Below are 131,193 nucleotides of genomic sequence, written 5' to 3'. Positions count from 1 at the left end.
TGGAAGGGAACAGCTTGTCACAGCAAGCATGAGAGGCGCCCAGACACTGTGGACACTATGCTTTAAGGAAGCCAGACTCGTTGGTGAGACCCTAGCCTTGAAGGATAGACTAACAGCAGTTACTTGTCCTGCCTTCAGCTCGTCCATTCTGGACGGGAGTTTTGGCAGCCCTTCGGTAGCTTTGTCCTTTGCAGAGGTGTGAACACTTCCCAAAATGTCTGTGAGTGACCCAGCAAGCAGGGTTCTAGCCTCAGGACTGGGTTACTTTCACCGGTGCGGGGAGGTGGGGGTGGAAGGGGAGTGGGGTGCAAAACGATCGCTGAGTCACTACAGCTGTTGAACTTCCTGACCACACTCACCGGGCTCGGGATAAAAGGGAAGAGGTGGGGTACAAAGGCCCCGAAGGATTGCCTAAGCTAAAACCCGCCCTTCACTATTTTGGGGACTTTTGAAGAGGCCCACCAGGATGCTCTGGGGTTGCTTAAAGTCAACAAAAGAGGAAATGGGCGCTCCTTTCTCCAGCGCCCTCTAGTGCCCTAACCGTACCAGAGCAGCAGAGGACTAAGGTGTTAGAGACCCCAGGCCGGGCCAGGAGCTCTGGGAGAAGGACATTGGCCCATGGAGGGAGGTACAGGTCCTGAGGCAGAGGCCTCTTTATCTCCCATCTGTTCAACTGCTGCCACTTTCCTGACTCCTTTTCCAGGAGAGGTCAGCATAGAACAGGCTGGGGTCCACGCTGCCTGCTCCAGGTCCCTTGTGGATGAAGGGCCCTGTGTTCTGTGACGGGGACTGAAAAGAAAAAAGAAAAAAAAAAGATTAAATAAACAAAACATATGCCAGAACAGTGGGTTCCAAAGTGTCCGAAAGGCTAGGTGGTAGTCCATCTTTTTAATCTCAGCAACCACAAGGCAGGGGTAGGTGGATCTTCATGAGTTCAAGGCTAGCCAGGGCAGGGAGCTACAAAGAAGACGCTGTCTCAAGACAAAAACAAAACAGCACGTGGAGGTTTTATTTGAGACCTTCCTGCCGCTAACACGTGGTGAGAGGGAAGTGAGAAAGAGGATGAGGAGTAGTGCAGTGCTCCCCAACAAGTGGCAGTGCTCCCCAACAAGAGGCCCGAGTATACAGCTGGGCAGGGAGGGAAGCTCTGAGTTGGGCCACTATTTGTTTGAATAGCGCACGTGGCTCTGGGACTCAAGAACCAGAGAAAGCTGAAGGAGAGCTAGAAAGAGGGCCCAAGGCAGGATGAAAGTCTGCCTTCTGCCTCTTGACAGGAAACCACCTGAGCAGCAGGAGGGCTGGAGGAGTCCAGGTGTCAGTTAAAGGTGAGCCCCCTGAGATTGGTCATGGAGGTTGGGGTCCCTTGTTCTTTCCCCAGACCTCTGGGCTTTGCTGAGCCTGGCCAGGTATCTTCTTCCCTGTGAACCCCACCACGGACTCCACCCTACCTCCTCACTCCAGTTCTCTCCTTTACACCCCGTTTGCTTTTGTATGTGTGCATCTTCCAGGGGAAAGTAATGAACTGAAGATTGTGCCACCCAGTTTCTTTCATGGTTCAGCGGAACTGGCTACCTTCTCCAGGGAAAATGCTGCCAGCAGCATCCAGAAGCCTGTTCTGCAGCACAGTCTTCCCGCCACATGAATGCAGGAGGAGTTGATTTCTATCACAAACCTAGTTTCCTATAGCTCTCTGGGTATTAAGGTCAATCCAGGGTGTCAGGAGCAGCATCTCCAGAAGGAGGGGTGAGGAGGGAACCTTGGACTGGGAAGTTCTTTCCCATGTTTTCACTGAAGTCCTGGGAGAAGAAACTGCCCTTACTCTCTGAGGGCGGTGAAGAGCCTCTGAGAGCTGGCATAACTAGTGCAGGGCAGGAGAGTCTATGTCTTCCTACTTTCCCAGAGATTCAAATTCCCAGATTGGCAGATCCCTGCTTGCCCGTGCATAGGGGTGACCTCAAAGAAGGGCAACTGTGCCAGGGAGTTAGCTTTGCCCTGCCAGGTATTAGATGGGGAAGAGGCTGCAATGACCCCAGGACTACCTCATTAAGATGCCTAGGATGCTAGCGTGGTTCACAGCCTGATCAATAACCAAGGGGGCAGATGGTCAGACAGTCACAGATAGGGGAAGGTCCTCACAAGGATGTGTGGACCCATTTCCAGCACACTTCCTCTGTATGCCATTCAGGAACCAGGAAAGATCCTATCTGTGTGCAAAGAAGAGGCTAGAACTCCTCAGTTTAGATGGCTTCTGTGATACTGTTCAGGCCTGACTTGCGGTCAGGGCAGGTGGGAGGATGCAGGTGGCTTCTAGGAGCCTGATCTCTGTCTGGCTGTCTTAGTTAGGGTTTCTATTGCTGTTAAGACACGCCATGACCATGGCAACTCTTATAAAGGATAATATTTCACTGGGGTGGCTTACAGCTTCAGAAGTTGAGTCCATTATCATCATGGTGTGTCATGGCGGCACGCAGGCAGACGTGGTGCTAGAGAAGGAACTGAGAGTTCTGCAACTTGATCCGCAGGCAGCAGAAGGAGTCTGTGTCCACACTGGGGGTAGCTTGAGCATAGGAGATCTCCGGCCCTTACAGTGACACACTTCCTCCAACAAGGCCACACCCACTCCAACAAGGCCATACCTAATAGTGCTTGGGGGGGCAATTACATTCCAACTACCCCACTGACACAGAAATATCTAAAGGCCTCCTTTTGCTCAGTCTCAGCCCTGCTGAGAGACTCCCATTTCTGTAGTCTCCAAGAATGATGCTGGGTATACATCATTCACACTGTGTGGCTGACTCCCATGCTCAGCACTGGGGACCCTAGTCCTCAGTTCCTGTGGCTGCCACAAGGTTCCCAGACAAAGGCTTCACTCCTCCTTATGAATGCCCTTCTCTGGGAGAATGAAAATCTTTGGTGCTTCCAGCTTTCCTGGGCTGCTGTGCTTGGGTTTTAGTCCCATCCCATTGATTCTTTAGTCCCAAACTAGCACTGAGACCATCAGGTACCAAGTTTCAAGGAGCTTGGATGAACCAATGGCTAATGACCCTGCCAAGGCAGCAGTTGGATGCTCAAGGATGTGGTGTTCGATGAGGTGTTCTGTTCCAAACAAATCTGAGCCCCGACCTCATCTCCTGGGCCGGCCCTCTCTCCTCCGCCTTTGGATATTCGGTCCCTTCCATGGCTGTGATTTGTTGGAAAGTACCTGACTCTCATTTGGAGACCAGGGCATCTTCCTCCTCCACAGCTGTCTGTGTCCAAGCAAGTTGGGCAGCAGAACTCCTCCAACCCTCTCCCGTGTGTTGGAAACCTGAGTGGGAGACAAGGTGGGGGCTGGGGAGCAGAACTGCCTAAGTCACCCGAGGGCCTGCCCTAGGAGCAAGCGGGCAAGAGGTAGAGAGGGCTAAGGCTTTCTAGGGGGTAGTCACATGCCACCCAAGGTGCAGTCTTCCCGGGGGTCTAAGAATCTTGTCTCCTTCAGGGAAGGACAAAGAGAAGAGACTGTAAATCATGGCGCAGAGCTAATTCCCCAGGGCCTCTCAGGCACAGATGTGCAATCGCTTGTAATGAGCTCTCTCTGGGGGCCTCCAGGGGGTCTGACCACGCGCCACAGGAGCTAATTGAGTGCTGAGCCTGGTAAAAGATTTGTGTTAAGGCTACTGCTCTGGCTATCGCTGTTGTGATACAGGGATGGGATTGGACCACACCGGCTGGGAGAAATGGTAAAGTGTGTGTGTGTGTGTGTGTGTGTGTGTGTGTCTGTGTCTGTGTCTGTGTGTCTGTGTGTGTGTCCAGAGGAGCTCTTGGCATGCTTCAGGCAGGAGCAGGGCCCTCTGCAAGTGGAGGTATTTTTCTGATGATGAGAGATTCAGCTGGTGTCCAAGTCTGTACCTCCTGAAGCAGGCTACCTCCAAGTATCTTGGGAAAGCTTTTCCTGAGCAACCTTGCACAAACAAAGCCCCTGGCCCAGGGTTCCCTGCAGCCCCAGCTGTCCACATCTGGGATGGGGAGGACCAGCAACAATTGCCCCTGAGGTATGTGATCTGAGTGTTCTAGCTTGTAATCATTTTTTTCCACAGCCCCCAGGCTTTTATCCACCTCCCTATCTGATTAGATGGGGGGTGGGAACTTCGCTGGGTGCTTCCTTGGGTGCTTCGATGGACATTAAGCGAATTAGTAGGTTGGAGGCCGACTACCATGTACCGTAGAATTATACCACAAAGAGTAGTGTTTTGTTCTTGTGGATGCTGGTGGGGAAGGTGCTGTTTGTTCTGAGGACTAGTGTAGCACCATAACATTAAAGGTGGAATGACAAGAAAACATAGTTAGTGAACAGAAACCCTGTGGTCATGAACTGCCCCTGCCCTGCCCTGCCCCTGCCCTGCCCTGCCCTTTCCTGTGTGCTCCCATCAGTTGTGGAGGAACCAGTAAAGATGGTGGACTCTCTGTCCTGAGACACTGTGTGAACACCGTGACAGTTACTAGAGCAGACTACATGTTGTCCTCAAGGAAAACACCCCAATGAGTGCAAAGTGGACACACTTGTTCATATTTGGTGACCACCACCACAGGAGAGGGCCAAGTGTGAACAGGAAGTGCCCACAAACGTGCCAAGTGGTGGCGGCAGAATTGCAGGTCTGATGAACCAATTCTAAAAGTATGCTCAGTGTTTTCTTAAATAGGTTTATGATACTTCATTGTGAAATAGACAGCATTTACTCTGGTAAGGCTTGGAAACCCCTGAGGGCACCCCACACCCAGGCAGGTACCATGCAGGACTGGTGGACAGACAACCCAATGCTTCCTTTGCTGCTTAGCACGGGGCTTTCTTCCTGAGAGCACGCATCACTCCCATTAACAAAAAACAATGAGAGATCAGGTCTTCAGAAAGGAGTGGAAGACAAGTGGCTCCTTCTCTCTGACGGATCAGTCTCTGAGTGTTCCTGGAAGCATTGCGTTTGTTTAAGCTCAAAGACTTATTTGAGTGAGGTTAAGTTCAGACAGCCCCAATTGCTGTAGCCAAAGATGACTCTATGCAGTCGTGAGCATGCGCTCTGTGTGTGTGTGCGCATGCGTGCGTGTCTGTGCATCTCTGTGCATCTCTGTGTCTATATAGAAGAGAAGGAAATGCACACGTGAAAATGAAGGACACACAGAATATTTCTGACCTGTGCGTAAATGCATAATCAAGGAGAAAGAATGAATTATGGGCCCTGTACGGGTGTCTGAGAGGGAGGGGGGTGCAGTGGCCAGATGCAGGCCTAAGAAGCTGTGCATGTAGCAAAGTTAAACTGGGGGACCCTTTACACCTCTAACTCTAGCCCCTGACAGGTCAGTCTCATGGGGTCCCTGGCACATGCCCATACTCCTGGTCATCCTGCTTACCCCACAGAGCTGTGGTTTCACCCTACAGAGTCAGCTGTGCTCTTGGCATTATTCTTTTTAGATTTATTTATTTGTTTATTATGTATATAGTATTCTTCCTGCAGGCCTCATTACAGATGGTTGTGAGCCACCACGTGGTTGCTGGGAATTGAACTCAGGACCTTTGGAAGAGCAGGCAATGCTCTTAACCTCTGAGCCATCTCTCCAGCCCTCTTGGCATTATTTTTGACTGTCATTTTTTCAATTCATGGGGAAGAGGGTGGATAAAGCTGTTCCCTGACACCTGCATTTTCCCCTAATAGCTTTGGTCTGTAGCAGAGGACTTCACCCAGATTGTCCCTGTAGGGAAGTGTGGTGAGCACTCGTGGTGCCCAGGTCTGCTGTGAGCTGGAATTTTGGTGTAAGTGAGCTTCACTTGTGGCTTATACTCTTGAGCACTTACCCTGGGAGCACCATTGAACTTATCCTTTGAGTCCCAAATTGGATGCTCACCTGGGAGTTCTATAATGTGCTGCTCTGGGAGCGGTTTGGGGTCCCATGCAAATGCCCCTCAGCTGCCAGCCAGCTGCCAGCCAGCATTGTTTATGGAATGATGAATCAGAAGAGGCTCCTCTGGGCAATGTTCTGTAAATCTCAAACTGAGGAATCGTGTGTACATTTGACCACACAGCAGCAGCTCTTCAAAGCCCTCCTCTAGACTCCAGGGAAAGGGAGCTGCCAGGGGGGGGGGGCATGGGAGATGGTACTGAGAGGAGCAGGAAGAACAGAAAGGATCCATCAGGACCTCCCTTCATGCCCTTTGGTTTGAGCCAGCCAGCTCAAACCTCCTGACTTGAGCCCCATTGAAACCTCTGTTTGCAAATCAAAACCAGATCCAGAGGCCACTAACTCTGTAGATTACTTTATAGCAATCACAACAATCAGTGAGCAGAATCGAAAGGCTGTGTGATGGGGACTATTGGGATACTGGGTCCCTACCAGCAGCTGCCCTAAGAGAAGTCTGTCTAAGTCAGGTTGTGGTTCACAAGGCCCAAGCTGGATGACCACTAGCTGGCTGCAGCAGAAGACTGTCTCCACTTTTAGGTAGGTGATGAGGCTTCAGTTCAGACTCTACTGTCTGCACTCAGCAACCGCTGATCTTGGAGAAGAAGGTGATAGCCAGGCACTGGGCAGAGCTCCTGAAAGCAGGCAGTCTAAACCAGGGGACCCGGTGTTTAGCCTGATGTATAAGTTGGTGGCTAGAGCACCCGTTGTCACACTGCTCTTCTTCCCAGCTCCGTTCTCACTTCCTAAATGCCTTTGTGCTTATTATTCTCACCATCACTAGCCCAAGTCCAGGTTTCCCATCACAGCTTCAGGATGGCGCACCCACCACAGTAGTGAGTCCAGAAGCTATTCCAAATGTGGCCTCCAGGTGGCAGTGAAAAGCCAGCCTGACAGTGTGACTGATCAACGCTTCACACCTGAAATACACAAACAGAAAGAAACAGCAACCCAGAGCAGTCAAACCCCCTTGTCACCCAAACACTCTGGCTCTTTAAATTAGGAAACGTCAGCTCTTTATTTAGGCAACCCAGTTCTGGGGCAGTGGTTTTCCTCCCGTGTGCTACCCTGCATGCTAGAGGAAGATGGGTCTGTGAGAAGGCCTTGATGAGGGTCCAGATACCACGTAATCTCCTAAAGTTCTCATTGCTGGGTTTATAGTGGACCTAAATCCATGGGTCCTGCAGGACTAAGCATATCACCGGGGCACCGCTGCACAGTTCATTCAGACCTAAGGGTCCATGGGGACAGCACAGCAGGCTGTTCCTATAGAGCTCATGAGAGGGGGTAGGGGGCAGCAGATAATATCAGGGGCAACCACCTGAGGGATTAAGAGGTGATTACTGGACCCTCTCACGGGTAATGGAGTCTTGTTCGGATGTAAGACCTAATCCTGATTCAGAATACACGCAGAGAGAAAGTGAAATAAATTATAGGCATGTTTCTGTCTACATTTTCCAATTTAACTTTGTGGCTCAATCAGATATTAGGGGAACTGTTGCCTTAGAGTGAGAAAACCAAGGTATAGAGAAGTCTGATAATTGTAATTGATTCCAATTTTTGTGACTGAAAGGTGAGATGCTTCCTTACAGTCTTGGCCTACCCCTGCCGTGAAGGGTTCAAGGGGGAGTCTCGGGAGCTGTGGCGCTTTCACACAGACATACAAGCAAGCATCAATGTGGCCCAAAGTCAGTCAGGTTTCACAGAGAGGGAAGCCTGCTATGTGCCTCTGGGTTAGCCTCAGGTCTCAGCCCACCGTCAAAGTTCAGTCTTACTTTATTGAAGCATTTCCCTGCTAAGCAACGTGTGACTGCTCCCATCCCTTTGCTAGTTAGAGGCAAAAGTGATAAGGAAAGGGAAGGAGAGAGGAGAGGATGTGGGGGGGGGGACAGGAGGGAAGGAGGGAATCAGAAATTTGGGGTAGCTGTCTGGTGAGTCATCTCTGTGGGGAAGGAGCTGATGGGGGACAAGAGGGTTATAAAGTCAGGAAGCCAAATTGTAGGCTTACTTGGTAATTATAAATCAGTAGTAATGGGACCAGCACCTCACAATAATCTAGTCAGTTTGACTCAGGAACACCAACGTGACTCAACAATAGAAATCTTTCAATGAATTTGCCACATTAATGGACTGAAAGGAAGAAAAACCCAGACAAGCATTTAAAAGGACTTCACAAAAGGCACTTGATGGTGGAGTAGCCTACTTAAGACTTTTATATTCATTTCAAAAGTGGGAGCAGAAAGGAACCTCCTTAAATTGATAGAGCTTATTTTAACCCCCACCCCAAGGTGAGCCAAGTATTGTGATACATGTATTCCCAGAACTCAGGAAGTAGAGGCAGGAGGATTGTGAGTTGAAAGTCACCTGGGCTACATCAAGAGACCCTTTCTCAACCCTCTCTAACCTGCCCCCCGTAAGTCTCCAGGGAAACCACACTTTTAATCAGGGAATTTTAGGGCTTGGGTTGAGACTTAAATGCCTGCTGACACTGATGCTACTAATGTGAACATGAGCATCCTGGGCATCCCAACAGGACAAGAAAAGAAAATGAAATACACGGGACTGAAGGGGGGAGATAAATCGTCTTTACTTGTCAGTGATGTTAGGTGGCTTCTAGTTGGAACTGATACAACATTCCATCAAGTTTCTGAGTAAGCAAGTTGGAGAAAGAAAACCATCAGCATTTCTTTGTAATGGTAGTGCCACCAAGAGAGGTAATGGAAAACATTACTTAGGATAATTGTAAGAACTGTTAAACCCCCGGGAAATAGCAAAGAATGTCCCCATGATCCACTCAGAGCTGTTCTCTGTGTCCAGCGAATACGTCCTGTGTTGCTGGGAGGCACCTTGCTGTCCACTCTCAGCCCTTCTTCTGGGTGATACAGACACGGGAGTCCATGGGGCAAGGTATACTTGACTTGTTTAGAAGCCAAGAACCAGGCCCGGGGACAGAAGAGGAGGAAGAGCCGCAGTTGACCCCTGAAAACAAAGGGACTAGATTGGGGAGAGGGGGACTGCCTTGGGGTCTCTGATGGCTTGAGTCTGGACTCTGTAGGGCTTGAGAAGCTGCTCAAGAACTCAGCATCTCTCCTGGCTGTCTGCTATGAGGAGGTAGGGAGTTGAAGAGCGCCAAAACAATGGAGCAGAGACCTGGCCTCCCTGGCCTTGGGCCTTCTCCCAGCCCAGCCAGTTACCACACACCCTGTTCACCCCTCACTGTTCTCATCTGGGTAGAATCCTTGGGTAAAGCCAAATACATATCCTGCTCTCAAGTGACTTTGGATCTGGACAAACAGAAAGGAAGGCAAGCTCCTACTCTTGGACACAGCCTTCAAGGTTCTAGTTAGTGACATAATGAGGTAGAAAACTGTCACTCTGTCATCCTTAGTGAGATGCTCAGGAAGGGGAGGGAATCCTAAGGGTCTCAGATGCTCAACTTCCTCTCTATAGCTCCATCATCCTCAGCATGTGAATTCTGTCTCATTGCATGAAGAACTGCCAAGCGCCAGGCGTCAGGTTTCACTTCAGCCTGTAGAAAGGGGCAGCCCTCTGCAGGAACTTGGTAAAGCGGTTATATTTGTTGTCAGGCAGAAGTGTGGCTATGCTGTCTCTGCTACTGAGGAAATCTTCTAAGTCTCATTGGTTCCTACAACCCCACGAAGCTAGATTGCAGCCCAGGGACCCTGAGGTGCCTCTGCTCTGTCCCTGCCACAGCAAGTACAGAGTGTGTACCTGGCTTCTCTGGAACACTGGGTTTGGCAGAAGATGGGCATCCAGGTGCTAGGGTTGAGCTGCCTCTCTGCATAGTGTCCATCATTAAGGTTTAGGGGCTGGGATCTCCGAACCCACCAATGAGCAGGATTTGGCTCAGGGATTTGGCTGCTCAGGAAAAGCCCTAACGTCTTGAAAACGCCCATATAACTCCATTTGCTGGGCGCAATTTGCCCCTGGCTCAGACTTGACAGCAGCCCCTGCAGGCTCCGCTCTAGGCTCAGGCTGTAGAACTCAGGCAGGGTGGTCCCTGGTCTCTGTCTGGCTGCTCAATCAACTGTGTTTCCATTCCCCTCATCAGTCTGGTGAAGCAGACAGTGGGGGATGGGACAGCAGGCAGAGGACAATGGCGTCCTCCGAGTCAAGGCAACTCTATCTCTCACCTCTTGTCACAAAGATTAAAATCTATAATAAGGACATTTAAGAACTCCCTGTAATTTGGTCATCAGCTCTATCTCGGTCATTAGCCGATGGCACCAGGGTATTAATCTAGTCATTGCTTGGGTTTCTGGGAGTTGTGATGAAAATGTCCGATGATTAGACCACACCAGTCACAGCGCTGTAGTGATTGAATGGCAGGCAGGGAGCAGCTCTTGATCACCCAGACCAAGAGAGCCGTGCTCTATGTGGCGGTAAACCCCCACAGGATCTTGGTAGGGAGCTGAGGAGTGAGGGTGGTGTCCATCTCACTGAATGAATGAGTAGGGGTGCCCTTTGGAAGCCCGCCACCCTGGGGTTCCTCAGATCCCATCTCTGTAAACTATAGGGCCCTGAGATTTTATAGGTGGAAGATAGCCAGGAAACCTAAGGATAACCTGCAATGGAGAGGCTGCTGACCTTGACCATAGAGAACGGTAGTCTCCAAGGTCACCGAGGAGGGTAGCCTTGGGTCTGCTTTTCTCAGCCCCCACTAACCCTGCTCCCTGTGTCTGTGTTCAAGCTTGTAGCAGTCACCTGAACACACCCACCTGCCCTGCCCATCCCAGGGACCAGGCAGCCTCTTTTACAAGGGGTGAAGACGTGTTGAAATTGATTTCTCTGTTGGAAATGGGATAATTAAACCGGTTGTTTCTCTCTTCATCATCGTCATAATAAAACGAGAGGACAGTGGGGTTATGTGTGGCATGAAGTAATATTGTGCTGGCTTAATGCAAGGGAACATTAATTGAATACAAATGGCCTTTCTGGGAGTTGTTGAGTTATATTTCAGAGATATGGGATAATGATGTCATTTAATCATTTTTACAAGATATAAAATTACTGGCTGCTCTAGTAAGATCATTAAGGCAAACAATTGTTCACAGCAATTGAAAATAGGGTTTTAATTATTTAATACAGAAATTAAACTATTACAGACCAATGCTGGACAAGGCAACTTAATAGAAATTTATATACAAGTGTCTATGAACATTTTAGTTTTATTAACCTGCCTAATTCCTTAATCCAGACCTGCCAGAGGCTACCTTAGCTGTGGCTGCAACTTCACTGCTTGGATTGACTGGACAGGAGGAAGTTGGGCAAGGCAGACAGGATAGGCAGGGCAGGGGCATGCAGGCTTCTGGGAAGTGGCTGGTGGATGGGCAGTCTGGCCATGCGGAAGTAGGGGAGTCTTACCTTGAAATTCCAGGGGCAATTCAGGGAGCCCCAAAAGTTCCACCAGCAGCCCTGTATGTTACATGCAACGACCCTGGGGGAACCAGACCTGGGCAGAAGAGGTTATGATTTCCTGTGTGGCCGATGGTGGCATAAGGCTGGGCAGGCCACAGAGCAGGGGCCTCGGGCCACAATCTGAGTGCTATCCTAAGCAGGGTGAGCCCCAAGAATGATGTTCTGAAGAACATAACGAGAAATGGTTGGGAAGTGTTGGTATAGTATGTGGGCCTCAACTTTGGTGATTCCCCTCCAGAAACCAGGGGTGGCTCCTGAGTGGATAGGAGCAGAGTGGGGGGCCTGATCTTCAAAGGTCTGGCTCTCATGCTGGGTTAAAACTTCCCAGAGGATGGCATGCAGCTCTGCCTTTCAAAATTCCTTGGGCGGGAGTAATAGACAAGGAGTATGAGCAAGGGGCACCAGGTACGAGGGAGACGAGAATGGCTGCTGGGATCAGACTTAAGTCAAGGACACGGGATGTGCCTATCTGTGTCTCTGCCCAGGACTGCAGTCCACTTGACTGTAGTCTCCACTGTCCCCCATGTCCTTTTGTCCCTCTCTTAGGTGGTCCACCAGGTAGCCCCAAGCTCTGTGCCTAGATAAATTTAGGTACTGGGATCTTGTCCATAGGAGATAAGGGCTACAGCATCAGCAGAAAGGTTTTGCTGGGGACCTCTGGTCTATTCCCAGCTTTGGCTGCCTCATGTTGGAAGGAAAGGATGTTTTAAATGGGATTTTGGTTAAAAACACGAGATACAGTATACTTCACCTCCTAAAGTGAAGACTCTGGGGGAGATGAGACAAGGCCAGGGAGGAACGTTCCTCCAAGCACTGATGCAGCTTTGGTATGGACTACGAGAGAGCCTTTACCCCATGCATGCTTTTCTTATTTTCCAAATTTTCTTCTGTAAACAGTTAACAAAAATATTTATTTTAAAAATTGGAAAACTTCATGACCTAAGAGAATAGAGGGACATTTAAGAAGCTAATTGACAAGCTGTAGTGGAGAAGGCTGGCCTGGTGCGGACACTTACAGAGAATCCACAGCAGATGGTGGACTGACGGTTATGTGGACAACACCCTTCACTATTGTCAAGGGGCTGAATGGAGTCAGATCTTTGGACCCCTACTCTTCCTAGCCCTACACAGGTAACTCCTGGCTCCTGCTTCTCCTGGGAATTTCCCAGAGGAGAAGGTGGGACTATTGAGTGACCTGCTTAAGGTTAAGGTAAAGACCACCCAGCCTGGCCCCTTTCTCACTGTGCTGGCTCAGAAGTGACAGCAGCCTGCAGATGGCCCCATCCCCACCTTACCCACCGGAGCAGGGCCACCTGACATCAGGGAAGCCCAAGCTGGATGTGGACAGTAGCCATCACCCTTGTGTCCGATGCCCCTGCTTCCCCTCCTGTCTATTACCTCCAGGAGAGGCATCTTAAGAGGGAGGGCTGGGTGCCTTACTCGGAGGCCATCTACTGCTGGAATTACATCCTGTCTCCCATTATGACCAATAAATCCCAAGCAATCTTTTTTCTCCTCATAGTTTTTAGGGTTACATAAATTTCACCTGTGCAATTTTTTCATGCTTGAATATATTACAGAATGCCACTTCTGCCGCGGGAGCTAATTGATAATGTGATTTGTTATGTTGCTGGGACATAATTCAGAAAGTTATTCTAACGCCTTTGATACATGGAATAGCACTCACTGTTTAATATTTCTCACATGAGCAGACACGGTGTGAGGTGAAGAATTTGATACTGCAGATGAAATATTTTCAGAAGCTTTTATTCTTGTTGTTTGGGTGCATGCCAACGTCTTTGTAGAGGAAAGCTCATATTTCCAGTACAGCTCAGATTTGAATTTATCCCCTGGTCATTAGTTAACTCTGCGTTCTTTTTCTAATTCTGGAACAAGTATGCATATTTGTTTTTAAAAGGAAAAGAATCAAACAAAATAGAGGAGAATCCCACACAGCCCTTCCAACACCATCGGAGATGTTCATTTGACATATTTGTGTGCTGGGTTAAGTTTATATCCACTGAAGCCAGAAAACAGTGTGCAGCCTCCATGCCCATCCAACACTGTTGATGGTTTCAGGCACCTGACTTCAAGTGAGGTTGGGAATAACAAGGGGAAAAGTCCAAAATTCAGCAGCTTGAGACAAGCTGCACACTGTTCTGTGTAGCCTGTGAATGTGGTCACTGTCATGAGGTATGACGTCATAGCGTCCCACTAAGGTGGCTCTCACTATATGCTACCTGCCTGCTAGGCTTGGGCCACCATCTGAGGTGTCAGATTCACTGTCCTGGCATCTCAGGACGTGCTCTATCAGCTATTAGAACAAAGCACAAATCTGTGGCACCGAAGAGGGAGGAGGACATAAAAGGGATCCCATCTCCAGCAGAGGCTGATTTTGGTATTCTCTGGCAACAGCTCTTGTGTTCTCCCACACTCCCCTCTGGGGTTTGGTGCTGTCTGTGGTTTTCTTTTAATCCCAGCCTTCAGGTGTTGGTGAGGTCATCATGCTTCTGCCATGTGTAGTAGCTGCGATACTGCCTCCTGTGCAGGTGGGTGTCACCGCCACAGTCAAGATGCAAATGGGGCTGGCACCAGGCTTCCTGCTGCTGTTCCCAGATCTGTCCCTGTGCTCTGGCAAGCCTGACTCACTGGTCTCTACACGTTGCTATTTGATAACTTTGACAGGGGCTTCTCTTTCCCAGCAGGGACCCTCCAGGTCCATCTAGGTGACTTTATCGATGGCTTGTGTTTTGTTTCCGATTTTAGTACAAGAACGAGTGCTACAGTCAGCTCTGAAGCATTCCCCAAGGCCCATATGCCAGAAACTTGGTTCCTAGAGTGATGTTGTGGGAGACCGGGCCCAGTTAGGAAGGGGTTATTTAGGCCTTTGGGTTTGTGGGACCCCAGCCTCCGTTCCATTTACCTCCTGCCCATAGAGCAGGCAGCTCTACTTACCACAGTCTCCACCATATCGCACTGCCTCTTCACAGACTCAGAGCAAGACTGGGAGCCAGAATCAGCCTACATCCTTTGTGAAGGGAGACTGTCCACACTGATGTGACGTGGATAGTGTCTTCTGCTTACTGAAGGATGTTTGTGCTATTGCTGGCGTTTGGTCATCACGAGCAAGGCTGAGCTGAACACTCTGGTATATGTATGCGGGTTGGGGAATGAGACGCCACTTCACAGGGATAAAGAAGGATCCAAGACTGTACTCAGGACTGAGGAAGGGTTTGCAGGTTTTCTTTTGTGTAGACCTCTCCTAGCACGGTAGCTGTGTTGTGTGGCATTGACTGCATTGTCTTTTGACAGCTGTTTTAGTAGATATTAATGTGTGGTTTTTTTTTTTTTTTTTTTTTTTTTTTGGTTTTTTGAGACAGGGTTTCTCTGTGGCTTTGGAGCCTGTCCTGGAACTAGCTCTGTAGACCAGGCTGGTCTCGAACTCACAGAGATCCGCCTGCCTCTGCCTCCCAAGTGCTGGGATTAAAGGCGTGCGCCACCACCGCCCGGCTAATGTGTGTTTTGTTAAACACAATTTTTGACCACATGTGTCCTGACCCAGGAAGCCCTGGCATCAGTCCCTCTGTGCACAGCCAGGAGCAAGGAGAGACGAGCACACACTAGTAAGGTACAGGGGCACTGAGCAGGTGTGGTGCTCTGGAGATGCACCCGGCTGTCAAGAATGCCTCCTTCAGACCCTGTCCTTCCCTTAGGTGACATTTCCCCCAGAGAGATCCATCTGACAACATTTCTATGGAGACAGCTCTGGGCCCCACAAGGCTTAGGACGAGGAACAGCTGTCAGTTAGCCCTGCAGCCCTTGCTTTCACAGCTCTAGTTCAGAACGAAGAAAGAGCCCCACTTCTGAGATGGTCTGTGTGCTCCCCCCAAGAGCTGGTATCCAGAAGTCAGCACCTGTTGTGAGTTTTGAAAAGTTGGGTGTTTGGGGCCCAACTTCGAGAGTGACTGAGATTAACAGGGTCATGGAGTAGACCCTACGACTGGATTCTAGTGGATTTACAAAAGGAAGGACAGAGACCAGGGAAGGTGAACTCCCTGCCTCTCACAAGGTGCGCGGCACCTTGGGACACAGAACTCTTATCAGCAGGAAGGCCATTGCTGGATGCAATCCCCTGGGCCACCAGAACCATGAGGTGAAATGACCCTCTGCTCTTTCTGTAGCATGTGTCATTAGCAGAGAAAATGGGAAATAGCTCCACCCTGACCCCTTAGCAGAGGTAGCAGTCAGGGAAGCTCATGAAACACACTGGGACTTCAAGTTTCTGCCCTGTAGACTGCTCTTTGCTCTCCCCCTTCCTTTCCTGGCCAGAGAGCCAGAATGGGCAAAGAGAACCCACAGCTGGGCTTTGTAGTCCATGGCTGAAAGTGCCCTCCGGGACCTCATGGACCACCCTTGACGACCATAGCAGGGAAAGCCTGTTGGGAACTGTAGAAGGATCATGTAGAGGATGGGTATTTTCCCAAGAGCCCTGACACAGCAGCCAAAAGGGCAGGGGGGCAGGAGGACCACACATGTCTCCAGAGGAGTGTGGGGTGAGTGTGGCGGCCCTTAGCTCACACAAGTATAGTGTCCTCCTTTCAGCTTTGACGGCATCTGAATGCCCCAGTTCCTGTCCTGGACCTCCAGAAACACACCACGCATTTAGTTACATGTAAAGTTTAGTTGTTTACTAAAACACTGAAGCAGAAAACAAACTTGCGGGCTAAAGAGGACAAGCAGGAGCGTAGGTGGTATACCCACCAACAGCCGTCTTCTCAGGATATGTATCATGGACAGAAGGACATATATCAGGCTGTGTTAATGCTGGGGTGAACCCCAGAATGTGAGGGAAAAGTCCTGAGTGGGGAGTCTCCTTGGAGGGTTAGAGCTAGGGACAGTGGCCCCACAGATTCCGGGATTTAGCTCACACGATGGCTTGGTGAGGCAGTCCATACAGAACTAAGCCGAGGGAGGTGGGGCGTGGCTCGAAGCGCTGAGTCTGCAGTTCGGAGAATATCTCTTCCCTGGAGGCCTGGGGAACCTCGTCTGTGGAACATGAGACACAAGCTGTAAACCCCAGAGCTCTCTGGCAGCAGCCTGAGTCCTGCCAGGATGTCCATCCTCACCAAGGGCATGGTACCAGGGAGAGGAGAGCATCAGGGAGCAGGCTGGTGCTACTGGCTGTAAGGGGCCACGAGTTCTCCCTGCAGCCTGACCACAACAGCCTCGCTACCTCCTGCTCCTCAGTGCTGTCAAGTGTAGAAGCTACTGTGGTCTGGTTTTGTGGTGGTCAATGATGGCACCAGAACGTGATCAGTGCCATCTGATGGCAAGTCCCTGTCTACTCCCCTGGACTTCCTGACACATCTTGAACCTGGAGACTGGCCTCATAGCTTCCTCTGTGAAGCCCAGAGGCACCCATATCCTGGGCAGGACGGCCCACAGGCAAAAGCATCATTTGGTCGCTTCCTCCCTAACACATGCTTGGGCCCCTCTGTGATGACAGGAACTAGAGACCTGCACGGTTTGCTCTTTCTCTGTTTATGGCAAAGAAGCACGGTGGCCACTCCGGAGAGCAAACCTGTTTCTGGCTTGTTAGGAAAGAGTGCCAGACTTCACCACCTTTGTCCACCTCTCTGGTCCCTCTTTTACTTGACTGCTCAGCTGCTTGCTCTCACTTATGCTCACAAATGTACTCATTCAATCCCTAGCTCACAGCTTCATCCCTCCCTCCCTCCCTCCCTCCCTTCCTCCCTCACGAATACACTCACATGTTCGCCCGCCCACTCCTCAGCCACTCATTCACTCTTCTGAACTCATTTACACACTCAGCTCCCCTCTTTTTCCTGGCAGCTGCATCCCAGGCACGGGAGAGCACACGATTTCTCAGAAGTTAATCTCCTACTGAGTTGTATTGAATGTATTTCAGATTTCTCAATTTTCTTCCCTCCCTGGATAAATCTTCGTGAGTTATGCTCCGTTTTCACTTTAGTGTATTGCTAAATGCAATTAGCCAGAGTTTTATCTGATTTTTTTTAAACACTAGTATCCACATGTGAAATTTATCTGCAAATTCTTTCACCGCAGCTGGTACATTTTGGCACAAGGTTTGTTTGAAGGATGGGTAGGTGGAGTTTGTCTTCTGTAGAACAGGCAACATCCTCCAGCCCTGCCTGAAGCTTTACCCCACCCCCGCCCCAGGCTAGAGGCTGTCAGAAATTTTACTGGGACTGGAGATGAAAGTAGAGCGACCCTCCTGGCTCTAGCAGGACACACCCTCAGTCCAGGAGTTCCTCCACCTAGATGTTTTCTTGTCTTGGCTTAGGGAGGCCATGTGGCTGCATGGAGTCCATGGGCCAGGTAGCCTAGGTGACCAAGTTCTTAGAGTCCTCTCTCTGGGCAGAGAGAAAGGCAGACCACCCAGGTCTCTCCATCTCTTCTTGAGAGTACATCTGAGCTCTTTTGCATACTCTCCCCCTCCCTCCCTCCCTCCCTCTTTCCTTTCCTCCCTTCCTCCCTCCCTCTCTCTCTCTCTCTGCTCTTGTTCAGCTCCAGCTCACCCAGAAGCTCAGCAGATCACATAGGCTTCTCCACAAGAACAATGCTTATTGGTTTATGCCCTCTCCCTCCTTCACTCCTCCCTCCTTCCCTCCCTCTCCCTCTCCTTTTCTTTCATGAAGTGGGGAGCACCCTGTCCCTGAGGGCAGATACAATGTAACCACATTACACAGACATGCAGATGGAAGGGCAGTCTCTGCCTTACCTTGGTTAATGGTTTCATTGCCTAGCCTCTGAATGAGACGAACTGTTTTCCCAAGTGGCTTGCCAAATGCTAGCAGGTCTAGGGCAGAAAAAAAGACCCTTCAGGTGGGCTATGGACACCCTTGGCAGGCTTCTAGCAAAAGCCCAAGGAGACTTTGGGATAGCCAGGGTGCCCACTCACTATCCCATAGGGTGGTGGCCCTCAGTGCGTTGTCCTGCAGCAGCGTGGGCCATTGGTTAGCCACAATGCTCTCAACCCCTACCAGGCTCAGAAGGATGGCGGTCTCGATGGGCTTCTCCAAGGACAGTTGTGATGTGCTGTGGGGATACATGGACTAGTACCAAGGGACTGGTGGCCCTCCCTCCATCCTGTCCTACACCAACTGCTCTCAATCTCACACGCAAAAGTTAAATGTCATTTAACAGGAAATAGCATTTTTTGAGTATTGTCAAATCCATCTGGTAATAGCTCCTAGCCCTAGCTTGGAGCCCACCAGCAGTGGACTTGGTACCATGAGGTAGAAGGTGTTGGCCAGCCAGCTCTGATAGTCCACTCATCCCTGAGGTGAGCTGAACTGTACCAACACTTGCTCACAACACCCCCTTCCCCATCCACAGGCTCCCAATGACACAAGGACACTAAGTACCTCTTGTTCTCTGAGGGCTCTGCCTTCCGCTTCCGGCTCTCAGAGGACTTGGTCAAGTCCAGTAGGACCATCATCTGGCAATCTGCAGGACACATTGAGGCTCCTCAGTGGTCACCCACACCATTACCAGACCCCCACGGGAGCTGTACTCTAACTAATTCGCCTGAGGCTTGGGCTCTCAACAGGTTTTTTTTTTTTTTTTTTTTTTTTTCCGGGTACCCAGTGAGTGCACACAGGAAATAGGGAGCAATAGGAAATAGGCACTCAGGGCCACCCCTAATTCTTCCTAGCATAAGTGGCTCTACTCCCCTATCGCTTATGGAAGCTTCTGGGATTTCATACTGGTAGAGAGAGAGAGAGAGAGAGAGAGAGAGAGAGAGAGAGAGAGAGAAGAGAGGGGGGAGGGAAGGAGGGAGGGAGGAAGAGAGAGAGAGCAAGCCTCACCTCAGTACTTACCTGTGGTGTGGTGTGGTATAAGAAGCTGGTCCTGAAGAGGGACCGGACAAAGGTACCCTTACAATATTAGAGGGTTTGGATGCTGACCAAATTTACCACCCCTCAGTTTGCTGTGGATGTGAGAGCTTCTGGGATGTGAGGTGGTCCCAAGTATCTGAGTATGAGTGGGCCCCCTAGACAGGCATGCGCACTGAGACAAGCGGCAGTGTGTGGTTCTGGCGTGACTACCTACAGGACCAACATGGACCCAGAGGCTAAGGTTGTTCTTGTTCCTGAGTCCTGAGATGGGCTTTGGCAACTGTCCCCAAAGGGAAAAAATGTCCGTCTGTGAAGGGACATGGCCTCCTGGGAACAGGGGACACTAGAAAGGACTGCAGCACGTGCCTCATGTGTCCCCTACTTTATGTGGATTAGTCCTTCTAAGAGGCTTTCTCCATCCCTGGGACAAGAAATGTCTTCTGAGTGTTTCCGGCGATGGGGCTCCGGCTCACTCCACTCGCGTATGACTGGCGTATGCACGTGGAAGTAGACCTGGCCAGCACGTGCCATGATGGACACGGGTGTCTTGGTGTGGAAAGAGCATTCAGGCAGCTGCTATGTAAACCTACGAGTGACCATATGGCTCATGAGGGAGGAAGGGACATCTCTGAGGTCCTGAGAAGGCTTACCTATTGGCTATGCAAGGCGGCTGGCCCTGAGCAGCCCAGCGAAAGCAGCCTCCTGTGAGTGGGGATAAGATCTTGGAGTATCTGGGAAGAATGTGGACACACCAGAGAAGTCTGTGGCCATGTTGCTGAGATGGCTGTGGCCCACAGAGGCCAGCACACTGCAGCACATTCTCCATGGGTCTGAACACCAAGCCTGCTGTCCTGGAGTGCTGTGTGTTGTCAGGGCTGAGTCGGTATGGCCTTGCTGGTAAGCTGCCTGTGAGCACACCGTACTCCATACATCACCTGGTACTGTGTCCTCTACCTGCTCTCTGAACCCCTTCGGTTCCCTGGTACAGCACTTCTGGGACTCACTGGCCTCCTGGGCCTGTTGTCAGCAGACACACAGAGAGAGCAAGGCTCCCAAAACACCCGTGTTCAGATTGGAACGGTTCTGGTATCTACCAGACCAGCCATAGGAGGTGACACTCCACAGCTGATTCTTATGGGGGGGGTCTGGAGGTCTGAACAGGTGTCCTCTGCATATAAGGTGGTGCTGAGGGCAACCAGGGCTGTTAGTGGCCCTGTGGCTGCCATACTGTTGCTGGAAGAAGTACAGGGACAGTTTTCAGATAGGTAGAGGACAGGCTAGGATAGGGTGCTAGGCCTTCCTGAAGCATCGTGAGCCTTGGACTCTGGATCAAGAAGCAGCAGTCCTGGCTGAGGCTGCCGATGGGGGACTGGGTCTCACCTTGCAGATCCATGGCTACCAGTCTTTCCACTACCAGGCGGGACAGGAAGCTGCCCTCCATCCCGTAGAAGAAAAAGCCTCGGCAGCTGTCCAGTACCTGCTCCCAGTCAGTCTGGCTGCACAGGGTGAAAACAGCGGTGTGATCACACATCTGGGCTGGGGCATGCATCTGCAAGCCCCTCCTCCAGATCTGTTTGTCCAGCAGGGAATGTCCCCTGCCACCCGTACAGAACCCTTTATGCTGTCGTTGGGCCCAGATTATTTTTTGTTTTCCCAGTGTATAGCTGGCCTCAGACGGACCTCCCCACTGAGAATGGTAGTTTAGAAACAGACATGCGTCTCAAGCCAGTGGGGCTGGCTCTGGGAAGTACTATAGTACCTCTAATATGGGAGAGAGGAACTAGGTAGGGTCTTCGTCACCCTCCCTGTCCTACCTCTACACCAGCCCCAGACAGCTTTACTCTTCTCCCCTTGTACCAACTGGCTTGGCTCCCTCTGACGCAGTTCCATACACATCAAGGGACAGAAATGACAGAAGGCGTGCCCCACAGGGGCCAGTGACATGAAGTTACCTAACCCTATGCTAGTAGTGTACCTTCTTTGGGTGGTTTTGCCTAAAGGGGACCTGAGGTCACCTGGGGTAGGTCACATGTGGGCAAGTGACCCTGGGATTAGAACAGCTTCCCTTGCCTATTGCTGTGCCTGGGTCTCTACAGAGCAGATCCAACCAGCAGGGAAGGAGTCACATGAGGGCACCAGCCTCTTTAGTCAGCTTTTGGAGACCCAGGTTCCAACCTTGGAATGCTGAAGCTTCCCAGATGCCCCGTCCAACGTGCAGTGTAAGTATCTCGGAACTTATCCAGGATTTCCTGGGTTATGAAAACGGGGCTCAGCACCTCTGCAGCAAGAATTGAAAGAGACAGGTCATGGCTTCCTCATTAGAGCGTGAGGGATGGGGCCTTGTGCCGCTGGGATTGGACAGAGGCTGGGGAGGAGAGAATGTTAAGCACAGGTGGGAGTGTTGGCGCCTCTGCTTTCCTCTTTAGATGGAGGAACTGGCAGAGGATAAGCAGTCGGAAGAGATGAAGAACAGAGGGGGGAGGGGGAGAGAGAAGGAAGAGGGGAGGAGGCCCCAAAGTATTTAGAGTGTCAAGGCGGTCAGTTTGTGTCCAGACCCAAGGCTCCAAGGCCACTTGAGGTGACTTCCGCATATCCATGATACCAAGGGCCCTGTGACGCTCTCACCTTTGCCGTGAGCCTTCTCATAAGGGTCCACGACAACTGGGTCCGAGTCAAGGACAAGCTCAAGAACCAAAGCAGAGTCCTGGGGGCCGTGAGCACCCAGCAAAGGATACACTTGATAGTGTCTGAGTCGATTAGGGTGCACTCTGGCGGGATGACCCGGATTATGGCGCTCTGCGACACAGAGAGAGGCGTCAACGCCTGGGCCACCAGCTGGGCCTTATTGAACTCAGGCTGAGCAGAGCAAGGGGCCCCTGGGCTCCCACCCACCTACCTTCGTGCCTTTCTTTCCTGGGCTTTTCTTCTTGAACTCCTTGTTTTTGATCTCTTTCTTCATACTGCCTTCTGTGGAGGACAAAGGCAAGTGTGATGTGTCAGCAGGCACGCGGCACCGCGAAGGCGCTAGGTGCTGCTCAGGTCGAATTTTGAATTTCGTGACTCCGAAAGGTTGAGAGCCATTGATTCCCATTTTTGTCATGTGAAAACACAAAGCTCCCTAGGCCCAAGGAAAGCTCTCGAGGAACGACCAGCCCCAAGGCTTCGAGGCACCCGTTTCTGACCACTGACCTCTCACACAAGGAACTCACCAGAATGCCTGTAGTATTTAGTCCCCTGATGGTTCCAGGGTCTCTGCACAGAGACTTATAGCCTGTGTCTTTCCTATGCTCAGCTGGGACAGTGAGCAGTTCTTTCCAGAGGTTACGTGTGAATGACTCTGTACCCCACTGTGACCACCTTCACCCTTTCCACCCTGTACCTTCCGCTCCCTTTGCTGTCTTCCAGGGTGGGGCTTCCACAGGCAGTGGGGCTGAGGCATAGGCCTGGCTCTCTGCCATCCTCATTTTGCCAAGGACACTTCCCAGGGGCACACTAAGAGGGTGACTTCTGTCAGAGTCAGCTTGCACTTCACACAGGCCCTCAGGTGAATCTCAGTCTTGCGCTTCCTGAGGCCTTTATCCTTACCAAGTAGTTACTTATTTGCTTTCTGAGAAGAAACCAATTTGCCTTTTCTAGAATTTTCCAGAAATGAAGGCATCTGCTGTGTGCCCTCTTTTGAGTCTTTCTCTGGGCATAAGTCTCCTCACCGATGATATGTTACCGTGTGCCATCCATCCAAGAGGGTATTCAAATGACCATCAAGAGCCTGCTCAGTTGTGGGAGTCAGAGGAAGACCTTAATGAAAGGGAAAACGGCAAAGTCCATCCCGTACCCCAAGGTAAGACTCGGAAGGAAACGCCTAAACCTTCCTCTAGTCCATGTTTGGATGTTGGTAGTGTGGTAAGAAAAGTCCACCATGGCTTTCTGTAGTGATATTTCATTTGTATTTTAATAAATAAAGCTTGCCTGAAGTTTAGAGAGTAAAACAGCTGCCCTGGTCAGCCTTACAGGCCAGGCAGTGGTGACATATACCTTTAATCCCAGTAACCACATTATTAGCCATAGAAACAGGGCAGTAGTGGTGCGCACCGTTAATCCTAGCCCTAAAGAGGAATATAAGATGGGAGGAGACAGCTCTCACACTCAGTCTCATTCTGAGATTCCTGGAGACAGAATCACCATTTCAGATTGAGGTAGAGGTAAGAGCCAGTGGTTGGCTGTTTTGCTTTTCTGACCATTAGATTGAATGCAATTTCTGTCTCTGGGTTTCTATTAATCATGCTAAACTTTCTCCCTCCAGTAAGTTACAGTCTGAGGACTGTCCCTCTACTCCCACTGCTACCGAGGTTAGCTGATTTGTTGAGCTCTTCGTAATAATTTTGCCTCCTTGTTTATCAGTCTGTAATAACCCATCCCCTTGTCCAACTCTATGCAATAACCCTGTCTTTCTGCTCAACTCTCTAACAAACACGCTGAGCTTCCAGCAAGGTTCTCCATCAGGGAGCCCAGTCCACCCATCATCTCTCTCTCTCTCTCTCTCTCTCTCTCTCTCTCTCTCTCTCTCTGTGTGTGTGTGTGTGTGTGTGCGCGCACACGCGCGCGATATCTTCATTCCCTCACTGGTCCCAGTCAGGTCAAGTCCCCAGAACTCTGCAAGGACAAGGTTTGGACTGTCACAGGGAGTTGTGTGACCTAAGAACGCTTCTGTCTATGCATGCCTTCTTATCTCTTGTATAAAGACCTAGAAGAGGAGTGCATGTATCACCTGTGGGCCAGCGTGTAACTTTTTGTGACCCCCCCTGACCACTTCCCAGGGTGGCTCTCCTGCGTGCCCTCCCAGCAACAGTGCAGTCCTGCCAACAGTGGGCAAGCGTATGCCTCTGCTTCTTCCCCACTACACAAAACAGCGGATCTTCTCATTTAATTATTATTTAAAATTTTTAATTTAATCATTCATTATTTATGTGAATTGGGAAACATGATTGGTGCACAGCAGGCTACTCTGAAGCACATATACACTGGACTAGTGGAGCTGAGTCTGCCAAATGGTCACACCACATACTCCCATTGCTGCTGCTTGCCAGAATCACCTAAGCCCTACTCTTAGCCACAAAAAAAAAAAAAAAAAGAACCAAAAACCAAAAGAAACATGGCATTGCATTGGTCACCATCACCATGTCACTCAACCAAGCTCTCAAACTTTCTCCTTCCTGCAACTAGGATTTTGTGCCCTTGGCCAACAGCTCCTGGCTCCAGCCCCTGCCTGTCCCTTTCTCTCTGCTGTGGAGCTGAACTTTCTGAGATTCCCAGGATCAGCGGCATAGTGTATGCTGTCTGTGCCCGGCAACAAGGCCCACCAAGCTCATCCATGTTGTCTTAAAGCAACCCTCCTCTTCTCTGCGGCGGTTGTGTAGATGCGGCCCATCTTCTGTAACTCTTCACCCAGGGATGGACACTTAGGCCGCTGTGAATGGGAATGCCACAGACTTGGGAGAACAGGTGTTCCTTCACCTGGTCGACCCCATTTCCTCTAATGGACACCCACTGTATCTACCCACCGTTCCAAACTCGCTCACCCATTGCTCAGCCTTGGGCACGGAGGCCTCCAGTCCTCACCCTCCATACCGGCTTGCTCAACTGCAGCTGCCCTAGCAGCTGTGGATGTGTGTAGAGTTTCATTGTGTGCCTCCCACAGTCCGCTTCTTCCCCCTCACTCCCCACCCATCTCCAGTGCACGCTGGGGCTTGGGTTGTTTTTCATGCTTGCTTGAGGGTTTAGTTACATTTTACCACAATCCCCCTTTGAGTGACGCTGCCCTGCATCAGTTACCACATAGGGCCCTGGCAGAGCCTGATAGTAGCTCCCCGCAGCTCTTGCTCTGGTCTTGCCATGCCTGTCAGGAAATCGCACAAGTATTGCTCTTATTTCCTTTCACTCAAGTGTTTGCTCAAAAGATATTTTAAACAGATTTTTTTTGTTTGTTTATTCGAGACAGGGTTTCTCTGTGGCTTTGGAGCCTGTCCTGGAACTAGCTCTTGTAGACCAGGCTGGCCTCGAACTCACAGAGATCTGTCTGCCTCTGCCTCCAAAGTGCTGGGATTTATTTTTTAAATGAAAAGCTATCACCCCCTTGCTCCATGGCTGCTTGCTTCTTTCCCTGACCTTTGGGGTCACTGTTGCTGGCATCACTTGCACTGGCCTCCATGGGGTCCTCTGTAGGTCTTTTAAAGCGGCTGTCACCTCTCGCTGTGCTGTCCCGAAGTTTCTCAGCTTTCCCTCCAGGCTCCTAGCTGCATGCCTTCAGCCAGGGAGCCTCCTGGGTTATTCCTGTGTTCCTGCCCACGTCTGAGTCACAAGCCTCTAAGAATCTCCTGGGTCAAGTGTGCTGGTTTGAAAGAAAATGGCCCCCAAAGGGAGTGGCACTATTAGGAGGTGTGGCCTTGTGGAGTAGGTGTGGTCTTGTTGGAGGAAGTGTGTAGCTGTGGAGGTGGGCTTTGAGGTCTCATACATGCTCAAGATATCACCCAGTATCTCACACCACTTCCTGCTGCCTATTAGTTAAGATGTAGGACCCTCAGCTCCTGCTCCAGCACCATGTCTGCCTGCATGCCACCATGTCACATGACCTCTGGAAATGTTAGCCAGTCCCATTAAATCTTTTTCCCTTACAAGAGTTGCCGTGGTCATGGTGTCTCCCCAGGGCAATAGAAACCCTAACTAAGACAGCATGTATCTCCTCTCTCTTGGAGGATGTTGCCATCCTGGGTTGGCTGGTACCTTGCTTCCTCTTTTCTGGTTTCTCTTCATCTTGGTTGGAAGAATATGGCTCGTATTATTTTATCTGGAGTAGCAGCAGAAGTCTAATAGATTTTTAACTTTATTTGGTATTTATTGATTACTGACTGCTTTTCACTTTTTGCAGTCCTGGGTTTATAAGCAAGGGCTTTGTTGACGCTGGGTGAATGCTCTATCGTTGAGCCATATTTTCAGCTCCAATTTGCTATTTATTGATGTACGACATGTATTCCAAAGTGGCAGAATGCCCTAGGCACAGTTTAGAGGACTTTCACAGACTGAAGTATCTTGTGGTCTCACAGGTGATGGCCCCCTAATCCTTGTTTTCTGCCTTGCCGAGGCCTGACTCAGGACCTGCTTTCCCTCACTGCCCCTCAACATCTAACCAAACGATTCTGGGTGTCAATTTTTTTTTATCAGCAGGATTCTTCTTTACTGTGTTAACATGGACTCAGGTGGGCTTTCCATTCGCAGCACCATGTGTCTATTCTGGAACTGATTTTGAGTGAATAAGGGCCAAGGAAAATGTTAAAAAACACTTGGCAATTGTTTGCAGGGCTGGCTATAGAGCCCAGGGCCTTGTACATGCTGGTCAATGCTCCACAATGGGCTGCACCCCCAGCGCCTCGCTCCTTACCTTTCGACAGGAGTTAACATTGTTTTATTTGAAATGGAATTTCAAAATGCCCATTTTGAGATTAAGCATTACTGTGGCTAAGGCACGACTCACCTAGTTCCTCCTTGTGGAGACGGTTCCATAGCGTCTGGAGAGAAAATTCTCTTGACAGGGAGGTGACCTCACTGAGCATGGAGAGCCCCTCGAGGGGCAGCTCTAGTAGGGGCTTGTCTGCGATCAGGATCATATACTCGGGGTAAGGCTGCCCTGTGGAATGGAAAGAACAACAACTCAAACACGAGAAAGACTAGCTCTGGGCGCAGGGCAGACCCTAGAGCCTGGCTTCATCACTCCAAGCCCCGATTTCGTGTCTAGGTAACTGGCCTGGTCGCAACTGTCCCTGGCATGGAGATAGGAGGGGAAAGTGCGGCCCCAGCCCAGCTTGCAGCTGCACAGCTGCACTGATAGCATGCTAGGGTCCCTGAGGCAGCCACTGGTTTGGATGGTGAGATCAAACTCACGGCTTGGAGCTGGGCAGAGCCCAGACTTAGCGGCACACCTTACAGGATGCTACATCTCAGGACTCCTGACTCCCAAGGCAGGACGGGTAAAGTCCAGGCTGATGAAAACTCCTCCCAGAGGACTTCTCAAACAGTGAGTCCTCCAGAGAGTCATGGAAGGAAGGCTCACTCTCTTGACCCAAACGGTAGCCTCTCACTGCCCACAGATGTGTGCCACAGACTGCTGAGGACTGCCACTCTGCCTCCAGTTATGCTGGTACCCAGAGGCGGGGCCACGGACACTTCAGCTGTGTTTTCTTAATTTTCAGAGCCAGCGCAGGTTTGCCTGAAACCCAGCAGTGACTCTTTGTTCCTGTTTTTAATCCTGGGAATTTAATGCAAGGCAGAGATTCAGTCTAGGAGCGAGGATCCAGGGCCTGACCAGCCTGCCCACAGAGTGTGAAGCCTCCACACCCCTGGTTGAGGCAATAATTCTGCACCACCTTCCTTCTCCCCAAATCAGGTCTAACCCTTTCACAACTTGCAGGTCTTGTGGTGCTTACTACGTCTGGGTCATGGCAATATGATCAGCTTGACTTGGGAGGAGGCTTGTGGCTTTTTTGAGGGGGAGGAGGACAAGCAGCCATCCGCTTGGCCATATGTCAATAACTCTTTGTGGGAATAGAAAAGCAGACAGCATTTAGGATAGGAAATTGTCTTTTAAAAAAGAAGTTAGTAAAATCACAGAAGTAGCCAAGATGGCACCCACTCGACCTTCCTGCCAGGAGTTGTGTAGTATCCCAACACCAAATATTTACAAGTTTGGGGGTGAATAATTTTGAACATAATTATATTGACTGTCCTTTTAATACCCAATATTGACATGTGAAAACATGAGAATTGATTTCTTAGGTTAAGTTCAATTAATATTATAAATATTTTAATTGCATTTTAATTGACAGAATAAATAAAATGCCACATTATACATAATTTAAAAAAGAGGATCCTCCCATTCTTTTCAGCAGGAATCAAATCTGCAGGGCTGTGCTAAAGATATCCACAGACAGTGCCCCCAGCAGAGACCACATATGAGCACCAGGTGGATGGGACAGAGCCCCTTCCCATGGCTGCCTCTGATGAGCTTCCTAAGGCAGGGCGACAATACCCATCTTTCCTAGAAACATCAGCAGACTGTCACCAGAGCCACCTCCTCCCGCCTAGCCAGGGTAGCGAGGGCTGGGTCAGCACTATTGCTCTTGCTTATAGGCACTGTGTGTGTCAAAAAGTGACCATTTTCTCAGAAATGGCAGGGTGGCTCTGCTGTTTGACAACCCCTTTCAGTGAGCCGCCAGTTTCCATGCCCAGCACCTTCTAGGGCAGTGTGGTCCTCAACCTATGGGTCGAGACCCCTTTGGGGACCAAATGACTCTTCATAGGGGTTGACTGAGACCATCAGAAAACATGGATATTTACATTATGATTCATAATCATAGCAAAATGAGAGTTGTAAAAAGTAGCAATGAAAGTGATTTTATGGCTAGGGTCACCACAGCATGAGGTCACTGCATTAGGAAGGCCGAGAAGCACTGACTTATGACCTTTCACCTCGTCTTGGGTAATTGTGTACTGAGGACCTCAAGGCACCTGGGTAGCACTTGGGTGTGGGACTTGTTTGGGTATGGAACCTGTGACTCCTGACCCACCTAGGCTTTTCCTGATGGGAGTGCGAGTGCCCGCACAGGCTCCTCAGGTACCAGTGGTGGCCTGTGGGTCTGATCCTGCCACTCACCTAAAGGGAGAGAGGGCTTCCTTTCTTTCTCTTTGGCTCTGTGTTTCCCTGAGTCCGCCATTGACATTGTCATCTGTGTTCTGAAATTCAGAGCAAATGTGTTCAGGCTTTAGAAAGCACAGGAAGATATTCAAAGACTATGAGAGGCACAACCTCAGCCAATAATTGTTTTGTTTTGTTTCTTAAAGGCATAGCCAGTCTTGCAATACAGCTCTCACTGGCCCACAGCTCTCCATGTAAACCAGGCTGGTCTCAAACTCACAAAGATCCACCTGCCTCTGCTTCCCGAGTGCTGGGATTGAAGACATGTGCTACCACACCCAGCAATCACTGAGGGCCATCTCTACAGCAGGGGAGTTTCACAGAGTGTCAACAGACAGGGACCTCAGGGTGGGCTCCTGCTGCTGGACAAGAAGGCCGCCTCCACCTTCCACCTGCCTTCTTTTCTTTCAGAATGAATGCCGAGCCTGCGTCCTGGGGACCTGCTAGTTCTCCCGCACCATCCTCAGAGCAAGAGCTCAGTGGGGCAGGGGCAGCAGCAGCAGTTGCAGCGGCTGGATTCCTGCCTACAAAACCCACAGAAGAGCCAGGCTCTTAGGTTTGTACTTAGCAGGAACCGGACACTCAGAGACCAGTTTCCATGTGGAGGCCATTCTCAGGACCCAGCTTTGGCTTTCTACCCATCACAGCTGGCTACTTGGCTCACATCGGTACTTTGCTGTTCAGATCTGGAGTCGGAGATGGCCTTCAGCTACACCCGGCTGACCTTTCCTGGGGCTCCGGGAAGATTCTGGTTACTGCCGGACTTGTAGCCCATGCCCAACAGTCTCTAGCTCCTGCTTCAGCTAGGGACAACTGCCCATCACCTGGTGACAGGAACTTTCAGAGGAAATGACATGCTGATACCTGGCGTCTGGGAAGGTGAACAGGGGGGCGATGGGCTTCATATACTCCTCCATGTATTCCAGGATGTTATTCAGCCTCTGCACACATGGGTCTTGCTCCTCATCATTCAAGGTGTTCAATTTCTGTCCCAACCCAAAGCACAGCCTATTGTTCAGGGGTGTCTACATAGGACTTCCCACCAAACTGGAAAACCCCAGAGAAAGAACTGAGTTTCAACCCTTCCAGATAGAGCGTTGGCATGCTTTGGTCCTTCCCAGTGGTTTTCTGGAGGCTGTCCTGACATCTCAGCCCTGTCCCTATCTCTGCTGACACTATGGAGTATCCCAATGGTAGGGATAGGCCCAGGACAGCTAACCCCATGCTCTGCAGAGAAGAGGTAACCAGGTACCTTTGCTGGGGCCAGACTCAACTCAAGGAGTCAGGAGAGCTCCCCACCTTTCCCAGGGCTCCACCTTCATCCCCTTGAGATCTGGGCCCAGAACTCTGCCCAAGCCAAGACTTGGAAGCCTGGCTTTCCCTAGGATGGACTGCAGTCTGCAGATAGAGCCTTAGACTTCAAGGGCTTGGGTTCAGGGTCATATCTTTGCTGTGTACCTGGGCCTGTGTCTGCTTCTGCATCCACTGGACCATGGTCAACAGCTCTGAGAAGATAGTTCGACTCATCGTCACCCGCATTACCTTGCAGTGACCTGTAGAGACACACCCATGGCTTTCGCACGGCTCAGAGCAGAGCTTCCGTGTGAACAAGTGGAGACGTGAGAGCCCCTGAGGACATATTCAACTCTGATGTCTCAGAGGCGAGGCGTGCGATGGGAAGGTCTTCACATGGCCTTCCCCATTCCTCCCTGGGCAGCACAGGGACTGGTACCCAGAAAGTTCAGGCAGAGGCAAAACACAGTGCAATTGATGGGAGAGCTCTCCTTTGGATCCCTTAAAAACACATGATGATTCTATTTTCTATCCTGGGCTCAGCCTCCCCTCAGCCCTGCTTCTGGTACGGGGGGAGGGGGGGAGTCCCCACAGCCACTGTACCCTATCTCTAGTCAATGAGAAGAGCCCTGTTTACACCCAAGCTTACCGCCCACTGAGACTGTTTTCCCCTTGGGTGCAGGCATGGACTTTGGTCTCTCAAAGGCAGCACCATACAGACAGGACCTGCAGGTAGAATGAAGGTCACAAGCTCATTCCCAGAGGAGGCAAAAAGCAAGGCACATGGGTCTCAGGAGCCCATCGAGACAATCAGCAGCTGGCACCCAATCGGTACCTTTCCTTGTTTCCTTTGCCAGGCAGAGGCCCACGAATCAGTCTATATAACCCAAGTGAGACTTGAAATTACAAAAGACCCAGCAGCGTATAGGCATACACAGACCTAACAGAAAGACCCTGTGTGGGCACAGATCACAGAGCGCCTCCTTCCCGATATAGTCCCCATCATCACGGAAATTCACCCTGGCCTTTCCCAGGAGGGTCAGAAGAGGACTTCCCATGTCTCTGGATTGAACCAGTGCCCATGCCTGACAAGTGGGCTAGCTGAGTCTGTCCAGTATGCTTTCTAGATAGCCCAGCCTGCCTCAGGACGGGAGCTGAGGTGGGGCGAGCTTGCTATGCCCATGCCTCCTGGCTGCTCTTCTCAACAGGGTAGAGATTTACAGCGATGGGGAGGGGAGACCTCACCTGTCTGGTGAGTGCTGTAGAAAGAGGATCCGGAACATGGACGGGATCTCATTCAGGAAGGTGAAATGCTGATCTGTGACACAGAGACTCTGCCATGCCTGTGTGTGACAGGGGGAAAATCACTCAGGACTCAGGGCCACTGCTTTCTCCCACGTGGTCTGGGCTGTGAAATGCATTACTACCACAAGGGGGCAGCAGAGGCACGAGAAGTTTACAGGCGCCTCTAAAATGTCCAGCTTGGCTTACTGGTGTGGTTTCCGGAAACCTTAAACAACATTTCTTCAATATGGTCCTAACTGCAGGGTGGTGGTAGCACACACCTTTAATCCCAGCACTGGGGATTCAGAGGTAGGCAGATTTTTGCGAGTTCGAGGCCACCCTGGTCTACAGAACTAGTTCCAGTACAGAGACAGCCAGGGCTACACAAAGAAATCCTGTCTCAAACAAAACAAAACAAAAATGGGGTCCTTACTGCTTCTTCCAGCCTAACTGAAGGCATCCACCTAGTCCTGAGTCTGCAGGCTGCTGGCCCAGCTTGGGGTCAGTTTACTCCAGACCTCCAGTTCTGCTTCCTGAGAGTACTGTACATAGATAATCCTAGACACTGCACACTGCAGAGTCTCCACTGCCCAGGGCAGGCAGCCAGCATGGGCCCTGGGAAGTCTCCTGGGATCTCCTGTGTGAGCTACTAATGCTCATGGCTTCAAGACAGAACTTTGAGTTTGCAAAACTGCAATTGTTCCTTAGAAAACTTATTGTTAATGAATAAGCACCTGGTAGATTTTTCCCAATGGCTGTACCCAACACGGCAGGTGAAGAGGCAGACAGTGCCACCCCCGAGGAGGACCAAGAGGCAGCCAGGAGTGAGGAGGAGTGAAAGTGACCCAGCCAGACTACCCTCATCATCTGTTTTGTCTGCGGCTGGTGAAATGTCATCACAGGTTTTCTTGACACACTTGGTCAGAGCACAGACAAAACTGGCTAGTCACTGGACTTTACCAAGATCTGGGTGTTGTGGAATATTCCTTTATGCTGTGTGAAGGTATGTCACTGTGACTGGTTTAATAAAAAGCTAAACAGCCAATAACTAGGCAGGATTTTCAGGGCAGAGTTACGAGGAGATGCCAGTCAGATGCAGAGGAAGCATGGCATGGAAGGGATGAGGTAACATGCCATGGGTCACGTGGCAGCACATAGATGAATAGAAATGGGTTAATTTAAGTTATAAGAGCTAGTTAGGAACAAGCCTAAGCTAGCAGACAAGCATTCCTAATTAATAATAAGTCTACGTGTCATTATTTGTGAGCTAGTTGTTCCAATGAAAAAGTCCGACTACACCTAGGTTCCCCTGGAGCAAGTGAGGGGAAGGAACTGAAATTCTCTAAGCTTTCTTGTCTTTGCACCCACAGCAGAGGAGGCTCAGAGAGGTTGCGTGGTCCTCCAGACCCACACAGCTAGAAGGGGCAAGGTAAGCGTCACTGTCCTCTTAGCAGTCAGCGAGTAAGCTCAGAGGCCTCCAGGCCACAGGAGCAGCTCTGCAGGCTCCTTTGCCCTTTACCCTGGAAGTGGCAGCCAGCCTCTGCTCCACGCTGGCAAACAGGCTGGTGGAGGTCCTGTCCTGCTGCCTCAGCCGCCGGTGGAGCTGCAGCAGGGCCGCCAGCTGGGAGCTGCTGGTGTTGTCTGTGGCCATGAGCAGGACATCCCGCATCATCTCTGAGGTTGAACAGCTCTGGAACGGAGCAGACAGGGGTGGTGTGTGCATGGGAAAGGGCTGAGGGTGACGGAGCCTCGAGTGGGCATCTGGGAGTCTGTGTGGGTCACCCTCTGCTGGACCTCTGTCCACCGTGTAGCTGGACTATGCCAGCTTGCGGGGGGCAGTACCTTCCACCATGGAGACTTGGGGTACATGGTGAGCACAGCGTGTGTTCGCAGAGCCACAAGAACAGGTACCTGGCTGGCTTACACTCCTTGAAGACCAGCACAACCTAAGACTCAGAGAACAAGGAGGGTCTCTTCTTTCAGCCACAGGGCCACCCCGGTCCTGTCTAATGAGAGCAGCATAGCTGCCTGGTAACTTACAGACAAGGTTTCAGACAAGGGCCCTTTTGGAGATGCACAGAGGAGGTCCGTACCTGCGACAGTGACAGGAACTGGCAGGTGGTTGTGGGATCCAGGGTGCCAATACACTCCACCATCTCTAAGCTGGCAGTGGCTGCGATGTCCAGAAGGTTGCTGCTCAGGGAGGCTTGCAAACACTGCAGCAGTACTTCCGATGTCTGAGCCAGGAACCTCTGGGCCAGCACCACCCTCTTCTGTGGGCAGCGCAAAGCTCAAGCTGAGGCCGGCTCTTCAGGCAGAGGCCATCAGAATACCTCAGGGAGTGCTGCGTACCTTCAGACCCTCAGCCTTCCGGTTTTGTTCCTTGGGGGCTTCCTTCAAGGTTGTCGAGTCCCTGGAGGTGGTCTCCACATTCCTGTCCTCTATGTCTGCCTCCGGCTCCAACGACCGCCGGCTGTTCTGCTTGGGGCCTACCTACAGTGTACACCATATGCTAAGAGGGAAACACAGACGCTAGGGAAGGGGAAGATGGTAGGGATCAGTAGGTCCTGGAAGTTGCCAGTGTTCAGGAGCCATGGGTTTGGGGGGTTAATGGTGTTGCCAGTTTGGTGGGAACTGAGAGGCAGTCTCTCCATGGCCCACATACAGAGTGGGAGAAAAATCAGGCCCTGGCCCACCTGGCATCTGGTGACGCCACCTCTCAAGAGTGTCAATACTGCCAAAACCCACCAGGCCCTGGCCACCAGTAGCCTTAACAGATCCCCAAGGACAGTGATCACGAGTGAGATCGGGCTAATAATCGGGAACAGACGCCTGCGACAGTGCAGTAGCCTCAGAGTTAGACATGCCACTTAGCGCCGTCAAGCCCATCAAGGAAGACACCACAGTGGCATTGGGGAGATGAACTTGGAGAATGAGAGTTCTCCACATTAAACTTAGCAGGCTTCATGGAGAGGAGCTTAGAGGAAAGAGCACGCCTAGAAAACAAGAAGGAAACTCGGAAGAAGGAGGGTGAGCTTTGGTGTCTGGAAACTGGACAGTAGCAGCCAGGCATAGCCGAGGAAGAGGAAAAGGAACAAATGCAAAGAGGCGGGGACTCCGGGGTCTGGGAGGAAGTAGGTGTGCTTCCTGGAGCCCCTGAACTCCACACTGCCATCATTACATGTCTAGAGACAGTGGTCCCCACTCTATTACAGATGAAGACCCTAACTCAGGACAGACAGCCATGGGGCCTGTGCTTCCGCATCTCAAGCCTCTGACTTTGTGAGCTGGCAAGAGCTACAAACGTCTGCTCACCCAGAGTGGGTCTTATTGGTTTCATGCTGTTTACACCCTAAGGATTCAGCACAAACAACCCTGGGTTCTAAGCCAAGGGCTTCAGAGCTAGCTAGCTGGGAGCTTCTCTGGGCACTGAGTTCTGGGCCAGCCATGGCTTGCTACACTGGGTTGTGAGAGCGAACCCCACAGGGGTTTGTCTGCTAGGCATTCTGGCTTGTCTGTTGAGGCTGGTACCATTTTGGAGTAGACGTATCTCTGTGCAGGCTCTGAGAAAGGGGACCAGAAATAGGCTTGTAAGAGCTGTCACCAGGCTTCTGAATTTTGTGAGTGTTTCTGTCAGAGAACCCAGCCCTAAAAGAGGGTGGGCCCTGGGAAGATCAGAGGAAAAGGAATCATTTGCCCTTCTCAGAGATTTCCTGGGCCGTGTGGTATATAGAGGGCCATAGAGGCAGACAACACCCATCCTGGCGCATCTTAGCATGGAGGTCAACACCCAGGGCCTAGGTATATCCCAAGTAGTGCATGAGTTTTTTGAAGCTCCTAGGGGCCTGTGCACAACCAGACACAAGCCACCAAGACAGAGGGATGCCGAAGCTAGACCCCTCCTAGTTGAGTTGCTGGAACACCCCTTATGCCCCAGTTCTACAGCTAACAATCAGGGAAGTGGAACAATCAGGGAATAGACTTCAGCGGGAATAATGGCCACCTACCAAGAGGTCTTCCTCCCAGCAGAAGGAAGGGTACACCGGGTCTGTCTGCACAGAAAGCAGATGGAGGGCCTTCCCAGCCAGGACCAGAAGCTGGGCACGGATGTCCATGCAGCCCACGCAAAGTGGCTGCAGACTTTCCAGCTGTGCCAGCACTGTGTGAGGCAGGGTCCTCTTCAGTATGAACCATTGCTTCGGGAAGACAAGGAGATGTCGTCACCACCAACGGCTGTCGTGTGACCTCCACCCAGTCACCCCGAGGTCTCAGATAGCTGCCTTCCAGGACTGCCTAGCAGGGAACTTCTGGGCACTTTGAGATGTCTTTACTCTATGCAGTCCTGTGTGGTTGCAAGAGGGGGTGTCTCTGGGACTTAGATATTGGGACGATAATCAAAGACAACTTCTACTAATATAAACCAGAACTCTTATAGATAGAGGCTAACTGTAGGAAGGAAGGAAGGAAGGAAGGAAGGAAGGAAGGAAGGAAGGAAGGGAGGGAGGGAGGGAGGGAGGGAGGGAGGGAGGGAGGGAGGGAAAGGAGGGAAGAAAGGAAGGGGAAGAAGGGTTTTCTTTCCAATTGGTATTCATTTATTCAAATTGTTCTGTCTGCAGTGCTGGGAGGGAATGGGGGAGGGGGGCTAACCCCAAGGCCTGGGAATGGAAGCTGTAAGCCTACAAAAGAAATGCCTTCCAATGAGCTTAGTTAAGTCCTCTTGGCGGGCGATCCAGCAGCAAGGTCAAGAGCTGCCATGGCAGGGTTTGGGGTGGGTGGAAATTGGGGTCCCATAGATTGGCACCCTGCTTTTAGTTTGACTGTCAGCCCCCCAGGAGAGAACAGGGGCTAAGGTGCCCTGCAGTCACCAAGTCGATGGATGAGAAGTCGCTGGTGTTATGCAGGAAGTCCGCAAGCAGCTTCTCAAAGGAGCCCTGCTCCAGCTGCAGCTCCAAGGCCTCCTTGCAGATGAGCCGCTGCATGTCCAGGCATGTTTCGATCAGGCAGAGTTTGAGGTGAGCCAGTCTCCTCATGAGTGGGGAGTTGATGTTCTGTAACTGAGATGGTTGGGACTCGGTAAAGCAGGGTCCTCTTCCCGGGGACACTAACCATTGCTAAGTACTCTGACAAGGCATAGCCGACCTGCCATAGGCAGAATGCACTTGAAGTATGAAATTGAACTGCAAAATGGATATACATTTTGACATGCCAATAGATGCCAAACTATTACCAACCTAAGGAAAGGAACGTGGTGTTCGCACTGTGTGTTGACATCAGGCTGTTTCCTGCTCTAAGCTGCTCGTATTGTGTATATAAACAGTAGTTTTTCAGGCTGGGCCTTTGCCCTGAGAGACTCCATTTCACAAGCAGTTTTGAAGATGGAGGATAACTGAGCTCCTGGCTGGACCCACAAACACCACCATCTGTCTGGCACCACCTATGCAGCCTAGACAGATACATGGGTTATTCCTGGGAGAAAAAAAAGCCGCTCTGTACAATTACTGGGGTGAACTGAAACCATAAGGGTATATGGGTATATTAAAATCATATTAGGGAAACCAGACCCAAGAACGTTATCAGAATGTCACACCAGGGAAAGGACATGACTCCTTCACCTACCACCCATAAAGTGATGGACACCTAACACTGTGAAGGCATGACCCCAAACCAGTTTATCATCCGATACCTGGTGTGTGTGCATCCAGAACACCAGGCAGAGAAACTCTAACTAATCTGGAGGCTTCTGCTTCCCTTGGTCACGCAGCTGTCTCTGATTGTCTACATGTGTGTCCATTCAGACTCAAACCTGCTCTGCCCTGGCATCTCTGAAGATGACTAGGTATTTGCTCTCAAACCCGACTCGTCCTCAGCTCAGTCTCTGCGGCAACAGCTTCTTTCCTGGATTTCTTTCCAATTCAAACTCCATAGAATTTCTCTCAGCCCGCCTCTGAAACCTCTTGAACCCTTTGGTAGTCTCTTTAATTTGTATTCCTTCTGCAACCCACACATATGCATATACAGAAGTACTTACTGTGTGCGGTGTAATATGAGTTAATATTTGTAATTGGGATTGAAAGATAAGAACCTGCATTTGCCTTGGCCAGATTACTAAAGTAGCCAGATAATCTGGCAAATTGCTTGCCATGAACACTCCTAATCCTTGTGAATTTATTTTTCTTCAACAAACCCTCATGCTGTAAAAAGACACAAATGTACTTGTCTCTGTTTCTGGCAGGGCATGCTCAAGACAGCCTTTCCATCTCCCAAGAGTCTGCTGCTCTGTGGTGCAGTATCAGCTTTGGAGAAGTGGCATCTTACAGCGCGTGGTCCTTCTGTCCGCTTTACCTCAGTCTGCTTGTTTTGAGACTCCTCCGTGCGCCACAATGACGATGCTTGTCTTTCCGTCTGCTTGTTTCCCACACATTTGAGGAAATACCTCTCCAAATAATTTGCTCATTTTTAATATTTCACCCTTAAAATTTTGAGAGTTCTTTATGCATTCCTGATCCATTACTGCTATCGAGGAACGAAATTTGCAAATGTTTTCTCCCAGTCTGTGTTTTTTTCACCTTTTCTTGGTAGCTTAAAGAAAAGACCAATTTAGCTATTTATCCTTTTATTGGATCATGTGTTAGGTGCATGTCTATGCTAAATATCTCATCACCAAGGGACTTTGCTGTGTGTTCTAGGCTTTTGGTTTAGGCTTCTGATCCATTTGAGGCTATTTTTACCTGAGGCTGAGGTGTGAGTGGAAGGTCTGGTTTTTGAATGTGCATTTCCTGCTGTTCTAGCCTCACCTAAAGACTATCCTTTGTCCATGGAGTTGTGCCTCTGTTAGATTCTATGTGTGTCTCTATTTCTGGATTCTTGGGTTTGTCCCATTGATCTGTTTGCATGTTTGTTTGTTTTTCCACTAAGCGCACGGTCTTGAATGCTGTAGCTCTATAACAGGGTTTAAAGTCAGGTACTATTGGGCTTCTAATTTTACTCTTGTTTAAAATTGTCTTGGTTATTTTAGACCTTTCATGCTTTAAAATTATATTGCCAACATATATTAAAAAGTGTCTGTAGTAATCTTAGTTATGGTTAAGGACGAATTGACAGCTTAACAATATGCAGTCTTCTGACGTAGGATCGTGACTTTTGTTTTCATATACTTAAGACATCGTTAACTATTCTCAGCAAATGTTTATTGTATAAACATTCACGTTTTGGAGGACAATTTTCATTTTTAAGTAGCCATTAATTTTTAATATACAATCAATCGTTCTTTGTATAGACATATAATATGACCCTGAAATTAAATTAAACATTAATGCTCATTAACTTTAATTTAGCTTGTTTCTAGTTTTTAATTTTGGTATATAACATGATTTTCTATAAAATCATGCTACCTGTGAAAAATAATTTTTTTATTGTTTTTATTGAGCTATATATTTTTCTTAGCTCCCTTCCCTTTCTCTCCCCTCCCCTTCAACTCTTTCCCATGGTTTCCAGGCTCCCAATTTACTCAGGAGATCTTTTCTTTTTCTACTTCCCATGTAGATGAGATCCATATATGTCTCTCTTAGGGCCCTCTTTGTTGTCTAGGTTCTCTGGGATTGTTGAATTGTAGGCTGGTTTTTCTTTACTTTATGTCCAAAAGTCACTTCTGGGTGAGTAATATGATATTTGTCTTTCTGGGTCTGGGTTACCTCACTCAATATGATGTTTTCTAGTTCCATCCATTTACCCACAATTTTCAAGATGTCATTATTTTTTTTTTGCTCCATTGTGTAAACGGACCACATTTTCCTCAACAGTTCTTTGGTTGAGAGGCATTTAGGTTGTTTCCAGGTTCTGGCTTTTGACAAAAAATGCTGCTATAAATATAGTCGAGCACGTGGCCTTGTGGCACGACTGAGCATCCTTTGAATATATACCCAAAAGTGGTATTACTGGGTCTTGAGGAAGGTTGTTTCCTAATTTTCTGAGAAATCGCCACAGTGACATCCAAAGGTGTTGTACCAGGTTCCGCTCTCACCAGCAATGCAGGAGTGTTCCCTTTTCCCCACAACCTCTCCAGCATAAGCTGTCATCAGTGTTTTTGATCTTGGCCATTTTTCAGGTGTAAGATGGAATCTCAGAGTTGTTTTGATTCGCATTTCTCTGGTGGCTAAGGATGTTGAACATTTCCTTAAGTGTCTTCCAGCCATTTTGGATTCCTTTGTTGAGCGTTCTCTGTTTAGGTCTGCACCCCATTTTTTTTTTATTGGATTATCTGTTCTTTTGATAACATTTTGTTCTTGAGTTCTTTGTATATTTTGGAGATCAGCCCTCTGTCCAATGTGGGGTTGTTGAAGATCTTTTCCCATTCTGTAGGCTGCCGTTTTGTCTTGTTGACCGTGTCCTTTGCTTTATAGAAGCTTCTCAGTTCCAGGAAGTCCCATTTATTAATTGTTTCTCTCAGTGTCTGTGCTGTTGGTGTTATATTTAGGAAATGCTCTCCTGTGCCAATGCATTCAAGTGTACTTCCCACTTTCTCTTCTATGAGGTTCAGTGTGGTTGGCTTTATGTTGAGGTCTTTGATCCATTTGGACTTGAGTTTTGTGCATCGTGATAGATATGGGTCTATTTTCATTCTTCTACATGTTGATATCCAGTTATGCCAGCACCATTAATAGATTATACTTTCTTTTTTCTATTTTATATTTTTTGCTTCTTTGTAAAAAATCAAGTGTTTGTAGATATGTGGGTTGATATCCGGGTTTTCGATTCGGTTCCATTGGTCCTCCTGTCTGTTTTTTATTCCAATACCAGGCTGTTTTTAGTACTGTAGCTCTGTAGTAGAGTTTGAAGTCAGAGATTGTGATGCCTCCATAAGTTCCTTTATTGTACAGGATTGTTTTGGCTATCCTGGGTTTTTTGTTTTTCCATATGAAGTTGAGTATTGTTCTTTCAAGGTTTGTGAAGAATTTTGCTGGAATTTTGATGGGTATTGCACTGTATCTGTAGATTGCTTTTGGCAAGATTGCCATTTTTACTAGGTTAATTCTACCAACCCAAGAGCATGGGAGAGCTTGTCATTTTCCGGCGTCTTCTTCAATTGTGAAAAAGTATTTTACTTGCCATCTCTCCAGCCCTTACTTCCTGGTTTTGATGCCCAATTTAATTCCATACAATCCTCTGTATGATTCATATTTAATGATATTCATCTTATGTTCAGAGTATAGCCTATGTTGGAAGACAGTCCACATTTGTGTGAGAATGTATTCCAGTATTGCTGAGTGAAACATTAAAAAATGTCTATTGAGTCATATGGTTGATAATATTTTAATCTTCTCATTCTTTGCTGATTTCATGTTTACTTGTTCTACTAATAATTAAAGAGAAGGATACTGAAGCTTTTGGCTCTAATAGATTTAACAATTTTTTTAAAGACCAATGTTTGCTTTTACAGCTCTCCTATCATGGTCATAATGTTTAGGTTAGCTTTCTTCTTGGTTAGTCTCCTCTATGCGGTGATCTTTTCATCCCTGCTGATGTTTGCAGCTGTCCTTCGATCAGCCTTTGCATGGGATATTCCTTCTAGCCCTTGACTTGTCTTCTCTTTATCTCTGTCTTTATGTCCATAATGACCTTCTTGTAGGCACTGCATGGTAGGGTTCACTTACTCATTTACTGCCAAATTCTGAGGTCAGGCCCTCTGTGCTCTCTGCCCACTATCTTGAGGTCTTGGAGCCTCTACCACCCCACTTCTGTGACCCCTGAGTCAGCACCAGTGTGTTTTCTGTAATCCTTCCATGTACTTCTTTCCAAGTCTTGGGCAGCTTCCTTCTTTCATGAACCGGTGACTAGTCTTTAGGCATCGGGATTATCCCCTAGACATCTGTGAACAGCATGCTCCCATGGGCTCTGTTTTGCCTTCTTCCCTCTAGACTCTCAGGACTCAATCTCCTTGACTCAGGGCTTCATCTAGGCTCTACCTGGTTCCACCTCTGTAGCTGCAGTTAGCTGGGACTTAAGCACAGGAATCACTAACTGATGATTAGTTAGCCATTAGGCATGGCTGATGTATGGGGTTTCGAAAAGCCTTGTATTTTGTCTCTTTTCTTTTTTTAATTGCTTTGTATCGATGCAAGAGTCTGGTTACTGTTACTCTATCTTGGCCAACAAGTGAAAATCAGGTGCTTTGTGCTCTGTGATATATGTGTGTGTGTGTGTATATATATATATATTCAAGTATGTATATAATGTATGTAGATGCTTGTATATGTGCACATGCTCAGTGCAAATGTGTGGGCATGTGTGCGGACATTCATGCGGAGGCCAGCGGACAGCCTCAGGAGCTGTCTTGTAGAAACCATCTGTCTTGTTTTGAGACACAGTCTCTTGCTGGTTTGGACCTTGCCGAGCATGCCAGGATGCCTAACAGTGAGCCCCCATCTCCTCCCCAGTGCAGGAATGACAAGCACAGCCAGCACATTTCTTCTTTTGTTATATGGGTTCAAAGGTTCGATGGGTAGAAGGTGAGTTTCTCTTCTATACAAGAGAATTTCCACTTTCTGGATCAGATCTGGGGAAGGTACTGAGGCCCAGTAGGCCCAGAGAATACCTACAACTTTCCCAGTCCTTGTATATGGGTTTTGTGAAATTATATATTGGTGTGTGTGTGTGTGTGTGTGTGTGTGTGGTTTTATAGGACTGGGCCTTACTGGGGAGCCTATTTCACACAATAGGCAGTTTTTTTGTTTAATCCCAGCACTAGGGAGGGTTAAAAGACAGGAGGGGACAGCTCTCACACACAGTCTCATTCTGAGAGTCCTGGAGGCAGGATCACCATTTTGGACTGAGGTAGAGGTAAGAGCCAGTGGCTGGCTGTTTTGCTTTTCTGACCTTCAGTTTGAGCCCCAGTTTCTGTCTCTTGGTTTTTTTTTTTTTTAAATATTTATTTATTTATTATGTATACAATATTCTGTCTGCATGTATGCCTGCAGGCCAGAAGAGGGCATCAGATCTCATTACAGATGGTTGTGGGCCACCATGTGGTTGCTGGGAATTGAACTCAGGACCTTTGGAAGAGCAGGCAGTGCTCTTAACCACTGAGCCATCTCTCCAGCCCCTGTCTCTTGGTTTTTATTAGTCATGCTACTCCCAAGTGCTAGGATTGCAGGCAAGCCCCACCGTGCTTGGCTGGTTTTGTTTTAAGATCATATCTGTCAGGTAATGCTATCCTGTACACAGAAATGACTGCGATGTGCAGGCTCATACTTACATCGTGAAGGGACAGTATCCCCTGGACTCTGTGAAATAGTTCTTCTTCCTCAGCTATAGCCTTCTGGGACAAGTCATACACTTCCAGGCGATAGGCAGTTTTTTGTTCTTCATTTTTCTCCCTTTCAGCACATAACCTTTATACAACATAAGAGTGGAATTTAGAACAAAGATATTAAAGATAATTAATATATTATGTCTATTATAATACATATAGATGGGATATATATAGTATGCCATACATATATAGTAATATAGTATATTATATATTATATAACACACTATAATTATATGTTGTATAATATTATAATACTTAATTTCTACATAATTTTTATATACATTTTATCAGTACCTAAAATTTTACAGTTATGTGTTTTATACAAAAGGTATTTTCAGTACATTTTATTTATTTGTTTTCAATGTGTGTGTAGATTTGTCCATTTTTGTGCACGGGTACATGTATGCGCATGTGGGGGGTCAAAGATCAACCCTGGCACTGTCCCTCAGGTGGCACCCATCCTTTGGAGACGGGGTGTCGCACTGGGCTAGAACTCACCAAGTAGACTAGACTGCTAGCCAACATTCCCCAAGGATCCACTCGTCTCTGTCTCCCCAGTGCTGGCATTACAAATGCACACCACCATTCATGGCTTCTTTATATGGGTTCTGAGGAATGAACTCAAGCCCTTGGCTTGCAAGGCAAGTGGTTTACCAACTGAGCCATCTCTCCAGCCTTCTAAATACATTTTAAAACATGATGTTGAACAGTTGGAATGACAGAGTATATGCAGAGTAAAATTTCATTTCTAAGGAATCTCTGCCTGAGAGGTGTCTGATGAAGTAATGCATCAACTTCCACCTGCTGGCTCAGTCACCTACTTTCCTGCCTCCCTGGGGGCCCACAATGGTGCTGCCCGTACACCCAAAGTAATGGGTGTGACTTGGGCGTTGGCTAATCATGACTCCTGAAGGCAGGCTCATACCTACGCAGGATTTGCTCATGCATAAAGAGCTTGTGGGTTCCCAAAGTGGGCAGAGACGCTGTGAGAAGCATTGGGGGCTGCCGTGAGAGGAGAGCAGCACAGCCATTGGAAAACACAGCTGCGGCAACAGTAGGAACAGCTGTGCCACCCTGCAGGATGGCAGGGGTGGGTTGGCAGGGAGGATGGGGAAGGAGCTGGGTTTGGTCATGTCTGGGGCTGAGGAGGAGAGGGGCAGCAGGAGCTCAGAGGTGGACCCTGCTCAGAGGACGGAACCTCCGGCAGCTCCAGTGGTGTGGTTGGAGGGGGTGATGATGCCCTTACTTCTTTATCCTTGCATGCTCTAGTTTTAAGTCGACACATTTTCTCCTGCAGCCACTGAGAATAAGGCTTTCTTGGACTTCTAACAGCTGCTTCTCCAGGTCTAACAGCAAAAATGGGTACTCAAGAAGTTCATTGTTCACCAGGTTGCAGGCAAGTTGAGTTTGAAGTTCCACGCACCTGTCAGACAGGCAACTTCTCAGGATGGTGAAGACAGAAGTTTTCCACACCAGATTCAAAAGCCCAAGACCACAGCAACCCTTCTTCTGCCCAGGGCCCACTCAGGGACACCGAATCAAATACCAATGAGACTTTCTGTCCCAAGATTGATGCCATGTAGCCATGGCCCTGGATCAGTGAAGTTAGAATCTAGCAATCCCACCCAGGTATTGGGTTCAGCCCTGGAAAACAGGAAAAGGATGCTGATGTGGGACTGCTTACAGACTCACTTCGGGACCCAGAGCGTACAGCACTTTCCAGAGAGGAATTAGAGCAGACAAGGATCCCTGCATCTGTGGTCAGTGAGCTCAGAGGATTCCTGGGAAAGGGTCTGTGATAGGACTTGAAGTCTTTACTGGCATGTGTGGAAGAGCTGGGGCGGGGGCAGTGGTGGTGGAGGGGATTCTCTGTCAGAGACCAGAGGCTCCAGGAGTCATTGGAAAGACACTGTGGAAATGTGGGCTGTCTGGGAGGAAGCCATGACTCCTCTGAGGCACATAGTAGAGGAAGCTGAGGACGCATGGGACACACAGAGCAGGGAAGGGACTCATGGTTCCACTGAGTCTAAGCCTTCCTGGGTTTGGCATGTACAGCATGAGAGGGAATGTAGGGGGGTGGGGAAGCAGCCGTAGCTTTGGTACACGAGGCATCATTACCTGGCCTCCAGCTCCATGATGAAGAATTCTAGCAGGGCCACTCGGTTTGGCCTTTCATGCTGGAGGACCTTGAAAGTATCTATGAGTTTCCGAAACAATCTGCAAGCCTGGAGGTGATGATCACACGCCACTAAGTCACTCAGCAGGGCCCAGGGACAAGACCTCAACACATACCCTCCCCCATCCCCCCCCCCCCATTGTCCACTGGGCACCGCGACTCACTGAGATTTCTTTTTCATCATCTGCAGAGGATAAGATGGCCTCAGCCAGAGCCAGGGTTAATTTGTACCAGAACTCTTCAGCTCCACCTAGCTGCTGGGCCCTCTCAAGTATGAGCATAGCTTGTCCGTGGTTCTTTTCTTTATTGGCCAACTGTGCTAGAAGCAACATGCACTGTGCTTCTGAACAGTTATCACCTAGTTCCTGAAAGCAGGAATAGACAATATGCAATAGATAGATGGGCAGCTCCATGCAAGTTGGTATAGGCACTAGTTGGGAGTGATAGCCCTCAGAAATGCCAAGTGTGCTCCGGGAGTCATAGGATTCAGCCTGCAAAGGATTTTGGTCATACTGATAGCGCCTTTCAGCCCTGCTGCCTGAGGTTCTACAAGAAAGCAGGCTGAGCAAGCCAGTAAGTAGTATCTTCCTATAGCCTCTGCAACATTTTTTGCCTCCATGTCCCTGCCCTTTCTGAGTTCCTGTCTTGACTTCCTTTGATAAATAGTGATACAGAAGTGTAAATCAAATAAACCCTTCTTCCTCAGGTTGTTATGGTCATGGTGTTTCATCACAGCAATAGAAAACCTAACTAAGTCAGCACACATGGACTTGCCAGTAGTCCCATGACTCAGCTGGGTCAGTAATCAACAGACAACCCGTGGTGGTTCTCCCTGGACCTGAGGAAATCCAGGCCTAAATGCAGGCTGGAGGGTATTCTTTGGGGGAGGGTGTGTGGTGACCTATCTGGGCAGTACAAGGCCAGCTCCTTAGTCCTCCCAGGTTCTTGCTGGCACTGATCTCTTTTTGCAGAGGACTTCCTGGAGTCAAGGCCCAAGGACAAGTCTATGTGTAGAGAGTACTTGGTGCCCAGAAGGTTCCATCAGCTCACAGCATCCAACCTCATCTATCCCAGGCAGTTGTGTGGCAAATACCAGGGCAAATAATGTGATTTATGTTAAGCACCAAGGGAAGGTGAAGACTTATACAGCGCCAGACACTGCTGTCCTCACAACGGGAAGGTACAGGGCATTGCTTTCTGGGAAAATGTGAAGTTGTGTGTCTGCTCAGACAGAGACAGACAAGTCGCTTTCACAAACCCCGCTGAGGCATGGGGTGCTATCAGGCCTCTGTGATGAGGAACAGACACAGGCAAGTTCTGGGAGTGGTGTGAGCATCCCTGTCAGGATGGCTCACGAGATTATTCATATATTCAAATCTCGTTGGTCAGTGGGATAAGCTGGACCAGGCGTCTGCAATCCTGACCAACACTTGTCCCACCTGGACTCCGTGTCCTGAACTTCCTTGCACTGGTGAGAGAGGATGCTGGACTCCAGATCCACAGGACAAACTGGCTGTCTGAGGGTAGAAGGTGACCTTCTTCTCTACAAGAGTATTTCTAGATTCTGGACCAGATCCTGTCAGGAGTGTGCCGAGCTCCAAGGTGGGAGAGTCAGGGGCCTAATGGGCCCAGAGAACAAGGTTAGCACACAAGTAGGATCATCTCCAAACAAGGCCAGGTTTCTAGTCACAGATCCTGGGGCTGAGTGGTTCTGGTGGCTGGGCACAGGTTGAGCAAGCCACGGGGAGCCAGCCAGTAAGCAGTACTCACCCCCATGGCCTCTGCATCTGCTCCTGCCTCCAGGTTTCTGCCATATTTGAGTTCCTGTCCTGACTTTATTCTATGATGAGCAGCAATATGGAAGTGTAAGCCAAATAAACCCTTTCCTCCCCAATTTGGTTACTGTATTTTGGTCATATTTCTTTGCTGCAACAGAAACCCTAACTAAGACACTCCATTCGCTCCCTGGTACCTGAACACCTGTCTGCTCGACTTGTTTCTTCCTAGTCTACATCTCTCCCTTCCCTGATATCTCCTCACCTGCCCCTTTCTTTGATACCTGCGCATCTCTTCCCTGTCCAATCCCTTCACCCTTGTCTTCTTCCCTACACCTGTTCATCTGTCCCGTCTCTAGCACTTGCACATCTTTCTCATCCCTGACATCTGCATAGTTATTCCCACACTCCAGCACCTGCACATCTGTCACACCCCTGCTACTTATATGCCTGCCCCCTCTCTGGTAACTACACCCCTGCTCTCACTGTATGGACCAGGACCTGGGCTCACAGCTTTCTGGTAATACTGAATTTTTCTGTCATTGCTGAATTTTCCTCTAGTCCCTGAACTCTTCAGAACAAGCCACAGGCTGGTTGTGTCAGGATCTTGGCTTCATCCTCCTACGGAAAGCAATTCTAAGTCTGTCTGCAGGAGGTTGGGGGAGTCATGAGGATTGTAACTTGGGAGAATGGCATCATTAGAGCAGACAACACAAATATCTTCTTCCATCCAGATTGTCCAAGGTCAGCTTTTCACTGGGGTCAGAGTCCAGGAGAAAAAAGAAAAAATCCCTGCCAAGTGTAGTTTGGAACTTGAGACTCAAAATGTCAATCTAGGGAGTGAGTGGGTACTAGGTCTCCAGGTCTGGGTGCAAGTTCCTCTAGTAAGTGTCTCCTTAGAGAAAAACAGTCAAAACCCCCAAGTCTATAGAGAGCTGGACCCTGAGCAGTGTTCTGTGGAAGGAGGCTAACTCAAGCCTTTTGGGGGACTCAGTGGAGACTCTGAGAAGCCAGGCGCCCCTGAAAGTCCTTAGATGAGGGGTAAGAATGCATATGAAGAGTTCAGGCCCAGGTCAGGATAGCTTCAATGGAGATGGGTGAGTCCTGTTACCTGGAATGTCTGCTGAGCCTCTGCCAAGAGCAGCCGTGCTGGTTGGTACAGACCCAGCTCCAGTAGAACCTCCCCTTTGAGCATCCACAGCTGGGGGTAGGATGTTCCATCCAGGCCCTTTCCAGTCTCTCCATTTATCTTCAAAATCTGTGAGACACAATGTCCCTAAGAGACTCTGCCCCTAGTCTGTGTCCCACCCCTAGTCTGTGTCCCACCGTGATAAGCTCTTCTCTCCTTTTCCTGTGTACCTGTCAGCATCCCCTACCCCCATTGCAGATGGCTCGCTAAGTCCTTGACCCTCATTTGTTCTGAGTTCAGGTCCCAAAACAAACCCCATGTTGGGCACTTTCCACCATGCCCCAAGTACTGACTTTAACAGGCTCACAGAGTTGGCACTCTGAGGAACCAAAGTTCTTTGGGATGGCTTTTTCTCCTGTTTGTGGACTGAAGGAGACAGCCAGTTGGTGACAGGACAGCGAGAGTCTAGTCAGACCCCCTTGGATGTACTCTTCTTGAAAGAAATCCTCCCCCATTTTACTTCCCCTTGCCGGAGCCCAGGGCCTTAAATAGTTTAGGTAAACAATTACACTGAATTTCCAGCCTGCTGATGCTTTAAGTTGCTGCTCAGACCCCAGGTTATCTGTTTTACATATGATTTTTGCCTTCCCTGAGGAAATTCAGCGTCCCAGGGTAGGACAAACTTGGTCAGATCTCTGAGTTTCCCATAAAAACCATACCTAAGAGCGTACGCAGTGAGCACTTCAGAAATCAATGCTGACTCTCAGACTCTTAGGCCACGCCTACACTGCAAGCAAGCTGATGTCACCTCTAGGTTTTGGACCCCACTGTGGCAGAGTCAGGCTAAGTCAGTGTCACCTTTGGTCTGTGGATCCACCGAGGCAGTGGCAGCCTACCTTGTCTTGAGCTATTAGTGGCTTCATTTCCTCAGAGCGGGCTGGAGCCAGTTGCTCATGAAGGGTGGGCTGGCTTTCTTCTATCACAGGTTCCTTGTTCCTCTCTTTCTTAAATGCAATCTCTTTTCGGCAGCTAGATGAAGAGAAATAACATCATGAAGCAAAAGAATTGCAATGGCTGGTGACATTGGTGAGTTTCGTTTAGAGTCAAAGAAACATAAGCTAACACAACCAGGAGAAGCCGCGATTCACACATGTGGTGGTTTGGAAGAAAATGGCCACCAAAGAGAATGGCACTATTAGGAGGCATGACCTTGTTAGAGTAGGTGTGACCCTGTTGCAAGAAGTGTGTCAATGTGGGGGCGGGCTTTGAGGTCTCTTTTCTCAAGCTTCTCTCAGTGTGACTACAGTCAGTTTTCTGTTGCAAGATGTTGGACGCTTGGCTATTTTTCCAACGCGGTGTCTGTTACACACCACCGTGCTTACCACCATAATAATAGACTGAACCTCTGAAACTGTAGGCTGCCACCTCAATTAAATGTTTGCCTTTATAAGTTTGGCCGGGGTCATGGTGTCTTTTCACAGCAACCAAAACCCAAACTAAGTCAACACACGACTACTATGCCAGTCTCCAGCTGGGCAGCATTCTGGGTCCTGGAACCACAGCAGCCACCCGTTCTCTCTGCAGCTGTCTGACGAGCTGAGTGTAGTTTAACGAGCTTCTCAAGCTTAATGTATGAAGAGCAGAGCTGCCTCTGGTACCCCTCCAAATAAGTAAAAACCACTTATCGCTCAGGGTTTCCCACAAAGCATCTGGGTGGCCCCTCTACCCAAGATGCTCCTTCTCCCTCATCACTTACCTCAGTTCTGAGTCACCCACCATACTACATCCAGAGTGGTCCCCTGGGAGGTGGGCCAGTGCATCACAGCAATCAACCCAGTCTGGCCAAGTTCTCACTCGTACAATGGTTCTTCCCATCAGAGCATTCAACACTTTCACCTCAATGATGTCCCTTCACAGATCCCCAAAAGTCTTGCTCATCCAACTGCCCAGGACTCCCTGGCTGCATGCTCTTGAGACCGAGGGCTCTCTGCATCTCCAGCCCTGGCATCACCCTTGGCACCAACCCTTCTTGTCAGTCTCGGTTACCTTCTTCTTTTGCAGCCCACCTGTAGTGCCTCCCATACCGCACAGCAGGTTCTCAGAGTGAACCCAAGAGCAGGCAGAGGCAGGCACCTCTCCAGGGCTTGGCAATTGCATTTCTGAACCCCCTCAGCAAACATCTCCCAGTCAGTGCAGAGATGCACAGACAAATGACTGTGCTAAGAGCATGAAAATGGTTTTGTAGACAGATATTCACTGCCAAAGGCTGCAGAGGGAAAAGTGTATGCAGTGGAATTACATTTTCATGATTGATCCAGCGTGCGATGGCAAAACCCTAGGGGATTTCTGCCAAGGGATGGGGCCCGCAGTGACATTTATTCTCTCCCTTACCTGTTTTCTAAAATTTGCACAATGATCATATAATTTATGTGTGTGTGGGGGGGGAGTCAAATTGCAACAATTGACAATAATATGACTATGTATACATTCTTATGTATTCTTAGGTGGGCTCTAAGTCTGAAAAGGATTGCTACAAAATCTGTAATTGGTTAATTTAACTGTTGGACAGCCTACTATCAACCAACCACAAGAGCTTCAGAGTAACCCCAAAACCCCAAACCAAATATGTGTGTCACTCAGGGCCATCACTTCCAGCACCCCATGGGAGGAGTCTGGGACTGGTGAAGGACAGACGTCCCAGTTCTGTCCTGTTGACCCCTCTTCCCTTTCCTCGGCGGAGCACCCACAGCTTGGCAGTCCCCAAACCTGCCATGAAAACCATGGAGGAGTTTTCTCTCACGCTCATACTTCTCTCTGCACTGCCCTCCCAGGTACTCCTCCCTAGAAATTTCCTCCAGGACCTCCAAGCCCAGAATGAGGATCCAGTAGCTGCAATAGGCCTGGGACTGAGAGGAGCCACAGCTCGGGGCTAGGATTTCCTAGGCGCTGTCCTAAACAGCCTGGATTTTACTTCACTGCAAAGAGGAGTCCCACACCCGGAAGCAAGCGCTACACACACCTGGCCTGCTCCATGTCCCCAATGTATGTCTGTCCAACCACCTCTTCATGATGAGCTGCTGCGTTGTGCAACCTCAGGTCAGAGCACACCTGTAAAAGTCTGAGGGGGAAGGCGGGGAGGGAAGAGGCACCGATGCAGTCATCTCCAAAGAGAGTGGTCCTGGATTGGGGGTGCTTAATCGGGGCTGGGGAACTAAAGCAAATGTACTTTAGTGCTTTAAATATATATATTTTAACTAAACATGCCAGGTGGTTCTATAAAACTTCAGGTGGTAATTTCTCTGTCACTCACTCACATACTTTACTCCCTATGGGTACATTTTAAGACATCTTTAGAGGTTAACAGCCAGGTACCCATATGGGCTCTGCCAAACCCTGCCGTAGCCTCCAGCAGGAAATTCAGCTGAGGTTTTGTTTAAAGCACCTCATTTGGCTATAGCCATGCAAACACACTCAAGCGTTATATGTGTGTTCCTCCTTCCCTGCGTGTCGACATGTTCTCTTTACTACTGTCTCCCCCATTTCTCCTCCTCCTAGACCCTTGATGGGAAGTATAGTGTCCCTTGATTCTTAAATACCCCAGTATGTGTCTCCTGAAAAAAAAAAGGTACTCTCTAAGAAGCAGGTAAAGTTTTACAATAAAGGTACCATTCCACTGTCTGGCTGTCTTGGGGATTTATTATTTACACAGTTAGCTACAGGATTAATATCTAAGGCGCTGTTTGTTTTTATATTGCTTTGGGAAAACTGCCACTCTCACCACTTCAGGTAAAGGAGAGATACCAACCGCAGGTGGTAGAGGTCTGTGAGGCTCTTGCTCTCCACCACAACATCTGCAATGAGCACAGCCAGCTGCAGGATCGGGATGCTGAGCTCGTGAAGGTACATCTTTTGCAGGGCTTTGACCAAATGGTCTATGTAGTACAAACTGTACGTCTGCAGCAACACAAGGCAAATGGGTGCGGTCACAGGCAGGGGTAGCACACTAGTCCCCTAGAGAGATGGCTAATGCTGATGTCAGCTTGACATGATTAGGATCACCTAGAAGGCGAGTCTGGGCATGCCTAGGAGAGATGATCTAGAGTAGGTTAGAGACTTTGGGTTTCTTTTGTAAAGGGTTATCTTGATTAGGTTAACTGGAGTGAGATGACCCACGCTAGGTATGGGCGGGGCTATGCCATGGACTAGGGTCCTGGGCGGGGCCATGCCATGGACTAGGGTCCTGGACTGCATAATGAGGAGGAGGCTGGCTTGGCATGGACCATTCATTGCTCTTTGCTTCCTGAATGCTGATGGATTGTGATGAGTTGCCTCAAGTTCCTGCCTCTGTGACTTCCCCAACAGGGTAGGCTGTACCCTCAAACCGTAGGCCAAAACAGATGCTTTCTCCTTTAAGTTGCTTTGGTATTCTGGTCACAACAGCAAGAAAAGTTAGCTAATACATCCAGCTTTGCCTGCATGCCAGCACTCAGCAAGGGTTTTACAAGTGTGCCGGGTGTCCTCTTCCCTATCTGTCATTACAGGTTTTGCAATGCCATGGCTGTCAGCACCAGAGTATTGTTAAAGATCCGCACAAGAGATGCAACCATTAATTCATTAATTTCATATTCCATTTAGTTTTTTTCCATCAAATGATCCACCAAATACAGAATTTCTTCGTATATGTATACAACTGGGTATCCAGGGGGAGAAAAAAAACCCAGCTAATTCCCAGGATTAGTGTCAAGCTTGAGTGGTTCCTGGCCCCTGTCCACACAAACCACATAAGGTAGACTCGATCTGAATCTGATACTAGGCTATACAGGTGAAGGGTATTTGTGCCTTAGGGGGGAGGATACTATCTCTGACCTCAGGAAAGGAAACTGTTTGTTTGTTTGTTTTTTGTTTTCAAAAAGGACAGAAGGAAGCACAGGGCAAATGATTCCTGATTTTTGTAACACTAAAGTTAACAATTCTACACAGAAAACCCCATCATGGGAGGAAAGGCAAGTCGCAAAGTGACTGTATACAGGACAGTCAGAATGTCCCTCTCAGAACAGGCCTGTGACTTTTTTTCAATTCCACAAAAGAAAAAGAAAACTTGCTAAATTATGGCGGTATGTTGGCTAGCCACATCACAAAAGAGAAAGGGCTAGGACAGGCCGACAGGGCACCCAGCATCGCTGTAACCATGGGAGACGCCTTCACAAGCACACTAGCACAGGCTGGCCTGGACGTAAGCAGCAGGAGCTCCCCTTGCAAGGACAAGGATGGAAGTCAGCAACCCTGGGATGCCATTTGTCAATCGGCAATGTTCATCACCACTGGGAAGTTTCCCATACTGTGGTCCAGCAACAATGGGCACCAGTGTTCACACATGCTTCATTTGTAGGAACCACCAGCATGATGTCCATTAGCAGGGGAGTGGGCAGGCTCACCAAGGCCTGTTCACTGCAGTGGGCACTGCAGAATTGAAAGGGACGAAAAATAGTTGTCCCCAAACAGCATGGGTGAACCCTACCAACGTACTGACCGAGAGGAATATGCCAAACAGTTCTATCCCCATGAAGCCCCAACAAGGCAGAAGAAGGTGGCTGGACCATGGACCCCTAAGAACATGGAGTCCTACAACATGGAACTTCTGAGTCTGACTTTGCATCCAAAGGGATTTATTATTCTCTACGACCAGGGTGAGGCTCTGTCCAAGGTACAGCCCTGAGTGTATAACCTTGGGGGTCTCTACAAGTGCTGGATTTGCTAGAGAGGAGAGGTTGTATGGCCTTGGTGGTGGAGATGGGGTGGGTGAAGCATCCAGAAGGACCAAGTTCCTGCCAATACCAAGTTCCTGTGTCTCTTGTGGTCATTGCTGCCTAGTTCGTGGAGCTATGACAGCAGGCAGAAGCAGTGCCAAGACTAAATGTGTGTACCTGGGTATGGATGTAGTAGCAGGACGGGGCTTCTCATGGATGTTGGCAGCTATTAGGAAGAAAGAGGGTGCCGATGAGAGGGAGCCTTGTGGCTGTGGGTGCTAAAGGCAGAAAACGGTTCCCTTTTAGCCCTCTGCCTCATGGGTCTCTCTTTGCTAACATCTTCAGCAGAAATGGCAGCTATAGCTTTGAAGGAGGGAGGGTGGGTTTGCCAGCCCTGTGGCAAAGACCTGTCTGGCTTCTCAGATCCACTCACCGGCTTCTGGAAACTTAAGGGGTTAATAGTGGAGTCACTCCTGTCTTGCCTGAATACAGACAACAGATCCTCAGGGCATGAGTAGGAGGCCCACTCTTCTATGCTGGTGGGGATATCATCAGGTGACTTGTTGGGAACTGGGGTTGAGATCTGTGAATGAGAGAAAGCAAGATTTACCGTAAAACATGGAGTTCTGAAACAGATGCCCCTGTGGCACAATGTGGAGAGGACAGGCTGCCAGCACAGTGGATGGAGGCTGTGACCAGGCTTGGGATAGCATGCCTTACAGAATGGGAAGCTGAGGCATCGGACAGTCGAAAGACCCCCAACATGGATGCAGTGGGGTTGGGGTTACCCTCCAGCTCCCACCTCAGGTGAGGTACACCATGTCGCCCACTCCTCACCTGTTTCATGTCCTTGATTTTCTCCTTCTCTTTCTCCTTCTCTTTTTCCTTCTCCTTCTCTTTCCCCCGTTCCTTCTCCTTTTCCTTCTCCTTTTCCTTCTCCTTCTCTTTCCCCCGTTCCTTCTCCTTTTCCTTCTCCTTTTCCTTCTCCTTCTCCTTCTCTTTCCCCCGTTCCTTCTCCTTTTTTGGCGGTAACAATTGTGAACTAGCTACTTGTGAAGTTTTTTCTGGAATTAGTTTTTCTCCTGCTATCAAGGAAATCTGGAGGGAGGGGGAGAAAATACGAACTTGGAGCAGAAAAAGCAGAAGGTATCTCTCCCTTTTCTGCACCTGGGGGGAGGTAGCTCTTGGATCTGAGGGTGTTGCTCAGCCATGGTCAAACCCAGGAACCCCCACAGGACAGAGCAAGTCTGGTCAGTGGCCTGGACCTACAAGCTTTCGTAGAGGATGGGCAGCAGAGCTGGGGTGGGTTTGGGGAGTATCCTCTTCGAGGAGCCTCCAGAACGCAAGTGTGGCAGGACGAAGAGAGATGCTGGCCTATCTTTCAGCACAGAGCACGAGGTGGACGGTGCAGAAAAAAAGTGTCTGCATGTCTGTGTGCTTCTCAAAGGCCTTCACAGAATACCTGGGAAGGCTCTGATTTCTTTGAAAAATGCTATGATTTAAACAAAGAAAATAACAGCGGCGAGCCCTTCAGAGTCTCCTCCCAGGGGCTGGAGGATGGGCTTGGGGACCCACACTGTCAGGCATCACATCTCCAGCCTGCCTCACCTGCCAGATGCGCCTGAGGAAACTGTAGGCCATGAAGCAGTCGTCTTCATAGGAAGAGGAGCTTGGGGACACTATCAAGGCCCGAAGGATGTGCACACGGGCCAGGGCCTCCAACTGCCTCACACTTCGAAACTGGTCCAAGGAGACTGTCTCCAGATTCGAGGACACTGCACTCCCTGTGGCAGACAGGGTAGGGGAGGCCTGCCCTGCAGGGCATGGTGGTAGTGAGTCTGGGGCCATGAACAGGCTTAGGCTCCTGCAGGCTCCAGATTTCTCCTCTCCTGATCTGTGATGCTGATCCAGCCACCTGTCCGTCACCAGGTGTCTGGAGGTGTGCTGCTGCTGCCTGCCCCAGACTGGAGTTTCTCCAGCAGGTTACCTTCTGCTCTGCCTGTCCTGTGTCCCAGACTTGTCTCCGTGAGTCCAGGAGTCAAAGAGACCCATTTTCTGGGAAGCAAAGGGCTGCTGGCCTTGGGGTTGCTACCCGTGCAGGTGCCTAGCTGGTGTCCTGTCAGAATAGGCCGTAGGCTTGCCTGCTCTGCTTTGTTCCTAGTGTGTTTCAACTGCTGTATTCAGCTGAATGGTGTTACAGCTATTTCTTCACACAAGTTCTGGAACTTTCCCATTCCTAACTGCTGTGAGCCAAAACTGATGGCAAGCCTGTATAAGACCAGAGGACATTGGCGGCCCAGCAACAGTCCCACCACGTCTGGCTGTCCTGGGCCCAAATAGGGCCTACAGTATGTGAATCAGGAGAAGCCAACATGATCCCCCTCACCTTCTGTCTTGGGCTCCGGCTCAGGGGAGTCTTCAATGGGTTTCATGGATAGCAGAATCTCAATGGCCCATTCGAGGTGGGCAATCACGTCTTTCATAGGGAACTGCTTGTAATACAGCCACTCACTGAACTCCACAATGTAATCTACCTTCTGCCAGTTGTTCTCTGGCTTCTTCGGGACAAGACAGAAAAGCATATGGCACTAATCAGGTCAAATGTGCCATTGATTAGAATCAGGAAGTCACATAGAGCAGCAAAAGACCTAATGGTTCATGCCACCCTAGAGTCACCATGGAGTCACTGTGGAGGCCCCTTCCAGGAAGATGGGTCTTCCCACCAAAGTTCCCCAAGGACCCCAGCTGTGGACAGAAGTATGGTAGGAAAAAAAATTGGTAAAATCCCCAGGCCTATCTGTCCCACTGGCCCCTGTATTTCCTAACAATTCTCCAAATCTCCATTACAACACAGAAGATGTTGATCAGGGCTCCCTGCAAGGTTGTCAGGCTAATCTGAAACCTTAAATGGGTGGTTCTGGAGTTAGGTCCTCTCTTGAGGGCCCCATGCCTTGTTCCCCATGCATGCACAGCTTTTTGCTTCAACTATGGATAGCTTCCATGACTCGTTGTGTGAAGACAGGTGTTTCTGTGCAGAATACTTCTAGATATAGTTGCGGGCCTGTGGGAGGGGATGCCAGGGAAACCACAGCCAGAGAGGTAGCATGGCACGCACTTGGCCTATGGTTGCTAAGAGCTGCAGGCCATCCTCAAAGCTGGGAGACCCATGCACAGCCCGGAGCTTTAGTGTGTAGACTTGCTCCAAACTCCCTTCCTTTCCAGGCCTCTTCCTCGGCCCAGCCTCAAGGCATCACCCCCGCACTTTTCAGGACCTAGAGTCACGGCCCTTTTGCCTCTATTGCTGACTCTGTAGCTTTCCTGAGTGTTTGCCTGTGCTTTCTCATTCCCCATCAAATGAGTACCCATGAGAGGCTAGCCCGTGCCCACCTCTGCATGGGGTTCAAAGCAAGAAAATCAAACATAAAGAAGCGCTGCAGGTCAGGTGGTGGCCTCAGGTGGGGCATAGCAATCTGGACACAGATGCTGTCTCATGAGGAAGGAGGAGCAAAGTTTCTGGGAGAAAAAAGTGTCACAGGGTATTGGGGGGATAGGTAGGTGTGAACCCCAGGCAGGGGTCAGGGCCTAAAGTAGCCCCTTGGAACCTGTATCCCGGTGGAGGTGGGAGGAGACATCTTATGGAGGTGAGAGAGAGTCTAGGATGTGCCATGGAAGCTGTGGCTTGGACAGAAGCTGGGCAAGCATGGGCAAATGTGGACAAGCGTGGGCAAGCATGGGCAAGCGTGGGCAAGAGTGGGCAAGAGTGGGCAACCGTGGGCAAGCATGGGTGGCTCAAGAGGAGTGAAAGGATGCTCCTCTCATCCAAAGGTGTAAGGCTGAGTGGAGAGTCTTCAGCTAGAGAACGAGGCTGGATGGGCCTCCTGTACACAATCCAACTCAGAATGGACAAGCCACCAGGACAGAAGGTCTGCAGTCACCGAGTTCTCGGAAGAAAACAAAGAATGCATCTTCCTGACCTGGGATCAAAATGGTCTTTCTGATATAATATCGTAAATATGAGTGACAGAAGATGAAATAGACATCGACCTCATCACAGTTAGAAATGTGCTATGAACAATACTAAGAACAGGGTCAGTCCACGAAGGCACAACCTGGCGGCTCTTCTTTGGCTAAGCACAGAGTCATGTGTGATTCATCAATTCCACTCCTAGGAACATTCTCAAGGGAACCAAGAACACAGGTCCACAAAAAACTGTGCATGCAGGTTCACGAAAGCCTTGCTCACAAGAACCAAGCGATTTCAGAAACAATGCAAGGGTCTGGCAAACAACCAAGGAGCCAAGTGTGTGGGTGTCTATGGAGTATTGCTTAGTCACAGGAAATAATTCAGGACAGTCACACAATACCGTGCGACTCTAACAGAACGAGACCATGTTTAGTGAAAGAAGCTAGTTATGGCAGCCACGTGGTAGGCCTGATTTCATTCTGTGAAAGGTCCAGATGGCACAATGGGTCAGCGATCCCTGACTGCAGGAGGGTTGGGGAGGAGAGTGACAGCTAACAGACATGATTTGGGGGTGGGCAGGGTGATGAAATGTTCTAAAACAGATTGTGATAAAAGCATTAAGAACAAGCTAGAGACTGTATTGTGTCAAAGAAAGGAATGGAAGGAGAGATGGAGGGAGGGAGGAAAAGACTGAGGGACGGAAAGAAAGAAAAGGAAGGAAAGAAGAAAGAAAGAAAGAAAGAAAGAAAGAAAGAAAGAAAGAAAGAAAGAAAGAAAGAAAGAAAGAAATGAAGGAAGGAAGAAAATTCAAGAGGCTGGAGAGATGGCTCAGTGGATAAAGTGCTTGTTGTGCAAAATTTGATGACCAGAGTTTGAGTCCCCAGGACCCATGTAAACTCTGGATATGGCAGTGGCACCTATAATACCAGCCAGCCTGCAGCAAGATGGGAGGCCAAGACAGGAGAAGGCCCAGAAACCTGTGGGTCAGCTACCCTGGTATACAGAGTGGGGAACAGATCATGCCTCAAACAAGGTACAAGGTGAGGCCTGACCCATGAGGCTGCCGTGGCATGTGCATGTTCATGCTTGCACACGTGAACACACATGCACATATATACATACCACACACATATTTTATATACAAGTACATTTAAATAATAAGTAAATAAAAGCAAGTGTCAGAGATAAGACTCAAGGTCACTGAAGACAGATAAACCTGCAGTGTCCAGCTGAATATATGAGCTCTCTGCCCTTCCTATAGCCTGGTGACTTCCCCTTCTCAGGGAGTTGCCCTTCCAGCTTACTGCCTGACTTACTTACTTCCTTCCTTCCACATCCTGCCTGACCCTGACACCCAGCAGGATGACCAGTTGCTCCCTTTAACCACGTGCATGAAGGTCAGGTCTCTGAAGCTACAGCCTGTGCCCTGAGATGGACATAGTTCCCTGGCTGAGAGCTGCCTGGTCCTTGAGGCACCCAGGACCTCACAGCAGGGATATGCTAAGGGCCTACGAAATAGACCAGCCTTTCAAGGTGCTTCCTCACAGTCCAAATCTTTCAATTCAGAGGTTCAGGACACCACTGGTCCCACATTCAAGACTCCAGGGAGCCCCACGTGGGCTCATTCATGAGAACCATTGTCAAGTCAGAAGTCAGAGCACCCTGCCACTCAAGTGCTTGGAATGGGGACAGCCAGACCTGCCTGTCCCAGCCAGCTGCATGCAGAGCCCTGTTTGCTCAGCAGTCCCAGGCTTCAGGGAGCCCAGGCATTTACCTCAGGGCTCTCCCCACTCTCTCCTTTCCAAGAGGGGTGACAAAGGGGCGGATCAGCAGAAGGGAGTCTCTGGCCTTAGCCAGGGCTTGCTACACAGTGGCTTCCTCTGAGCTGACCCAGGAAGTCCCTAATTCTGAAGCTTTCCTATGATTTCTCTCTGCAATCAGGAAACAAATCCACCCACCATCACCAACGCGGACACCACACAGACCTGCAGTGCCTGGATAGCATTTTGATAACAGGTGAGCTCTCCACAGATGTTCCTCGAGTTCTGAGCCAGTTGGTACCACATGTGTGCCAAATAGTCTTCGCTCTCGTCCTTGAACTTCTGAATTTCCATGCTATAGTTCTGGCCAAGTTTGGCCTTCACAATGACCATATGTTTGAAAATCAAGCTAAAGAATAGGAAGGACGGGTCAACTGAGATGACAAAGTGCTAAGCACACACGTGACATATGACACAAGGACTACTGCATTCACGTAACATATGACACACAGAACTACTGCATACATGTGACACATGACATACAGAACTACTGCATAGACGTGGCATATGACACATAGAACTACTGCATACACATGACATATGACACACAGAACTACTGCATACACGTGACATATGACACACAGAACTACTGCATACATGTGACATATGACATACAGAACTACTGTATACATGTGACATATGACATACAGAACTACTGCATACACATGGCATATGACATACAGAACTACTGCATACACATGACATATGACAGACAGAACTACTGCATACACATGACATATGACAGACAGAACTACTGTATACATGTGACATATGACATACAGAACTACTGTATACATGTGACATATGACATACAGAACTACTGCATACACATGGCATATGACATATAGAACTACTGCATACACATGACATGTGACAGACAGAAATACTGCACACATGTGACATATGACATATGGAACTACTGCATGCACATGACATGACAGACAGAACTATTGCTGCCCATGTTCCTGCAGGCAGGGATGGAACCAGATAAGGACCTAGCTGAGGTTTTGTGCTGTATATTTGGTTCTTCCTGGGGGAGGTGAGGTCCTTTAGTGGAAGCCCCGCTGAGGAGTGCAGAGAGCATCCTGGGGGGCTCAGGGTAAGAGCACTCACAGGCGGTGGGCTGTCCTTGGCAGCACTTGCACGGCCTCATCCAGCACTTTAAGGCCCATCTCCCAGTCATTCTGGTCAGCGTGGCTATGGAAGAGCAGGCTATAGAGTACCGCACGGAGAGTGAGGTCATCCTCAGACCCTGGGGGACGGGGAGAAGAGATGGAGTCTCAAGGGGACTGGGCAGCCAGCTCCTTGCCAACTGACTCGATGCCCTCTGACCTCTTACCCCCACTCCTATTCCCTCACAAGCCGTGTCACAGTCTTCCATTCATAGGCAGGGGTGTATCAGAAGGCTGGAAGCTGCCCTATAGAGCTGGTGGTAGATCAATGTGGCCCCTGCCTACAGCACCCTCACCCCATGGCTCAGGTACCCCTCTATCTGGAGGAACCAGCTCGAAGTGCCCACTCTGGTCTCTACTTATCTCTGTCTATTGGCCTTGAGGAACCCCCGCTAACTCTCATGGGGTCTCTTGGTTGCCCAGCACGTGGTCTGAGGGCCAGGGTGTCCCATGACCTTTCTCTTCTCAGAAAGTCTGTTACTTTTCATCTCAAGTAAACAGCATGGCCATGAGGAAATGGAAGTCTGTTCTTGCCTCTGTATATTGCATGTTCCCTGTAACATTCAGGGAAAGCGGCAGGCCTTGCAGGCCTTGCCACCAAATTTGTCACATGTCCCCGGGGTCAACCCTGGCACTGAGCATGAAGGTGGGTGCGGCTGGCAGTGACCAGCAGGGTGCTTCTTTTCCTCTTGGTTCTCATGCTGAGTGTTCTCACATAGGGATGCTGGGTAAAGGATTGAACACACCCATGCTCTTGCCACATGCTGGCTGAGAGATGGCACCGTGAGGCACTGCTCAGGTTGGTGGCTCTGCTAGCTTTCCCCAAACCCAAGGTGGGCTGGAAAAAGTGGCTAACCTCGGATACTTGGGGACCTCACAGTTTCTTTATTATTTGAGCTTATTCTCTGACCCTGCCAGCTGCATCGGAATGGGAGGGACACTTATACGCATGCTCATTCTTAATCCTGGTAGCTCAGACTCCACGCTTTGTTCTTGGTTCCTTGTTTGGTGTATTGAAGCATACCATGGACATATCCCAGTTTACCTGGTGCTTCACCGAGTGTGTAAGAGACTTAGGGCAGAGACCCAGCTTGTCAGACCTCCCAGCCACCCAGCATCAGGGACAGTGGACTGCCTTTCAGTGCTGTCCTTACATGGAGGCTCAGTTCTGAGCTTCAGGGTATAAGTTGCAGAAAGGGAGCGAGGCTTGGGAGAGCTGAGCCCTGAGCCAGAGTTCCGTTCTCATCAGGCTAACACTAGCAGCTGATGGGTCTTTGACCTCCCACAGCTGCCACATTGAATACGTGGATTTCCCACACTGCCGCATTGGGTATGAGGATTTCTCACATTGTTATTCCTTAATTTTCTGACTTTCTTATCATTGTCAATTTTTTTGATCTGTTTGAAAGTATGCCTCTTTCTACAGAATTTCTGCTTGCCCGATGCTATTTTCTGATGCTTTTCCTCTGGAGTAGAAGGTGGTTTTGTTGTTGTGCGTTTGTTTGAAAGTTTCACTGTAACTCTGGCTGGCCTAGAACTCACTATGAAGACCAGGCAGGCCTCTAACTCACAGCAATTTGCCTACTTCTACCTCCCAAGTGTTGGGATTAAAGGTGTGCGATAACACACCTGGTCCAGAATGGGAGGGTTTTTTGTTTGTTTGTTTGGTTGGTTTTTTTTTTTTGCTGTTGTTATTGGTGGTGGTGGTAGTGTTCTGTTTTGTTTGTGTGTATGAGTTTTTTGCTTGCATGTGTGTCTGTGTACCACATGTCTGACTGTGCCCATGGATTCCCATCAGATGCCCTGGAGTTACAGGTGGTTGTGAACCACTATGTGGGTGCTGGAGATCAAACCCAGGTCCTCTTAATCACCAAGTGTTCTTGACAGTTGAGCTACCCCTCCAGCACCAGAATGGAAATTTTTAAAGACATGGAATTCTGACCTATCCAATGATGGTTTCCTAGGTGATGGCAGTTTGACCTCCATCTTCTGTATGGCTCCATATGAACAAAGGGTCTCACCGGTCTCCGCATCCCCCTGGAGTCTGGGGCAGTCCTTCTCTCAGACTATGCTATCTGTATTGTTTTTCTTGAAGTGTTTGTCAACATTCTAAACTCTGGGGGTTCAGTGTCCTATGCTTATTTACACAAGGCAATACTTTTGCTAATTTTAAATAAATTTTACCGGTGAAAAGACTCTAACATGTTCAAGGTAGGGTCCACTATTCTATTCCACAGCGCTGAAGAATTGCCAAATACACGTAGGGCTCTAGATTTTTGTTTGTTTTGTTTTGTTTGTTTCGAAACAGGGTTTCTCTGTGTAGCCCTGACTATCCTAGACCAGGCTGACCTCAAACTCAGAGATCCACCTGCCTCTGCCTCCTAAGTGTTGGGATTAAAGGCGTGCGCCACCTCTGCTCGGTGACAGAGAATCGTATTGTGAGAAGAAAATGTATTCTTTTCAAAAACTCGAGACAGTACTGAGTGTAGTTCTGCTCGGTCTGTGGTCAGCGTTCCCCTTTCCTTGTCTTGCCAAGGAATGCATCTCCAAATGTTTTATGGTAGAAAATGTGATTAAGATGATATAAAGCTGGGCATTAGTGGCACACACCTTTATTCCCAGCACTCAAGAGGCAGAAGTAGGCAAGTCTCTGTGAGTTTGAGGCCGTCCTAGTCTACAGAGTGAGTTCCAGGACAGCCAGGACTACACAAAGAAACCCTGTTCTTGAAAAACAAAAAAGAAAAAGAGGCAGAGGAGACTCATGTATCAACAGAGTCAAGGGCTAGCCTGTGAAGGCTCTCCATGGTAGTAGGATGGAGGACCCCGGACGTTCTCTCTCCAGAATAGGCTTCCATGGAATCTTAAGGGAAAACATCGGGTGAGAAGCAGGTAGACTCTTGGGCATAGCCATGACTTGTGCCTCATGTACGGATACGGATGTAAAGCACAGAATGTTCAAACTTCCAGAACTCCTCATTTCCCACTGGTGCCACAACTACCAACCTGGAAGGAATGGGCCTTCGGGTCCTGTGCCTCCACCCTGGAAGTCAGCTGTTGGCCACTGGTGCAGAAACAGTGTTTTCTCTGTGTCCTTAAGTGAAATAAACAAATGGCACATGTTGGAGGGGACTGATGTGAGGTCTTGTTCCTCATTAGTTTCAGTAAAAACAAGCAAAAGGCAGAAATTGCAGCAAAATTTCACGGCTATCAAGTCACAAGATGTTAAGCACATTCACCATTCATGTCTCATGCACACAATACAGCACAACGATAACACATTGTGTGCCATATTATACACACCATACTACACATGCCATGCACTAGACCATACCATGCACATACTATACACACCAAACCTTCCGTTCCAAACATACATAATGCCACACACTCTCAAACTATACACAAGACACCACATTGTGCATACACCATACTACACACATTCCATACACATCATAGTACAATACTACATAACCATACACATATGATATCACACATGTACCACACCACACATACCAAACTGTAACCAACACACCGCGCACACACATATATGACCATATGTATATGTTATACCCAACACATATACTATATGTATACATCAAACACTATGCCATACACATACTCTACCATACCCCCACACTTCATACAATACATACCACATACCATACAACATGTACCATCCACATACCACATCACAGCACAACACACACACACACATCACACATCCCCTACATCACCCGTAATATACACATAACAGCACATAAACTACTTCCTCCTTGATCTAGTTGTTTCACAATGATGTGAAATAGGGGCGGTGGTGGCGCACGCCTTTAATCCCAGCGCTCGGGAGGCAGAGGCAGGCGGATCTCTGTGAGTTCGAGGCCAGCCTGATCTACAAGAGCTAGTTCCAGGATAGGCTCCAAAAAGCTACAGAGAAACACTGTCAAAAAAAAAAAAAGAAAAAGAAAAGAAAAAGAACTTATGGGACATAGTGGAAGCCATGCTCCAAGGCAAGCCAACAGCTGTGAATACTCCTGTGGATGCAGAAGATCTCAAATCAATAACCTGCCTTTAATTCTCCAGATAACAGAAAATTATGAACCAGAGAAGGAAGAATAAACCAAACTGAGAATAGAGGAAGTCTGCTGTTTCAAAGTTCTTTAAAACAAAGAGGGAATGGGAGAGAATTCTGGATCTGGGGACCGGAGGTCAGAGGCCACCACCTAGGTTGGCCAGGAAACTCCGACCTCTCTGGGATCCGGAGAATGCTGCTATTCCCAGGAGAAGTTCTGAAGGAGCTGTCTGGTAGAGGTCATGCCCAATGTAGGCCGTGTCTGGTTGGGGTCGTAGCCTGTGGGAGTCATGTCCCACGGGAGTTGTGTCTGGTGAAAGTCGTGTCCCACAGGGGCCATGTCCCAATCAAACCCCAAGGCAGGCATCCTCTGTGGGAGGCAAGCCGAGGTTGTCTTTTCCTATGAGTCTGGCCAGGCCTGAGGGTAAGGCCTCCCAGGACCCTTGCCCGTGTCCCTATGGCACCTGCTTCTTGCTCTCTGTCTTGTTGATGATGCTGATGATTCGCTGGAGGGACCCCTTGGCCTTCTTCCTGTTGCCCGGTGAGGACAGAAGTGGGAGCCATGTGTTCCAGTAGTGCCGGGCAGCCATCATGACCAGGGAACTGTTGCCTGCCAGGCCCCCATACCTGAAATGACATGCCTCATCCCAAGTTACGTAGGCGGCTCAGGCTACTCAGCCACACCTTTCCCCTACTACATCCAATCCTGAAGTTTCTGAACTGTGTAGGAAAGGAGTGGAATCGGAATGGTACAGCTTTGGCACTGTGTGGCAGGCACCATGAAAGAGCAAGCCTGCCTTATCTCCGCCTTAGCAAATTGTATGGGTCAGGTACTACCCACAATAGAGGGCAGTGACGGGCTCTTCTGGTCTGGTCCTTGCTGTGTCTACCTGCCCCTTGCCACTTAAGCCCCTGTATGCTTAGGGACCCTCCAGACTGCCTTGGTACCCACTCAGCTCACAGCTCTATTGAGTTTCTCCCAGTACTGCCCACGGATGTCCTGGTGTCTGTGAGCTTGGCTACACGACAGGATGTAGCCGAAAGCTTGCTGGTACCACCCGTTCCCTCCCTGGGACTCAGGAATGTCCCCACAGTACCACTGTGGCACTACACCAGTTTCCCCTCCCCCACACATCGCCAGTCCATCCCCAGCTGCATACTTGGCACTCTCTATGAACGTCTTGGCGGCTGCTAGGCGTAGCTGCTTCCTACCCTTCAAGTTTTCCATGATGCTGCGGCCCCGGATGCAGGACACAGTACACAACATCTCTGCAGCCAGCTTGGCATCGGTCCTGGAGAGGGCACAGAGTGATTTAGAGGAGAGGTAGGGGGTGATGCATGCTGGCCTCCACTTGCTGCAAATGCTGTCCTTTTATCCATGGCCCTGCAGGTGCATTCAAAGATGGAGGTGCGTTTCCAACCCACCCTGTGCCTTAGCGACGTGCCCAAATGATAGATGATGCAGGACAAGTAGCTCCGCCTTTTGGGGCCTTCCTTGCCAGTGACTGAGATGCCCACATTTGGCCTGGGTGTCCTGGGCTTTCATTGAGGAGATGGTCTCTCGGTGCTTGCATTTACAGAGATACTATACATCAAGGCCAGTGGCAGTTCCTGGAGATGTCCACCCACAGAGAACTTTGGGGGGCGTGAGAATCAGTTCTGTGGGTGCCTGAGTGATGGGCCCTCTAGTACCTTTATGAGAGATCCCAAACCAGAACTAATTTGCAGAATCCAGTGAACCACAGAACCATGGGACAAACTCCTTTACTGCCTTTTAGACATTTCTTTGGAGTGGATTTCCCATCTATCGATGGTCCAGATAGAACCATCTGTTGGGTTCTGTCCTCAGCTAGGCTCTGCTCCCTGGGCAGAAAGTCTTGTCTCACTCTGAACTCTTTGCTCAGAGGGGCACATAGGCGTGCAGTGCCATATCAGAGCAGCACCGCAGCCCCACAGACACTCTCCTGGCTCCCAAACCAGGCGCCACAGTGGTCTGGGCACATGCAGAGTGGGGGTGGGGTGGGGTGAAAGGTGGAGGGCATGTTTCGGCTTCTCAGCTCAGCAGCACAGATTTTATTCTGTGAGTGATATACTTGTTCACTCAACATTTCCTTTGGGTCCTGGTGCTCTACAAGAGGCACCTGCTTGCTGAAGCAAACAGCCAAATACGTTCCAAGGAGGCAATGGGGGAAGGTGTGTCTGACCCTAAGTCTGCAAGGACCTGCTGTACGGTGGGAATTTGCAGTCTGAAGGCAAAAGGAGGCTGGGTAGTAATTACCCGTCCCCCCCCCCCCCATAGGTGGTAGGCTGGTGCAAAGAAGGCTGTGACCCTAGCCTGGGGAGTGACAGTTGGGAATTTTGACCCTTGCAGCCAGCAGGGTGCAATGACAGCAGTCACCAGGAGAGGACAACAGTGGTCTACCAAAGGCCTTCAGAGGGCCCAGTGCAATCTCCAGGTTTTCTGTCGCTGTTTGTAAGCGTGAATATCTTTGCTTTATTTATTACACAGATTCCCTTTATAAATTAGAATTGACAGGGTCACTGATGGAAGAGTGTGCTAGCCTGGCCTGGTGCTGTGCCCAGTTCTCTTCTGGTGCCCAAGTAGTTGGTGGCTGTATACGGCAGCACTAACAGCAACCCTTTCTGCGGGGATGTGCAATTGATTGACGTCTTCTAAGGACAATGTTGGAGTAATGGAAGTGAATCTTGCACAGGGTTGAATAGGACCACCTCTGCCAGGTCTCGCCTGACCCCACAGGGTGTGACTTTAGTCACCTTGTGTTCCTGGCCCCCACCCTTGGGGCCTTGTCAATCTTCCCTGAAGAGCCTGTGGTAAGTGAACTTCAGCTACTCTGCCCGCCCACTGCCCCTTCCAGCTCACTATGAGGTCTAAGTAAGAGCGAGATTAGTGTGGGTGAGATGGTTCAGTGGTAAAGGTCTTGCCCGCTAAGGCAAGGGCACCGAATGACTTCGTTATTAGCTGCTTTTCTCATGGCCGTCACCAAATTCCTGAAGAACTATTGGGGGGGGGCTTGTTTTGGTTCACAACTGAGGGAATATAGTCCATCATGGCTTGGGGTGACACTATCTTTTGAGCATATCTGTTCCACACTCTAAGAGACCAGAACTTTTGTTGGACCTCACAGCCTTAACCACGGTGTGGTCATTCAAGATTTAAAACTGCTGTGTACTCACACCTTTTGTTGAACCTGTCTTTAAGAAACAATGTAACAATCAACCTTATTTGTCTTGGGTTTTCATAGCAACAACTTCTCCAACCTGAGCTAATGCATAGCTGTGATCTTAAGTTACAGACTCGTCCATGTCCCTGCCCCAGACAACGCGTGTGTATCATTTGCTGAAAGTAGCAAATACAGAGGTTGAAAGCCACTCCCTAAAATCTGTGATAATGGTTGGAAGCCATCATTTGTGGATATTGGTTGATAAACACTAATTGATGTCTGTTGTCTGGGCCAATTGGAACCAGAGACCCGATCCCTCGTAAAACTCTGTTAGCGATCGCTATAAAGCATCCTATTCCTTCCCCAGTGATGTTTTCTGTGTGGTCCAATAAAGACCGTTAGACACACACAGACAGAACAGATGGATGCTGGGGGTGTTGGGGGGGGCGGAGACACAGTCTTCAGGCAGACACAGATTCAGATTCACGCACCAGACAGACAGAGGACAGAAGACACAGGAAGCATGAAGCAGAGAACTCAATCAGGACTCGCTCTTGGTTAAATGACTCAAAGGGGAGGAGTTTTTCTTTCTTCCTTTAATGTGATACGGCAAAGGATGCCTCAGAGTTCATGGCTAATGCGTGTAACCGGAGTGACGGCAGGAAAGGCAGAGGCAGGAGGCCGCTGGCCACACGAATCGGAGCCACAATTAGAAAGTGGAGAGAGGTGATTCTGGTGCTCCACTGGTTTCCTCCTGTCCCTCTCTGTAATTCCGTCTCTGTCCCCAGCCCATGAGATGGTGTCACCAGCATTCAAGGTGAGTCCATCTCTCCTGTTAAACCTCTGTGAGAACACCCTCAAGGACAACTCCAGAGGTCTGCCTCATTAACGTCCCATGTGCGTCTTAATACAATCAAGCTGGCAAATGAAGTAAATTAACCACTACACCTTGACCTGTTGTCAGCTTGACTCCCAAACACGTCACTTTAAGCCATAGCATCCTCTCTGTGAACTGAAGTTTTAGGGGAAAATGTGGTAAAGATTCTATAGGACTGACCGGTCAGTCAGAACTAGAATGCTGCAGATCCAAAGTCAAGGCTACCTTGGGCTAGTCCGCCTAACAGCCATTCATGTGTCATCTTGGTATTTGACTTAACATGCTCCTAACTACTGGCAAACCTTTGAAATGTATTAATATAAAGACACTGGACTTCACCAACCCAAAAAGGAAGAATGTCTTCAGATAGCCGAGTTCCCTGCTTTTCTGTAATCTGCCTTTCTGCCGTCCCCACCAGTGTGTTGAGTAAATACATTGATTTAGGATTTCTTTTTGTTCTGTGACAAACAAGGTGCAACTGCTTTCAAGGAGGAACATTTCGTTCAGAGCAATCTGATCTGAAACCCTGTTCCCTGTGGCTCAGAATAAAGCTATCTCCGATTCCCCCTGTGTTTGCACATCACTGGTCCCCCAGTCTCGCGGCCCTCTCATAATGGAAAATGAAGCAATTCTAACTTCCAAAGCCTTCAGAGTTTTAAGCAGTTCAGTCTCTTTTGAGACTCTGGCCATCTCTCACTTATGAGTCCCTATAAAATACAATTTAAAAGTTACAAACTTCTAATATACAGTGATACAGAACAAACATTCCCAAAGAAACACAAAGCCAAAGAAAGACAGACTCAGCAGGGTCGGAAACAAGCTCTGCAGCTCCCACTCAGCATCTGGATTTACCACTATAATGGAATCATATGGGTTCAGCAGCACCAAGGAGCCCACACCTCCAATTCTATCACCTGCGATACACGTAGCCTCTCTCTCAGGATAGCTCCACTCGTGTCCACAGTGTCCCTTAGTTGGCTCCTGTGGTCCCAGCATCTCCAACATCCTGGGTTCCCTACTGCAACTTAAGTAACACCTTCACATTTCATAGGGTGGCTTCTCAGCATCTCCCTTCTGGAAACTAGACTCTGTCACACATTGTCTGGCCCTAACGACTTTTCAGAACATGGGTATAAGCCTCTGTTAATCTCTCACTCTTGAATTTTGCCTGCTTACAAAACAAGCATCATGTGGACATTGCCAAGTTCTGATGTTAGCCTGAGATGTAGTTAGGTCCCCTTCTCCCAAAGCTGTGGTGGTCTCTGTACCCTGGCTCAATCTGGGAAAAGATGTCCCTAGACAGGTGCTTCTGAGCAGAAAACACTTTGTGTGTCATTTTTTTTCTTTCTTTCAAATGACTTTGCATTTCCAGAGGCGCCTTTCCTGTGCTCTCCGGGCAGAACTTTAGGTTCCTCTCCAGTGGCATTAAGACCACATCTGCTTTGCTCAGGCACAAGTTTGGAAACTGTGCCTCTCCTTTCCTCACAAGACTGCACACTTTTCTTACCTTGTTGCTCCTTCTCACTGTAGATCTGACTAAGAACAGTGACCAGTCATTGTGCTATCATGGATTTTCCATTACTTTTGAATTCAGCCTTACTAAAATAATCAGGACACAGGGAGAAAGCAGCCAGATTTTCTGCCAGAATAGGACAGGAGTGTGACCCAGTCCCCAACAAAGCTCTCTTCCTCTCGGAAACCTCACGAGCTGGGGCTCCCCTGCTGATCCCTCTAGCATTCTATTCTTCTACACTCTGACCAAAATGCTCCACTGAGTTTTGCTTATAGGGTTTCTAGGAATTCTCAGTCCTACGAACTCTTCCACATTCCTCCTACGAACCACTTCTAAAGGCCTATGAACTACGTGAGCAGGTTGGTCAAAGGAACAGCACCCTACTCCTCGGTACCAATGCTATGCCCTTGCCCCTGTGTGTGCAGGGGGTCTAGACAAGTGGATGCTTCTGTTGCAGACATTGCAGGGCATGGGGCTCTGCTGACTCTCAGACTCTCAGCAGTTGTATGAACATAGCCTTGGAGCTGTCACTGTGAGCAATGCACATGTTTGGCCTGGTCCTCATAGGGGTCCAACGACTAAGAGGCACATGATACATGCCCACTAAATCCTGCCAACACACCAGGAGCACATCAATGGCTCAGAAAGCGAGGCTGGTAGACATGGTGCAAGACCAGAAACATGGGCATGGAGAAGAACTCTGTGGATTTGGTGACCACTGACCAAACTGGCCACTGGGCAAAGGAAGCACCTTTATAGTCCTGGGTCATGACTCTATTTTTCAGGATACTTGGACTTGGGAAAGAAGCCAAAAAGAAGAGCCCGGAAGAAAACCATCTTGGCTACATGGGCATTTGTTACAACACTGCCTTTTACAACAGCCCCAGATTCAGGGAGAAGGAAAGACTGATATTTCTGATCATGGATCAACACCGTGGAACATTGTCGAAACCATGAAGGAAGACAGACGTGTTCCAGTGCTTCACTGCTGCTGTAGGTAGAATGAGAAATGTCCCTCACCCGCTCATGCGTGTGAGCATTGGTTCCTAGCTGGAGGCACTGTTGTGGGAGGTTGTAGGACGTATAGGGGTAGCACTTTCACGCGAAAGGAAGCCAGTCATTGAAGACAGGTTTGTGTGGCCTGGCCTTACTCCCTGTCTGCTCCCAGTTTCCTCTTCTGACAAACAAAACATGTGGTGAGGGATCCCAGCTGCACACTTCGGCTGCCTTCCAGCATCCTGCCGCCATGCCTTCTTCCATAATGAACTGGACCTTGGAACCATGAGCCAAGGTAAACTTTGCCTCCCTTGCATTGCTTCTCATCAGTTCACAGAAGTGAGAAAAGCAACTAATACACTTGGTGACTGGCATTCTCCAGTAGTTACCATGGAGACCTGACAGAGAAGCTATCTCCCATTTAACAAGCCAGGGGCATTGTTCAGTGGCATTGATACACTTCAGCATCATGCATCTTGCTTGTCCCCAAATCCCTCGGACAAAGCTGCCTGCGTCAGGATGGAAACGTGGTTGATCTGAGAATCACATGTGCTCCCTAAAGTCACATACCGATATCTGATTCCCCGGGTGACGGCATTAGTAGAAGGGCTGTTGGGAGATGAAGGTGGTGGAGTGCGGGGTTGGCGTCTCAGGATGGAATCCTGCCCCATAAGGGAGAATAACAGCGTTTTTTCCCTCTTCCTCCACATGAAGTGACCAACTTTGAACTAGGCAGCGACATTCACTAGATACCAACTATCATGCCCTGAACTTGAACGTCCAGCTTCTATGCCATGAACAATAAATCCCCATTTCTTAAGGCCTCCCCAGCTGTGGTATTTTTAACACAGAACCCTCATCTAAGAGAACCATCAGCTCTTATCTATCTGTCACACACACAGAGCTATTATTGCACAGACCTCCTAACTGAGGCCTCTGTGTCTTTTGAGTCCCCATTAACACCCCACACAGCTTCGCGGGCCCTGTTTTCTGTGCTGTCCTGTGGCACACACAGAGGAAGCGGCATGGCAGTCAGATTCCTGCCAGGTGTCCCTTGCTCAGCAGGGCTGCACCTCTGGCCCCTGCTCTGTGGCATGGGACATAGTCCACACTCTGCTTATGTTACTGCATGCTTCTAGGACGCCATTGCGGAGGTCACTTACGCATTAAATGACCTCAGGTGCTTGAGGCCCATCTGGGTGGCATTGTGAGAACATGCCATGGTGATCTCATGGTCGTGGGCCACATAGGCGAAGTGGGTGAGGCGCGTCAGGGTCTGCAGCTCCACGAGGGGCTCTGACCAGTTACACTCAGAAGCCATTTTCACCACCTTCCCGGCATGTGAGGGAGAAGGACATTGCATTAGCAACAGCGACCCTCTAGGAGTCTGTGGCCCTCAACAATCGCCCTGCTGCCAGTCTGCTGAGCTTCATCCATCCTGCGATGTCTGCACACGGCTTCACACGCATGCGTTCAAGGATCACTAAGCATATGCAGTCCTAGATAGGCTACTGATCTGTGAAGCCTAACTGATCTCAGTTGCTCCGTCCTCATGACTTTCCCACCTCAGAAGGCATGTCTGTCCTCTTATATGTCTCTGCCTGGGCTGAGATCGTGGGATGAAGGACACAGAAAGGCCACCCAGAGAAGCAACTTCCTCCCATGGGTATAAAGGACTGTCCCATACAAAAGCCAGATATGTATGCCTCGAGAGATGGCAGCTGTCAGGAAGCAGAGGGAGATGTGGGTTTGAGTTCTGACTACCTCAGGCAGGACCTTAGGCCTCAGTTTCCTCGTCTTTCCTGGATGGGGGTTGTTGACTTACCTCTTGGGAAACCTGGGGAAACCCACCTGAGCTAGCGGGGGAACCGTGAAGTCCATGAGACCCAGTCCATTGCACGAATACATCTCAAGGGCAACAAGGACTCTGGTTATAGAGTTGATATCCTCATTGGTACCCTGGAGGGATAGAAGGGATAGAGTGTCTAGCTGCCCAGGAAACAAGGAGGAAAAGCTGTGGATATCCGAGCCATTTTTTGAGATAACCCCGTGCTGCATTAGCCAGACCACAGTATTCGGAAAGTTGATATTTGAGGCTATTCTGGTAGGAATCAACCTCTACATTGTCTTCTTAGGCAACAAGGCATGAAATCTGCATATTCATGAGCCTTAAAGACAATGTTGTCTGGCCACTAAGGAGGACTTTCCAGAGGGAGAAGGCTGTTGAGCCCTGGTAAGAAGTTGCTGATCTGGGAATATCCCACAAACCGCTTCTCTCTGACCCAGGATAAATGTCCCTCCTGAGCGCTCCCCTGCTCCCTCCTGACCGCTCCTCCCCATGGTTTACTTGCTGCTGTGTTGGGCTCATGGCGAGGGTTTGTGAGTTGAAACTATTCCCTGCTCCTTCCCAGACCCTGCTCCCACAGGTTTAGTGTTGGGGGTGGGCTGGAGCCATATCAAAGCGATGACTCTGTCACTGAGTAGCAGCGAGAGCGGGCAGCACCCCCAGAGGCCCAGCGCTCAGACCTGGTGAAGACTTTTTCCCTTGGCTCTCAAGAGCGGCAATTTTGGCGACAGTAGAGAACAACCTCAGACCTTAATAGGCAGAAACACCCCCTTTCCAGCAACTGTGACCACACTGAATAACGAGAACGCCGGGGAAAGGCAGTCTGTGGGTCCTAAACCCCCAGGGTATCCTCGGCAACCACCTGCTCATCAGTGCCCAGTCGCTGCCCAATCTGCTGCTGCAGTAGCTGCTTGGCCTTCACCCAGGTTGAAATGAGATGCTGCCGCACGCTGGTGGGGACGATGTCATCCAGCACATTCCCATTAGTGAGGTGCAGTGCAAACTCACAGACCTAAAACAAGTGTCTTCATCATGAGGCAAATCTAAGAGGGGTCCTTAAACCATCCTCCCTCTGGCTGTCCCTATGTCTCTCTGTACCCAGGCATCAAGTTCACCTTTGGTCCTCCCCAGGGCTTACCCCAGGGCCCACTCCAGGGCCCATTCCCGGGCTGCAGGATGGAGTACCTCCAACGCTGCTCTGATCTCAGAGGAGGCAGAAAACTCCGCTGCTGGAACATGAACTAAGGTAGGGCGCACATTCTTTTTCGACTTTTCAGATGTCTGGGTGGGAATCCAGCTGATGATCAGGCCTCGAGCAAGGGCATCACACAGCGAGACAAGCATGACTAAATCCCTGGAGGGTGTAACGTGAGAGCTGTGCTGGCCATGGCCAGGGCAGGACAAGGCTCAGCCCCAGGCAGAACCTCACAGCACCACGCCCACTCCTTCTGCCTCCCAGTCAAGAGGAGAGGATAATTGTGGTTTAACACAGACCACAGGGGCTAGAGAGATGGCTCAGAGGTTAATAGCATTGCCTGCTCTTCCAAAGGTCCTGAGTTCAATTCCCAGCAACCACATGGTGGCTCACAACCATCTGTAATGGGGCCTGGTGCCCTCTTCTGGCCTGCAGGTGTACATGCAGACAGAATATTGTATACATGATAAAAAACAAAACAAAACAAAACCGCCTAAACACAGACCACGGGTGAGTGCTGCTGAGTGTTAGTTTGCTTCCCTCCCTCCCCCTTCCTTCCTCTTTCCCTCCCCCCCCCTTTTTTTTCTTCTTGACAGATTGTCACTATGCTGCCCTGGCTGCCCTGGAACCCACTTTTGTAGACCAGGCTGGCCTCAAACCCAACCTAACATGATGCATTCAGGCTTCTAATTTATTATGGGGAAACATTAATCTAAGTTCTCATTCGTCTGGAAAAGAAACACACAGTCATGAGATCTCACCCTCTCCCCACCTCCAGCCCAAGGTGGGGTGACCGCTGAGCTACTTCACAGAGTACCTGGGCCCTCAGCTGAACTCTTCGCAAAGGCTTGGAGCAGAGCCTTCAGAGGGCAGTGTTGGAGCAGAGCCAGCAGGGGGCAGTGAGGCAGCTGTGAATACCCTGGGTCATGATGACCATGTCATCCCAGTGCAGGCTGAGCGCCTCCTCCATGCACAGACCTTACCCGTGCCTAGCAGTCTCTCAACTCATTGCCCCCACAATGGCCATGCCTGACCTCACAGCTGTGACTCCCAAGCATAAACAGATGTGGTGGCAACACCCACCCTTTGTAGCCAGTGGCCTTGAGGGTGTTCAGGAGGTGATACAGGGAATCCACCAGCTCCTTCTGCCTCCCAGCCACGATGAGGTGACGATTGTGGTTCAAAACATAGACCACGGCGTTCTGCACGATCCAGGCTTCCCCTAGCTCCTGCCCGATCTCTGCAGCACGCAGCCAGTTGTTCATGGCATACTGCGACAGGCTTTCTATCCAGGTTCTGCAACAGCACACAGTGTAGCGGTCAGCTCAATATCCGGCCTCTACCTTCCCCATCCCACACACCACTGAGGAAGTGAGCCTAGGCTCTCTGCGTCATCCCCACCTAGGTCTGGAGGGTGTTTCAGACTGTCTGTATAGGCCAGGGATCCAGGCTCTAGAGAGACTGTCTTGGTACTGCTCCCCTCATGCGACTGCCCCCAAATGTCCCTGATTACACCTAGTCCTAGCTAGACTTTGCTGAATCCTCTGGAAATGCCCGTCTGTCCTTCCTTACTACCCAGATACTGGCAAGCTACCTCTCACCCATGCTATGAGTCTTACAGGCCCTGTTAAGAGCTCCCTGATTTGAGGAGGGGTGCTGGCCTAAGGCCTTTCCCAGGTTGCCTTCTCTCACCTCTTTGGCTGCCTTCACCCCCTGGCTCCAAGACAATCTATAGCTGTACCTGCCCCCAGCACGCACAGCCTGCCGGGTGGTACCTAGAGCAGGGCAATGTAGCCACTCTGCACAGTGCTCATGGTAAAAGCAACTCTCTTCTACCAGCCCAGGCTGGGAAACTTCTTTCTGTCAGGAGCCAAGCTGGTATTTTAGCGAGTTGCTAAAGTCTCTGCAGCATGCTTCTTTTATTTTGTTTTACAATTATTTGGTTTGTACAAGCCACTCTTAGCCACGGCTTACAAACAGCCTAGGCTCTAACTTGTATATCCTGCTCCATCCACAATTGGGTCTGGGCAAATGAAGCTGTTCTTCAACCCTTGGTCCAGAGCAGTGACTCTTAACCTTCCTAATGCTGGGACCCTTTAGTATAGTTCCTCATGTTGTGAGGACCTCCAGCCATAAAATTATTTCATTGCTACTTCATAACTAATTTTGTTACTGTGGCTAAATGTCATGTAATCTCTGATCTGCAGGATATCTGATATGTGACCCCAAAGGTATTGCGACCCACAGGTTGAGAAGCGCTGGTCTACAGGGTGGCTGGGACTCTCATCCACCTGTATGTGATCCACTCGGGATTGCTCTCTGGTGGTTCAGGCACATAGCCAGCTGGGTGTTGGCTCAAGTCCTCAGGGGGGATGGCCTGGTCATTCAGCTCCACACCTTCCAAGCGCAGCAAGTGGACCGTGGCCTGTGGGGAAGTACACAGTCACAGAAGTCACAGCTAGGCAGACCACAGCACTCGGGGAGCACACAGCAAATTCTGCTTCTGAAAAAGCCAAACACAAGTAAAGAGTGCACGAGGGGCCTGCACACCCCACCTGCCTCAACAGCCTGCCAATTTGTGCATCCCCGGGGGAGGAGGGCTTCCTTCAGGAGCACAGCCCACAGCCACATCACACTCTGGCGGGCGGGCAGAACAGTGCTCATGTTCTCCCACGGCAGCCGACTGACTGCTCATCTCCCTGAAGCCTCCCAAACTTGCTCTGCAGCACCAAAGGCTTCTGCACAGCCCACCTGGCAGGCAGATGGGATGGGAGGACACACGGGTCAGGCCGGCCCCTCGGTCTCAGCCACAGTTCTCTTTGCACGTCTGCTCTGGCACTGCCATCTGGCAGCTTGCTCCCTGAGCACAGGGCTTGTCTTTGGTCACCCTGTGCCACTAGACTCTGATGGAATAAACAGGTGAGCGCCCCCAGCCTCTGCTTTGACCCCACTGGGTAAAAGCAATGGAAATGCTGTACCACGGTGAGGGTTAAACACACGGCCAAGGCTGCCTCTGACGCTGGCACGGATGTGGGGACTGAGAGCTCACATCAAGGGCTTCAGATACAGCTAGGTCACAATATACATGGTTAGCTTTGGGTAGGTCCAGCCCGGGGTCTCAGTACCCCATCTGTAAATGAGCAGGCCTATTGGTTCTGGGGAACCAAGATCCAGCCCAAGTCTCGGCTGAGCCCACAGAGTCATATTAGCGGAGATCACACCTCCTTCAGGGACTTCTTAAATCACCTCCACGTTCAATCCCCAAATATAACTTCACACCCAGAGAATTCAGAAATTATTTCCCATGAAGAAAAGTTACACCAACACACAACACAATGCATCTCAGTTCACACTTTTCTCATGTACTCTTCTAGGAAATGAATTAATTCTCTTTCTCTAGTTTACAGTCTTGTTTAGGGATGTATGAGCCAAGGGGAGCCCTTATGACAAGTCTCTCTGTTGTGTTAATGGCCACATCCACACTGGCAGCTACGACAGCCAAGACCTTCAAGACGCACCTCAGCACTGAGGAAGGCCACCTCCGCGATCTTCCTCAGCAGGTCAGCGGACATATTTCTGTGCAGGACCACCTCAGACTGTCCCCAGTCATGCTGGGAGCCCTCGGCACCTTTTTTCTTCCTCCCTGAGAAAACAGCAGCGGGCAAAGAGAGGCCCTTTCTGAGCAAGCCAAGCCGCAGCAGTTCCTCCCCCACCAGCCTGCTTCCCCGAGTCTCTGCCCAGCTCTTGCTGGGACAAACCCTTCAAGAAGGGCAGCATGGCTTGCTATAACCCAGTAGCCCTCATTGTTACTATTGATCAGTTTTAAGCCCAGCTGCCGCTCAGTATTGCTGGGATCTGCCCCCAAGGGTACTGAGGCACACTCCCTTCTATAAAATGATGCCAAGTAAACTTGGGATCTACACAGTCCCCCTTTGAACTATAAACCATCTGTAGTTGACCGTGACACTGACTGCCATCTATGCATCGTGTGGTTCACTGTTAATAGCCAGGAAGCAGGCTATGTATGCTCAGCAGAAATGCTTGTTTTTGCTGCCGATATTCTCAGACCTTCGTGGCTGACCTTGTGGATGGGTAGTCTGCAGACACAGAGGCCAGACCCAATATGTACTCAGAGATGCTGCTGTCTGTGAAAAGGCCCTTCCAAATCCAAACCCATGGCCAGCACCCTTCCAGGAAGTGACCATTGGCTCCGTGTTGCGCCCTTTGCTGGCTGTCCCGTGGTGGACTCTATTGGTGCAGAGGTGCTGTGGCTGCCACAGCCACCAGAGGTTGGTGACGCCCTGAAGCTCAGCCTGCCCAGGGGACGCAGGGTAGGGATGCACACCTCGTTTTAGCTTTGTGGACTTCCTTGACTTGACGTTGTCATAAAGAAGGCAGAAGCGGGTTGCTGTGCGACACACGTCACACACGTCTTGCTTCCAGGCCACTTTAGCCAGCTGGGCCCAAATCACAATTCTGCGCATCAGGATCCAGGCGGAGGAAAGGAAGCAAAGGTGAAGTTAGGAACACCTGGAGGGACAGTTCCAGGGGCGGGGGGAAGCCACCCTACGGCAAGCAGGTGCCAAGTACTGAATGAGACATAGAAGTGCAGTCGGCTGAGGGTATGAATGGGAAGACCGTCCTGGACAGTGGAGTCATGCAGGGGTCATAACTCAGGGTCAGAGCTGGAACAATTCGTCGGGTCAAGGCCCAGAGGTCAGAGCTATGACTGTCCCCAAGGTCATATGCAGCTCTCTTGCTGGCCTTTCCCCAGTGCCAGTGACACTTCTGGTCATTTAACGAGAAATGTCCCCACATAGTCGTTTCCTGCGTGTGGTGTGGATGGGTAACCCTAGGTTGGGGACTCCTGTGGTGGCCTTGGCCAGAATGTCCTAGTAAGTGACCCAGTTGTCCCACAGGAGAAAGCCATGTCCTCAGCACAGAGGCTGCCCATGGAGCTTACGTGACTTGTCCCCTCTCACAGGGTCCCAGGTAGCCATGGAGTCAGTGCCTGGATGAAGGCATCAGCTGACAGACCTACCTTATCCCTCCTCCTTGGCTCACCTCTCTTTGTCATTCTCGTTTCCCAGACGCCTCAGGTGCCCAGCAGCTTTGTCCACACTGAGGATGTGGTGTCGCGCTTTCGCACAGAGGTAGGTGAAGCGACCCCTATTTTTCCCTGTGGAAACTGAAAGCAGGAAACATCCAAGCTGAGGAGGTGGGCCAGGGTTGGGCGTAAGATAGCAATGCTGACCCACACAAATGGGATCAAAGTCAGAAATGAGGTTTGGACAGATGAGCTCATTCTAGGGGTATTAAGAGGCCCCATCACCATCACTAAAAGCATCTTTAGTGCTTTTGGGCCAGCAAGGACACTGAGCTACTATGGAGTGGGTAGAGCCTCCAGTCCTCCGAGACAGCCTATGTTCGCTCAGAAACATCAGGCCTCTGACCTGCCCCACACACCCTGGCCTCTCAGGCAGCACCCACTATTCACTCACAAACTCAGCAGTCATATCTGCTTGATGTGAAGGTTCTGAATCACTGCCCCTTTTCCAGATCTAAGATGAGTGCCCACTCAGAGCTCAGCTTCCCAGTGAGAACCAGCTGTCCAGTGCAGAGCCAGCCACAGGAGACACCAGAGTGGAAACTGGGGCTTTGGAGGAGTGTGTCTCCTCTCAGGTGATCTCCTGCCTCCTCGGTGCTTCCATATATAACATAGGTGTTCACTTGCTGGGGTCCCCTCCCCCCTGAAACCACCCCTTGCCTTGATAAGCCCTCAGGTGCCAGCTTGGCACTCTGTTGTCTGGTGAAAATGCAGACTCTTGGCTGTTTATATTCATCTAATGAAACGAATCAACCAAGTAGGATGGGCCCACCCATGTAATGTCAACACCTCCAGCTTCTCATTCTCAGACTCATGAGGGGCCAAACAAAACCAGAGCCGTAAAAAGGCCAAAGGAGGCGGTGGAGTAAGACAGACAGCTCCTGGGCCAGCAGGGCTGTATTTCCAGAGACTTCATTGATCCCAGCCCAGGGCCATGACTCTGCCCTCCCTTTCTTGGCCCTTGTCTTGGACCCACAACATGGGCTACAGCCAACTCAACTTCAGACGGTCACCTCCAAGGCTCCTGTCCCTATAACGCTTCCTGTCAGAGCTGTGCTGGAAGGAGATTCAGGAGAGTGCCCCCACCAACCAAGACCTGTCTGTGGCTCCAGCGACAGTGGCGCTACCAATATAGCCAGAGTTGCTGGTTTGATCCTGAGAGCCAGGCTCAGCAGCTGCGACTAGGGTATATATAGTACAATCCTGTTTCTACCCTGGGGACAAAGTAGGTGGCCCAGGTAAGCAGGTCAGTGAAATATACTCGGCTTTGATACAAAGAGCATCCCCAGAGATGCTGCCTTTGTTCCTCAAATGGCACTGTGGGCTGAATTGTGTACCCAAACAGGCTTCTTTCAAGCCCTGCCCTTGGGATTCCAAAACACAGCCTCATTTTCAAGACATGGGGTCTGAATAAATGATAAGGCTGAGGAAACCATCAGGAGGCTCTGTTTACAGGGTGACTGAGTCCTTGTGCAAAGAGGACATTGAGGGCGATGTACAGGACAGACAGTGAGGATGTAAGGCAAAGATGACTATCTACAAGCCAGGAGAGATGGCACTGAAAGAGACCGGCCCATTGCATCCCCATCACTGATGTCCAGCATCTAGAACAGAGAAGTTAATTTCTGGCAGTGGTACTCTGCTACTAACAGCCACGTATAGACACAATCCTTCTCTAGACGAATGCAGTGTGTCACAAGGTCAAAGGCAGTGAGGTCAAGGGCAGCACTTAACCTTTGGCCTCATTCTCGCTGTCCAGCACAATCTGGAAGGTGTCGGGGGCGAGGGCCAGGCCTGCGTTCACCAGGAGTGCACGCTTCTTCCGGGCACTGTCTTTCATGGTGGCTTTCTTTGCCTGCAGACAGGATGATGAGCACGATGTGAGGTAGCCCCTCTCCCGGGACAGCTGAGACTCTTAAGGCAACTTATGGTTCCACCCTCAGGCAACAGAACTCCCACAGGCCTTCAGGATGCCAGACAGACCTTGAGTAGCTAAGCCTGGGCCTCGTGCTTGGGTGTGCATGGCCCCTAATGCTCTCTCTGCCCCCAGGGTTTCCCCTTAGTCTCTTCCTTTGCAGGCTGGTCTCATAATGGTTCGGGTCTGCACCTGTTCAATGGCCATGGTGGCTTTGTCCTCGGGACGGTCGGGGGACTGGTACAGCATGGTACACAACTGTAGCCGTTTGTAAGCCACCTTAACCTTGTCCTCGTAGAGGCCCAAGCTGTCCAGCCGCATGGCCTTCTGCAGGTGATCAATGGCGGGCTCCAGCCGGTCCTCGTCCTGGTCGATATATGCCAGCTCCATGTGGACTTGGCAGCGCATCAGGGTCATGAGACTAGAGATAACAGCACATGCAATGAGGCTATGGTGGGCTGCTGGCATGCCTGGGGGCCTTATGTCCGGTCACCAGCAAGAGGCATGGACTGACACAACTACCCCAGAGCCTTGCTTTCCAGCCTCCTTCCTGTCTTTTCTAGAAACCTCACAAAAGGAGAGAAAATCCGCAGTGGTTGGTACAGGCCACTGGAGTTGTGCTCATGAGCCTTGGGCCCAGGCTGAGAAGAAGCAGAGGAAAGGTTTGTGCAGTGTTTTTACAGTGACAAGAGCACAAGGGCAGGCTCAGCCTTCCCATGGCCACCCAGATGTCACTGTCGTCCTGCTGTCTCCTGTGACGAACCTCTGTCTCCTGGAACATGCTTGGTGTCGGTGCTGCCGTCCATTGTCTTTACTCTCATGGATACATGGGACGTTTGCCCAGGAGGCTTAGCCACATTCTGGCTGGAACTCAGTCAGGGTTGGAGGAGCCCCTACACCTGAGTAAAAGCTTTGGACAGTGGTGATGGAGGGGGTCACCTTAACCACCGCCACAGGACACAGAGCTAACCACCTACGGACTGCTAGAGCATGGGCTTATGGATTTTTCTACTAAAATGGAGAAAGAAAAGTGATAGTAACATTCCCATGACCTCAGGGATAATAGAAATACTATGAACCTGTACAGAGAAGTGGAGAGAGCCTGTGGTAACAGGTGTTAGAGCTCTGCTCCACAAAAGAGCAGGGATCTGGTGCGTCATGGTGCCTAGTGTGGATGGGGGAAGAGGGGCCCACGTGAAACTTGCCAGGAGCAGACAGCAGGAGTCATAAAGAGAAGCCCCCAGGGGGCCAGAAATGAAAATCACAACCAATAGGTGTAAAACCTGAGTTCTCAACCTGAAAACAAGCCAGAGAGCTGGCCTAAGGCTACAGTTGCTTCTGCTTCCAGAAGACAGTTACCCGGTCACCCACAGCATCTGAAAAATGATCTAACAAGAGGGCAGCTGTTTCTAGGCCCCGATCCTGGAAAGCATGAAATCGAGGTCCCGTGGAAGAAAACTCAGGAAGGAGGTAGCCATGGGCTCCTGAGAAGCAGAGCAGCTGGGCACAGTGTCCTCTGAGCAGACAGTAGGCAGAGCATGGGTTTGCTGAATGGCAGGGATCTCTGTCCCTCTGCCCACAGCAAGACACAAAGCTCAGCCTGAACAGAGCCTGTGTTGCAGGCAGATTCTCTCTGGGATGGGCATGGGAAACACCTGGTCGCCCAGAGATACGCTAGAGCAAGGTGGACCAGCCAACATTAAACTGCCCACCAAAACCGAAACAACACTTCTTTTAAAATGGCAACAACCATGGTGGTGCTTTCACAGTACTTGGGAAGCAGAGGCAGGAGGATCATTGCAAACTGGAGGTCAACTCAGAGCTAGTCAGGGCCTCATTGTCTACTAGCTATGTAGGACTCTGTTTTAAACAAAAAATGTAAAGAATCAATAAGATGCCATCTGCAATGCTTAACATAGAGTCCATTAGTTGTGCCAAGAGATGGAAGACTCTAACACAGGGTCAGGATACAGATGGACCAGCTGTTGGGTTTTGCAGATAAATCTTTTAAAGTAGATATCACAATATACAGATCATGAGCCTTCTCTCTCTCCCTCACACACACACACACACACACACACACACACACACAAATAGGCAAAACAGTGGTAAAAAGTCGATACTAGACCCAAAATCCATAGTGAGTGAAAGAAGGGCCATTCTAGACTAGTATGATGGCAGAATGGGCAGCCAGCAAGTTCACGAGCCTGGGAGCAGAAATGGCCTGATCATAGGAATGGAGATCAAAAAGGTTAAAACACCAAACAGTGTACAGGAGCCATGAGGAACAATGCACATTCTGCATGCATATAGCTAGAATCCCAGAAAGAAGAATGTATCCAAAGAAACAATAGCTCATAACTCCCCAAATCTTATAAAAGTGTCATTTAGAATATTGGAATTATATTAAAATTTTTAAAGGCTCCCAGGAATACTATAATCAACATGCTGAAAAATTAAAGAGACAGGCTTTAAAATAGGAGGGGAAATGGTGCACAGAGCGTCATATTGCCCTGGACTGTCCATCAGAGATGGTGGAGACCGGAAGGAAAACCCCTGTAAGGTGTTTAAAGACCAGTGTGTCTGCCAGCCCTGCATCCAGTAACAAGCAACAGTTTCTGAAACTAAGATGGGATGGGATCTGTTCAGATCAGCAGGGCTGAGGGCATCCACCGGCCATACCCTGGGCTCCAGGATGGGTGCCCCCTGGCTGGAGAGCTCTGCTCTTTGGAAGAAGGAGATGTTCCAGGAAGCTGCAAAGATGAGGTGAACACAAAAGGCTATGGTTTTCCCAGAATTAAAAGATGACCAGCAATGGGCACAGATTAGCTTTGGGGTGGCACAATGGTGGCATAAGGGTGGCATCTCTATGGGTGGAGAGAGGGATCATGGGAACTGAGTGCTTCATACAGGTAAAGGGAGCCCAGTTATGACCTTGGAGGAGCCCCCAATCTCTTAAGAGACACATGAAAGCGAGGAGGCCAGCAGAAGGGAGAAGGAATTCTCGACTTTTCAGCTGCTCCTGGGGACAGAGCAGTGGCAGAATGAAGAGAGCCTTCTGGTGAGGGCCCAGGCTGCTCACCTCAAGGCAAGCTCTGCTAGACCAAGCTGTGCAACAGGGGGCACAGGAAGCAGGCATGTCGCAGTCTGCATCAAACAACACAGAATGCCAGGCTAGGCACGCACACAGCCTTAATGGAGAGGGAATCTACCAGAGCAGAGGGAAGGCAGTGGCATCACATCCTGCTAGGACGTGCGGTGCTCCCCTCCCTGAGATCTTTACAACTGGCCAAAAGCAGGATACACAGCATGAGCCACGTGACCACCCAAGCGTGGTGACACAGTGCTCTGGGAACGGGCTCACTCATTTCAGTCCAGACTCGGGGACTGTCTCATACTGAAGGCCTTCTCAGGAAATTGACAATCAGATAAGCACACGCTGGACCAGGATGACTTCCCTCATGGTGATGGCAAACATGACAAGCTCTGGAAAGCGATTTTAGAAGGGCACCTTACAAATCAGCACATAAAGTCAGCATGGCCTTGATGTTAAACTGGCAGGGACGTAAGGTCTGAGTAGGCAGGTCACCAAAACGGACAGGCAAATGTCAACAGCACAGGAAAGACAGTTGCCCACCCAGGGAAATAAAAAGCATCTCCTGTTGAATACAAGTGCACGTCCACAGCACAGCTGAAGCCAAGGGGTGAATCAAGCTAAGTGTTTGTGAGGACATGAAATGGCAGGGGCTCTGCAGTGTGGTGTGAGCTAAGGGAGGTGCACTTAGAAGGAGTCTTCGGATTATGATGCTAGGCTGTCCACAACATGCCCACAATGGCTACTGAGGATACATTTCCAAGTCTCCTTCCAGATAATCACCACCGCCATCCGCTGACGGGTAGACAGGATGAGGATTCTTGATCTGGGTTGCCTGGGTGACTGAAAGACATCGGCTAGCTGCACAAGAGGAGGAAGCCAGGCTCTTGTACCTGTGTGACCCGCAAGTGATGGCGAGAACAGGGCACTCACACCCTGGACTCTCCCAGTTCTCCCCTACTGAGAGGCCGACCCTAAGGAGAACACAGGAGAAATAGTGCCCACCTATCAATCTTTTCCAGGATCTCAGCGATGGTGGTCAGTGGCTTCCGGAGGTAGAACCTCAGGTTGCGCTGCAGCAGGGGCAGGCAGGTGTTCCACTGTGTGGTACACAGCACGTGGATGAGCTTGGAGTCACCTAGGCGGATGGCCCGCTGCAGCATGATGTCCAGTCTCTTGATGATGCTCAGCTGCTCCTGTAGGGGCATATTGAGTGGCTGGCTGAGGGCTGGGAGGCGAGGGTGGGAAACTAGTTATGGCTGCCATCTGGAAAAGCCAGTGCTGGGGACGGCAGTCAGGGTAGGTGGCAGATTAGCAGGTCATCAGACCAGGGCCCCAGTCCCTCTGAGAATGCCACGGTGATCCTTCCTATTCTGAAGTGGGCACTTTATGAATGGCTTAGGCATTAGCTGCGGTTCACCGTGTTTCTTGCACGAGTGGAGTCAGAGCCCATTGTTTCTTATGGGTGTCTCCTTACTAGGGCGGCCTCTTTCATTCACCACCCGAGAAGAATCACCTCTGGTTTGTGTGATGGGTCCTTTCCAGAAGAAATGCACCAGGCTGGGATTTCAGAAGCCGTGGAACACACTCACCATTCTCTGAGCCTTCCTCAAGCCCCACACTGATCTTGTTCTCAGTCATATCCCCCATGGTCCCCGGCTCCCCACATCCAGGCACCTCACTGTCAGGCTGCACCAGTGCTTGCAATGCTAGCCTGACCCCAGGAATCCTGGCTCCAGGGGAACTGTGACTCGGGCTTTACCTCAACGGCTCCTCGAAAGTACATTTTAAGTCTACTCTCCAGTCTCAAAGCTTCCAGTTCACACTCCAGGCCTTCGATTTCGAGCAGCTTGCCAGGATCCTGTGGATGCAGATGGAACTTTGAGCACAAAGACACAAATGGCGGCAATCAAGCCACATTCATCAGCCCTAAAGACCCTTCAAATGCCTTCAATTCCCAGAAGAAGCAGAAACCAGAAAACGGACAATCAGAGAGCAGTACAAAGTCACGGGAACAAAAACCTAATGTGTCTCGAAAGACACAAAGGGAGAGAGACTTCTGAAACCTTTTAACAGGAGAGATGAAAACCCTCACTGATATTAGAGGGCCTTGAATTTGTCTTTAGTTTTTCGTTTTCTCTTTTCTAAAATGCAGGGTCTCACAGGATAGCCAAGACTCCTGGAATTCACTCTATATAGCTCAGGAAGGCTTTGAACTCACGCCAGTCCTACCTCAGCTTGTCTGAGCGTCAGGACAACAGAAGTAAACCACCACATCTGGCCTAAATTTTTTCAAACAATGATCATGTAAATGTATTGCGTGAGTATGGAAGTCAGAGGGCAACACGCAAGAGTTAGCTCTCTCCTTTCCCAATGTGGATTTTAAGGCTCAAACTCAGGTGCTCAGGCATGGTGGTAGGCACCTTTATACACCAAGTCATCTCCTTAGCTTCTGGTTTAAATTCTTTTGCCTTTTTTTATTGAGACCTTCATAAGTGCATACCATGTGGTTGCACCAAACTCACTCCCACGCACTCCCCTCTAACTCCTCTTCCGTCAGCACCACCTCTACTCCCTCCAAATTCCATGTGTTGACTTAAAAAAAACTACAGAGTCCACTTATTGCTGTCAGCATGTGCGTTGGTGTAGAGCCATCTACCAGAGCTTGGGTAACCTCTCGGGGGTGGCATCCCTGAAGAAAACGGCCCCTCCTTCTCTTAGCAGCCATCGATTGCCAATAGTTTCTCAGCTAGGTGTGGAACTTTCTGACCTCCTCACTGCATGCTGGGACTTGGGTTGGCTTGATCTTCTACGGGTCTTGTGCCTGCTGTCACAGCCACAGTTGGCTCATGTTGCAACAGCCCAGGAGACTGTTTCATTGTGTCTGGCTCTTAGACTCTTTCCACCCTCACTTCTGCGGCAATCCTGAGCTTTGGGAGGTGGGGTACAATACATTTAGGGCTAAGCACTCTGCAATTTCTTGTTTTCTGCATGTTGATCATTTGTGGGACTCTGGGTTCATTTTCTACCATACAGAACTTCTCTCACGAGACTGAGTGATGCGCTGACCTATGAGTATGACAGGTCTTCAGGAGTCGGTCTATTGTGATGCCCATTCAGTAGAGCACTAGGTTCTCTCTGGAGCCTGAAACCTGCCTAGCTTTGGATAACCTTGGATTCTGAGCCATGCTAGCAGTGCCAGACATGAGTTCTGCCACGTGGAGTGGACACGACAGTCAGAAAGTAGTTGGTTTTCCCCATAACATCTGTGCCACTATTGTACCATGGGCACGTCTTGTTCGGCTTGAAGTTACTGTAGTTCACATGATTCACAACTGTGCAAGACTAATGGCAACTTTTCTCCCTTGGTAGTGTGTTTAGAACCAATAGTCTGAAAGCCAGAGTACTGAATAGGGATGAAGCTTCCACATACTGGCTTGACTTCTCTAAATTCTATGTCTAAAGCTTGTGGTATCTTCAGCAATAGGGTTTAAACCATCAAGTTTTTGAGGGCAGCTAAGAACAAATGCAATGTTGAAGTGGGGGTCTGTGAGATCCTGGCTTAAATTTTTAAATAACAAGCTACCTTCCCACATCTATAAAATTTAGCAACTGTAATTGAGCAGCAAAAACTCCTGGTTTTGGTATGAGGTGCCCTGCCCTTGTGGATGGGTGTGACAGAAGCCCTGTCCCTGCCATCACTGTTACCACTGCAGGGTTCTTTGAGTGAGCCTTGTGTGAGGACCCCATCGCAGTCTTGAAGTCACACAGCTGGAAGTCTGAAGATTCAAGAGGCCATTTATGGGGAGGAACACAACCAGAATTTCTGAACTTTCCAGAGTTACACAGTTACACTGCTCAGGTCTTCATGACAAAGCATTTCCAGAGAACACATGATCCCTGTGCCCAAGGCACGGGCTTCTGGAGATGGAGGAGGCCCCTGCATGGATGAAATTCATCTCTGTTTCAAGGGCAATTTTAATTTATTGATTTTCTGTTATCCCTATTTTAAATAGCTTTCTGAGAGCACACAGGGCATCTAGCCAGCTGCAAATATTTAAGGTGCACAATTGGGCAAGCTTTAACTTATGCCTATACAAACCCAGGAAAGCCTTACCAGCTGAAGACATGATAACACTGACCCACCAGTTTTCTGTGCCTGTGCCTTTGCCCACTGGTGCCCAAGCATCCCATCTACTTTCCAAACAACATCTCCATCTGCTTATATGAGTGAAGGAATCGCACGGTGCTCCCTGCTTGTTGCTCCAAGTCCCGGAAAATTAAGAGCTTCATTCGTCTGCCACGTCTTTATGAACTGCTTGGTGCTGTTCCTTCTCGACTGACACATCACAACTTGTCTGTCTGCCTGTTAATGTCCACCTTGGCTCCTACCCATTTTCTTTTGCTACCAAATGGAATGTTGTGTGTAAGTGTTCTCAGTGGAGGCAGGCCTCATTTTCCTTGACCAAATGCAGTCTCTCTCTTTAAAAAACATCCCACATGGCTAAGATGACCCAGTAGGTAAGGTGTCTGCTGTGCAAGCACAAGCACCCAAGTTTGTACCCCCAGCACCCATGGAAAAGGCAGCCACAGCAGTGCTTGCCTGTAACACCTGCGCTGGCAGGACAGGAACCGGCAGTTCTGGGTCTCATTAGCCAACCAGTCCAGCTGAAATGGCAAGATCCAGATTCAGTGAGAGTTTCTGTCTCAAATAATAAGGTGTCGAATGATAAAAAGATACCCAATATCAACCTCTGGCTGCCACATGAATACACACATACACACATGTGTAAACACACACATGCCACATATTAAAAAATTACCTCTTTATAATTCACAAACTTTGATAGGTGCTTTTTGTTACATTTCTGCTCCATTAAAAGTCCCTTCTAATTCCATTTTTTAATTCTATTGGACTCATGAGTCATGTGGGAACACGGCTCCACATGTAATTCCGTACTAGTCAGTCAACACTTCATAAGAGTCAAACACCTTTAAAATGTATGTTTTGGGTTTTGTTTTGTTTTGTTTTGTTTTTTCAAGACAGGCTTTCTCTGTAGCTTTGGTGCCGGTCCCGGAACTAGCTCTTGTAGACCAGGCTGGCCTCGAACTCCCAGAGATCCGCCTGCCTCTGCCTCCCGAGTGCTGGGATTAAAGGCGTGCGCCACCACTGCCGGCTTAAATGTATGTATTTTTAAGTCTAGAATATAACCTATTGTGGCAAATGCTCTGTGATCCAAGAAGATGGTGACTCTGTTGCTTGGGGTGGGGGGCAGGGCAGGGTGGGGTGTGTTTTATAGCTGAAACAAAACAAATAGGGTGTCTTATCTTATCTTTCATATTTCTACAGATAATTTACAGACTTTTACATTTATTTTCATTTTATATGTGTGAATGTTTTGAATGTCTGCGTTCCATGTGCATGTCTGGTACACAAGTCAGAAGAGGGTGTAGAATATCCCGTAACTGGAGTTATAGATGGTTGTGAACCACCATGTGGGTGTTGGGAATGGAACCTGGTCCCATACAAGAGCATTAAGTATATTTAACTGCTGAACCTTCTCTCTAGCTCCAGTCTTTACATCTCCCACCCTATCTGTCACTCGGAGTGTCCCCTTGAAATGTCCAGCTTTACTTTTGGACTTTGTTTGCCCTCACAGTTTTAACAACTCTTTTACTTTAAAGAGGTGTACCTGACAACTGGCATTCTTTCCCTACTTGCTAAGCCCATTCACCTTGTGAAATGACCTCTCTTTAACTAGCAGTTTTAAAATCAGACACTGAATAATGGAAAGGCAGCCACTCCAGCTTCTTCCCTACAGTGTCAGCAGGTGACATTTGTCATTGTGAGCACTGCTGCATGCTTCAACTAGATCGCAAGCATTTCATACTGAATGTGGGTTTCTCACAATCTGTATGGATTTAGAACCGGGCCTTTTCTCATTTGGACAGCATTTGCCTTTTAATTGTGGTAACTAGGCTATTTACATTTATTGTGATTACAGCATAATAGATCAGATATACTATATCATTTCACCATTTATTCCTGTCTGTCCCATATTTTCTTTATTCTATTCTGTTTCTTCAGTTTTACTTTAGGTGATCTACTCTTTTCCTTTTCTCATTCCTCCTCCTCTCCCTTTTCACTTTTCCTTTTCCTCAGTATTACGGATGGAATCTTGGGTTCATATCTAATAGGTAAGCATGCTACCAGCTGAACTACATCCTCAGTCCCTCTGTCTCCTTTGAGAGTTCACTAGCTATATACTACCACTACCACTACCACTTTGGTGCTGCTTTCATGCGACATATGGCAGTTGTCATCTGTTATCAGACTGGACCTCCTGCAGTCTTCTCACCAAGGTAACTTCACGTTAGTAACTTCAGTGCCAGCACACACATCCTGGTGTGTTTCCAACCATTCTGCTGTTGAGTCTCACCTCACATTCTGCTTACCAGTGCCCTCACAGTAACCCTGGTTTCTTTGCTGCCACCACTGTCCTGTGCAGATCCAGCACCACTTTCTCCTCCCCCAGAGTTTACTTTGTGCTCATGGCGAGTGGAGGAGGCCAAGGAAAACCTTTTTGTTTTAAAAGATATGTTCTCGAGGTGTAGAATTTAGGTTGACTAGACATTAGGATCTTAATGACCATCCTTGTCTTTTGCTTTTACTGTTTCCAGTAAGCAGTCTGATGTCACGCCCAATTACATTTTCTAGGTACCTAACATGCCTTAATCCTCCTTCTTCAAGGTTTCCAGCTGTAGCATTTGGATCATTATGTCTTCCAGTATCCTTCTCTTCTCTTCTCTTCTCTTCTCTTCTCTTCTCTTCCTTTCTCTTCCCTTGGAAAGGATGGTGGTGGCGCACGCCTTTAATCCCAGCACTTGGGAGGCAGAGGCAGACGGATCTCTGTGAGGTCGAGGCCAGCCTGGTATACAAGAGCTAGTTCCAGGACAGGCTCCAAAGCTGCAGAGTCTCCCCCCCCCAAAAAAAGGTAAAAGGTTGGAAAACTTGACACCAACATACTATTTTACAGTTGGCTATAGAATCCTTAACTAAAAATGAATTTCTCTCTCTCAAGTACACATGAATAAGAATGACACACTTGGACACATGGAGGTGGAGGCCTCAGACAGAACAGTGAGGAGAAGGTTGGAGATACCCAGAGCCAAGGTGCACTAGCACATAGACCACAGCTTCAGTTAGGGAAGGCAGAGCCGGGAAGCCCAATGGCCCCCTTGGAATGTTATCTGGGGCCTGCTCCAGCAGGTGGCAGAGAGGTAGATGGGCAGTAGCTGTGGCAGAGGAGATGAGAGGTCTGTGACTGGGCAGTGCTCTGTGGGTAGAGCTGAAAGCTCTTTGGGCTTGTGAAAGTCTCCCTTGCAGGCCTAGCTGGCAAGCTGGACCTGTCTCCACACCTCTTCCCTCACCAAGAGCAGATGTGCCCTGTTAGCATTGCCTCCTTATAGACAAAACCCAGGATTCAGAGAGAGAAGGAAGCCAGTGTTTGGTGAAGAAGGGGCAATGCTGGGTGCGGGTGCTGGTGTCATAGACACCAAGAAGAGGAAAATGGGCCTTTGGCAATGTGAACTGCCCCTGACTGTCTGCTCTAGCCCCGTGGCTTTATTTAGTTGACAAATATCCAAAAATCACCTTTACAGGCAACCAGGACCGAGCAGAGAGCAGGTCCTCAATGGAGATGTCAGGAAGCAGTGGTCAAGACAGGGACCAGGTTATCCAGCCTGCCATCATCCAACCCCATTCCTGAATGTGGCAGCGTGCGTAGGGAGAGCGCTCTCCACTCTGGAAATGCCTTGAGCAGTTTTGGAAGTTACAGGGGCCACCATCCCAAAGCCCGCTTTCACCACTGTGTGTGTCCTAAACTTCCCTTGAATGGCAATATTGTCATAAGCATAAAAAAATTAACAGTGACAGTTCCTTGGTAATCCATGTCACTGAGGAGTCCCTAACTGCTGGTTTAAGCACAGAATTTTTATGGTAGTCCTTCAAGAAATAAGCAAATATTCAGGGGTTCAGGGGTCAGAGGATCAAGGGGTACAACACTACTCCTGTGAGCATCACACAGCCTTTCCCTGAATAGTGGTGGCAACAGGGGCCAGAGCCAGGGACAAAGGTGAGAGAGAAGACACAGGTGCAGACCAGCGGACACGGCCAATACACTTCCGCAGGCGGCACATGCTGAGGATGGGAGCCTTGCCCACCAACACGTTTCTTTCTTTCAGTCCTGGGGCCATAGTCCTCTGAGCTACCCTCTGTGGCCACCACTCAGAGCTAATCACTTACTTTGGTTTCAATTTTCTTCAGATCTGAGAGGCAGTCGTTGGCCATTGGCTCATTTTTCAAGGTCAGAGACAGGCGGGCCAGTTCAAAAAGCAGCAATATTCTGGAAACAAAGAAACGAACAGGCCCTGGTTCAGCACGGGGCATAGGTACATGTTTGGCAGTGGCAGTGCCAGTTCTTGCTCCAGCCTGGCAGTGGCGTGGCAGAGGCAGGAGCTGAGAGCGAAGTGAGACATACCAAGCTACGGTTTTACCTGCTGTGCTGGCCCTGCCCCACGGCTGTTTTGGGGCCCAGAACTCTCCACAACGCTACATCAGTGCCCACTGGACACACTGTCTCCATCCAGGATTTTAGGCTGCGTCCCAGATGCCATGAGGCCACGGCAATATTGGTTCATCACGAACTCCCTGTACAGGTGCCCACTGAGGCTCTGTCAACGCCTGCCTGGTGAGTGCAGTTTGGAAAAAGGCCATGTCAGGGAGAGACACGGGTTCTTCCTCCCTGTGACAGGCGTATGAGATGACATCAAGACAGTCACTGTCACTAATGAGAGACTAAGTGGGTGATGCTTAAATATGTATTAAAGTGCAGGGACCTGTGATAGACCAACAATTCTGAAAAAGAACAAATTGGGAGAGACGTGTACTAGGCCAAGGTCCTTTTTTTTTTTTTTTTTTTTTTTTTTTTTTTTTTTTTTTTTTTAGTCCAAGGTCCTTTAGGAGACTGGCCAGAGCTTCCTGACCTCAGCATCCTCAGTCCCACCACTGCATCCCTGTTTTCTTCCCACTGGACTCCAGCAACATCCCCGTCCGTGACTATCAAGTGTCTCCAGAGACTGGCAGCCATTCTGGGGGAACAGACTCAGTATCTCATTGCCTTTGTAACATTAGAGACACATTCAGGCCGAGTCCCAATGACTTCTCGTGGTGGCACCATCCTCCCTTCCTTTTGTCTTGAGCTCTTCCAGGTGGGGGCAGTTTTTTACTGCCCGCCTTTCTCTCCTCAGGCTCTGAATCCCCAAGGCGTGGCCCTAGCACTTCTGCCTCCCTGCTTCACCTGAGTTCTGGGCTTGATAGTCAGGTCAAAAAGGAGGAACTCGGGGAAGGGTAAAGAGCTGGTCCCTGGACCATTTTGGCTTTAAACAGATGCTACATTTTTTTTTCTCTAGTCAGAATTCCAGACACAGAAGTCCAGATGAAGATATGGCAGTAGGGCCCTGTAGTGTCAGGAAGCTGCAAGGCTCTCTGGGTTGTGGAGAAGGGTCCTACAGCCACTAAAGGCAGCTCAGGCTGCTTATGATGTATCCTGGGCAAGTCGGGAGCTACACAGCTGCTCCCTAGGAGTGGTAGCGAGTGCTGACTATACAAAGAACTGGGGATCTGAAAGAGTCCTGGGGTCCTTCTAGACACATGGGTTCTGGGGGTCCCTGTGCATTTCAAGTAGAGGTTCACACAGAAGTGGAGCCTTAGAGAATAGCTCCCCGGTAGCTCACTGTAGGGAATGCTGTCAGAAGTGTGTTGGTAGAGAAAACGTCAGCCAGGAGGCCAGGGTCAGTGAGTTCCTCTGAGAATCCACACATCCACTCTCAGGTTCCATTAGGCAACTGAATTCACATGTGTAAAAGACCAAAGACAGCACCTGGCCCAGGATTGGTGGGAAGAACGCTAGCTCACATTATTTCTATATTAAGTATACCATTTCTGTATATCAAAACTTGAAAAAGCTTAACTGGTCACCTGAATAACTTGGAACTATCACAAAGTTGAAGGGTTTGGATCTCAGTACAAGAATGTTATCAGTCAGCAGCACAATGGGGATATAGGCCGTATAGAAAGGAAGGGCGGCCAACAAAGCAAACAGTACTCATACATGCATGGGTAAGTGTCTGGTTTCATCACAGTCAGGCAGCGGAACTTCTACCTTACAGGCTCAGGAAGTCACTAAAAGGCAAGCTCCCTGAGTGCATATCTGTGCAGCTCCCTGCAACCCTATTGCTAGGAATTTGCCTCAGAGAGCAATGAGCATGTTCTCATAAAGGGACCTCACCATCACCAAATCCCTGGGAGAATACCCTGCCTTACTGCTGGAGTCAACTGCGGTTAAATTTGGAGAATCTGATGACAGATGCGCCTTTCCTTACAGGAACAAGCACGGCCACATGTTCAAATAATTACAAGCACTCACTCTTCTCAGAGTGGCTATTAGCCTGACGGGAGGGTCTGGCAGCTGACATGGGGAGTCCGGTACACAGAAGGACTCGATCCCTCTCCTCTGGTTCTTACCCAGGCCTTTGGGACCCCAAGTGTGGCCCTTTGCATGCCCCCCCAGGAGTATGTGTCAAGCACTACACAGCTCCTGTATGTAAGTAGAATCTACCCCAGCCCCGAATCACACATAGCCCCGTCTATAGACAGCTGGCACTTTCCCCAGCTGTTCTGGTAAGGCAAGCCATCCCTCGTGGAGATACCCTATGGGCCATGAGGAACTAATTGTGCCAGCACCCATGTGAGCAGGGCAGCTCTCTCCCAGCTTAGCTGCCAGAGAGACCCGAGGGAGGCAGCTAACATCTTGTTGGTAAACGAACGGGGGAGTCTTGCCCACAGACACAACCAGATAGATACAAATGTGCCCTGTTTTGTGGTCCAGCTTGTGGCCATTTGTCACACAGCCACAGACAGCTAACACGTGCTCTCCATCAGCTTTCTGGGCTCCCACAGCAAAGCCCTACAGGCCAAGTATCATAAAATGACAGGCACAATTGTCTCCCAGTTCTCAGGCCAGGCCTCAGATCGAGGTGTTGCCCCACACTACATTGCACTAGAGACTCAGCAGAGGATCCCTCCTTGTTTCTTCAGGTTGTGGCCAGTACTTGTTGGTACCTACTGTTCCCATGTGTGTCTCTGGACCTAAATTTCCCTTTTCTTAGAAGGGCACCTGTCCTGGGAGCCAGAGCCCACCTTTATTCGGGGTGGCACATCTGAACTTTTGGCTGCGAGGGCCTGCTTCCACATCACGTTTGCATCTGATGCTGATGCCATTCCCATCAAGGGTGCATCTTCTTGTATACAAAACTACACACCACAGCCCAAGTCAGTGACCAAATGACCAGTGAGGCCAGCTGGTGCTCTGCCTCTGGTAACAGTGGACTTCATATGGTGAGGCCCTGTGGCTTAAGCAATTATCGTAGTCAAGGGGTCAATGGGTTTCTTCCATCAGAAGTGAACAGAAATTACTGAGAAAATCATTGAGAATTCAGAAGATAAATTCTCAGAGGAGGAGGTTCGAAAGCCCCAATCATAGGTGAACGCTGAACCCCTCTGGTGACCAGAGACTTGGAAAGCAAAAGCCCACATACGGTGGCAATTACGATCTCATCATCTCAAACAAATGCAGCGCTCACAAGGGGGTGACGGACAGCCATTGAGGCGAGAAGCAGACTCCTGCCACCTCTGTGAGAGAACATTCCAGATCTTCACCTCTGCTTCACACCACCCACTCTTCATACAGGAACCAGCCCTGAGCTCCTCCCGACTCCTCCAGGATCCAGAAATGCCAGAGACCTCAGAGTTAAGATGGGCTCCTGGGAAAGGCTCAAATCAATGCGTTCTTCTGTGTAGCTAGTAAGACGTTTCCGAGGCACGGCGGTGAATTGAAAATGATTGTGCTTAGAAGTTAAGTTTGATTTTCCGAGGTAGGACACGAAGGCCCACACCCCAAGTGCAGTTCACGGACAGGATAAATGTCATGATGCTATTGCCAGGGAGGCAGCCCCAAATCCTCCCTGGCGTGGAACGGGTAGTTACTTGGGTCTAGTTGCTTGTGTTCGTGTATCTTTCCACACGCTCTGGTGCGTTCTGAGTGCTGTGTGGTAGCTGTGTGGGTGTCTCTACGTGTGGATAAAGCAAAGCTTCCACTTACTTTTCTTCTTTGATGGAAGGGAAGCGGTGGTGATTGTAGTGACTCAAGTGTTTATAGGCTTTCCTCAGAATCTGGTCGATGTTTTCTGGCAAATTATGTTTATCCAATTTCCTAGAATTGATTTAATTAAATGCTATGTTGTCAAATCATCCTGTCATATTTGTTAAAAAATTATTCTCAAGGCAAGTCTTCAATCAATGAACCCATGCTTTCTAAAGAATGGAGGAGATCTTAAAGGATCCCTCTCCTCTCTTTGTGCCTAATTTCCTGGGCGAATTTCCATGCCTCCTTAGCTTTCTCTTTGCAGGAAATATTCCTTTTCTTTTATCACTGCAGGAAAACTCTAGGGAAGTATCCTCAGGACCAGGCACACTGTGATCTCCTCTCTCTCTTCAGGACCAGGCACACTGTGATCTCCTCTCTCTCCTCAGGACCAGGCACACTGTGATCTCCTCTCTCTCCTCAGGACCAGGCACACTGTGATCTCCTCTCTCTCCTCAGGACCAGGCACACTGTGATCTCCTCTCTCTCCTCAGGACCAGGCACACTGTGATCTCCTCTCTCTCCTCAGGACCAGGCACACTGTGATCTCCTCTCTCTCCTCAGGACCAGGCACACTGTGATCTCCTCATTTTCCTCGGCAGGCCGGCAGGCCTGTGAGAAGCATCTGATTCAGCTGGGAACTTTTTTCACTTGCTGGGACTCTGATTACTCTGTTGGTAGCTTCATTGCCCCTTTGCTTCTCAGTAATAGATGTAGTAAATGGGGGTTACTTTAGGCCCTCCCCACAAAACCCCTAGTACCATCTCATCTAGGACAGGCCCTATAGCCAGTCCTAAGCCTTAAAACTCCCTCTCGCTGACAAAGGGCATCCTAAGAGAGGAGACGGTGTCCCGATCCCAGCCTGAGCTCAACTTCCCCAGACTACTTACGCTTTTAGTGAATTGATGTGGTAAGTGATGGAGAGACTCGTGGAATGCTTTTTCTCTTCCCTTAACTGATGGTCATCCATTAGCTCATGACGCACCTGTCCGGGAATGCAACTGCATGTTACTTTGCATTCAAATGAGGAACGAGAGATGCATTCAGATTTTGTGCCTACATATTTTTATTTCCCCTATAAAATTAATGTTTGTAATTAAGACAAATTCTCACTAAGTTTTATACATTTTTAGATATGATTTATGCAGATTCTTATACATCAAAATCGGCATGTTGTAGACGCTTTGGGGACATGGTGCTATAGCAATTACTAGTATTTCACAAATTTTCTGTGAATATTTTTTAAAAAATTGATGCTGTAACAAAAGAAATACTTAACCAATAGTAGTGAGAGGACTTTGCTCTTCCCTATAAGATGAACTGTCTGTTCTCTTCGTCATTTTTGCTTGTTTTGCTCACATATGTGTATGTTTTTATATTCCTCAACAAATGGACTTATTGAGGCTTTACGCATAGTCTCTGAATGATTGACAGCGCCACTCCTTGCCTTTCCTTGTAACGTGTCCGCTTACCATGACTGAGAACAGATGCCTGTACTTGTGTGGCACATGGGTTTTGATGAATGGTGCAGCTGTCAAGCAGAACTTGGCAGCATCCTCATTTTTTCCGGCTTGCAGGTAGCATTCAAGAAGTTCCCTGAACAACAGAAAACAGCAGACATTAGCCTCCTTAGCAGTCTTCTGCTGCAAATCTCTGAGAGCCAGGGTCTGGGCTTTCGCAAACTCTGTGTTTCACGAACTTTAAAAAAGCTTCCCAGGGAAGTGCCCTATCCCGGTCAGGATCCACAGCAAGGCCAGCAGGAGTGGAAGAAAACTACTGCTGACAGCACGGGGTGATTGGCATTTTAATTATCAAGGACATTTCCCGATGGCACTTTGAAGGCAGATCTCATTTGCATCAACTTTCTCTTAGTGGTTCTTCCAATTGGCCACAAGCAGGCGCCCCAAGACTGCAGACTGTGGTCTAGACTTGGGCCGACATCTTTGGTGCTGGGATCTACATTGTCAAAAACCCACTTGGTCTCGTGCTTGTAGAAAGATCCTGACAAAAACTGAGAGAGATCACCTCTTGGTCTAGCTGGCACAGTGACCAGGCATTTGCTGATAGTTTGTGGCTTCAGAGCAGTGACCTCCTCATGCTCAGGCACCTGGGAACCCAGATGTGATGCTCATATTGACACAGCTACTTGCCAAAGTGCCTACTAACACCAAAACCAAACAACAACAACAACCCTACTGCACTAAGGTTTTAAAAACATGGGCCAGGACCAGCGACTGAGTCCTGAGGAATTTCTAAGACCTGCTGCAATAGCCATAGATTCTAGAAAGAACGCCCTGACAAGTTAGGAACCCAGCCCCTTTCTCGGGAGAGAAAGAGGTTCATATGGCCTGAGTCACAATAAGCTTAGGACTTGCCCAGGACTTTTAAGTTCTATTGCCCCCACTCACATCATCAGCTCTGCCTGCCACTCCTTGTCCTCTTCTTCTGTCTGGTTTAACACGGCGATGATTTGAGAGAGGCTGGGGATCACAAATTGATGATATCCAGGCTTGAGAAATGGCCGCACCATGTTCCAGTAGAGAACAGAAGCATTGAACACCAAGAAGTAATACCTAGGCAGGGAGGGGAAATCAGAATGCTCAAGGCTAGGGCTGGGGCATCCTGTTTCCTGGACTGATTCAGAAGGGATGTGGAGGTTTGTTCCATCACCATCAGATGCAGATGCTTCATTTGACACACTTCTATCCAGCCTGCATCAACACCAGGATGAAGAGCTCCCCACAGCCCTGTTCCACACGAGCAGTGGCTGTCTCGTGGTGGTGATGACATGGTACCTTAGTCCACAAATTAACCATACCCCATGAAAACACAGTCATGAGCAAGGAAGGAAAGAGCGTGGAAAGCTTCCTGGAAGAGATGGCATCTTACCATGACCAAGAAGAAGTCCGAGACTCAGCCAGGAGCTGAGCGGACAAAAGATGGTCAGACACAGTGTGTTGCAGGTGGAAGCAAGGGACTGAAGGACAAACTCCATGTCTGAGCATAAACCCCTGAGGAGGTGATGAAGGTGTGTGGAGAGGTACTTCCCAAGTACCTCCCTCTGAGGGAGCCACACAGAGAAGCTTTAGGACTTTCTTACCAGAAGCCACTGTCTGGAGAGCCAGCCCTGCTATTCTATCACTGATTGATCATCAGACAGGCCATCACTGCTCATTACCCAGGAAGGAAGAAGGGAAACCAAGTGACCAGCAACCAGACTAGTAAATCGCAGTGACCCGCTTAGCCCAGCTATAGCTGTCTCCAAGACCCTTGCAGCGGATCATGACTAGGAACTGAAGGCTGTGTTTGGAAACATTCACTCTGCTGAGTTCTCTGGCTCAGGGTCAGCTCCTGACCCCTGGAGGGAAGGCCTATGGGGCTGGACCCTGGACCCTTGTATCTGTGTAGTGTGTGACCTGAGAAGGCTTTCAACAGATGAGCAGTGGGCATGGGCAAAATGAGTGAAAGTTCCTCTGATGGCAGGTGTGCCAATGCCAGTGTATGCTAAACTTAACTTTTCTATAGCTGAATTTGGGTTTGAGTGGAAAAAGACAGCCACCAACTGGAAATCTGTGTAGGGTTTCACAGACTCATAGCTGCAGAGACAAGAAGAGGGGAAGGGGTAAAGGACCACAATCCAACCAGAGGAGCCCCAGAGTGTGCTCTTCTCCCTCCAAAGTCAAGAATAAGAGGTACTGGGGGACGGATTGGGAAGGAGGCCATAGAGAAAACACTTTGACAGCCATCAACAAACCCCAACAAGTCCTAAGCATGACGAAGGGTGCTGCTTCTGGGAAGTCTGCACGAACATGGCTGGTTCTCCCAGGTAATAAGACAAGCCTGTGCCATGACTCCATTAAACACAAAACAGAAAGGAGAGGGGATGGATGGAGGGCAGCATAAATAAATAGCATCACTTGGTACCTTTGGGCACCAAAGTCTTATGCAATTCAGCAGAAGCAGACAGTTCCGCATGCTTACCTCGGTTCTCCCTTTGCGAAGTTTATAGCCTTCATGTACTGAGTCACACAATTCTCAAATTCCTCCTAAAAGAGCCCAGCGAATGCACAGGTAAGGCGCTTTTGCCACCCAAGCAGCCGTCCCCACGCATCTCCACTTCCGTCACCAAATGCAAACTGCTTGGCACCCCAGCTTCTGCACAGAAACCGCAGCTGGATGTGCCCCTGAGTGCCTGACTCTCCCAGCTCCCCCTCTGCCCAACTCAGGGATGGCTGTGCTAGAAGACAGAGAGGCCATAGCACTGCCGCGTGGGGGTGGGAGGTCAGACGGACTCATGCCAGACACTGCAAATGCTGAGTGGAGAGAAAAGCACAAATGGGAACTCTGACTGTTCTGCATCATTGTAGAGGAGAGAATGGTTCCTCAACTTCGTCTTGCTTAAAAGCCTCCTTTTTTTAAAAAAAAAATGTACATGCAATGGTGTTTTTTGCCTTCATGTATGTCTAGATGGGGGCATGGGATCCTCTGGAACTGGAGTTACAGAGAGCTGTGAGCCACCATGTGGGTGCTGGAATTGAACCCAGGTCCTCTGGAAGAGGAGGCAGTGCTCTTAACCCCTGAGCCATCTCTCCAGGCCAAAAGTCCCTCTTAAGACCTGACTTGCTGCTCCCCCCGGGGGTGCGGTGAAAACAGACGGGGATGTTCTCACCAGGTTTTCCTCTGACTGTGGGGCACAGAGCTGGGCCCTGCACAGGTGTGCTCGACCCAGAAACTGAGTTACAGGCCCCTTCACTTTGAAGTACATCTGGATGCAGTCGTCGCTCATCTTGGGCTCCCCCATCTGTAGGAGATTGAAGCCAGGGAAAGTAAAGCTTGGTCATCCCCGGTTCCCACAACACTCATCGGTGTCCCACCCATTCTCTTCTGTGCCATTAACACCCCAAAATGTGAGGGGGGGGCAGGTTCATTGTGTGCCAGTGCCGGCCAGGCCTGGGACTCCACCTTGAGTGCCTGCTCTGCACACAGCACGAACAGGTCCGGGCTGAAGCTCTCTGAGGGGTCGAACTCCGATTTTCCCAGGTTTGCGGACTTGATCAGCTCATAAGCTCGTCGCAGGGCAGCTGCATCTGTCGGGCAGAGGATCAGGAGAGGGGCCCAGCATGGGTGTGTCAGAGAGATACAGTCCCCAGAAAAAGCCTTCCTCTGGCACAGAAACACGGGTCTGAATTCCTAGTCAGGCTGCCCACAACCCTCCCCACCGCATTTTGTGTCACTCTCCTGGGCTCAAGAGATTCCCATCAGCAGAGCTAGGATGAGACCCACCTTGTTGGTTCTGGGCACGGGTCAGTTCCTGCGTGATAACCAAATCCATGGCGCCTAAGGCCCACAGCCAGACAGCGACTTCGCTGCTGTACCAGTAGCGGTTGGTTGCCAAGAGACGGATCCAGACTGAGGACGCGGGAGGTCGGGGCGGGGCTACACTTGGGGGGGGGGCAAGCGACTCCGGGAGTAGAGAGGGGAAAGAGGCGGGGAAGGAAGCAAGTAGGGGGTGGGGCGGGACTGGCGGACACCGAGTATGGCCAGGTCAAGAACTTTTGAGTGTTGAATTGGTACCAACGCCGTGTTTTCTTCAGTTTCTCGCCAGGCTGCGCTCACCTCCCATCCACCCATCCATTCTTCAGGTCCCACTTTGTCGAGTTAGGGAAAATATAAGTTCTTCACAAGACCTCCCTGTTATGGGAGAGCGCGGGTTGGACGCACATCCGCAAGGATCTAACAGAGGATGTCTTGAGGAGCAGGAAGGAGGGCTGTTGGGTACTAGCGAACAGGGAGGCTGACAGTCTGGGAAAGAGTTCCCCTTTCTATTTTCAGGTGCCACCTGTGGCAAGTCTACTTGTGACATCGATCTAAGCCTTTAGGGATGTGAGGAGTGAAGACTGAGCAGATCTGCCTGTAGCTCCCGTCTGGGACAGAAGCTCCATTCCAAGGGATCGGAGCAGTCGTGGAGTCAGGAAAGGAGGGAAGATGCCTTCTATGCTCTCTAGGGCCCTTAGGCGAAGAAGACTCTCAGAAGACTCCAAATAAGACACAGTAGTCTTGGAGGTCCTAGTTGGGCAGAGCCCCGGGTTATTGTTGGGCTTGTGCTTCAGCAATGGTGCGTGGGCAGCGATTGAGACCCCTGGAGCATCAGGTGAGCAGGCGCATAGGCAAAAACAAAGCTGGCTCTAGAAGATCGAATATGCATTTAGATCGGAGTGCAGGGCAGGACAAAAGCATCCAAGGAAGGAGCCGGAGTCCTCACGGCCACGCCTCCAGTGACCTATTTCCTCTAGCCTGGAGGAATCCAGAGCCTCTCAAAATAGTGCCACCTTCTGGGGGCTATGAGTCAGCACATGTACCCCTGAGACCTTAGCAGGTACAAACGGAAAAACCACAAAGGGAGAAACAGACAAATGTGTCTTCAAAAGCAAAGCCTTTTGAACTTTGAAATAGGCTGTTAGGAAAATAAAAAGGTAGAGAACAGTTTGGGAGAGAACATTCGCAGTAAAATCTCAGATACAAGATCAAGAGTTCAACAGATGAATCATAGCAAGTTTAAAAGCTGCTGAAGACTTGGATAGACACGCGGCAACGTGAGATACATGATTATCCAGCCAGCACAGAATGAGTGCTGACGTTGTCACTAATCAAAAAAGACAGCACCAAGAGATGACTCCCATGTACAAACCCATTAGTGCAGCTAAAATCAAGAAGCCTGGGAGGACAAACAGCTGCATTTGCCACATAGCTGGTGGGAATGTAAAATGACAACCGTGCAGGGAAACCATTAGCTCCATGTAAACTGAGGCATGTACTTGCCAGATGACCCAGAAATTCTCCTCACATGTGCTTGCCCTGAGGGATGGATGCATCTATCCTTTGAAGTCCTGTAGAGAGTGTTTGTGGCTGCTTTATTCATGATAGCCCGAGGCTAGAAATGACCCAAATAGCCAACGAAAACCTCACAAAGGATGGCCAGTTACACAATGGGCTATTGCTCTGCTATAAGGGAAACAGAGGAGGAGTTGATCTGGGAGAGAAGGTGAAAAGGCTGGAAGGGGCAGCAGAGCAGAGCCCTGACAGAGACCAGTCCCTGGTTTCACTTCACTAGAGTGGGACAGAGCTGAGCAAGCAGGTCTCATGAAACCACAACCTATGGGTGACCATCAGCAAGCAACCCACAAGCCCTTCTGCTGAATCAGCAGGCCCCAAAAACCCTTCTGCTACATCAGCAGATGCCCCCCCCCCAGACTTCTGCATGCTAAAGATAGCTTTTCCTACCCTGCTGCTGGAAGGTCCCCAACCACCAGGACCTTCCACCAATCAGCCCCTATACTAATCTTTCTTCCACTAGTCAGCCCCAGATTAATCCCTCCTCTCTGGAATTCCCCAAACTCCACTCAAAAGGAGCTTGTGACCTTCTTTGGGGGTCAATTTTTTTGCAACCCCATGGTTGTTGGTCTTCTTTGGGGGCTTTTTCTCAGACCCTAATAAAGGGAGATGTGGGGGGACTGGAAGGAGCAGAAGGAAGAGAAACTGCAGTGGAGGTATAATGTATGAGAGAAGAATAAAAGTTAAAAAAAAATGAACCTTGGCAGGCAGCAATACCATGATGAGTTCCAGCAATGTGGAGACAATGGGCCCAGACCCAAGTGTGGTATGTGTATGTTGGTAAACTGTGACAGTTTCAGCTTGAGAGGCTAGGGTGTTACATTCAGACTGACTGTCGGCTAGGATTGATGGTGAAGGTCTTCGTGGTACACACATGGTACATGGTCACCAGACCTCAGAGGTTGGGATTGGTCTCTTAGCTGGCAGCATCTTGGTTTATGTTCTTGTTCCCCCCATGAAAGAACCAAACAAAACCCGAAGCCAGAGAGGAACCCCACCTGGAGGGAGTGCAGTGGGGCCTGGAGTGGGGAACCCCACCTGGAGGGAGTGCAGTGGGACTGGAGCTCCCTAGGGCCCTGGGCAGGTCAAGGACTGAGATTTCTATCACAGGGGCTTACACTGGGAAGCTGGGGCATCTCTAAGGTACTTTCTTACTTTCTAGAACTTGGGTATTCTGAGGGTGAAGGTCTGTTGGGGTGGCCACCGAGGTCTGGGGGACACAAACATGATTACAGGATGTGGAGGAGGTCATGGCTCCAGCTACTGCCTTGTGTCATCCGAGCTTTGTCTTTCACAGGTCCAACCAGGGAAGAGATTGGAATCCAATACTGAAGTGTGGGTGCTACAGAATACAGGCTTCTTCTGCACCTTCATGAAGCAAGAAAATGCCATGGACCATCTATATGTGGGTGTATAATAAAGTTGGGTATGGCTGATACAATTTTGAAACTTAAATGTCACATTTTCCCAAGGGTCCCAGAGCAGTATCCCACCCTAGAGACAGAAGCCCCAAGTCCCTCTAAGTTGACCATCTCTCCATTCCTAAGATGACACTGTTATGAGTCTTTGCTTATTCATAAAGATTCTCTGCAGTGTGTACACTGCAGTAAATATAAAGATATTTACTCCCACCAAGCAACCATCGCTCACGCATTATGTAGCAAGATCTCGGTTTCCAAATCCAAGCACATCAAATATTGAAACTCATTTCTCTGGCTACATAGTAGCTATAAATATGAAGACTGCAACACAAAATACTTTCTCTGACTACATGTGCCTCATTTTGCCACAGATCACTCAAGTCAGCCTTTGACTGCAAGGGTGTGCGACTGTGGGGTTCTTTGTGTCACCCCTGAAACTCACGTCCCCTTCTGGCAGGTGCCACCCACCGTCCTGTGTCTGCAGAGATAGAGCAGCGACTCCTGGCTGACAGCAGAGACCCTGGTGTCAGGCTCTTCCGAGGCGGGGCCTCCTGGGACTGGGGTCTGCACGTTTTTATTCAAGTTGTTCCTCATACTCCTCTCTGGCTCTCAGATGCCCAGGTGCCACTGGCACCCATCTATAGCAGGGTGTCTTTAACATCCTTCCAGGCAGTGCTGAGGTCAGTATCGAACAGGAAGATAGTAACCAAGCTTTCTGAAATTTCTGTGGGATATGTTTTCCTCCACAAAGAGGACATTCCCACCTTCTCTAGACACCACTGGGTGTCCCACAAGTTAACCTTGGGCGGTGTTGAGTTGGCATGGGGGCCTTAAGCTATGGCAGTGTTGCAAGGTTCTCTGCTTCTAAGGAATGAGCCCCAGGAGTTCCTACACAACCATCTAATGTGATTACAACTCCCCGACTCCTTGAAGGTCCAGTATTTTACCAGAGCTCAGTATATCCAAGGGAGCAGACACATAGACTCTCCTGCCCATACCAGCTGGTGAGCAAAACTCCAGAAGGTGGACACCCAAAGTACATCTGGAATTCTAGCAATAGCAAGAAAGGGCAGGAGGGACACTAGCTACTCTCGGAAGACTGTGGTACCACTGTCTCCTGAGGGGTTTCCAAAGTTGGGGAGGGCAGGTCTACAAGGAAAAGTAACTCCCCCAGGAGGACACAAAGGTACCCCCTGATCCAAAACATTGGTTCTTTTCCTCTGGACACAGCCCATCCAAACTGCCTAAGATTTAACCACCACCTGCACATGTCTCCACTGGTGGGCTGGAGCTTATCCCCGGCTGCATGTCCCCTGGAGGAAATCGATGGGCTGCTGGTCTGCACCTCCCACATGAGGAAGAAACCGCCATGGGGAGTGAGCCCTCCATTCACTGCAGGCAGCAGCCTGTGGCAGCTTTTCCTGGGTGTGGGCTCACTTTGAGAACCACTGAGTCTGCTTTATGATGGGATGAGAATTCAAGCATGAAGTGTGGGCAGAACACTGGGCTGCAGTGACCCTAAGTGGGCACAGTCTGATCAGAGGCCATCAGGAGATGTGCAAATCGGATCCATGGCCTGCTCCAGAGGAGGTCCCGTGGAGGTCACGATGGGCTTGGAGGGGATGCTAAGCCCATCAGTGGGTCCTCCAAGCCATCTCCTGTGTGTGCTGAGTGTACATGTACGTGTGATTGTGTAAGTTAAAGGCACATGTGTGAGTGCAGGAACATGACTGTGAGTCGTACGTGTGCGTAAATGTGATTGTATGTGTGATTGTAGTTATGTGAGTTGTTTATGAGCGTTGAGCAAGTAATGTGTATGAGCACAAGTAGGTGAGTGTATACAGTGTGCGATGTAAGTGTTCCTGAGTGTGTCTATAAGAGTGTGCATATGACCTGCTGCTGGCCCAGGAAGCAGAGGTACAGACCTCCTACCCTCAGATGTTACCAGAGCATGTGTGTGGGACCAGGCTCTGGGTGTTGATCAGAGGACAGACCAAGCCTATACTGCCTGGTTCCTGCCAGGAAGAGGAGGCTGATGACTTTAAGAAGTGTGAGGAGAACACAGAGCAGGAGAAAATGACAACTTAGCTTCCATCTTTGCCTATCTCAAGGAACAACCTCAGAACAGAAAGGACATTGCCTCCCTGGGCAGATGGCTTCCTGCACTTCCCTGGAGGGCCATGGGAGGGCTCTGTAACCCCACTTTGAAAACAGTGAAGCATTACAACATCCTGGCAATCCAGCACCCCAGCTATCCTAAAACCCTAACATCCAAATTTCTTCAGCATGCCAATATCACCAGCATTCCGGCATCCGCAGGATCTCAGCATCCCCATTCTAGCTTTTCAACATCTCCAGCATCCCAGTGTCTCCAGTATTCACCATCCCAGCACACAACAACCCCAACATCCGGTATCCCCAGCACCCAACACCTGGCACCCCAGCATCCTGAGTACCCGGGGTGTCTCTAGCACTAGAAACTTCTCAGAATCTCCAGGAAATGGTCCTATGGCTTCTACCAACCTGGGTCTTTCTTCATTGACCAAACTTGTCCCTTTTGTCTCTGATATGTCAGCACCCCTTCACAAAGGAATATGTTCAAACAGGCCACAGAAACCTTCTACTGCGCTTTCATTCCAGTCAGTCAGGTGACACACGGGGCACCAGTTAAACACGATATCACGTAACGGATGATATTTTAGTACCGCGCAAGCATATGTAAGGATTCTATGGAAATGCTAAACGGCTTATTCATTATTTAGCTGACATTTAGACTTTACTTGGCTTCCTGTGTTTGCATCTGAGAGTGTGCAGCTGTCGTCCTGTGCTTCTTGCCTCATCTCTGCATCCCCCAGTCACAGCGTGGCTCAGGTGACCTTGCACATCTCTTCTGTTCTTGTCCACGGAAGTGGCAATGCATCTCCACCTGTCTTCCGCACTTTCTTCCACCTCAGCGCATTCCATATACTCAGCATCATTTACCAAGGGCCCACGTGGCAGTCGTGCAGCTATGGCCACTTCAGATCAGGGATTCTTAGCCTCAGCACGGAGACACTCTGGACCACATAGTCCTTTGGAGAGTGCCATGTGCATAACAGGATGTCAAATGGTATTAGCTGTCAGGAGCACTGCTTTCCCGCCTGGGTTACAGCACCCCAAAATGTTTACAAACGTGCATCTCTTGGGGTAGAACAGCAGTAGAGACCTCCCAAGTTATCTCCATATCTCTCATCTATTTTTGTTTGTTTTAAACCATTTTAACTTATTTTATTTTTAAAAATTATAATAATCACATCATTTCCTCCTTCCTTTTCTTCCCTCCAAATCCTCCCATTTACCCCTCCTTGTTCATTTCAGATTCATGGTCTCCCCCATTAATTGTTGTTACATGCTTATATGTACACACACACACACACAGAGAGAGTCATAAATACAACCTGCATAATGTTACTTGTATGTTTTCAGGACTGACTATTTAGTATTGAATAACCGATTGGTATACTCTTCTGGGGAAGACTGTCTTTCTCCTGTTCTCAGCATTCCCTAATTGCCTGTAGTTCTTTGTGTAGAGTTGAGGCTTCATGAGCTACCCCCCGCCCCCATCCAGCGTACCATGTCTATCGATGTTGTCTTGCTCAGCTCCTGTTTATGCAGTGGTTATGAGACTATGGGTATAGCTTCTGGCATTTACTAGGAGACACACTCTCAAAACAAACCTCCTGGCCTGACTCTTATGATCTTTCTGGCCCCTCTTCTGCAATGTCCCCTGAGCATTAGGTGTGGGAGTCACTCTGTAGATTTATCTCTCGGGACTGGACTCCACAGCTCTCCGTTTCAACTGATCGTGGTTTTCTGCAGTGGTCTTCGTCTGCTGCAAAGAGAAGTTTCCTTGATGGGGGGTAAGAACTACACTTACCTGTGGGTATAAAAGCAAACATTTAGAAAGTAGTCAGGGATTTTGCTGGTTTGGTTAAATAGTGGCTATAGGTTCTTGTCTAAGATCCATGGCTTTCCTAGCCTTGGGTAGTTAGCTAGGTTTCCAGTACCAGGCATGATTTGCCTCCTGTTGAGCAGGTCTTACATCCGACTAGACAGGAATTGGTTCCCATCAAGGTATGCATGCCTACTGCACCCCTAGGGTTACCAGAGTGTGCTGGTCACTGTGGTTCATGGGTCTCACAGCTGGGTAGGATGCTAGTTGCTTCCTTCATTTGGAAGCTTGCATGGTGCCTTCTGGTACCCTAAGAGGTAGTCCTCATGGAGGAGGTAGAGTTCAGTTCCAGCTCAGGGGCCTCTGGACCCGGTGTCTGAAGGGCATGTGTTACCTTCAGCAACAGGAACTTACCTTTCTTGTCTGGCCTCCCATCTGTTTTAAGGGAGTAAGAACTTTCCCCCTTTCCTCTTAGGTTTAGTATCTGGGGCCCTAGAAATGAAACCAACAAACAACAGAGAATTGGGATACACATTTTATTTGATATTAATATTTTAATTTTTGTGCATGCTTAAGGGTCTCCTGAGGAGAGAAAGGAACATGAGGCTGCAGCTGGGGAGGTCCTAGTGCCTGCAGCATCTCAACAGAGGGTTGAAGTGTGGAAGCAGGAGACTCAGGAAAGGGGCCCTGGGGAGTAAGCACATGGGAGGAGGGAGGTTACTTAAGATAGTCTGTTGTCTGCTGTGCGGTAAGGTGAGACAGGAGTGGACGGGGCTTACCTTGTACCTCTTTCCTGGTTTCCTTTTGTGCACCTTAATCCTCTGGCTACCTTGTCTTTCTGTCTGTCAGTCCGTCAAGGAATTTGCAGAGTTGAGGTGTCACAGGCCCCTGTGCATCTAAAATTTTGTCTCCATGGCTCAACCGCTCCCCACTTCTGTGATGTATTGATTTCTATTTCCTCTGACAAGGAACAACAGGGCTGCTGCCTCACACCCAGTCTACACAGGATGCTGTCAAATTCACTGAGTATAACCAGTGTAATGGGGAACATGTTTTCTGCAGCTCCCACAGGAGTCCCAACTTGCATTTGTTTGCACTAACCAGGGCGTCTTTCTCTGCGTGTCGGCTGTTGTCGTGTTCTGTCAGCAGGGCACTGTGTTCTACGGGTAATTTCCGTTAGGCGCCTGGCAAGTTGTGAAGACTGTCAGGGACTTTAAAGGCTAAGGAAACCACCACTTTGTGATATTAATTCAAAGTACGTCTAGGGCTTTGGTGTTATTTTCTTTGATTTAGCTTACTTTGATTTCTGTCAGCCAGAATTTTAAAAATTACATGTAGCTGAGGTAATCTGGCCGTTTCTGTCTCCCAGAAAGACCTGCCTGGTTTCAACCCTCCAAGAAACTCCCTCTGCCCTCCCATAGTTCAGGAATTCCAAGGTCTTGGACAAACCAATTGATTTAGGAGTGAGGAATAAGACAAACCTGTTCCCATACACACTGTCCTGGTGAGGACTGCTCTGGATTCTTCCCGAGTCTCTGTGTAAGACACCACCACGCTGTAGTGTGCCCTGATTTCTTCTCCGCTCTCTGGGTAAAGCTCTCACACACACACTGGCTTGTGTATTCTGGTCTTGTTCCTTCTTGGGTCTCTGTGAAAGGCCCACACATGCTGGCTTGTGTGCTATGGTCTTGTTTCTTTCTTGGTCTCTGCAGGCCTCACACACGCTGGCTTGTGTATTCTGGTCTTGTTTCTTTCTTGGTCTCTGCAGGTCTCACACACATGCTGGCTTGTGTATTCTGGTTTGGTTTCTTCCTGCATCTCTGTGTGGGGCTCACACACACTGTTTTGTTGTTCCCATCTCCAATATGTTTCTGCATCTGCTTTGCCAGGCCGAGCCTGGGCTGTCTCTGTTCTTAGCATCTTTCAAGCCCATATTTGCATGTTTATGTAAATGCTGAGTCATCTGGTCTAGTTAAAATATATCTATAGAAAACACAAAACTGAAAACACTCCATGACATTTCCTTTAGGATGAGAGAGACTCAATTATAGATTGACTGACCACCCTGAGGTGGGGACTCCTGCTCCAGGACCCCACGTGGTGTTCCGTTTGCCTTCCTTACATGCACTTTGCTGATCTTGCATGGACTTTGAGGCTTGATTTGGTACAGAAGCTCATTCCCCCATTTCCTTTCAAGCCCCACCTTTGAAATGTGCTCTTCCTGTGTTTCTGTGCCGTTGTGCTGGGTTCAGAGGCCACGACTGTGCTCCTAGAAGTTTCCTGGATTCTACGAGATGGGGCTTCTGCTTTTCAATCTCATGTAGCACAGGTGTGTGTACATGTGTGTGGTTGCATGTGTACATGTACTGGTGCACACATACATAAGAACAAGTGTGTGTATCTCTAATTGAAGGTCACCTTCGGGGTAGCACTTCTGCCCTGGGGGAGCAGCCAGGTGAGACAGTAGATCAGTGTCTGCGCAGATCACTTGAGACTGTACCCAACTCTCATCAGAGGGAATGAGGGTGATGCCATTGGAGTCCTGTTTCCCCTTTCCCTGTGCTCCCCTCTAGCTACTGGTCTACTTCCTTCAGGGAGCATCCATATGGGCTCATAACCTGACAGTTTAGTTCCACTATCAAAAGTGACTGGGTGAAAGCTACAGGGAAAGGGTGGGACCCACTTGTGGCCAAGAAAACAACAAGGGGGCTCTTCCATTAGTGCAGGGAGCTGGGTCCTCCATCCCTTCAGGGTCTCTTTAGCCTGGGAAACATTTGTGTTGGGTTTATGAGACATGTACAGGGTTTGAATGAGTGGGAGATGGGGGTTGATGTCTAGTAGATACTCAGAAATGAATTCCAATGACTTGGAATATTTTTCATGCCTCTGGCTTTGCCCCTTGGGCTTCTGACTACAGAGGCTCCAGTTGGTTGCCTCCATGCTCAGGGTATTCTTAGTGACTAACCTTCAGGAAGACAGAACCCTGACCAACTACCACCCAGCTCTTCAGGCCATCCCCCTAGGCACAGGCCTTATGCTATTCTTGGGAACTCAGCACAGGATCTCACAGCCTAGGAACTGAGGTCAATTCCTATTTTCCTAGCATCAGGGCCCAGCTGGCAGCTGTTTAAATGCAGGCCCAGGTGGCTGTGACTGGGTGCCCTGATCTGAGAGGAAGATGTCACAGTTCTACCCTCTAAGCAGGAAGAGACTAAAAGTAAGGGTATGGATCATCACCTCACCACCTGATGACGGCCAAGCAAAGGCCATGCTGAACTTTCGTGCTTGGGGCAGCGGACCCTTAGACACTTAGTTGCCATCAGCCTCAGCGGGGGCCTCTTGGAAAGTGATGGAGAGGGTCCTGTGGTACTCACACTCCTCCCAACCCCAGAGAATGTGTAGGGAGTCTTAGGGGCTTCTTTTGAGGACGTAACCCCAACTGAACATTGGGGGAGAATGGCAGGGGGCAAATCTGTCCCTGTAAGACTGGTCCAGGGTGCTCCTTGAATACACAACCTGGAGGAGGCACAGGCTAGACTGCCTTTGGAGCTTATATGTCCTAGCCTAGGGGCTGCCCTGGCCTTGCCTCTGACATCATGGGACTGGGACTGGAAATGTATAGCTGTTCCAACAACAGTGGACAATTAAACCCTTCAAGGAAGCATCTTGCAACTCCATTAGCTGCGCCACTTGCCTGCTTGTTTCTTCAGAGGGTAGTCACCTTGTGTGTCCTGGATCCTCAGCCCTCAGGGAAATCTTGCCCTTCGAATCTTCTAGTTATGTGACAAAGGCAGACTGGCATCATCCACGCCTCCATATCCAAGGATCTCACCCTCATATCACCTCCGAGGTCTACCAAGATCAGGGGTGTATGGAACTAGCTCTTACCTCTTTAATTAATCCATTTATATTAATCTGTGTATCACTATGAGGCTGTGACTTATAGGTAAGGGTCTGGGTCCTCTTCATTTGGCCACTACATGGCATCTCCTTGACTCCACTTACTCTCTTTATATATTTCTGTTTGGATTTCCTGCCTGACTTTACTCTGCTAAGCCATTGACCAAAACAGCTTTATTCACTAACCAATAAACGCATCACCTATACAGAAGGACATCTTACATCATTGGGGGCACTTGCCTCATGGAGAGGGGACTTCCTATGGAATTCAAGGTGACTCTCCAAGGAATCATGGTCAAGTGTGTGGTGGCACCCATGAAGACTTGGAACACTCAGTAGGGATGGATCATGCCTCTTTTGGGACTCTAGAGTGTGGAGGGTCCACCCAGGTATGGCACGGTAGACAGGTGACTCCTGAGATGGCCTTGGGGGCCACTGTTGGACCCCATGCAGGCTGTAATGGATAAGCTGGCAGGTGCTGGCAGAGGCTGGGCAACCTTAGGAGCAGCCATGCCAAGATGGGTGTTTGGGATGGGAGAGGCAGGACTACAGTACTGATCTGCAGGAAGCCTCAGGAGGTGGTGGCCAGGTTGTCATGACCCTCTAAGAACATCTTTGTAAACACTGGTCCCTGGGGCTTCTGGTTATGCCAGCCTAGGCTCTGGGTCCTTGGTGCTGCCTCCCCAACCCCTGTGTGCTGCTTTTGCTAAAATCTGAAGGTGTCCTGATGTGGGTGGATACTATACACATGGCCTGGATCTCTTTGATCACATGACCCAAGTGGGTACGCAGCACGCTCTTCCTGTCTAGCCAGATGAAACTTTCCGTGGGGCTCACTTCTGGAAGGATGCTTCCCACTAGACTGGAGACACAGGTCACCTTCCCAGCCGATGATCCCATCTGTGGTCCCAGGCTCTCATCTCAGGCAAGACCTGAATCAGTTAGGTTCTCAGAAGAAGTGAAAATCAAGGTGACCTCCTCAGGTTTCTGTACTGCCCGGTTCCTGCAATTGTTAAGTCCTGAAGAAATCACACAGAGGTCCACATTAGTTATAAACTGATTGGCCCATTAGCTCAGGCTTTTTATTAACTCTTATAACTTATATTAGCCCATTATTCTTGTCTATGTTAGCCACATGGCTTGGTACCTTTTTTGGCGAGGCAGTCACATCCTGCTTCTTTTGTGGCTGGGTTGTGACTGCATACTAGGACTTCCTTCTTCCCAGAATTCTCCTGTTCTCCTTGACCAGCCTCTACTTCCTGTCTGGTTGTCCTGCCTATACTTCCTTCCTGGCTACTGGCCAATCAGCATTTATTTAAAATATGATTGACAGGATACAAACATTGTCCCACAGCACTCCTCCCTATAGGGCTACTGTCTTCTCAAGGCTAGGCCAAGTGAAGTAGGTATTTTTAATTTACAATGTGAATAGTCTGAGTTAGAACCTCCCTGCTTAGTGATCATGGGGTCAGGTGAAGCCATGCCTGACCCAAACCCAGGAGGGACAGGGTAATGCACCATCTGACTGTAGCCACGATGTCCATGGTGTCCTAGGGGTACAGCCACACAGTTCATCTATGTCTCTCACAGGGCTGCTGTATGGGATGAAGAAGGCATGAGCAGAATGTATCTAGAGTTGGGAGTGGGGCTAGGTGGGGGGATGGGAGCTCCTGACACACAGTTCCTATAGGTCCTGTCACATGGATATTCCCGTTCTTAGTAAAAGGAGTTCCCATCTAATCATCCAGCTTGAGCCCCTGGCCTTTTCTCGTAGGCAGCAAGGCCTCCAAGAGCTCACTGGGGTTCGGTTCCCTACATTGTTAGCATCACTACCATTAACATCACTGCCTTCTGCTGCAGGCAAGGGTCAGGTGTGTGCCGGATGCTGAGGACGATGTCTTGCCAAGGGACCTCTGCTCCTTCGTGCAGGTCTGGAGGCCCTGGGCCTGAGCCACACTCCCTTGTACGCCACACGCACCCCTAAAGTAAAGTCCTCGCTCATGTGTCCAGACGTGGGTCTAGCAGTGACATTATCAGTGCAAGAGCAAAGCCAGCCAGAACCGTGCTTCCCAGAGGATGGGGAGAAGTGTCAGGGGCCAGCCCATGGCTCGAGTCTAGGACTTTCATGCTTAAGCCTTTAAAAGGGTAGAAAAGATGGTTTTGCTAGTTAGTGTTATCAGTGAATGTCTTGGGAAATCTGGAAATGTTTTGACTGAGGTTGGCTTTAGTTCCATCTCTATGGGCTTGAGGAAGAACGAAAGGCTGAAATGATAGCCCACCGGAAACGTCACACTTCCTGCACAACCAAAACCAAGGCCTTAAGGACGTTTTTTAGGCAAAGCTCCCCCATCCTTGGCTTTACTTTGAGAGTCCTTCTGTATCGCCCCTTCTCCTGAGTATGTTGGCATGCATGTGAGCAAATATGTGCAAGCATGTCTATGCAAGTGTAGGTACATGCATTCCATGTATGAATATGGATGTGGTGTGTGTGTGTGTGTGTGTGTGTGAAGACACATGCACAAATGTGAGCGTGTGTGTATGCAAGTTTGTGAACATGTGGTTGCTGGCCATGTATAAGTATATGTGACCATGGATGTGAATGTGATAGACAGTTTCAGTTGTCACCTGATGCAACCTAGAAGCCCTGGGAAGGGAATCTCCGTGAGGAATTGTCTAGATCACGTTGGCTTAAGGGCACATCTGTGGGCATATCTTGATTGTATGACCTGAGATGGGAAGACCTGTCTACTGTGGGTGGCATCAATCCCTAGGAAGAAGATCCCGGACTATGGAAGAGTGGAGTGAGTGACGCGAGCCCCAGCATGCATGAATGTATTCATTCACTGCTCTCCGCTCTTGACTGTCAGTGTGGCAGGACCAGCTGCTTCACGTCTCTGCCACCTTGGCTTTCCGCATGGCAGATGGTAACCCAGAAATGTGAGCCTATTTGGGTTTATTTAACCCTTTCTCCCTCAAGTTGCTTCTGTCAACAGCAAAGGAAATGAAACTAAGACAGCAAACATGGATGTGGTGCACACAAGTGTACGGAAGTGCATACCTTGTGGGTGTGACTACATACCAGTGTGCGTAAGTGTGTGTATGAGTGCATGTGAGTAGGTGGGTGGGTCACACTGGGATACATGAACACGAGTGTATAAATGTAGGCATGTTTAGGGGCTATGAGTGTGGAGTACCTGTGACTGTGTGGTATGCAATATGAGTGTGGGGATGTGAGCGTTTGTGTGCACATTTGTGTTCCGGTGCGTGTGAGGTTTCCACTTCTTTGTATACACATACATAACTGAGGCAGATACTCTGTGTTCACACCTCCTTAGCTAATGTCACTTGAGGTGGCCCTGTCACAGACAAATGCCTGGCACATCAGCTCCAAGCCAGGCAGGAGCCTTCTGAGGAGGTGACACCAGGCCTTTGGAAAGCACCTGGGCGGTACTGGAGGGATGCTGTGCCTATGAATCTTCTCTCCAATGGACTGGAAAATGGAAGGGGCTCCTGTGTCCATCTGAAACAATGGCATCATGAGGGTCCTGGGAAGAAAGTGTCTCCCTGACAGCCTTATTATGGCAAAGCAGGAGAACCTTTCACTATTTGCTTAAATATTCATAGAAGTATGAAAATTTAAGCATTAGTAATTTGTTCTGTATTCATTATTTATTAAGCTTATTTTTCCTTTTGGCAAGACGATCCTAATCTTTTCCCAGAAAACAATGGGCAAGATGAACAGCCCTGGTATCTCGAGCCACTGAAATTAAATTTTAAACGATTTCCCTGTCTAATGTGAGAACAAAATAAAGATGTTTGCGAATGCAGGCAGGCTGGAAGCAGAAGGTGGTCGAGCGCCTCCTTTCACGAAGGTAAATTTCATTCCGATAACTCCCGGGATTGAGCCTGGGGCTGATTTAAACCTGGATTGTATCTTCATTTCCCCGGGGATTTCCCAAAGCCTGCTAATTTCACATCCCTTTCTGCTGCTCTGGTAGGGTGTATGCAGGGAGAGACAGCTCTGTCACCTTCGGAGGACCCGAGGAAGCCTCTCGTAGATGGACGGACATGGCCCCAGGGCGGCGGATTGAGGAGCTCACTGCACCAGCCGAACCAGCTGCATTGGAGAGCTGCCCTAGCTCCCTGGATAGACTCTCCATCATCAGGAGGAATGGCCATGGGAACCTATGGGCTCTGGTTTCCCGGGCTGCAGCAGCGATGGGGGACTGAACGCGGCACACATCTATTCCCACCTCAATCCATGTGCCTGAAGCCTAAAATCCCATGTCAGCAGAGCGGCACCATTGGAACGCTCCAGAAAAGGTAGTCCCTCTCTTGAAGTCTTTGTTCCATCTTCCAGTATGCCTGTCTGGTTTCACACGCCTCTCACAAAGACACCAACCATTCCACCTAGGGCCAAGCCTAAATCCAAACCGCTCTCACCTGAGCTGCTCTCTGAGCAAATCACAGCACAGAGCAGGAGCTCCACCTCCTAGCACGGTACAACTCACCCTCCCAGGGATCGCGCACTTGCAAAAGTGGGCTTTAGAACTGCTAAGGGCTTCGTCTGGGCCTCATTTCAAGATTTTGATAAAAAGGAGACCTGACTGCAAGATGACAGAAACACAAACAAGATGCTGGTGTGAACAGGTCCCCAGTGATGCCAACCATTTAGGCTTGCTGGCACAGGTGGGAGAAGGTAGGGGTCCCAGCTGAATGAGGTCCCAGCTTTTCATGGACCTCATTCAGCCTCAAGAACCAACCCTCCGTGACAATTCTGCGCTCTGAGTCTGTGCTGAAGAAACTCCTCCCAACAGAGTCAGAAGGAGTCCTAGCCTTAGGTTCTGCAAACAACACCTCCACATCCCTATTATAGGAATCTTTCTGCACTCTCCTCTCATCCCAGGAGCCTGTAACCTGACTCTGCAAGTCCGGCATCAGGGCTAAGCCAGCTATTCATAATTTTTACAGACGTAGAGAGACAATTTGACAAGACGTAAGAAGGGGACATGAGACAATAGAAGTAGTTGCTAATTGTGATTACACTGTGAAACTTCCCCCTGAAGAGCCTGAATCCAACCCTCCCATGAGACCAGTGTAGCCAAAGGCTCAGAGATTGCAGCTCACTTGCAGTGTCTGGGATAAGGCAGATGCTGCTCACAGAGTCCAAGGACTGGGATTTCAGAGTCACAGAGAGTCACACAAAGGACCTCAAGGCTCACCAAGGACTCCTACTCAGGAGGGGCTCCTGAGGTGGCTTCTTATAACTTACTGGTCTGCCCCCACAGCCCACCTCGCAAGTGCGTGTGTGCATGCGTGCACGCGCACATGGGTATGTGTTTGAGATCAGGCTGGTAACTGAACGTGCTACGCCAATCTGCTGCTAAACACTTCATGGCTACATTTCCAAACAGGGGCATATTATTTAATAACCCAAAGTATACTTATCAAAATGAAGGAAATTAAAACCAGAGAAATAACTACTGCAAATTAATTCAGATGCCACCAGATGTCAAAGTGTTCTCACCTTTCCCTACATTCCGTGTCTAGTCTAGGATCATGTGACTGATTTTATTTTATTTTCATATCCCTAATTTTGAATTGTGGACTTTCTTTTTAGCCCTGCTTTGTATTACTGGACTTTTGCTTTGCAGAGTTCAGGCCAACTATTTTGTGAGGGACGAGTGTGAGCTGGCATTCAGACTTTCCATCTCATTTCATTAGAGTTGGGGGTAAGTTGTGCTTTTCATGAAATCTTCCAATTTCATTTTATGGTATGCAATTTTTAAAATTTGCTATAGAGTAATTTAACATACCCTCTGACTTCTCTTGATCATACTTATCTTTTTAAATAACTAAACTTTGGGGCTGGAGAGCAGCCCATGGGTTGCTTTTCCAGAGGACTTGAATTCAGGTCCTAGAACTCACCTGGTGTTCTCAACTGTCTAACTCCTGTGCCAAGGATTCATGGCCTCTTTCCAGCCTCCTCGGGCATCGGGCACGCACACGCTGCAGTGCATACTTACAGGCATGTGTCCATATGCAGAAAAATAGTAAATAAATATATTTGGGGGGCTGAGGATAGCTCAGTGGGTAAGGGCACTTGCTGTCAAGCCTGGTAATCTAAGAATGATCACTGGGATCCACATGTGGAAGGAGAGAACCAATTCCCACAGGTTGACCGCTGACCTCTACACATGATCTGTGGCATACGCATAAGTATGAAAACAAAATTACAATTAAAAGATAATTTAAGTTTGAATCAGTCTAGTTCCTTTTTCTCTATTTCCTACAGTGTTGAGTTCTAGTCTTATCTTCAGTGATTCCTTCATTCTGCTCATCTGTCTAAATGATTCCTAGGAGGTTACGAGCTGGGCTGCACAGTTTTGGTGACTGACATGACAGGCCTGCACAGACAGCTAGGACAAGCAGGATTCTTTGAGTGTCTGTGAGGTGCTTCTGGAAGAGACCAGCAGTTGAATGAGTGAGCCAAGTGGGGATGCACTTTCACCAGTGTGGCTGGGTATCACCCACACCGCAGAGCCTCTGAACTGGTCTGAAAGACAGAGGTGCACACAGCCTCCTTTGAGCTGGAAAACCCATTTCCTCAGGCATCAGCATTTGGGTTCTCAGCCCCTTGAATTTGAACTAAATTACCATCTGCTCTACTTACCTGTTATCTATCACCTTTCTATTAATTAACCCATCATCTGTCTATGATGATAGATGATACATCTATCAACTGCACCTACGATCTAGATGTCTATCTATCTTTCAACTACACCTACTATCTACCTGTTTGTTTGTCTCATCTATCCATCTCTGTCTACCTATCTATCATCTATCTGTCTGTCTATCATCCATCCATCCATCCATCTTATCTATGTATCTATCTATCTATCTATCTACCTACCTATCCATCTATCTGTCCGGTGATCAGGTTTCTCAGCAGCACCTTGCCTAAAATAAATGGTTTTGAATTTTCATTCCCTAAAATCATCCAAGTAAGATGACACATAAGAGAATTTTGAATGTTCACTATCAATTTAAAATATTTATAACTTTTTTATTTTATTTGACCCACAGGCTATTCCAAAGTGTGTCGTCTAATTGCCAAATGTCTGGCAGGCAGAAGATTTTCCTAGATATCTTCCTGGCACCATTTTAATTTAATTCTACTGTGATTAGAGAACATTCAATACTGTTTCAATGTCTCGAAATTTATTAAAATCTTATTTTGGCAAAACATAGCAACTGTGTGGGAAAATGTTCCACGTGCACCTAAGATGACGCAGTTTGAAGGAACCACGAGTGTCCTGTGGGAGCCATGGGGCTATGTGGATGGGAATGTTAATTCCCTGCTCCTGTCTCAGCTGCTTGTTCTATTGATCAGGAAAGAGGCTGGACAGAATGTCCCACCATGATTGCAATTTCCTATATTTCTTTTTAATTCTCAGTTTATGTTTTATTTTTTAAAAACTGTTTGGGCTTATATTTCAAGTGTTTCTGAGAGGGGTATATACATTTATGGTTTGTATGTCTTATTGATGAACTGACCCTTTGTCTCTATATTTTCTAAAATCTGTTTTGTCTGATATTGAGTAATTAATTTTAATTTACTGTAGATTACTCTTTTGTTCATTATTGACATTTTTGTCTTCTTTTCTCCAAACTATGTTTAAAATACAGACTGAAGGTTGGAAAGATAACTCAGCCGTAAAGAGCCTGGACTGCTCTTATGGAAGACCCGAGCTTGTGCCCAGCGCTCAAATTGAGGGGCTCGCAACCACCTGCAATTCCAGTTTCAGAAGAGGGAATCTAATGGCCTCATCTGGCCTTAGAGGACACCTACACACACTGCACCCCACACACATAGCATGACCCCCACATAAATGAAAAAATAAAAGGAATCTTTAAAATATAGCCTCCTCTTAAACTATAAAGTAGCATTTCCCTTTTAACTTTTATCTGTTTGTTTAGTATTTTGACACCTCTGGGTATTGAGTCAAGATCCTCATGAATGCCAGGCAAGCGCCCAACCTGACCCACATCCTGAGCCCTCCAGCCCGACAACCTAGCCTTTATAGAGGAGTCCATCCGCCTCTAACTACTGGAGCTGCTGCCGTGGCTGCTGCGTGGCTGCTGCCTGGTTTCTTCTTTCTCTTTTCTTTCTTTTTTATTTTTGCCTCTTGCTGTTCTGTTCCTTCCATCTCTCTATAAGCCAGTTAATATATTTTAACTCTCCTGGCTACACTTTTCCTCTGCCTCTTTACAGTTATTTTAATGCCTGCTCGCAGAGTTAGGAAGCAAGCCTTCGACTTTTCTCCGCCTTAGGATAAACACTGATCCATTCCCCTAATGCAGTGCAGCCCCAAGCACTGCCTCTTCTTCTCATATTTTAAATCTATATATTTAGTAAACTCCAAAGCAATGTTTTCCTCTTTATGGTAAACAGTCACATAATTTTGAAATAATCAGATAGCAAAGGAATATAGACCTTCACATTTCATTACATGCGTATGGCCTTTGGAACGCTTCTGATTGACTGTAGATCCAGTTTCTATTTTTAAAAGTATTTTTTTTTTACCCAAAGATGCATTTATATTTGCAGATAAAAATCGCAAATAAAAATTCTGGGTTTCAAAGTGTTCTTTCTGCTGTTCGTTTCCCCTGAAGTCAGCCAGCACCAGTGTTACCTTTCTCTACCCATTATTCCTTTTCCTCTGACTGCTGGAAGGGGTTTCTCTTAGTCTGTGCTTTTTAGCTGATGTTGCTGTGCCTTGGTGTGATTTTTTGGTTTATATGAAGCCATCATATACAAGGCTTCAGGCTCAGGATACACAGCGCCACCAGCTGTGCTGGGAGCTGCAGGCTCAATACTCAGCCTGGGCTGGGCAGGCCTCTTCCTTGTGCCCCACATAAGTGACTGTCCCTTGTCCCAGGTTATTCCTGGGTTCTGGAGCGGTGGGTGGGTCCATACCTGTAGTGGATGCTGATGACCACCAGGTGGCAACAAAAGAAAGCCGCAAATGGTCTGTGCTGCTCAGGCATCTGCAGCCCTTTCTTCCTCTTCCTTTCCTGCTCTGTTTCTTTCCTTCTTTCCATCCATCCTCCTTCTATCTCGGTTTATATGTTTCTGCCTTCCTTCTTTTCTACCTTCTCCCCTCCCTCTCTCTTCCTTTCTTCTCCTTCCTGCCCTTCCTCTCTCCCTCCCCTGTCCTCCTTCCCTTTCTTCCTTCCTATTTTTGAGGGTTTACTTAGACTTAGCAAATATCCTGCTTTTAGTTACATAATGCCCCCCCACCCCGCAGCTGGACAGATCTGTGTAAAAATAACACTTGTCAGGCGTGATTACCTTCCTGCCCTCTGAGCTGAGTTGCTTCACCTCCCTGCAGAGCTATTTAAAGCCACACAAGAGGCAGCCCGTCACCCATAGGCTTTAAGGCTACAGAAGACCTTGGGCAGGGGGCACAGGGACACCTTCACCTGGCCTCCTGGTTCTGGCTGTCATGCAAGAGGAAGCCCCTGGAAAGAAAGGTATGTGTTTAAACTCAAGCAGAACAAGACACAAATGGGATTTGCATGCTTTCAATGCTAGTGAGTCTGGGAGACAAGGAGAACTAGGTCTGGGGGAGGTGCTAGGGGTGGGGCTGAAAACACAGTGTAGGTATGTCTGCCAAGTATGGGGGTCAAAAGAGCATGGCAAAGGGACCTCTGTTCTGCTGTAACATCTCCTGAACCAGGCAAGACTTCAGATAGAGGGATAGGACACCAACCTTTGACCTACATACAGTCTGTCCTGCCTAGGGACTTACTGGGGTAAGTGTGACCAAGAGATTGAGGTAGTGGTCAACCAAAGACTGGTCTAGCCTAAAACCCATGCCAGGAGAGTCAGCCCACCCCTGACACTGCCTGGAACCCCAGGAAGCACAGGCTGGATGACCCGGAGACCTGGGATGGAACCAAACATGACTAGAGAAAAAATGTCAGTGTGATGATGCCTAACAATATTCTGCTATACTCACAGATCGGTACCTAGCCCAGCTGTCGTCAGAGAACCTAGATCCAGAAACTGATGGAAACAGATGCAGACCCTCAGCCAAACATTAGACAGAGTTTGGGGAATCCTGCAAAAGAGGAGGGGAAAGGATTGTATGAGCCAGAGGGGTCAAGGACACCACAAGAAAACACAGAATCAGCTAACCTGGGCTCACAGAGACCTAACTGACAGCCAGGAAACCTGCATGGGACTGACCTGGGCCCTCTACATATATGTTACAGTTCTGCAGCTTGGCCCTCCTGTGGGACTCCTAACAGTGGGAGCAGGGGCTGTCTCTGATCCTTCTGCTGCCTTTTGGGACCCTACTTCTCATGCTGGATCACCTTGCCCAGCCGTAATACATGGGGAGGTGCTTAGTCTTACCGCAGCTTGATATGCCCTGTTTTGTTGATATCCATGGGAGGCCTGCTCTTTTCTGAACAGAAATGGAGGGGGAATGCATTGGAGATGGGGAGTAGAAAGGGTTGGGGGGCGGGACTTGAAGGAGAGGAGGGAAGGGAAATGACGTGGGCAGTGGGGACCTCTACCCAGTGATGGCATTGCCCCCGATCCCTGAACACCTGGTGGAGGCGTGTTCGAGTGCTCTGCCTTACAAAAACCTTCCGCTGAGCACGGCTCTGACAGTTGCCACTCGCAGCACGTCGGCAGCTACTAATTCAGGCAGGAGTCCTCCAAGGATGCCAACTTGGCAGGCAAATTTCCGATGTATAGGAAACTAAACTGGTCTCCAAGCATCTCCCAGAAAATAAGAATTAATTGCTTTTTAATTAATGTGTGCCACATGTATTCATTTTCAGAGACTACAAAAAGAAAAAAAAATTGAACACAAACCTGGTGGCTCTAAACGACCTAAACATAATCGTCCTCTGTCATGAGGACCTTGTCGCACCGTCCTGCCAGAACTCTGCATCCTTAACTGTATGGATGATGACATTCCTGTGTTAAGGGCAGTCTTCAAAGCTAAGGTGCTAAGGTGCAGTTTCGGCTCTCTCCCTAGCCCTGAAGTCTCAGGCTCCCTCCTCTTTAGACTCTGTCTGTGGAACCCACAAGAGGAGCCCAAAGTGACTCCCGTCTCCAGGACAGCTGTCTGCCACCTGTTTTTTATCTGTAGTTTGGGACCCTTCTGCTCTATAGATTCCGCATTCTGGGCATCAGTACATGAACATTGCTGGGGACCGTTGCCTCCTCAGCCACATCATGCTTGCTAAGTTGCTTTAACAACAGAGAAACCCAACAGACATTCTGATAGGCAGGTGATCTGCAAGGGACAAATGAGTGGCACTGATAGCCTTCCCTGAAAACAACCAAGGAGAACATTGTGTTCTGGAAAAACAAGCCATTCCACTGGGCAAATTGAAGGACATAACATCAGACAGTTGTTCTGTGGGAGCTCTAAATTCAAGGGCAGTCAAGGAATTGCTTCATCCCCAGACCCTGGTGACTGAAGTCAACCCTGGACTTTGAAAGGGGCCTTTGGCTGGAGGGCAGCGCTGGGGCTGTGCTGCAGGAGTAGGACATTAGCTGCTCTTGGAGAATGCACTAGATGTGTAGCATGGCAGTGGGTTCCCACGTGGGTGAGTGATGAAGGTCTCCAGGAAACAGATGGGATCTGTCTATTATTTCTGCAACTTCCATATAAGTTTTATTAATTTTAATAAGAAACTGAAGAAGTCATGCATGAGGGAATAAGGGGCCAAGGGAAAAACGTGAACATACTTGCCCCGGGGCAGAACTCTGCAAACCTATCCATGCATTCATCTACACACACACACACACACACACACACACACACCCCTGCCCACTCTCCCATCCATCCAGCCATCCATTCATCCGTCCATTCGTTCATCCACCCTTCTACACACACACACCTACGCACTCATCCATCCATCCACACACAAACACACACCCCCATACCCACTCTCATACCCATCCATCCATCCATCCACACACAAACACACATGCCCCTACCCACTCTCATACAACACATTTTTCCTTTGCAAGCAGGTGTTAATTGCAGATAGCTTCTTGGCTAGAGGTGGCAGTCTGTGTCCATTTCCCCATCTTAATGTTGGAACTCCATCTGGCTTGAACCTGTGCGGGTCCTGTACATGTTCACAGTCCCTGTGAGTGCATAGGTGTGTCAGTCCTGCTGTGTCTGGAAGACACTGTTCCCCTGGTGTCCTCTGTCCTCTCTGGCTCTTGTGATCTTTCTACCTCCTCTTCTGCACAGTTCCCTGAGCCCCGAGGAGAGGGGTTTGATGAAGACATTCTATATTTAGGGCTGAGTACTCCAAAATTGTGTGGTGATTTGAGTGAGAATCCCCCGCCCTTCATAGGCTCATGTGTTGAACACTTGGTCATTAGTGAGTGGAACTATTTGGGAAGGATTAGGAGGTGTGGCCTTATGGGACATGTGTCACTAGGGGTTGGGCTTTGAGGTTTCAAAAACCCGTGTCAGACACAGTCTCTGCCCCCCCCCCCCTGCTGCCTTCAGAGCAGAAGCTCTCAGCTACTGCTCTGGTCATTAACTAACCTTCTAAAACTGTGAGAAAAATCACCAATTAAATGCTTTCTTTTGTGAGAGTTGTCTTGGTCCTGCTGTCTCTTCACAGCAATAGAACGGTGACCGAGCCAATGGCTTTGTTCCAAACATCCCTACTATTAGGAATAATAACCACAGTAGGATTTTGTGTTAGGATTTCTTCCATAAAGGTGCTAACTCAAAACTGATTGCAAGGGTAATCAGCCCAATGCGGCTGCAGGTGACTATGGTGTGGCTTGATGGTCGAGTTCCCACACTGTCAGTGTTGAGAGTCTTAAGTGTGCCAGAGGCATCTCACAGCCGCCCTCCTCCGACACCTTCTAATGGCAAGCAAGAGAAGAGTGTTGTTTATATATATATGATTCCAAGAAAGCTGTTATTTTGATGTATTTTTTTAATGTTACTTTTGTCAGGGCACAGGTGTGACCTCTTTGTTTATTAATTTCTTGTTCTGATTAGTTTACCTTCTATAGGTTAACAGCAATTCAATTTGATATTTTGACATTTAACCTGGTGGGGAACTGGCAAGGTTTTCCTCCAATTTTAAAGGTTGAAACAATTTCAGAGACTACACGCAGGATAAGCTCCATCAACCGAGCAGAAGGCTGGTTCTGTAAGCTAGCGATTTCAGGCTTGGGATGGACAGGTAGCTGGGTCTAAATCCTGGGCTCTAGTGCTCCGTGAACTCCCTTGGAGGTGGAAGCTCTGGTCCTTGCATTTGAGGCAGGCTCTCCTAAGGGCGGATCTGCTATGCCCCAGATTTTCCACAAAGCCCCATTTCCTTTGCCTTTGACCTAGAGTCCTGCCTGTCCTGTCTGGATTTTCCTCAGACAAAGGTGTCCTCATGGGTCCCTCAACTCTTCGTGTTCCTGCACTTCTTGCCATTCACCCATCCCCACTGGTATCATGGGAGCAGGGTGAGTCACCAATCTCAGAATCCCAGTCTCCTAAAGGGAAAACAAAGGATCCCATTGATCTGAGGAGGCCAGGGTCTAGGGCAGGGGTTCATGCCACTCTGGGAAGGCAACACCCAAGCAGGGGGTCATGCTGGCCTGGGGAAGCTGAGCCCAGGGCATAGTATACAGTGTTCTGTAGCCTCAGCAGCCACCCCAGAGTGGTGGTGTGGGAAGCATTAGCAATACACCTCCCTAACATGGGGCTCCTGGCATCAGGCCTATCTGTTGCATCTTCCTAAGACTCCTTTCACATATTTCTGTCATTACATGAGGACCTGAGGTGCTGAATGAAACTCTGCTACTAAGACCTTTGGAGACAAAGGAGGCACTGTGGGAAACGAACACAGTTGGCAGGAGAATGTTGATCAAAAAATTCAAGAGTTCTGCTTCTGACGTGGAAGAGCCAGAGGTTAACATACAGTATTCCCAGATCCTCGCAGTGGAGCTCAGATGAAGCACTGAAGCAGCCCCAATGGCCCCATGGGAAAATATGGGCAGACTTCAGAGGGGGTCTAAGCTGGGGCAGCAATGGCTGCCTCTGAGTGTCAGAACATCACCAGTAGCCACACTGCATGGGTGGAAGAAATGGCAAGAAATCTCTGCCTTGGCAGAGGTGACAGGCAAGGGACCCTGGACACTCAGGTTGCCTGAGTGTGTATAAGAGAGAGGAGGGATAGGGATCTTGAAAGGGGGGAATCCAGAAGGGGAGGAGACAGTGTTTTGATTGGCACAGGCTCTGGGTTGAACTCAACTTTCCAGGAACAGAAGGACCAACAGCTCTGAACTGATCCAAACCACTGCCTTAAGGAGACATAACCCACAGTGTAAGCATGCACCAAGAAGCTGCAGCAAATGAAAGCATCGGTACTCTTTGGGGAATGTGACTGGATCCAGAGTCAGCATAGCTTAAAACTCAGTGTTGCAAATATAATCCCTATCACTAAATACACAGAGTCAGGAAACTCCTCCAAGATGCCAGAGAGATGCTAAAGGACCTCAAGACAGCAACCAGAAAAGGGTTTTAATACACCTCAAAGGAAGTGGTAGGTTTACTCACAGTGATTTCAACAGGGGAACCTATCAGCCAGAAAACAGATGATACTGACCAAAAGAAGCAGGGAAAGTAACTACTGTGACCTGACAGGTCAGCAGGGAAAAAAATCTAACCAAAAGACAAGATGAGAAGAATGACAGAGAAGAGGAGAAAGGAGCAGTTTTCAGGGAACTGTGGGACAAGATTGACACCCTGACGTGGGCAACTGGATTCCAAAAAAAGTGAGATATAATCTGAGAGAAAAAATATTTAGTCCTTAGCCGGGCGGTGGTGGCGCATGCCTTTAATCCCAGCACTTGGGAGGCAGAGGCAGGCGGATCTCTGGGAGTTCGAGACCAGCATGGTCTACAGAGCTAGTTCCAGGACAGGCTCCAAAGCCACAGAGAAACCCTGTCTCAAAAAACCAATATATATATAAATATATATATTCTGGACTAAAAATATATATATATATTTTTAGTCCAGAATTCTATATATGACAACAATCTCCATAAGTAATGAAGTTACAATGAAGGCCACTGCAGGTAAAAGCAAAAAGCAGAGAGAATTCCTCACCAGAAGTTCACTGACAAGTGTCTGAGTCTCAGACACTTCAGAGCCACAGAGCCTTGGTAAACAGATGCTATTTGCACGAACCGTCTATTGCTTAATTCCTTTAAAATAAATAAATAAATAAATAAATAAATAAATAAATAAATAAATAAATAAATGTGGCATCAGCAAAATGACTCAGTGAGAAAAAGCACTTGCACCCAGCCTGGTCACCTAAGTTTGAGAGCCTAAACCTACATGGTGGAAGGAAAAAAACTGACTCTTGCCAAGATGTCCTTTGATCTCCAGTGCCCACCCTGACACACAGGCCTGTAGGCATGCTTGTGTGTGCTAACACACAGACAGACTGACAGAGACAGGCATACAAAATAAATGTAATTTAAAGTTGCAAAAACCATATAATTGTATAAACAAAGCATTGCATGTTAAAAAAGAAGTTACAGGGCTTGGCCGCTATCAGCAAAGACAGTGAGGGTGGGAACAGACGGCACACACGACTACAAAGTTTCCACATTTTATGGAAAGTGTTACAAGACATCTCTTAAGTTGAGAAAGTAGTGAAGTGTGAAGACTGCCATCCCTAAAGCAAGAGCTAAAATAACAAAGGAAGTGCAGAGATTTTTGTCAAAGAAGCCAATAGAAACTATACAAGGATACAAGACTGAATTCAGCCATACCATTTGCTACATTAAATATTAATGGCATGAGTATGGCAATAAAAAGGCAGAGATTATAAAATGGGTAAAAGAGTAAACAAAAGCAACTTAGGTATATGTCATCTCTAAGAGTCTGCTGTGAACTTTTCTCTGTTTTTCAGGAAGGGAAGCTACAAACCGCAGCAATGACCCCACTAAAGTCCATCTTGGTGAACCAGAGATGGACTACAAAAGCATGGGTGACTGGGTCAGTGTCACTGAAAAGTTCCCCCTCCAGCATTGGTGATAATTTATGAGAACTGTGCAGATTCTCTGGTCATTTTACCTTCCACCTTATACATCTCCTGGCACCTCTGGGGGATGTGACACAAGGAAGAATAACATACATCTTGGGAGAGGGCGCAAGGGAATAGCTTCCGTCTCTGGGGAGTTTCTGGCCACCCTCCCCAACTCCGTCAGGCAGTGTTCATAGGCCCATTCTGTGGGGTCTCCTGTGGGTAACCACACCTGCTTTTATCAGGACAGCAACAGTCATGTCATGCCTAGAGGAGGACAGAACACACCACAACAGAGGACAACTCTGTCCTCAAGTAGAAACTGTGGGAAGAGACACCCAGATGGCAGCAAACATGAGGGATGTGGGGAGAACCATATTTTGTATAGTCACAAAAATAAATTCTGTCTCATTACAAAGAATGTTACTGCAGTAAGAAAGGACATTCCAAAACCATCCATTTTGGTTAATTCATCTAAAAGACACAACCGTTATAAATATTTATAGTCATAAAAACAGGGTTTCGAAATGCATGAGGCAAAAATTGACAGACTCAAAGAGAAAAGCATTATTCTACGTCATTGTAAGAACTGAAAACTTCTCTTTCAGGAATTGATGGAACTAGGCAAAAAGCAACCAGCATGGGTTGTCCTTCACAGCCACTGCCTTGGAGTAGCTGGCACTTGAAAATTCCATAGCCAACACACACAACAGTCTCTTCACTGAACTGGCCCTCATGTCTTTTGAGGGGGGGGGTCGAGACAGGGTTTCTCTGTACTTTTGGAGGCAGTCCCGGAACTAGCTCTTGTAGACCAGGCTGGTCTCGAACTCACAGAGATCCACCTGCCTCTGTCTCCCGAGTGCTGGGATTAAAGGTGTGCGCCACCACTGCCTGGCATGGCCCTTATGTCCTTGGCCAGTTAACAATTTTCCATGTTAAAGGGATGGACCCAGGTATGGAGAGTGCCTGTAGTCCCAGTACTAGAGAGGTTAGAGCCAGCTTGGACTAATGGAGGAAGATCCTGTTTCAAAAACCCAACAACAAAGTTAAAAGAACAAAAACCATATAGAAGATGCCCTCTGAACACAGTAAAATTAACTTAGAGATTGTTACACCCAGCCTGTTTTATGCCACAAGGAAGGAGAGAGACAACACTTATGGGTTCGAAGGATTTTAACAGTTCACCACATAAGTGGATTGATCAAGGCTGCAGGACAAGGAAACAGGAGCCTTGTTTCCCCTGACAGCCTAAGCAGGGGCAGAAGCAGGTTTATCAACATAAAATTCACAATCATTCATTGCCAAGTCACAGTTATAATTTTCACCAATCCAGAAATTAAAGAGAGATTTTCCTTGACTATCCCTCCATTGTCAACTGATAAACAATACGAGCCTTTCAGTCCAACCAATCAGATTCATTTGCTCCTTCAACAGGAACAGCCATAATGTTTCTAGAGAACTAAAGATGCATGATGACTATTTCTATGGTTTAGGGAGGAGGTGGGTCAGCCATTGGATGGTTCTCAGCTCCCCTAGGGTTGGGAACCTGAACTTTATTTCACCCGACATGTAAAGTGGAGTCTGATGTCAAAATGGCAGTACTCAGGCCAGGGTGCTTTTGCCTGCTCCCCTCAGAGATTGATAAGGAAAATCACAAATATTTGCAATAAACAGCACATTTACATTACCCAAGGATTAACTATGAAATAAAAAAAGAAAATGAGGAGATGTTCAACAGCAAATAACACCGAGAACAGCAGAGTTACAAGAGCAAACTGCAGCTAAAATAACCCTGAGAGGACCCTGCACGGTGAAGTCGGCATTAGAAAACGCCCAACGTTTATGACCAGTGACTACATCAAGAGGAGAAGGAAAATAAACCTAAAGTAAGTCGTTAAGACAAGCACACACTTCAACAAGATAGAAGACCCTACACGAGAACAAAAGCTTTCAGAACCAAGTGCCAGTTCCTTAAACAAATGAGTTGCCTGAGGACAGGAAGGGCTGCAGTAGAAAATGCCAACCCCCCACTAGCACAGCGTTCTAGTTTGGTTTCTGTTGCTGTGATAAACACCGTAATCAAACACAGCTTGAGGAGGAAATGATGTATTTCAGCTTCCGGGTCACCGTCCATCGTTAAGGAGAGCCAGGCAGGAACTGAAGTAGAGACCGGAAAAGCACAGCCTACTCGCTTGCCCCTCTGGCTTTCTCAGCTTTCTTGCTTACACAGCACAGGCCCGT

At 49.0% G+C, this 131,193-nt stretch overlaps 1 protein-coding gene across 1 annotated transcript; it reads right to left on the bottom strand.

Annotated features, from left to right (window-relative positions):
* Window positions 1–16,090: 16,090 nt before the first annotated feature.
* Cfap46 (cilia and flagella associated protein 46) lies at window positions 16,091–102,092 on the bottom strand. Its single transcript, XM_057778258.1, has 59 exons — window positions 101,998–102,092; window positions 101,677–101,801; window positions 101,384–101,515; window positions 100,696–100,760; window positions 99,123–99,287; window positions 98,187–98,310; window positions 97,605–97,699; window positions 96,673–96,783; window positions 92,757–92,856; window positions 86,214–86,312; window positions 85,457–85,647; window positions 81,550–81,778; window positions 81,177–81,297; window positions 79,400–79,523; window positions 78,681–78,811; window positions 77,854–77,978; window positions 76,627–76,760; window positions 75,419–75,631; window positions 74,326–74,494; window positions 74,003–74,152; window positions 73,146–73,253; window positions 72,458–72,624; window positions 65,887–66,018; window positions 65,191–65,353; window positions 63,661–63,748; window positions 60,599–60,737; window positions 59,651–59,834; window positions 56,088–56,259; window positions 55,310–55,515; window positions 54,539–54,799; window positions 54,135–54,284; window positions 51,760–51,908; window positions 50,974–51,072; window positions 48,851–48,983; window positions 47,937–48,083; window positions 45,215–45,415; window positions 44,993–45,099; window positions 44,121–44,297; window positions 42,818–42,953; window positions 36,432–36,620; window positions 35,574–35,762; window positions 33,919–34,059; window positions 33,660–33,839; window positions 33,086–33,256; window positions 31,528–31,625; window positions 30,932–31,008; window positions 30,448–30,542; window positions 29,854–29,975; window positions 28,948–29,027; window positions 26,773–26,925; window positions 22,144–22,214; window positions 21,983–22,043; window positions 21,873–21,908; window positions 21,423–21,525; window positions 20,628–20,743; window positions 18,774–18,855; window positions 18,308–18,444; window positions 18,128–18,205; window positions 16,091–16,410 (listed from the first exon to the last, which is right to left on the bottom strand). The coding sequence occupies exons 1-59, from the start codon at window positions 102,044–102,046 to the stop codon at window positions 16,289–16,291; spliced, it is 7,872 nt and encodes a 2,623-aa protein (XP_057634241.1). The 5' UTR covers window positions 102,047–102,092; the 3' UTR covers window positions 16,091–16,288.
* Between the last annotated feature and the right edge of the window lie 29,101 nt (window positions 102,093–131,193).

The sequence above is a fragment of the Chionomys nivalis genome, chromosome 8, assembly GCF_950005125.1.
Source record: "Chionomys nivalis chromosome 8, mChiNiv1.1, whole genome shotgun sequence".
NCBI lineage: Eukaryota > Metazoa > Chordata > Mammalia > Rodentia > Cricetidae > Chionomys > Chionomys nivalis.
This window is presented reverse-complemented; position numbering and strand designations above follow the sequence as displayed.

Coding starts and splice junctions, on each gene's coding strand:
- Cfap46 (XM_057778258.1), bottom strand. CDS start 102,046: ATGGATTTGGTTATCACGCAGGAACTGACCCGTGCCCAGAACCAACAA. Junction 99,288..100,695: donor TTCGCAAAGGGAGAACCGAG/GTAAGCATGCGG, acceptor CTCCCTGCCTAG/GTATTACTTCTTGGTGTTCA. Junction 29,976..30,447: donor AGAAGCAGACACAGGCCCAG/GTACACAGCAAA, acceptor GGGTTGGGACAG/AAATTGAACACCTTGAATGA.